The 137545-nt window shown below is 37.1% G+C and overlaps 8 protein-coding genes across 13 annotated transcripts; 5 read left to right on the top strand and 3 right to left on the bottom strand.

Moving 5' to 3' along the window:
- The first annotated feature begins 9036 nt into the window (after positions 1–9036).
- Positions 9037–32072, top strand: LOC117789998 (pituitary homeobox homolog Ptx1). Its single transcript, XM_034629223.1, is given in 5 exon segments — positions 9037–10314; positions 12912–13700; positions 21643–21783; positions 22934–23187; positions 30198–32072. Coding segments are annotated over 4 exon segments (1902 nt in total). The 5' UTR covers positions 9037–10314; positions 12912–13183; the 3' UTR covers positions 31188–32072.
- A 6400-nt stretch (positions 32073–38472) lies between these two features.
- On the bottom strand, positions 38473–39329 carry LOC117790949. The gene has a single exon (XM_034630568.1). It carries the CDS (start codon positions 39225–39227, stop codon positions 38829–38831), a length of 399 nt encoding a protein of 132 aa, XP_034486459.1. The 5' UTR covers positions 39228–39329; the 3' UTR covers positions 38473–38828.
- Positions 39330–53878: 14549 nt separating this feature from the next.
- On the bottom strand, positions 53879–61295 carry LOC117791432 (progestin and adipoQ receptor family member 3). 2 transcript variants are annotated; one of them, XM_034631186.1, is made up of 6 exons: positions 61194–61295; positions 60494–60603; positions 57623–57763; positions 56274–56378; positions 54724–55008; positions 53879–54656 (listed from the first exon to the last, which is right to left on the bottom strand). In XM_034631186.1, exons 2-6 carry the CDS (start codon positions 60581–60583, stop codon positions 54237–54239), a joined length of 1041 nt encoding a protein of 346 aa, XP_034487077.1. In that variant the 5' UTR covers positions 60584–60603; positions 61194–61295; the 3' UTR covers positions 53879–54236. The 2 variants fall into 2 exon arrangements, with proteins under 2 accessions (XP_034487077.1, XP_034487078.1); XM_034631187.1 differs by lacking the exons at positions 60494–60603; positions 61194–61295 and adding an exon at positions 59129–59447.
- A 2300-nt stretch (positions 61296–63595) lies between these two features.
- On the bottom strand, positions 63596–71585 carry LOC117789671 (ubiquitin-conjugating enzyme E2-17 kDa). Its single transcript, XM_034628750.1, has 5 exons — positions 71181–71585; positions 66950–67013; positions 64681–64712; positions 63852–64035; positions 63596–63783 (listed from the first exon to the last, which is right to left on the bottom strand). Exons 1-5 carry the CDS (start codon positions 71202–71204, stop codon positions 63644–63646), a joined length of 444 nt encoding a protein of 147 aa, XP_034484641.1. The 5' UTR covers positions 71205–71585; the 3' UTR covers positions 63596–63643.
- A 991-nt stretch (positions 71586–72576) lies between these two features.
- On the top strand, positions 72577–125644 carry LOC117792083 (serine-rich adhesin for platelets). Of its 4 annotated transcripts, none has more exons than XM_034632042.1 (6): positions 72577–73550; positions 116216–116811; positions 116876–117149; positions 118139–118608; positions 118879–120658; positions 120813–121084. In XM_034632042.1, the coding sequence occupies exons 1-6, from the start codon at positions 73068–73070 to the stop codon at positions 120828–120830; spliced, it is 3621 nt and encodes a 1206-aa protein (XP_034487933.1). In that variant the 5' UTR covers positions 72577–73067; the 3' UTR covers positions 120831–121084. The 4 variants fall into 4 exon arrangements, with proteins under 4 accessions (XP_034487933.1, XP_034487932.1, XP_034487935.1 ...); XM_034632041.1 differs by lacking the exon at positions 120813–121084 and adding an exon at positions 123141–123582 and having other exon boundaries at positions 72578–73550; XM_034632044.1 differs by lacking the exon at positions 120813–121084 and adding an exon at positions 124201–125644 and having other exon boundaries at positions 72583–73550.
- A 783-nt stretch (positions 125645–126427) lies between these two features.
- On the top strand, positions 126428–128823 carry LOC117792080 (organic cation transporter-like protein). The gene is made up of 4 exons (XM_034632038.1): positions 126428–126781; positions 126879–127137; positions 127208–127622; positions 127683–128823. The coding sequence occupies exons 1-4, from the start codon at positions 126449–126451 to the stop codon at positions 128326–128328; spliced, it is 1653 nt and encodes a 550-aa protein (XP_034487929.1). The 5' UTR covers positions 126428–126448; the 3' UTR covers positions 128329–128823.
- A 442-nt stretch (positions 128824–129265) lies between these two features.
- LOC117792081 (organic cation transporter 1-like) lies at positions 129266–131790 on the top strand. The gene is made up of 4 exons (XM_034632039.1): positions 129266–129781; positions 129844–130102; positions 130344–130749; positions 130808–131790. Exons 1-4 carry the CDS (start codon positions 129449–129451, stop codon positions 131451–131453), a joined length of 1644 nt encoding a protein of 547 aa, XP_034487930.1. The 5' UTR covers positions 129266–129448; the 3' UTR covers positions 131454–131790.
- Positions 131791–132552: 762 nt separating this feature from the next.
- On the top strand, positions 132553–135818 carry LOC117792515 (solute carrier family 22 member 5). Of its 2 annotated transcripts, XM_034632688.1 has the most exons (6): positions 132553–132641; positions 132926–133342; positions 133401–133659; positions 133728–134139; positions 134762–135268; positions 135323–135818. In XM_034632688.1, the coding sequence occupies exons 2-6, from the start codon at positions 133001–133003 to the stop codon at positions 135495–135497; spliced, it is 1695 nt and encodes a 564-aa protein (XP_034488579.1). In that variant the 5' UTR covers positions 132553–132641; positions 132926–133000; the 3' UTR covers positions 135498–135818. The 2 variants fall into 2 exon arrangements, with proteins under 2 accessions (XP_034488579.1, XP_034488578.1); XM_034632687.1 differs by lacking the exon at positions 132553–132641 and having other exon boundaries at positions 132651–133342.
- The last annotated feature ends 1727 nt before the right edge of the window (positions 135819–137545 follow it).

Here is a 137545-nt window from a genome sequence, read left to right as displayed (position 1 = left end):
GCTCCTTTTATATACATTATACAAATTTGCAAATTTATACCAGCTTATATTTAGTAATTAAATATTTATTATTAAATTTTTCTGATTTAAAGTGTTACAAGCAGTATAACTAGTCTGGTATACCTCACCCTGAGCAGTGCAAAAAAGTTAATTCATGAATCCCTTAAAAGGTTCTTAATCTGTGGCTACTGTTGTTGAATATTGCTGCTTCATTTGCAGCGTTAAAACTCATTCGAGTTTTTGTATCCAACCCCCAAAGAGACATTACTCATACGCAACGTTGTCGACTTGGTCTAAGGTGCGTTCCTCAATCAGACCACATTTGGCGAGAGTTGCGGCTGTCAATGAAGTGTCCAGTGACTGTCACTAGAATAAGGCGTCGAGTCGTCATATGACCGGCAATCAGCTGCCAAATTGATTTGTAAGCAAATGGCATCATGAATTTTGGAACTGATTTATTTATAGTACGTAGTACGTAGTGTATGGTCAATAGAAATGCAACTGCTTGCTTGAAAAGTGTTCACTGTGCTGACCCTGTGAGACGGCAACAGAGCGCTCCAGACGACGACGTCAGCGACTGTGGATCATAAATTGAGCAAACATTTTTCTGACTGTTGCGTTGTTGTTTGGCGTTGTTGTTGCTGTTGTCGTTGTTGTCGTTGTCGATTGCGTGCAATGCAATGCAAGTTTTATGACACTCTCTGTGATAGCAGCTCCGGTCGAGGGCAAACAAGAGCGCTTTATGACAGCAACAACAGCAACAAAGACATGGGACATGCAACTGCAAAAAAAAAAAACATTTTAGCGATCAATGGCTAAAGGCTAACAACGGCAGCCGGGGCAATAAGCAAAATGTAAATAATTTTTACTGCCCGAGTGAAAGAGAAAGAGAAAGAGCAAAATAAAAATAAAAAAAAAACCTGACGCAAATAAAATAATAAATTTTGTACAAAATTGACAAGCTGGCTTAGCCGCAGGCTGTTTTGCTGATAGCAATGGCAACAGAACTGGCCCAGAGCACATGGAATCAGTTTGTAGACAACAATACAACAGCACAACAGCACAACAACACACAGAGTACACACTCCGAATGCACACACAGTAGCCAAATTGGTAGTTAGTGAATGGCTTAGGCCGGGGCTGTAAAGTTAAGCACATAATTGCGAAATTAAAGACAGCTGACGGTTAACCAGGCTAACACTGCCAAGCCATTGATGTTGCCAATTCCCACGCCTCGTTGTCTGCCGTCTGCATTGTTGATGCTAAAATCAAAATGAAAACAATGACAAAAGCGTATGCTACAATTCTAAAAACAACTACAGACAGTTGCCAAGTGTCTGCTTAATGCTAACAACAACGAGAGCCAACAACGACAACAACGACAACAACAACGAATTTAAATTGAAATTATTTATTTTTGCATTTTGAAAGCGCTCGCGCGTGTCAAGGATTCTCACGCACACGGGCCACCCCCATGCCGGAACCACCCCCCTTCCTACCCTCCCCTTCCATGTCATGCCGCAAGAGCCAAGTGAAACAACAAAGCCGCTTGCCTTTGCTTTTATAATTTGAAAAATATAAAAATAACAAAGTGCCAGCAATTGCAAATATTCCGAGCTGATTTTTAAATGTCAAAGTTCTAGGCAGCATTCCCAAGAATTCCACCTCCTTAAACCAAACTCAAACTAAGCAGAAACTACCTAAACATGTCAAATTCAAATACCAAGTCTTAGTTTTCTCTACCCCTTTTAAAACAATATAAGAAACTCTCTTCCAGAAATATAATTTATATCAATATATAATATATAGTATCTAATAAGCCTAAATCAATCAAATGCTTCAAGTATCTTATTTGATAACTACACAAAAATATTTTTGAAATCCCAACACCTTTCGATTGCTTCCCACGCCCACGACTCTAAATGATCCCAAGCAAATGCAGTAGTTAAGTTAAAACATGATCCATAATCCAAAACCACACATAATTGTAAGCTAAATAAATACAAAGACCCCTCCCTGTGAGAAAGTATAAGAAAACTTACACCTGCCTGGCCAGAAATTACAATATGATTGAGGAAATCTCACTATCTAGCGACTCAATGGGGCGACCACCTTGCAATGCATTTCCCTCGGTTGGAAAATGGCGTTTTGATCTGGCCAAAGCCCAAAAGGCTTACCAAGTTGAACCACTGGACTAAGTCAGTCTAATATTTCTCACGTTCCGTGTATGCAACGATAAATTGAACATATGCCTAGGAAATGGAACTACTACTAAAAATGGAACTCGGTATGGGAATGTTTTGGGATAGTGAATCTTCTTGGAGGGCGACTGACTTGGCGTTGGGTAAATATATATGTACTCATAGTGCCACTGAGTGAATGAATGTGTTTGTGGTAATGTGGTTGTATGTTTGTGTGTGTTTGTGTGTGTGTGTGGCGGCTGCTGTCTTTTGGTCGTTATAAATCATAAGCAAACATTTTGATATTGTAATCCCCATTTTAATTCGAGCGCATAAAAAGCCGAAAATCAAACTTTTCGACATTGGCGGCGGTGTCTCTGATGTGCGGTTGCAGCTACTTTTTCGCTCGTACCGAAAATTGATGGATTACTCATTGGTAGCAGACATCCCCTCGCCACCTTTCCCCGCTCCAAGCTCCCTGCTCCAACTCAAACAATTCCATGGCAGCCATTTGGCCGACTGATAACACAATTTCAGAATTTTGTTGCTTCTGCTTTTTAGCTGATGATGATGAATATTTACTAATGCTTACCTTTGTTATTGTTTTTATTGTTGCTATTATTATTATTATTGTTGTTAATGTTGTTGTTGCTGGTGTTCTTGATTTATTAATTAATTATGTACAAAATGCGGAAACTGCGCCAGCCGCCAAACAAAAAGAAAAAAACAAACGCAACATTACGACTATTGCATGTATCGAAATCGATACCAAAATTGGAAATAGCTTAGATAAGTATCGACAGTGTAAGTGTGTGTGTGTGTGTGTCAGCCATGGCTGAGATCATTTGCGCCCTTTGCTGTTTTGTTAGCGGCAACAGTTGAAAGTACATTTTTCTTTAATTTACTTTTACTCTTTGCGCTTTGTTTGATGTTTGGCTTTTTGGGGTTCGGTGGCTGGGTTGCTTAGGGTCAGCTTTGAAGTGCGGCCGCCCACATTGAGCAATGATTAAAGCCCAGGTCTCTTATGTTGGCAAGTGATTATAAAACTTGTACTCATGTTGCAATATGAAAGATGATCAATTAACCAGCATTTGCAGTTAACGCATTAACTGTTTTAACAAGTCTAAAAAAAGAAGAATAAACACCAATACCAAATGCTAAAAAATAGAATTACTTTATATTTTCATACTTTATTATAGTTGGTATCAACTAGTTTTTTAAATAAAAATCATAAACCTTTTTTTTTCCAAATCAATTATTTAACATACTGTGTGGTCAAGAGTAGCTTGGGAATAAAATGTATATGTCTATAAAAATCCATATATTAATATTGAAAAGTTTAAATAAACTTACAAAAAAAAATAAATTCAGTCATATCCTGATTTTTAAACTTACTTTAAAATATTATCAAGGGATCATTAAAAAAAAAAATACTAAACAAAATATCAAATAAAAATTAGAATTAAAATCCACTTATAGAATAAATACCAAGAGAAAGAGTAAATTAATATTAATTAAAGTATTAAAAAAATTTTAAAATGTAAAGTTAAATGTTATAATAAATATTTAACAAATCCCAATTTAAAATAAATATAAATTACTGTAAATTCACAAATAAACATTAAAAACAAATTCTGTTAAAGTTATAACTTGCACTAACACTTATTTCTATATATTTATATAAACTACATTGTGTTTATATTAAAATAGATGTAAATCATCTTAATTAAAAATGCATAATTATGAGTACTTCTCTGTTGTAACTTACTATGTCGAACAGTTTATAAGGCCGTGTTCATCCCCCAGTTTATTGTTAGGGCAACTCTGCTCTTCATTATTGCTATCAAAACAATCGCAAACAGCTGTTCGGCTGCTGTTAAGCAGACAAATCCAATCTTGGAATGCTCCACTCCACTCCTCTCCACTTCGATACAATGCGAGTCAGGGAAATGCAACAGCCGAAAGGGGCACATTTTCCAAGGAAAACGCATCCTGGGGAAATGCTGCGCACAAGAGCGAGACCTTTGCGCATGTAGCACACGCACCGAGCCCAGACCAGGCCACGCCTACCCAACGCAACACTCGCTGGGCGTGGCCTAAAAAGCAACGAGTAATGAGAGCGTAACCAATTGGAATAAAGCAAAGTGTGTAACATGGAATGGTTGGAGATAAGAAGGCAAAAAGAAGAGAGAGAGTGTCTGTGTGTGTGTGTGTGTGTGTGCGAGCGAGTGTGTGTGCGTGAGAAGATGATGAAGTGTTGGTGTAGAGTCGAAAAAAAGGGTCCTGCTACATCCGCATCACAAATGGAAATTTCACACACACCACGTGCCGCGCATAAATTGGCCAACAATCGATGTAACTTTTGGCCAGCCATTTGAGTTCGCCAGAAGGAAATTTCATCATATTTCCACTGTTCCACAGGCCACGTTCGATGTAGTGCACCCAATCCAGCAACCGTTTCTGTGTACCGCTTAATTTGCCTGGACTTTTGCCGGTCTGCTGGTCTTCTTCTTGCTGCCATTGCTACCATTCCTGCCACAACTCGTGTCCAAGTCCCCCTCTTTTTTTTTTTGTATAGCTTGTGGCACTTGCCTCGCGTCCGGCATATGTATGCGACATCATGACACCGGGGACTTTGTTACAAGTACTTTACGGTAATGGAGGATTTTCGCTTGAGCATCCCTCTAACAAAAATTAATTTAAATCGATATGCTGCCGCAAGAGAACGTGGCAGCCACCGACTGCCTGCCCCTGCCCCCATACCACTGTGTACTCCTGCCACTTGCAGCTCTTTGTTGGTTTTGCTTCGTGTTCTTCTCATTTTTTTTTTTTCAGCTTTTACTTTGCTTGGCGCTTATTAATTAAGTAATACAGCAAATTGCTTGGTTTGCTGGAATGTTGATTGAACTGCAGAGTTGTTGCCACATTTTGTGGCAACATCTACATAGTGGATTCCTTTGGGAGCACAGATTTTTTGTTTGTATTTCTGTAGCTGTCAGCTGCTTTGGCTGCCACACCGCTGGCAATGTCAACAAGGACATGCCACGCACACTAATACAAACAAACGACGCAGCTGTATGTGTGTGTGTGTGCTAGTGTGTGTGTGTGTGCGTATAGTTTATTGACTGCTTGCGGGAAGTGCTTTTCGCAGAGATCTGTGTGCTAAAGAATGTAAGGCTGGCCAACAAAGCCGTTCGCAAATCCTGAAAATTGACTTCGGCTGGCTGGCAGGCGGGCAGGAAATCAATGCCGCCATTTTGTGAAAGAGTTGCCCACTTCAGCCCAAGTAGATTCGGCATTCACATGCTCCACACTCCACACTCCACACTCACATTCACATCGATTCACATTCGGCGCCGCGTATCTCATAAGGCATACAAAATTAGTTTGCAGCAGCAGCAGAAGCCATAAGGCGACATCTTTAGCAACTCCCCCTCTCCCCTTCTATCCCTACACACTGCACTCCACTCTCCTCTGGCTCCCTACGCACCATCGTATTTCATTTCGTCATGTTTCGGGATTAGGCGGGATTAGTTGACGACTGAGCAATGGCTCTGAACTTTGCAACGACTGCTCTGAACTTTTTGGTAGTTGCTTAAAAAGGGAAATGTGACAACAACAAGGGCGCGGACGTGGACGCGGTTGTGAGCATCTCACGAGAGTGTATATATATATATATATTAGTGTGTGTGTATGTGTAGATTTGTGGCACTTTCAAACGCTTTCAAATACTTTGCATATCAATGTTCGGAGTGCGTGTGACTTTACGAATGTCGAGCATTAAGTTTTGTTGTTCGGCCATCAAAAGGACACACTTGACATATATCAATGGACTGCACTGTCGAATAAATCATGAATTCTTTGATTTTATGAATTGTTGGACATATGAATTGAGGGAACTAACGCCATTTTGTTTAAAGGTAGTCTACAGTAATTTGGCAGATAACAAAAGTAGCAACTATATGTACTGCCAACATATATACTATATGTATATAAGCCCCTTTTGCGCATTGGCTGTTTGGCCCCCTTGCAGATATCAGGGAATGTCAAAGTCTAATTTTGTTTTTCTCTTCTACTCGTAATTGAAATGTGCCTGGGTAAATCCCACAGTGCACAATCCCACAGTTCCTGAAATAGATACCATGTCATCAATAGAACTGTTGCCATTTGCCTTTTTTCCGGCTCCCGGCTCCCGTCTCCCTTTTCATATTCCTATTCCCATTTTCCATTTGCCCTGCATTGATTATATTGGTAATAAAATTGGCTTTAACTAGGACCAGGAATAGCCACAAATGTAATTACATGATACACAGAATAACATAACCCTTTTATCATCTGTTGCCAGGCAAAAACTGACAGGTGTTATTCATCGGGGACACCGCAGAAGGCATTTTCCATATCATTGCCTTCAATAAATGGGTTACACTCTAATAATTCTGAAGTATCCCCATACGCAAGTACTTCAGCTCCTGCTTTGTATCTGTATCTGTATCTGTATTTATGTTCCTCCTTTGTGTAGTGTGTGTGATTGGATTGATTGGTCAAGTGAAGCTAATCGAAAGCTGTTTTCAGTTTATATAACTTCAAAGACCATTTACCGCCTGCCAACTCGACACAAGTCTGAGTCTGAAGTGCTGAAGTGGACATATTTTGAGAGAGTTAACGTGTAGAGAGATTACAAGGTTGCACTTCCATTTATCAACCGAGGCTCTCCTTCTCGAATAAACTTTTTAATTGGTTTCTCAATTACAAAACAAATGCATTTTTTTTTTTGATAAAAATCGCTTTGAAATGCCACAAAGAATTTTAGCTGAAGGGTTTGGAAATCGATGGCAAAGACGAAGTCTATAAAAATAGTTTTAGAAAATAAAAATAACCATAAACTTTTTATTTTGTTAAGGCATAATGAATTGAAAAATATTTATATTCATAATACTTACAAACATTTTTGTAACTTGTATTTAATAATTCAAATTTTACAAACTATAGTTATATACTAGCAATTAATGATTAAAAGCTTTTAATAAAAATATTTTTAATTTATAATCAGTATCATTAAATTTCTGAATTAGTCGACAAATCATTGACTGGACGAATTTCTTAAATATTTATAATATATATAAAGTATAATTGAAAAAAATGAATTTTAAATAATTAACTGATATACATGTATGAGACTTAAAATTGTAATTGCCAAATTTAAAACTGATGTAAAGACATTTATATATTAAATTAAATGTACTCTATTATTATTCAATTAAAAACTATGGTAAAATGATTTTTATACCCGGTTTGTGTTCAGATTTAGGGCCTTATAATATTGATAAGCTAAAAGCAAAAGGAAACTTTCGCTTCCTGAATAAGTTTCTCAAGTGAGGCGAGAATTAAAATGGCAAATAATAATATAATAATAATAAGTCATATATGTATGAATGACTGTATATCCGTTGATAAAAACAAAGAACATGTGCACTTCCCGATGGTAGAATACAACCATCTAAGTCTCCACTTGAGTCACGCAGCAAAAACAAACAAAATAATAAAAAAAAGAAAGAAAATAAGAAAGAAACTGTGGCAAGCAAATGCGAAATAAAAACGAAAATTATGAACTGCACAAAAGCTGTTGTGAATTTTAATAAATTTTGTTGTATTTGTTGTTGTTGTTGAAGCGATGCCGCATTTTTGGCAAAAAGTATCTGCCAACTGTGTTGGGAGTGAGCAAATCAAACAGGGAATACGACAAGGGAGTGAGCTGTGGAATCGGATGTACCTAAGGCAGCAGCAAAAAAAGGAAGGAAGGCAGGAGGAAAGGGAGGGGAACGAGCAACGAGTATACGTCAAAAAGAACAGTTATTTATTTATTTGTGCGCAATCGAGAGCACAGCATGGTAAGCCAGAGGGACAGGAAGATAGAGGGGAGAGGGGTCAGGGGACAGGGGACAGAGGGTATAGGCTGGGAGGAGGTGGTACCGCCTCAAGCGGCTGGCAAACAATGGCGGCTAACGGAGAATAATGGGATAACAAAACGCCCTTGACACCCAGTAAAAAGACAGCCAGCCCTCAAAAGTGTACGATAGGAAGTAGCCTTATTATTATGAACATTGTGGACTCGGGCTTCGGGCACGTACCAAACGGCAATGGTAACGACTGAACGACTGAACGAGGAATTGGGTGGGCGGGGAGGGATGTGAGAGGGTAACACAAAGGACCCACAAAGTACAAATACAAATCAAACCCTTGAGAGCGCCTAACAATAATAACAATAACAACAAGAGCCAAATAATAAACAGAAGAAGCAGCAAGAAAAAGGAGAGAGAGAGAGAGTAAGTGAGTGCTGAGAGAGAGAGAGAGAGAGAGAGGGGTGTGGGTGGTAGGGAAGGAGCGCAGAGAGGTGCGCGCGCGCAGGGAAGCTGAAAGAGTAAAAGCAACAAGAACAACAACAACAGCAAAACAGAACTGGAGCAATGGCGCTCTGTAAACATTGGTGTGAGCGTCAGAGTGGGAAAGAGAAAGCATGCCAAAGACAGAAAGAGAGAGAGTAGAACGTGTAGGGAGAGCGAGAGAGTGAGTGAGTAAGTGTGTGCGATAAACTGACAAACAGAACGGAACGGCTTTTGGGGTGTGTCTTCCACTGTGTGAAGTGTGACTTGCCTCTCACTCGCACGCATTGGTCGCAATGGCACTCGCTACTCGCCGGCATGCGTTCGCTGCCTCTCCCTCCCACTCACAAGCGTGTGTGGGGAGAGATAAGATACGGAATAGAATTGCGAGACATTTGTGTGAATGTGAAGCGTTTACGTTTGTGGTGCGTTGCGTGTTGTGTGTTGTGTGCTGTGTGCTATATGTGGCGAGTTAGTTGGAAAAATCAAATTCCGTTATTCAGTTGCCGTTTGGAAGTTCAGTCGTCGCCGCTGCTTACCGTTCGTATCGTCGTGTGGAACTGTGTGTGGCAGAGTGCTCGGAGTACTCGCTATCGTTGTCGCTGTCGTTGTCGTTGCGTGTGCAAGTTGCAAGTTAACAACCCCTCTCACACCACAACACCACAGCACCACGAGTGCTGCTGCCCTCACGCACTCGCTGCTGCCGTCGCCGTCGCCGTCGCTGTTGCCGCTGCGACACATCCAACAGATACTTTTGCGTGTGCTTTTGAATTCGTTTTCAATTCAATTCAGCCACGTCCTGTTACGGGTGCAGACGCGTTATTTCCGTTTCCGACAACAACAAAAAAAAAAACAACCAACAACACAACAAAAATAACAAAAAAGAAGAGAGAGCCCAATCAAACATTTGAGCAACTTCATATACTTACCCTAATTACGCGCTGGATTAAATTATTAAAACACTAAAGCCGACGCGGATTTAGAATCAACAGCCGATTTCACCGACACCAACACCAACACCAACACCGACTGATTCTTTCAATGTGTGTGCGAATTCATTGCATGTGTGTGTGTGTATATTTAGTGTATCTATGTGTGTGTACGTATGTGTGGCTATAACAGCTAACGCGCTGGCATCAAAGTCGCATTAAAAACATATCCATGAGTTACTTAAAATTAATCACTAACATAATCACTGTGATTTTTATTTGAGTTGCCGAGTTGCTCTCTTTCTCTCTCTCTCTCGCTCAAACGCGTGTGCATCAACAACCACAACAACAACAATAATATCAACAAATTGTATGCAAACTATAAAAACCGTTTAAATGTTTTAGCCTTTGATTAGCAATTCAAAGTCTTTACAAAAAAAAATACAGCACACAAATCTGCTGCAACGACAATAAAGATCAACACTAAACTCGGTCTATTCAATTTATCAATAAATTTTCCAAGATTTATTGCCGACGCAACCCACGCGACATTTCGTCTAAAGAAAATTTTCTTGATTTTCGCGTTAAACTATACAAATGAAATTCAAATGAATGCCATTTGATTTATTGCCAAAGTGCACAACATTTGCTCCACATTAAGAGTGCTACCCACTCTGAAAATCCGGAGAACCAACAAGAGTTCAACAATTCCGAAACTGGAAACTACAACAACAGAGCTGACCCCAGATATCTTATAATATATCCAGCTGCCGATCTGACGGCGCATCAAGTGGATTAATTTGAATTTCTTTCCGTAAACTAGAGGTGAGTTAAATATAGATATTATAAATAGATTATTAATATTTATCATCGGTATTTTATACATCAAATTATTACCAACTTAAATATAGTTAACGAATTTCAAAATATTTTGGCTTATTGGCCAAAAAAAGAAACCTTCAGTTGACAACAATCTCAGTAAAGATAACTTCAAGTGTGGTTACTACTGAGAAGTATCTTTTACGATATCTATCTATATATTCGGCGCTAGACAAGGCCCCGTTACCTAAACCTAATAACAACAGCAAAGCTCCCGAAAAAAAAAACTCTATGAGCCAGCAATAAAAACTTGTTGAACAATGGCTTAAATAGCATTTAAATAATTTTAGCTGCACTCTCACGCCAAACATATAAATCACGACCGATATCTACGACTCATAATCATCATCTGGCATTGCAAACCATAAAATGTCTCACCTTCTTGGAGCATCCAGTACTCGTATGGGGGCCTCCGGGCGGCATGAGGTCCAAAAAGAACAGTTAATGGCAATGCCAAGCAAAAAGCCATTGACGTCACTTAAACAATTAGATTTGAATTTGTATTTTGGTTGCAGTTGTTGTTGGCAAACAAAGCATGGAAAAACACCGAAATACACAAAGAGAGATTTCCATAAAAAAAACCAAATGCAAAAATGTACTATTAAATAAATTTGTATAAAATTAAATAGAAATAACAACACGCTAAAAGCCTTGGTAAAACATAGAAATCTTGGCACCTTTGCCTTAACTATTTGCCTAGCAGCAACACGCCCCACCGACCCACCGTCCCACCGATAACAGACCCACTGAAGGGGGAAGCAACCGAGGGAAGCTGGTGCCGTATAGTCGCTAGAAGAATAAAAACCACTGCTGGCAATAAACTGACATAAAATAATTTCGGGCATTCTTTGTCTAAGAAAATCATTATGTAAATAAATTCTCACTTCTGAAATAAAAATGTGTCGTGACAAAAAAGCAAAACCCTAAACACAGCACAACACAAAAGAATAGAAGAACGTCAGGCGTTCCACAAGAATTGAAATATATTTATTAGCGATGTGGCAAATAAATATGCCACAAATGATGCCACTGAAATTGACAACAATCTGAATGCACTTCAATCAAAAAAACAAAAGGCAAAAAACAAAAAAAAATAAATTAAAAAAAAACCGCAACAAAAAATGTGACAATAAATAAATAAATAAAAAAAAGATACGTTTGGGGCACGTTGGGGGGTATAAATCTGTTAAATGGGAAATTATGTTTATTATTGTTATTAAAACAACCGCAAAGCAATTTAATATTACAGCCAGGCTAATCCACTAGGGATCAAGTGCAGATCAAGCGGCATTATCAAATATAAATTTTCAATTTGAGCGAGAACGAGAACGTAAATGAAAACGAAAAAGAAAGCGAAACCGAATACAAAATACAAACTAGCCAACGAAATCGAAAGTGACAAATCAAATTGAATTTAATATTTTTTGAAATTAATAAGTAGTTTTTGCTTATGGAATTTACGATTGGAAAGTTGAGAGGTTCTGTTTAATAAACTTTAATTTTCATTTATATTTATTTAGTTTGCCCCTTCTTGATTTTGTGTAGTTCTCTTTACGGTGTATAATTTATGAAATTTTTTACAACTATTTATTTCGTTTTTGAATGCTTTTATTTTCTGTTATGATTGAGATTAGATAACAATTTATTGCAACGCGCGCGTTGTTTGGTTTTCAGCTCTGATAGCGAAATGCGAACAGGGAAAAAACGAGAAGTCTGTGAATAGTCACCTCTTTTTTATTCAATATTTCTTTTTTTGGGGCAATGCCTTGATTACTAAAGCACATTTATTGTTAAAATTGGCAACCGTTAATTGATTTACGAACATTTATGGCTATTTTTAGAGCACTGTCAGTGGCTAAAGTTACTTATTTTGAAAGAATTTATTGGGCGCCAATGTCAGTAGATGCAGCCCTGTTAACAGAAGTCCCTTGCCAAAATGAGCTCTACTTTGTGCTGTTGCTGCAGCAATAAAAAATAATAATAATAAAGAGAAGAGTAGCGAAGAGAAGAGAGAGAGCAAATTCACAGAAATGTAAATATTGTTACATTGATAAGAAGCAGCTTGTTATCTTTTCAAGCTTTCGCCTTTGTCTCTCTTTCTCGATCTCTATCTATTTGTCTGTCTGTCTAACTGTCTGACTCTCAGTGTGATAACAACGTAGGTGGCTGAGTGCAGTTGGATTCTCTCAGTGTCTGGGCTGTGTTGTTAACAATTTACGATTGCCACAACGCCACAAGCGTCACCCAACGAACTAGCAGCATCTGTGAAGCGCAGTTACAAGATGTGGTCTTAACCCCTTGACGTGTTTGGTGTTAAGTTGCCATTGCCTGGTGTTTGGGTTAAGCTCCTCACTGTTTGCCTTGATGTGATAAAAAAACAAGCGCGTTTGCTTTGCCACAGGTAGCCACAGATAGAGATCGAGATAGAGATAGAGAGCTACACTAAGATATGATTGAGATACAGATAGAACTACAGCTACAACTACAGTTATATTGTGATAATATTTGCTTCTTTTTTAACTCTTCGTCTTTCACTTTTGCAGCATCGCAGCGCGCTTCGCAGCCGCGCGAGCTCAGAGACAGCCACAACTTGGATCTGCTTTCACCACAGTTGGAAGATACCGGCCTCAAGACGACGACATTCTTGCAACACTTTAAGGACGTCGTCACGACGAAGTTCAACGGCCGAGATCACCATTTGCCGCCACTGCATCCCGCGCATCCCGCGCACCAGCAGTCCGCGCTGCATCATCACCATCAGCCGCACCAGGCTGTCGCCCAGAGTTTCTCCACCATTTTTCCAACATATCTAGGCATGGACCGCGGCGGTTGCGGTGCCGCTGGCGGTGGACTCGGCGTGGTCACTAGCTCGGCCACCGCCCTCGGTCCCGGCGGCATTCCTGGCGGCGGTGGTGGCGGCGGCATTGTCAGCGGTGCACTGAATGGCCTGGAGGCCATGTCCGCCGAGTCGACAGGCTTGTGCCTGCAGGACTTGGTCAGTGCGAGCACAGCGAATGGCGCCGGATCAGCGGGATCGGCGGAGAGCGCAACCACGACAAGCACAGCGCTGAGCAGTGGCAGCTCCACGGTGAATGGCGGTGGCAGCAGCGCCTCCGGTGCGGATCATCTGCACAGCCATCACAGCCTACATGACTCCAGCTCATCGGTCAGCATCTCACCCGCCATCTCGAGCCTGATGCCCATCAGCAGTCTCAGCCACTTGCACCACACGGCCGCCGGTCAAGATCTCGTTGGCAGCTATCCACAGCATCCACATCATGCCGTCGTGCCACCGCACACACCGAAGCACGAGCCGCTCGAGAAACTCAGAAGTAAGTACCGAATAGAGATACAGATGATACAGTTGATATTTCAGACATCTTTCCCATATGTATCATACATATTTTCGGTTCAGTTTATGGGGCCAAGTCAATTTCGTGGCCAATTTGTTTCTCAATTTATTCTTTGTCTCCACACATTTTTGAAAACGGGAACTCTGTCCCCCCCCATCAGACATCCCCATGTAACAAATTTACAAGTAATTAATGCGGCCATAATTCAGGCAGCGTTGTCGTTAAACGCTGCGTATGCGTGATATTTGTTTTTCTATGTTGCAAGTTGTGTGTTTGTGTGCTTCAACAAGTGTCCACATTCACATTGGCTCGTCGTCGTATTCATCGCATATTTTTGCAACTGTCAGCGACAGCTGTCGTCATTTCAATATTCATTCATTCATTCATACATTCGTTACAGCAATCATTCACGCTCTCAATACTTGTACTTCATCATTCATGCAATGCTCGTCAATTTCAAAACAATGTGCAAAAATTCCTGTTGGCCACCGACAACTTGTCGTTGCCCCCCTCTCCCCACTTCCTCTATTCATTGTCAACATCCACGCCTCATGCATATTCATATAATCATTGTGTAATCATTAGCGCATAATCTTCATAAAAGCGTAACAAAGGCGACCCAAAAAAAAAAAAAAAAAAGAACATCTAAAGAACTAAACAAATTTCACTTTTGCTTCGCATGTCACGGCTAATTGAGCACCCTTCTGGCGTAGTGCCGAAGGCAACACACTCTTCCCAGTCCAAAAATTCACATTCCCACTCCCGGTTACCATTTCCCATTTCCCATTTCCACTTCGAGTGCTTTGATGCTGCAGAGTCAGTTGTGAGGGTCGTTCGATGCCTGAAATGTGATATGTGCATTGTAGTCAAGTGTTTGTTGTTCCGTTTAGGCTAATTGTTATGGGAATTTGGCTGCGAAAAGACACTCAGCGTATTATGGAGGTGTTTTAGTATGTACATGTAGTACAAGATGATTTCTCAATTGCCTTGTGTCTGTCAAAAGTCAAAGGTATGAGAGGAACTTGGAAAATCAAATATGTACAAATAGATATGTTGAAGAATTACAAATGTTGCATACAAAAGTAGTCAAATAATACTCTAACCAAATTATGTTTATATCTTTACTGCATTTCAAAGCGAAATAATAGAAAAAAAGCCTTGAATAATAATTTGTATTGTAAATCTAAACAATATTATTTTTATGTTATTAATCAATGAAGAATAATCTTTGAATACACATAACAATAATATCAGATTTTTAAAATAATTGATGTTAAAAAGAACTAAAGGTTATTTTTTTTTATTATTTATATATTTGTAGAAAAGAAATTAAATTTAAATTACAAAATTGAGTATTAACTAAAGTTTATTTAATCAAGCTAAAGAAGTATTGCATAGCTAAAAATTATTTATCATTAATCATTGATTATAATTACTAAAAATAATAATCAGTAATGAGAATAGATAATTGTAGATAAAAGTTCTTAGATCTATCACTAATGAACGTCTGATTATAATCAGTTGCATTTGCATTTTAATGCAATTTAATGTCTTTAGTCAAAATAACTTCAAAAACACTTTTAGCTTAAGATGTACTCGTACATTTATGACTGTTAAAATTTGTCCAAGTATTTGTCTGCTTTGGCTAAGATATTTGTTAGCTGTCTACTCTCTACTCTCAACTTTGCACCATGCACCTTGGCTGCCGGGTTAACAGCCCTACCAACTTTGCACTTTGCCCCAAACCAACGGGCAACAAACAACAGTCAACAGACAAAAGGGGACTCAGCTGCCTGGCCATTTATTTGCGTGCCAAAACAATTTAACACAAAAATTGTGCGCATTTAAAATATGCACGAGTGCAGTTATCCTTTGACATACACACACTCACACACACACACACACACACACACACATGGCAGACAGGCAATGGTTTAGTGTGGAAGTTGTTGCCTTAGCTGCAGGTGCGGACTCAGCCAGGAGAAGCATGTTGCCAACAAATTTCACTCTGGTTGTTGTTGTTCACGTTGTTCAGATTGTTCTCATTGTTGTTGGCGTTATTGTTTACGCTCTTGTTTAAATAATGGCCACACAACGTGCCCAATGCCTGGACTGTTGCACATTGCAATTGGATTTTCAATTATTGGCCAATTTAATGGTCGCCATCTCCCCCCATCAGCCACCTCCAAAACGGATTCTCGAAAATCAAACCACCTACACGGCCATTTGTTTGTGTTATTATATCAAATATTTAAGTTTTATTTGTGTGGAAATGTTTCACTTTTTATGAGTGCAGTTTTTTATGATGCACACGTTTAGTTTTTCTTCTATTTTTTGTGTTGATCATCATTTTATGGGTTCTGTGCGTGTTTTTATTTCGAGTTTGGCGCTCAAAGGATTTCAAGTTCACGTACACTAATTTCACGTATTCAGTTTTCAGTCCGACGGCCAATTTTATTATGCATGCAACGTGTAAAACAATAAAAAGTTAATACTTTTTAATACCATGGCTACAACTCTTTAATGTCGAAAGTGTCCCCACTGGCAGCTGGCCATGTTCTGTCTGTCTGTCCAACAATCTGAATTATGTTGTCAGCAGCTGTTAGCCTCTAAAGAGCTTTAGCTTTTGCTCTATCAATCCAATTGAGTTGCTTTCGTTTTCATTATTACAAATTTATGTATCTCAACTGATCCTGTGACCTTAGACAGAGTTATCTAACGATGACTAAGTACTTTCAGCTAGATATACGACGTCACTATACAAAGATCCACTTTGTTTACGTCTAACAAATCTAAAGAACTAACAAAAACCTTAACAAACCGAAACCAACAACAAAAATCAGAGCAGTTTACATTTTGGTTGCTCTGCAAATAACACAAATATCATGTTATTTATTTGTTGCGAGTCCTTTGCGTGTTTGCCAAGTTGTTACAGATACAGATACACCTACAGATACAGATACAGATACATACGCCAGCATAGATATCATGGTAGAACTATTTGCCTATGACAATGTTTGTCTTGTAGCCCTTGATAAAATATGAAATTGCCTTGCCGGCTGTATCTTAATGTAACTAGCTGTAGCTGTATCTGTATCTTGTATCTGTATCTTCGTGCGAGAATTTTGCTGCTCAACTTTTCTTATGAAATCTTGTTATCTATTGTGCCTCATCCACGTATCATTTTACTTACGTTTGTTATTGTTATTTGTTTGCACAGTACAAAGTGTTAATGGCACGTGCAGCTTCAAAAGACGGAGTATCTCTTATAAACATGTTCAACTTGTTTAAGATTCGTGTACATGAAACTAAACTACATTTTATAAATTGTAAATAAGCATTTTACATTTACAAAATCGATAAGAATAAATTGAGTTTGCACAGCATTTTAAACCACACTTTAAATTACATAATAAATATTTTAAAAAAATTAAGTTGCCGAAAATCATTACTTTGTTTAAAGAATAATGAAATAAGCTAGTTAAAAGTCTTAACTTTTTTCACTAGGTAGTTAAGCATTCTCCCTTTCAAGGCAATTTACAAATGATACTTTAATGAAGAAAATCATAATGGGGCAGACACGATGCGCACATGAGACCCGGACTCGCTAAAGATACAGCTATAGATACTTGCCACATAGGCTCAGTTTGTGCACAAGGATATGCTTTGTCCTGTAGCCTACTTTAAATTCAAAGTGTGCGCATTTTTGGGATGTGCTTGTACTTATTTGTCAGGCCTCGTCTTTGCCGTCTTTTGGTCGTGTCTTAAACATTTCTTTATGAATATAAATTCACATTTTATCGATTTTTGTCTGCAGCCATTTTGTGTACATTGTCTCGTCTTAAAGGCACTTTAAAAATAAACGATGTAATGGCAATTTTCACATCAGTGCATCAGTGCTAAAGGGAAAATCTCTGGCAAATTGCGCACATATGTCATTTTGGCTTGCAAACTCAATTGCAAAAAGCAGCCGCAAAAACAAAAGATCGCAGTGCAATTGGCAAGCAAACACCCCATAAATTGTGGATGACCCCCAAGAGCAGCCAATGGATAATCACACATTGGTGACGCCCACTTCAACAAAGTTCTTGCCATAGTCAAGAGAGTTGCAACAACTGAAAGACAAGGCAAAAACTGCCCATATATCAATCGTGGCAAGCAGACAGTACGGAGACATGTGCTCGGTCTAGCTCTTCCCTTTTCTTTCTCCTTCTCTTGATGGCACTGATTTCGTTTATATAAATTATAATGTCATTATGGCAACCAGTCAACCCCCCTCCAAAAATCTCTAACTCCACGGCAGCCACAACTCGACCAAGACCGCAATTACGTCGCAACTGCAAAACTTACAGAGTCAGTCTGGATTTCCAGGGGGAAGTTGGGAGGTTGGAATCTTCAGTGCCGTCGCCTCTTTCTCATTATCCGTATCGTGCAATTTCGTAAAAATGTCGCATTAGAGATTATCTGAGGAAACAAACTTGCACGGCTGTCCACTCGGTTGCTTTTGCCAGAGAAAATTGGGGAAAATGGGAAAATGGGCAAATGACCCAACGGCATCAACTGGAGCCAAAAATTTGAGCTGACAGTTGAGAAAATTACTGAAAAAGGCATTGCAGTGGAAAACTACAACAAACTGAACCGGCAGAGAAGCAGGACAGAGACAGAAAGAGATATAGAGAGAAAAAGAGAGAAATAGGGGAGAAGGAAGTATAGAGCATAAGAACGAGTCTGTTTTGGTTGGACAGTTTGGGGTCTTCATGTCTTATCCTTATCTGTAGACCCTGGACTAATGAGCTTGCCTGATGTGGTCTGTCCGTCCGTCTGTCTGTCCGTCTGTCTGTCTGTCCGTCTGTCTGTCTGGCTGGTCAGGTCTTTAGTCAGAGGGTTGCTCGGACTTTGGGGCATTGTCAATGTTAGTGCACTGATTTTTATGTGTGTGGGCCAAGTTTTGCTGGCAAGCTCATTATATTGCCATAACCTCAGAATGTGTTCTGGCCATTGTCATTGTCTGGCCACTATAAAGGATTAACTTTGTAAATTGTTGTGATACTCGACACGTATAAAAATTAACTTGATTTTTACAGCATTGCCAGCTAATTTCTACTATCCATAAGATAGAAAAAAGGGGAGAACATCTTGAGGGTAACAATGCAATATCAACATATGGCCGAAAAATCTGTCGTATATTAACACTTTTCTCATTGTTTTGGCCACAGCAAATGTAGCGTGAAATTGGAAAAATATATATTTGATGGCAACCGCAGCGTTTAACCCTTTCATACGAGTATTTTCTTTGCCCAGAGTGGTTTAATTTCGGCAACAATGAAAGCAACTAACTTGTCAAAATAGCGGTGAGACAGTGAACAGGGAAAGGGAAGAGGGCAGAGGGAATATAAAGGCTAACGCCCTGGCCAAAAAGTATTTCGATTTCAAGCTCTATCTGTGTGTGTCCTTTGTATGTTTGTGCTGAGCATCCCAATTCAACTGTCACATTAATCGTTTGTTTTTGGTCACAAAATGCTACAAGTAAACGTTGGCATATTTCCCTTTATTTTCTTCTTTTCTTTTCTCTTTTTTTTGTCGTGTCAAAGGACGCGCTCTCAGGGCGCACATTCTGTCCAGCTTCCCTTGCCCATTTTCCCAATTTCCACAGGCATCTCGATCCTTTTGTATTGTGTGTGTGTGTGTATGTTTGTTTGTTTGTTTTGGGTGTATCCTGTGCTTGGGTCTGGTCGAGGTTTGACAGTGCCAGGCTGGATAATTTATAGCTGCCTTTGCCGTGTCGTGTGTCAAAGTTTTTGTGGAAAATGTTTATGAATGAATGCGACAAATGGCCAAATGTCTACCGTCTGTGTGTGTTTGTTTTGCTGGATATAAAAATCAAAATCATTGTTCAGGCAAACATTTATTTCTCATTTTTCTGCAATTTCATATTTGCAGCATGATTAATAGTTCGCCTTAATTTAAGGGTGTGTGCATTACCCAAACATACACATATTTCTATTGACTTTTGTTGGCAAAAAGAAAAAAAAAAGAATTATTCCCATTTGTTCGTTTGTTTAGTTAAACGCCTCTGCAAAATGGCCGAGTGAAAACTGAAAGCGACGTTGACACTTGTTGTCACAGCTCGTGACATGGCCAAAATGTTGAGGCAACGCCCACCACTTGGCCAAGCCATATTGACACTTGCCACTCACTCAAACGAACCTTGAAAACATTGTAAAAATGAGAAAACTCGGAAAACTCTGGGCAACAACTGTGGCTACAAAATGTCAACGCCAACTGACAGACGACAAACATTTTTTTGGGGAAAATCAAATTCAAAGTAGTCGCAAACGAAACTAACAAAATACAACAAAATATTTAAACAAATAAAAATCACTGCGGTACGTGCTTTTCTCTGCGTTTTTTAGAGCGCATCGTTAAGAAAATATTTTTACATTCTTTAGAGGTTGGGGCAACAGTTTAAGATGTAGTTTTGGGGGGGATTGACAAGTTGGCGACCCATTTAATAGGCACATGCTCAGGTTGAAATCGAGCACAACAAGAACAACATCACAGACAACAACAGCAACAGCTATTAAGCAGCATTTTCCAATTTCCTTGTGGTCTGAGGGAAAACATTAAAAAACTTGAGTAATCAACAAATATGTGAAAAAAAAAATGCAGCAATTAGTAGTCTCCTTAAAAAGCTAAAGCAGAGCTAAGAATTAATAAAGATTTGCTTAAACTAGGAAAATTATATTTATTCCAAAATTTGTATTATTATTACCAAATCTAAGACCCAGTTTGATGAATTTTCAGCACTTAGAAATCTTTCCCTTAAATTTTTCCTAGCAAAATAATTTTTCCGAAGGGGCACTTTAAATTATCGCCTATTGTAAATAGTGTATAATTGTTTGTCATTCTGCATTCTCTGAGGAATAATCGATATTTCAGTCATAATTCACCTCTATGATTTGCTAAAAATATCAATTAGTAAGTGAAATTTTCTAAATTATTTTTGGGCAATCTTAATGATTTGATATTCCCCGTGAGTTTTAGCGCAAGTGAGAGCATTGTCAACGGCATAAATTGTAGAAAATGCCGTGTAATTAATTGAGCAGACACTTGCCTAGAATCCGCATACCCCATTTGGTAAATGTCGACCCTCGAATCTCACACAAACCTCGCGGAAAACAGTGAGGCACCAAACTAATTGTTTCAAAATGTCGCTGCGGGTGTTTGCAACCAGTCGGAGTCCCTGCCTCGATGCCTGCCTGGCACTTTAAAAACCACATTAAACTGACAACATGTGAAAATGCCATAAATTATGCAGCGAACTGAGCAAGGAAGTCCATAAGATTTAGGTGCAATGGCCAGGAAGTCGAGACCTCGACCATATGGGCACACACCTCATTCAACGGGGGCCAGGCCAAATATCAATTGTCTGGCCATAAATCTGAATTGGTAACATGTCAAAGTCGAACTAATTAATATGAAATTGAGCATAACTAACTAGTGTAATCATTGCATGCTAACCAAACTCATGCCTCATTTGCTTTTCTTAAGATTTATGGATAAGAGCAAGCAATTTTCTCTGATTATCTTCCAGCTTGTTGCGTTAAGTTTTCCATAATGTGCAGCGGCGGTTGCTTCCCTTAATGCCTCCAATTAATGGCCCAAGTCTTGGCCTTTCTCTCAGAATCCCAGACACTTGTGTCCTTAATCGAGCTAACCAAAAGGCCATTTAAAACTGATTCTACTGCTCCACTGGCGTCGTATCGCATAAATCCTTTTATAAACACATTTTTATGGGCTTCCAGAGGAGCAGCTTTCTCCTCTTCTGCACTATACACAATTGCTTTAATACCTTTAAACCTATGTTAAAACATTAATTTTTTGTATATTTTTGTGCCCTTTGCTGGTTTATTCTTTTCAGTTTGGGCCGAAACCGGTGATTTTCGTGATAGTCATAGCTCCATGACCGCCGTAGCAAATAGTTTGGATAGCACACATTTAAACAACTTTCAAACATCGTCAACATCCACCTTAACAAATCGAAGTCGGGATCGCAAAGACGGTAAGTTCTTTCATAAGATTCTTAGCTGTTAACGATCGTTTTGATCAGATCATATTATTTTACGCTTTAAACAATTACTCTATAGTTCAAAGCTGAATAAAGGATAAAAAACTTGTGGAATATACAAAGTTTAAAAGTCATGAAATTACTATGAAAACACAATTTTATTATTATAAAATAATTTCAGCTTAAATTATTTCTGTTTAACTGAAAGTAATTATTTTCTTTTGACAAATATTGACCATATAAATATAGGATTTTTAGATGAAACAAATATTTTATTAAAGTAACTATTAAGATATATTCTGAGATCGAAATTTTAATACAACTGCCTACAAATGTCAAGAATTAATAAGAGCTTCGATCATTTATGTGGTTAGTAATAAGCGTGGAACAGCCGATGCATAGAAAGAGAGGGGAAATAAATAGAGAGAGAGAGGGGGCTCGTTACTGATTTTCAATATGCGAGTACATTAGATAAGAAACATAATTTATAATAATTTTCGAAAGCATGGCCAATGGGCGTCGCTGGGTGGTGCGTTGCAGCGGGAGGTGGGAAAAGGGGGCGGTAGAGTGGTTACCTCTTGGCCTTTGTCGGCAAAATTTACTCACTCGCGTCGCGTTTAGTTTTCGATTAGACTGCTTTGATTTGCGACATGATGACGACGTTGTCGAGCCACCGAAACTGATATTTCATATGGGCCCAGTCATTTAGTTTATTTGATTAAGTTTTTCGGTGTTGGAACAAACAACAGCAACAAAAACAACAACAACAACAGAGAAAGCACGCCGCCATGATCGATGACATGCCGGGAACACACATTAACGGGTTGTAAATCTGGTAGCTGACCGAAAAAAAAATATAACTAGGCTAGCTCCGTCGGCGGCTCCACTTTTGAAGTTCCAAAGTATGCGGTGGGTTGTGGGTGGTTGGGGGGCATGGCGTCGTTTGAAGGTTGCATGGCAATAGCAATTAGTAACGCCAACAGGAATGGGGGAAACTGATTAGGTCGTGAAATTGGCTGATGAAGGAGTGCAATCGTTGCTTCAGCTTTTCCTTATCAAATGCATACCAAATTAACTAATTGCCAAACAAATTAATTAAGAGAATCTAAAATGCAATTTGCGTTTGCTTTGCTTTTTTTTACAGGCAATCGCAGCGTTAATGAGACCACAATCAAAACGGAGAACATATCAAATTCCGGTCACGATGAGCCGATGACAACCAGCGCCGATGAGCCCAAGAATGATAAGAAGAACAAGAGACAGAGGCGTCAGCGCACACACTTCACCTCACAGCAGCTACAGGAGCTGGAGCATACGTTCAGTCGCAATCGATATCCGGATATGTCCACGCGTGAGGAGATCGCCATGTGGACCAATCTCACCGAGGCCAGAGTCAGGGTAAGACATAATTATATCTATATGTAGAAAATTGTTTATCCTGACTAGTGACTGGCGACTGTTGAATGGTGACTGACAAATAACGCAGTGTAAACGTTAAGAGCTAGACGGTTGATATTTGTACACTAGATCCCTTTGGAAGCTTCTACCAGTAGGTGGGGCAAAATCGGGATAACCAGGATTTATATTTGTATAAATTTATTCTGCATTGAAATTAATTTACATTCGTTCAAACATTTTATACGCTAGATTTAAATTATGATTTTCAATGCTAAGGGTCCTTTGAAATTTTGAAAACTGAAAATTTTAAATCTCTAGTTTTCACTTTATACCTACTTCTTACACGGTAGTTAGTAAAAAACACTCCTTTAAACTTGTATCTGAGAGCTTTCATTTCTTGTAAAAAAATCATGTCAAAATTAATATTTTAATATTTTGACTTGTAACTATGGAGCACCATAGTCTGACTAACTTTGAAATCTCATAACTTTGTCAATACTGAACTGATTTTCGAATGGAACTTTTTTTGTTTATGGTTTGGCCTCTAAATTCATTCTGCATTCCAATTTAATTAATTTTGTAAAAAAAATTATTTTCCTCTAAGTCTTGGGTTCGATGATAAGGGTACCTCCTCTCATATTTTAAAAATTGAAAATTGTACATCTCAAGTTTTCACTTTTCATCAACTCCGTATATCGTAATTAGCATAAAACAACATATTAAACTAGATTCTGAGACATTTCATTTTCTTGTAAAGAACGATGTCAAATTGGACAAAAATTTGGACTTGTAAAGTTGCTAGATCCAAAGTCTGACCAACTTCAAACTTTCATAACTTTGTCAAAACTGAACCGATTTTCAAAAGGAATGTCATTTTGATCATGTTTTGGCCTCTTTATTCATTCTGCATTCAAATTTCATTTTTCGAAAAGTGGTTTATAATCGGAATGATCGGAGTCTTATTCGACATTTGTTAAGCACTCAAAAACGTATTTTTATGTACGTACAAAAAATTGATAAATTGTAGAGGTTCAAAATAAACACATTCCTACAACTGTAAAAAGATCGAATTCGCGAGTAACCAGGTAGTCATATTATACATTATTTGCACAGCCAGCCGCAAATTGCAAACAACAACAAAAACGGCAATGATGAGTGCAACATTGGCAACAGCAACAACCACATCAATTGCATTGTGGCCTGTGCAATTATGCGGCAATTACTGCGGCGCCTGCATTTCTCTTGCCTCTTGCCACTTGCCACTTGACCACAGCCCCAAATGACCGCAATGCAACCACAGCACGTAGCTGACACCAATACCAACACACACTCACACACACACAGCTGCTGATACGAAATGCCAGCGCCAACTCGTAAATATGTTACCCCCAACTCTTCTTTAGTCGGCCAAAATAACCGTTTGAATTCGCGCGGCTTAAGCGCTCTGACCAAAAACCGCCGAGCATCCGCCATTTTGTGCTGCAGTGTAAATTTATGGTGCAGTCGTTGGGTGATTTGGGTGGTTGCAGTGGCGCAAAGTTGCCATAAATTGCCGCCTCGATTGCGGCTAAAACTTTGGCGCAGTTTGCAGTCCAGCCTGGGCATTTTTTATGATGCCATCGGTGTAAACTGGGCCGAGACCGCAACACGGGGAGGCTTATCAAATGCTCAGCTGTTTGTATATGCCACAACAATTGCTACTGCTATTGACAGCCTCAAGGGTTCTATAGCCCAAACAAACTTCAGATATACATAGAAGATATAATATCAAACAAGAGAGGAGCAGGAGGGTAGGGGGGAGTGAGAAGCATTGTATCTACACGCACAAACAGTTGTAATTGTTTGTAAACGATAGTTGGTAAACAATTGAAGAGTTGTATGCTTTTAAGTGGCGCCAAGGGGCAAATATGCGCTGGCAAATATAAACCCGACCGATAACTTCGATATCAAAGCATATCATAGATGTTTGTTGTTGTCTGACAGAAGACAGCGACACAACGGCAGCAGATACAGATACCGATACAGATACAACGAAAAGATACTTTTGTATGGGCATAGTTATAGTTATAGACAGGGCTTGATCGATGATGATCGTCAACGACTTGATGGACTATGGCGACATTTGTTAATTGAACAAGCAGCAAAAGAGGCAAGCGGCAAGAGGCATGGGGCATGTGGCAAGAGGCTAAACGGGTCATTTATCGTTTGCCGTTTGCTTTGCAATTAGTTGACAAATAAAAAACATCTGCCAGATACATTGCTGACAAATCGCTGGCACAATGCATTTTTCATGGTTTTTCTATGCAAATTTTGACTGTGCAACAAAGTTGCACATATGCCCAGAATACAGTATGCAACAAAAAATCTAAAATACACTTGACAGCCACTATAAAGAAATTAGCTGCGGCCCACCAGAAACAAGTGTCAAAGTTCGGTCTCGCTTGGGGTGACACTGGCAGTGGCGGGGAAAAGTCGGAAAATGATGTCAATCGAAACATGTGTTGAGCGAAAAATGCATAAAATATTGATACAGTTTGTTTTATGGTCCATTATAATGATGACAAAAGGTTTGCATTTGTTTCTTGGGGTGCAACCCTCAAATGTATATTGTATCTATCCCCTTCCTCAGATAAAATGCAAAATAAAGGCCCAGGCAATTTGTCAGCAGGCTACGAGGGTTGTTTAATGAATTAGAAACCGCACGAGAATTAATGATCATGATCGCGCTGTCTTTCCCCATTTGACTGCAATAATAGCAAAGGCAATAAAATTTATCAAATATACAAAAGGATTACACACACACACACAAATAAATCTGGGTGGGTTTAAAGTTGTCAAAAAAAAAAAAAAAAAAAAAAAACTGAAATCAGCCCTGTCTTGACAAACAAAACGTTAGGCGGGTAGAAAGTGTTGTCTTCTTTGGATCTGTTTGTCCCTGATAGCTGATAGCTACTAATCTGCGGATTAACATGAGTCGGCAATTATGGCAATATGTTCCCTTCTCCCAAGCTGACTTTTTAATACATTTAAACATAGCTGAAGCCTTTACGTATTTAATTCAATTAACAGTTAAAGTTTAACCAACAACATGAACTCATAAAAACATTTGTTGCTTCGTCTCTGTATCGACAACAAATGGTGTATAGACAGAGTTGCCCAATGGGCCAAGAGTATATAAAAAAGCAGACCAATTGTCTGCTCTTTTTTTTATGGTCAGGTGTTGGCAATGGCCTGGAAACAAACGAACATTTGTCTGTGTATAGGAAAACCATTTTGGTTGTGTCTCCATAAAAAAAAAAACAATGGCCATAAAGGAGCCACAATATGGGCCGTTAGAGTCGACGTATTTGGCGGCGATGTATCTATTACAGGTCGTGGTTAATGGTGTCAAAAGGCTCTATAGTTGCAGTCAGCTTAAAAGTTGAAAGAGCAACTCTCTCCATTATAATATTTATATTCCTTTTTAAAAAAAAATTTACATTTATTGTCTGCACAATTTTCAACATTTGTTAATTTTATTTTAATAATTGAAAAAAGGTTTAAAAATTAATTCGTTAAAGCTCTTGAGCTTACAAGAGCTTTGCTTGCTTATACAATTTAATGAAAGCTACTTAAATTAAAAGTCAAAAATGCTATTTATTAAAATTATATTCAGTTTACAGTATATGCAGAAAATAAGAACATTGCAGAATATCAATTTGCTCATTATTTGACCTCTAATTTAATACTGCATTGAAATTGGAATATTGAATTTTTCACCCCCATTGTCCACTTTTGCCGATCAATGTCCAGTGTCTATGTCCAGTGTCTATGTCCAGTGTCTATGTCCAGTGTCTATGTCCAGTGTCTATGTCCAGTGTCTATACCAACTCCTTGACACTTTATACAAATCTTCAAAATGTCATAACTTTTTCAAAAATCAACCGATTTACATGCGGAATATCAATTTGATCATTATTTGGCCTCTAATTTAATTCCACATTGAAATTGGAAAATTGAATTTTTTACCCCCACTGTCCATTTTTGGTAATCAATGTCCATACTATCACTTTATACAAATCTTCAAAATGTCATAACTTTGTCAAAAATCAACCGATTTACATGCGGAATATCAATTTGATCATTATTTGGCCTCTAATTTAATTCCACATTGAAATTGAAAAAATTGAAATTTTGACCCCCACTGTCAATTTTTGCCGATCAATGTCCAGTGTCTATACCAACCCCTTGACACTTTATACAAATCTTCAAAATGTAATAGCTTTTTCAAAAATCAACCGATTTTAATGCAGAATATCAATTTGATCATTATTTGACCTCTAAAAATTTGAAAATTAGTTTGAAAATGACAAAAACTCAACGGGTTAATTTAGGAAAATCAAAAGCAGCTTTTGGCTTTACTCGAGTGTCTTGGTAAGAACTTAAGCAGATTAAGCTTAAGGGCTTTACAAACATGTTTATTGAAATAAATACAAGCTGCATAAGTCAAAATCCAAAAGTGGCGCATATTTTATCAGTCTCAGTTCAATTGCAAATGGCACTAGCTGAAAGTGGCAACAATGCAACTGCTTTGAATACAATTTTCAAGCAATTAGTTAAGCTTTAAATGAGATAAATTGTATGCAGTCAATCCGTTTGAGCTATCAAGCGTTACTTTGCTTTCAAAGCATGCTATTTGAATTAATAAAATAAGTGTAAATAGTATTAATTCAATCAATTTTATCAATGCTATTATCGCGCTTAAATCTAAAGAGTAGCCATATCTTAAAATATTTCTAACTTTTGTGTCTGTTACTTAGCTATTATCTTATGAAGGGTTACTGATTGTTGAGAGCTGAAAGTCGTATGCTTATCAATATTGTTTGCAATCAAAATTTTCACTTCAATTTCAAGCGCTACCCCGGAAGTGGGTACAAAGAGGGACAGCAAGAATTAAGCAAATAAAAAACGTATTTAGCTGCAATTTGTGGCCATCAATCAAAATGGCAGCTCTTCACTTAGAAGACAGACCCTTAGAAATCAGTAAAAAAAAAAACAGAAAAAAATCCAAACTCAACCCGTAACTTTTGCCACATGGTCACATTGGGCCACTCATATTCCAATTTTCTTTTTTTATTCATTCTTTTTTTTTAACAACTTTACCTGATGATGCGTTGCGGCACCAGCATAAAACATAGGGAAAGTCGCAAGGAGAGAGGAGAAAGCAGAGAGGAGAGGCTTGAAGGGAAGTGTCATTTGCCGCTTTCATCAAAACCAATTAGGATTTTCTGCTTGAGTCAGCGGGTGACTCTGGAGTGTCTGCCCGTTGAGTGGAAAATTGCGATGGTTTTTTCTCACTCGGACGTTGCCAATTTTTTTGCTGTTGTCGTTGTATTTTTTCCTTCTGCAGTCACATCAATTTTCCATCATGCAAACGTTGCTATATTTTTTTGGTGCCCAAACTTCAACAACTTGCTAAATGATACGTGAAAATGACAGTTGACGAGATCGATGACGTTAGTTTTGCATCACAGTCAAGCTGAAGTTGATGATGATGAGGAGAATGATGAAGATGATGATGATGATGAGGATGATGATGATGCTGCTCTGGCTGAGCGATGTACCTTGACAAATTGACACATTGCTGTTGGATATTGAAATTGGCAAAGGCTTTGATTTATGTGCTGGCCAAGTTGAGAGCAGCTTTAAGCAGTTTCTTCATTTCCCACGTTTCCCAGTGCCAGTTACAGTTACAGCTCAATCTGTGGACCAGACTCAGACTCAGACTCATGCGATTTCAATTAACTGGCGCAACTAATACGATTAAACCAATTGCCGGGCAAATAAATGCGCATTAAATTGTCCACGCGACACGAGTCGAACAATTTTCCACTTGCAACGTTAGTTTTGACTTTTCCCACAAAACAAACATAGTCACGGGGCCTTTTAGGCCCAGTTTTTGCATACAAACTCTACGCGTGGCCGTATTTAGTTCCGGACACTGAGCCGGAGTGTTGCATGCAACGTGGCAGACCCATAAATTTCAACCCCAGCCGATTTGTGCGTTGATTTAAGTACAATGTGGCAATGCGGCAACAAGCAAATGTGTGGCATGAACTACCAAAAGTGCCACTGGTAACTGGTAATTACCTAAACGTTGCACACACAATATTATATGGGAAAATTCAAAATGCAACTTTAAACGTAATTTGCAAACTAAGCAAAGCGAATCTTAGAATAAACCACTGACAAGAGCAAATAAGGAAAAGGGAGGACAAAAGACAAAAAACTGTGTGGGAAGAGAAACTCATCAAAAATGCTGGCAACGTCTGTTTGTCATTTCCCTTAACAGCAGCAGATACTTATGTATCTGTAGCTGTATCAACTGTATCTTTGGCTGTTGTATCCGTATCTGTATAGCTGTGTACACTGCGCAAACTTCAGCAATAAATTACAAAGTTGCCATTTTGTTTTTTATCTACTTGCTTTTCTCTTTTGTTTTGCTCTTTTTTTCTTGTTTTGCGTACTTTTTGTTTGCAAAATAATTTTGATTTATTTTTTTACCCCTGCTACTTCTTCTCAGCACACAAACAACTTTAATGCTGTATACTGTCTTTTTTTCTTTCTTGTTTTTTTTGGGGGGTGGCACGCTGAGTTTATTTATATAAAGCTCTCTCCATTAAAAAAGAAAGGCAACGGCAACGTCAGTGGCAACAACAATGGCAGTATTTATGTATATTTGTATTTATAATTACTGCACATGCGTATTACAAGGCGCCCTTTTTGCCTGGATTGAGGGGGTTGTCAGATAGCTTTTGGGGTTGTGGGGGGAGTGCTCTGTATTTTGGGGGAGTTTTTCGCACACGCGACAGACGGATACATAAATTTTCAAGTTGGCGGCAATATAATAAATTATGCGGCACGGCGACGCAACAAAAGAAAATGGCTGCCACACAGCTTTTAAAAACTTTAACTAACTTGCAACAATCTTTCGCTCTCTCTCTCTCTTTCTCTCTGTCTGTCTCTCGCAGGTGTGGTTCAAGAACCGACGGGCCAAGTGGCGCAAGCGTGAGCGGAATGCCATGAATGCGGCTGTGGCAGCTGCAGACTTCAAGTCTGGCTTTGGCACACAGTTCATGCAACCGTTTGCCGATGATTCGCTGTACACTTCGTATCCGTACAACAACTGGACCAAGGTGCCATCGCCATTGGGCACTAAACCCTTCCCCTGGCCCGTCAATCCACTCGGCTCGATGGTGACCAGCAATCATCACCAGAATTCGGTCAATTGCTTCAATACTGGCGCCAGTGGAGTGGCGGTTAGCATGAATAACTCCATGCTGCCGGGCACTATGGGATCCACGTTGACCAACACGAATGTGGGCGTGGGCGCTGCCCCCTGCCCGTATACGACGCCCGCCAATCCGTATATGTATCGTGCCGCCGCCGAGCCGTGCATGAGCAGCAGCATGTCATCGAGCATTGCCACATTGCGTTTGAAGGCGAAGCAGCATGCCACAGGATTTAGTAGCCCCTATTCGGCGCCATCGCCCGTATCGCGCTCCAATTCCGCCGGACTGTCCGCCTGCCAGTATGGCGTCACTGATGTTGTCTGAGAAAACGCTCTCGGTGCTCTGCTCAATCAGCATCAGCACCACTTGCAGCACTTCTCCGGCCAGCACAATGGCAATGCCATGCAACATCATCATTTGAACAACAACAACAACAGCAACGGCAATAGCAACATGTTGCATGCTCACAACCATAACAACAATAACAACAATCATCTGCTGCTGGATCATAGCGATTTGGGTTTGGGCAACGGCGGAGGCGGCAACGGAAATGGTAACGGAAATGGCACTGACGATGGCGGAGGCGGAGGCGGCACAGTGGGCAGCATTGATGACAACAACAAATCGCCGCTGGGCAGCAATGGGTTAATGTCTGCCGCTGCAGCTGCTGGTGGCGCCTCCAGCGGCAACGACAATGCCGACGATGTGGACGAGGAAGTCATCGATTGAGCGATTGCTTATTAAGTATATACAAAAAAAATATAAATATATTTAAAAAATAAAAAAAATATTTAAATCAACGTACTTATAACATAAATAATTAACAATTTGTTATTGTAAAACTGCATAAATCAGTAAAAAAGAAAGCAAAAAACACGGCAGAAAACCAAAAAAAAAATAGCATTAAGCGTACTTAATTAAATTTTAGATGGGAAAGTCGCATCAACATCAACCAAAAAAACAAACAATGGCAAACAAATTTTTTCGAAGAACAATAATTACATTTACAAAAAAAAAGGAAAAAATATTAAACCAAACAAAAAAAAAAACCAATTGAAATGCCAACTTTGTGGGCAGTTTTAATTAGTTGGCATTAAGCGCCAGCCAGAAAGGCAACAAAATTAATTACAAATTGATAATTGTGTTTTATTTTTGTGCCGATTAAATGCCAATTATGTTCATTTAACGCCCCAATTCCCTAGCCCCCAAAAGGTAAAAAAAAAACATTAATGTATAATGTTAAGTGTTTTGTAAATATAAAGCAAATATTTAGCTATAGACAGCAAGCTGTATGTATAAGAAGATAAACAAGTTCGATCTAAAATAAAAGAACTAATTAGCTATACCAAAAAAAAAAAAAAAAACAAGTTAAAGTTGTCTGCAAAATCTTTCGAAACAAATTTAAAACTAAAACTTAAAATCAAATCTCCGCCTATTCCCCAACCTCTTTTTGTTTTTGCAGCTCATACACCAAATACTATATATATATTTAAAGAACGTATCAAGATCAAGTCAAATGAAAATGTGTATTGTAAACAAAATATATCAAAGCCCGTAGTGCAGTTTTTAAGGAGTTGTCTAGTCGTATAAACAACCAGAGATAAATCAACAAAAGAAAGAATAATAAATGAACAACAAGTTGAGAAACTACTAAAAAAAAAAAAACCGATAAAAATAAAACTAAATATAAATATATTTAATAATTGTACACTTAACATTATTAGTTATAGAAATTGAATCAAATGAAAAACAAAAAAAATAACAATAAAAATTATGAAAAAACAACAATTCCGTTTGAAATTTATTTGTTCAGATAATAAATGAGTTTACAAAAATGTAAAATTAAAAAATCAAATTGTAATTTATGCAAAGAACCTGCTGGCAATTATTAATAGGCCACAGCAGAGTTGGCCCTGAAGTTGGACCCTGGAGACTGGGCCACAGTTATTGCGGTTTAATTTGATGCGTTTACTGAAGGTGGTGCAAAAATATCCATCCATCAATTTATTCATTACAATGAAATTATGTCGAATTTATATGCACCCCACCGCCAAGTGACAACCCTCCTCCCCCAACCGCACAGGAACGGAGTTGGCCTTTTTTGGTGTGGTGTGCGGGGTGGCGGAAAATCACCGCACAATAAAAATAATAATAAAAGGACATGCTCCTGCTGCTGTTCTTCCTGCTGCCTGCTGCCTGCTTTCTATGCAAAAATTTCCCAAAATGCCATTGTCAGCCATGGGGGGTTGCTTTACTTACCCTGACCGGGTCTGACTGCCTTTGGCCTAAGGGTGAGGTGTCTGAGAGGGGGAGCATCAAATTTGAATTTCATATGCTGACTGCCGTTCACTTGCCGCTGATTGAAGGCAGGCTAATAAAGTGTCAAGCCTATGCGGGGGGAAAAGCAGCAGAAGAACAAGAACAAGAAGAAGAAGAAGAGAAACCCCCGCTGCGTTAAGCGACATTCAGGGGAGACCATTTGATTTATTTTATTTCCCTTCTGCCCGCTGTTAATGTTTTAATAAGATTGATTTTATTGCGGCCGCTACTCAGTTTGCCGTGTGGGTGTCAAAGGGTTAATAAGCTGCCTGCCTGCTGTTTAAGCACTTTATTAGTGCCCGGCCATGGCCCGAATGGCAATTGCAATTGCCATCCACGAAATTAGCAATTTAATTGCTTGAATAAACAGACAAACGGAGCATGGATCTTGGGATGAGCACCAGCTGCCGAAATGTTAACAATTTTCTTTTTTTTTTGGGGGGGAGATCTAAACTCAAGTTGGAAGTTTATTCTACTTGCACTAAAGTCAACTACTTGCAAACCTATTGAAGCCAAGTTAATGTTATCACCAACTCGACACTCGGCAAACACGAATGACATTATTCTTTGGCAATGCGTAATTAACTTTTTGGCGTAATTAATGCCAAGTCTAATTATTGTTAATCATGCTCAGCCTGGCACAACGAGCCATATATATGAGCTTCAATTAAAATCAGCAGCATTTCAACTCAAATACATATGTATATATATATATATTTACAATGAACTGCACTTGTAAGCGTGTGCTTTGTATATACAAATAATGACAGTGGCTGATTTGCTGGATTAATCCTGTTGTCTAACAAATAAATAAATTCTTGTTTATTTTTAATAACTAGATAGCAGCTATTTCTTTAACTTGAAGCTTTAATAATAAGATTCTTATTTGCTTAGAAAGCTTAGATTTAAATGTATTTTTTTTAAGCTTTGAAATCTGAAATAATTTACATTTTAAAATTGGTACTCTTAAAGCATCTAAATCTAAACAGTCTAATGATCTAAGTAGTTAAAGTAGTTTTCCCATTAAATGTCTTTTTGTTTACAGCCTTTGAAACCACTACAATTAAGGGGCTTTTAAAAGCTTAGCTGGAATAAACTTACAGATTAATTCAATTCATATTATAGCTTTCATGTGCTTTAAAATACTTTTCCCTCGTGTTTCTTTTCAGAGTCAGCGACAACTCTGTACAGTGGCTTACATTTTATACGATTAATCAAAGTGCGTGCTTCAGCTGGTGTCATTGCACATATGTATGCAAAACTGATGTACATCTGTCTGTGAAAGCTGCGCCATCTTGGAATATTCCTAAGACAAAACACGCACAACAAAAGCAACAACGCTCTGCTGTCAGCCATTACTTATTTGCCTGCCAAGCTTCCAGTTCGGGCCTTCTTCTTCCCTCTAGACCCTTTCGCCTCCTTCCCTCTCCTCTCTCTCTTGGAGCAATCAGAGAGGCAGTCAAGCAACCAGGCAGCATCTCCAGCTTCGACTCGTTGGCATCATTCTCCATCATTTAGTTTGTCAGTGTGCGGCAGCTTCATCATTATTATTCCTGTTCTCCAATGTTGTTGTTGTTGTTCCATGTTTCCCATTGTGTTGTACATTGAAACTCGTCATCGTCATCATGATTTGTCTGTTGTTGTTGTTGTTGTTGCTTCTGTTGTGCCTTACGTACTTGTCTTTCTTAACTCATTGCGTTGGCAATAAATCTTTGCTGCTCTTATCTTGCCACGCACACTTTGGGTCTTCGCCCTTGGCTTTCTAGCTGCCAGGTTTTAGCTGCCAGATATCCAACACTCAGCCCAGTTCGGAATAGGCCTGGTTAAATGTATGACACCTGCTTAGCTCAGTCATTAGAAAGCTGCTGTCTAATGAGTCGCCAGTTGTGCAGCTGAAATTTCAATTTGCAGCACTTTTTTACGATTCTAGGCAGGGTCAGTTTTAGGGCTCATTAAATGCAAATGAAATATGGGCCAAAAGCCAAAATAATTCGCAACTTATAAACAAGCCAAGAGAAAGGGAAAAATCACATAAAAATGTGCACAATAAAGAAAGCAAACTCTAAATGTTATTGCCTAAATGTAGACCCAAAGAAACGAGTATATATACTCGTATTTGCCTTGCTTTTATGACCAAAAGGGCGCACATAAAACACGACACCATTTTGTTGTTGTTGATATTCGGGGGCCAAGTTTATTTATTTCAAATTTACTTTTGGCCATTTTATGTTGGCAAATTTTGACCTAAAAATCATAAAAATTGTAATCAAAATGCAGCAGCGCACACAATTTATGTGCAGAGCGAGAGAGAAACAATAGAACGAGATAGAGCAAGTGTGTGTGTGAGTGTGAGAGAGGAAGAGGGAGAGAGAGAGTGAGAGGGAGGGCAAGTTCTAATAACGTCTAAACGCGAGTCCAGCCCGGAAGCAGCAACCTCGAAGCTTGAGGCTCAGCGCTTATGGCTTTTTAATGGTGCCGTGTGTCGGTTTTGTGGCAAATAAAATGGCGCACATTAAAAGCATGTTACGAGGAGACCAAGCTCCCTCTATCCCCCCACCTCTTCCTCCCTCTATCCACCTGCCAAGCAATTGCATTGGCCCTGGCCACTTGGCCTGGTAGTAAGTATATTGAGGTCATGCATGGCAGCTCTCTCTCTCTCTCTCTCTCTCTTTCTCACTCTCAGTGTAAATAAAAAATACATAAAAATATTTTACGAGTTGCGGCAAATGCTAAAGCAAGATGAGGACTAAGTCAAGGAATCTGCAATAAAAATGGCGGCAAATAAAATTGACAATATTGTCATGTGCGCGATTTGAAGACCGAACCAAGAATGAAATGAGTAAATTTTAATTTACTTAAAAGGCATAAATAAAAATCATTAGAAAGCGACAGCAACAAATGCTACGCTCTTCCCCCCTCTCTCTCTCTCTCTCTCTGTCTCTCTCTGTCCGTTGAGTGTGGAGCCAATGATTATTCTGAGTTTTGTCATTTCAATTCGCATTATCCTTTGCACTTATTTTACTACTTTGTGCGCTGCTGTTTGTGTTAAACAATCTCCCTTCACCTACACCCAACTCAGTGTAAGTGTGTATGCGTGAGTGTGTGTGTGTGTGTTGGGGTGTGTTTGCGTAATGGCGGGTGTGTAGTCGTTGTCGTTGTCGTTGTCGTCTGCCGAGTAACTCGCATTGTCATTGTGCAAATAAAATATGTCACGACTCGCCCACTCCAACACTGCATGCCCCGATACTCTGACAGTGCTTTGTTGAGCCCCCTTCCCCCTTTGCCCCTTCATCCGCCTCCTTACCATTGCTGCCCCGCATCGTAACCGAAACACGCCCCCTTGCTGTGTGTATGTGTGTGTGTGCTTGGTTGTATCTATCTAACCTTTTGTTGCCCATTGTAGTCATTGTACACCACACACAATGAGCCGCACTATCGGTTACTTGTTTCTTTCCTTTCGACCAAAAACGAAAATCGCATTTATATAAACTTGAATGAATGAGCGTAGAGAATGTAAATTGGATTGGCGAAATGAATGCAGTGCAACTGCGAAAGACCCCAAACACAAGTTTATGTAATCGATAGAAAATACGATTAAATATAAACTACTCGGTGGGTGTTCCGGCATACGACTATTCCTACGGCAAACTGAGTTGCATCTTTAAATCTCCATGTAATTAGAATAAAACAGTCATGGGTACCGAACGTAACGGGACAACAAATCAATTTTGAAACATTTTAAAATGTAAAGATGTCGTTTTATAATAAATATGACATCGAAATTAATAGCTAGACCTAGGGCAAACAGATTTATTTGAACGAATTTAAAAATATTCGAATGCAGAATTAATTAAGAGGCCAAATAATGATCAAAATGACATTCTACTTGAAAATCGGTTCAGTTTTGATCAAGCCATGTCAGTTTGAAGTTGATCAGACTTCGGAGTTAGTCACTTTACAAGTCAAAACTTTTGTTTAATTTCACATGATTTTTTACAAAAAAATGAAAGGTCTCAGAATTAAGATTAAGGTGTTGTTTTATACTAATTACGATATAAGGAGTGGATTAAAAGTGAAAACTTGAGATTTAAAATTTTGAATTTTCGAAATTTCAAAGGGGGGACCCTTAGCATCGAAATCAATATCTAGTAGAACGTAGAGAAAAATATTTTTTTTTAAGATTTTAATAAAATTTGAATGCAAAATGAATTTAGAGGCCAAATCAAGACCAAAATCACTTTCCGCTTGAAAATCGGTTCAGTTTTGATCATGTTATGACAGTTTGAAATTGGTCAGACTTCGGAGTTAGTCACTTTACAAGTCAAAACTTTTGTTAAATTTCACATGATTTTTTACAAAAAAATGAAAGGTCTCAGAATCAAGTTTAAAGTGTTGTTTTATACTAATTACGATATAAGGAGTGGATTAAAAGTGAAAACTTGAGATTTAAAATTTTGAATTTTCGAAATTTCAAAGGGGGGACCCTTAGCATCGAAATCGAATCTAAGTCCAAAATAATTAAATTTTCTAAATGAACAAAATTTTAATGCAGTATGAATTTAGAGTCCAAATCATGATTAAAATGACATTCCACTTGAAAATCGGTTCAGTTTTGATCAAGTTATGACAGCTGAAAGTTGGTCAACTCATTAACCACATCATTTGACAAAGAATCTTCATTCAGTTACTGTTTTAGTTTCGGTACCAAAAATGAAACGGTTAGTTTCGGTTAACGGCTAAGAAATCGGTTCCGGTGTTATTTCCTGATTAATTTATTTGTTTTTGAAGAGCATCTTTTAAAGTCTAATAAATTTTTGAGTGTCCTTCAAAAAACTATTTAACGTTTTTTGAACTTTAATTTGTTCAATATTATTCTTTTGAGCTATGTGTTTATCTTTCATTCTATACAAGCCTCCCTAGTATCGAAATTTTGTTTGTGATTGATACATTTTTTATTCGTGTTAAGAATTTAAACTTTATCTTTCACTAAAACTAAACTATAAATATTATATGTGGATGTTCAAAGATACTTATAATACTATTTCAGTTTATCAACTGTTCATTTCAATGCTTAATTATTCGCTTTTTGAGCCACATCGTTATCATTTTCCAAGTTAGCAAAGCATTCGCTTTTCACCTTCAACTAAAACTAGAGTAGAGCTAAAATCCAAATCCATGATTTCAGCTACCAAATCCTTTTCAAAGCTCCAACCAGGTGAAAAATAACAAAAATACATATATTTTTCATATTGTATACATTTTTATAAAAATGTTTTACGAAAAATAAACCCGACACACAAGCGAACATATAGAAATACATATATAGTATTTTTAGGGTAACTCTAAAAGACATTTTCTGCTTGTAGTTGGCTGTGTGTATGTGTGTGTGTGTGTGTGTATATATGTGGAGTGCTTTTTGGCTAAATGCGAAATCGATTGGAAAACAATTTCCAATTTTTAAAGAATTATCGCCGCCATATTCGCGCGTGCTATACTAAATCACACATAAGCAACCTCTAAATCTGCTACCCGGCACTCACACACATACACACACACACACAGAGGTTATTGCACCTTTGACTTTAAGTTGTTGCGAATTTTTTTGGGACCACCCTCAACCCTCCAGCTCCCACTCCTACTCCCCTTCTTCCCTTTGCCCCTTTGCCCTTTTGCAGTCGAATGGAAACTAAGCAACCATTTCACATGTCCCATTTATTGTTATTTCTTTTTAACCAAGCGTGTTTGAAAAGCTGAAAGCAGCCGCAAGTATTTCCTAATCAGGTTTTAACTACTATGTAATGGGATTCTGAGACTTTGGCATCGTCCCGAAGTCGGGAGCAAGGTGCCAAATCGTAATTTACATGGATTTCGTACAGATACCCAACGAATTGAATTGAAAGCCAGAGCAAAGCTACCGCTAATGTATTGTAGATTATGCCAAATCCCGCACAGTTTTTATGCCACACGCATGTGCATTAACAGCACATCTTGGAGTGATGTTTTCTGCCACATATATGTTACTTCCACTTTCATTCCGAGTTCCTCCTCCAGTTAAACGACACTGCTGCTTAGGCTGCTGCTGCCACTAAAGTGTACATATCGAGTCTGTCTTCGCTTTCGCAGGCAATCGCGCACCTCGTAAGCCAAATTACAGGTCAACAGGGTCAGCATGAGCACAATTATGAATGCGGCAAAGATCAGCAGAAACCAGTGAAAGTAACAGGACATGGTCACGGGTCGACTCAGCCAACCGTTCCAGCTCCCCGTGCATTGCTCCTCCACACATCGACCAATTGCATTCCTTACACATCCCTTTGCACAGCATCCATTGGCACTGATCTGGCCACAGTTGGCCAATTCAGTGCCCGGCAGAGAGCAGTTAACAAACTGACCCATAGTTGGCCAAAGCAATTGACCAAACACCAGCGAAACCAGCAGATAAAACAGCATATTATCAGTTGCAGTTGCAAAAATCGAATTATCAAAGCCTGGAGCACAACTACAGCTGATATAACATCATCAATTTGGAAGATATTTTTTCGAAAGTGAAGATTTTATATGTTAACAGGTAAAGGCTAGCTTTGTGTAGTAGATATACAGGTCTGTTCCTGTTTTCTCTTTCGACAAGATTTATCGGATGTGATAATTATCATCTTTAACCTGTTCTAATTTTATTATGAAAATATTTTGCATATTTAATTCACTTTGAGTTGGTGAGATAATTTTTTAATACTTTTCATGACGTTGCATCATAAAACACGTTTTATGAAATCCCATAAAATTGGAAGTGAAATTCGAAATTTCAATTGTAATTTAAAAGTAAAAGTACTAACAAAAAAAAAATTATTTACAAATTTCCGCTAAAATTTTTCCGAAATATATTAAGTTTTTAAAAAATTTATTATTTGGTTTTGCTTGATTTAAGTTAATAGCCGGTATAGCTACTCTTATTGGTATTTCTCTTTAACTTATTTGAAATAATCTATAAGATAGAAGACCAGTGAATAACTTTTTCAGTTCAACGAAATTAAACAAATATTAAGTATTTCTGCATCGCATTTCTGCATCGATAACACTTGAAATCATATTGTAGACTAAACCGCTTCGGATATACATAAAAAAGATGTATGAGTAGATTAAAATACTCAAAGCAACCGATCCAAAACAGAAAAAATATTGCTTTACTTGAAAATTCTTTCTCACTAGATTGAATGAATAGCACGTGAATATTAGCTGTATAAGGCACTTCGTGAACTTTTATTTATAAATCATAATATATATAATATATCATAATATTTCTTTACATATTACACTTTACGCGAATGAGTAACATAAATGAAAGCTGCTATTCCTTGTGTTTCTTGGACTTGGTCTTATCGCTCGTTTTCGGGGTGTATCTGGGTGGTGGCCTGGGTCCAGGATACGCAGATGCTGGTAGAAAGAGGATGTCCGTATCCGTCGTCTCCACGAGCCGAGAGATCATCTTTCGAAGTTTCTCCTTCTGCCGCTGCTCCCTGCAACTTCCAATGCAGCAGACAAGAAGTGCAACCACGGCTGCTGCCAGACAGCCTATGAGTCCACCCAATACCGCAGAATACAAATCAACGTCCACCTCCACAATTTCCCTGTTCAAATGGCAACGAGCAGACGAAGCCTCTGAACAATGCAACATTACGAACAGCAAACACAACAGAAACGCGACTTTTGGTATTGAATTGAAATACATATTTTTGAAATTGACAGTTTAACGTTGTTTCTCTTACTAAAACTGCGCTCAGCTTTGACTTCAGCTTTTATAGGCATAATTATCGGTTCGGCTATTGCGAATGGGGAATTTCTCGAAACTACTGCGATAAAAACAAAGGCCGACACTTAAACTCTAATAACGATTCCCCAAGGGATTCAAAAACGTCACAATCATAAATTCCGAATACTCATAAAATCGAAAACAAAATCAAAATTATGCCGCTTCTTAGCTAACTAAACATTGTAATGAGTGAGAGAGTTGAGGAAAGGAAAGGGGTGGGGAGAAGATGAAATCCAAATCAGCATTACAAAGTGATTTTAATGCAATTCGTGATTTCGCATAATTATTAAGTAAATAATTAAAATTTGTGTGCACAAAACCGAAATGAAAACATTAAAATTTAATGCTGCCCCCCAGAATTGAAAACTGATAGCTGTGTGTGTGTGAGTGTGTGTGAGTGTGTGTGTGTGTATGTGTGTGCCACAGTTGTTGGCAGGTGCATGAGGCATTTACAGTTGGACTTAGGGATGCTAATGCACATGCATCACGCCTCTCTCTCCCTCTATCCCCTCCCCAGCTACCCTTTCTCTCCTGCTCCCACGCAAATAACTAATGCGTAAATATTAGCAAATGGCCGAAATGTTCCCCTCTCTCCTCTCTTCTCCCTAGAACCTATAACATATAAATTTGAGTCACATATGCAATGAGTCCGACGCTGTTGTTGTTGTTATTGTTTTTGCCGTATTTGTAATAAGCAATCAATTATTATTATTGAATTTAGGCGCGGTTTGCGTTGCACGGAGCGTGGGGTGTGAAGTGGGGGGCGTGGCAGGTGTCTGAGGTTCGCCTGGTCGGCTCGACTAATGCGCCTAATGAGAATTTAAGCATTTGCACCACCTTTCCCCCCAATGTAAATGGATTTGTTAAGCACACACACATAACCTCACTCGCAGGCACACATAACCTCACTAACACGAGGTACAGTTGCGTAAAATACCATTACATTTGAGCTCATTTAGATGGTTTTTGGTTTCAAATTAGTTCAAAGTATATAAATCTGTATTGCATTTTGCTAAAGTGGATATTAAATAAGTACGGGTTAACATTTGTATAACATAAGTAATTATGATATTAACTCAGCGCTTTGTGGGGTTTTTTGACTAGTTTCAAACGTACAATTTAGATATCTACGAGCTGTACTTGTTATTAATGTCAAATCGAATACTAGATATCTAGTATCTTCATCTTTTGGTTTTAAGTGCAGGATTTTTGTAATTTTTTTATATTTTCAAGAATTACGAAAAAAGAAAAAGTTACATTTATACTGAAAATATTGTATATGTCTTGTGAGTTTTTACATATTTATGGACTTTTAACTTTGCATTAAAAATAATAGCAATATTTAGATAGTAAACAGTAAGAAAAATGTTTCAGCTTTAGAAATCTCGCTTTAAGAATTATAGGAACTTCAATTCATATGCACAATTAAAAGGTAGCCCATCAGTCGCTTGATAACTAAACCGATTCGAATCGCGTTAATGATAATTTAATTATTGCCCTTTCCTTTTGGCGCGGGCATGAGAGTCATATGAGGCAGGCTTAGTTGCCTCACAGGTGGCGGCAAAGTTAATTGCAGCAAATCTGCTTTGGGGTCAGTTAGCCAGTTCTGTGGATAGTTATGCGGCCAATAGCTATTTCAGTTGGCCGCAGTGCGCTATGTGGCCCAAAGTGCGCTTATTAACTGTTAATTGTGCAAATGTGCGTCGACTTTGCATTTCCAACTTGTGGCCCAGTTGATCATGAGGCAAGTGGAAGTGTCAGTAACTGGCGAAATGTTATCAAAACATTTATAATGAGCTATTTTTTGTGAAATTTAAGGGCATTTGTGAAGCGACAACAGTCGACTGTTGATTTGCGTACGGCACAATAAATACGAGCCCGATTTTCAATACATTTTGCAATACATTTTCAAGATAACACTAAAAACACGCGCTGACAGCTCTTGCGATATGAACAATAAATAAAATATTTTACGAAAAACAAAACCAACAAATGAGAAGGTCTACAATTACAAAGTGCGCGACTGTTAGATACTCTGCATGTAGAAATGAGTTCAAATTTATATTTTTTTAAAATTGTTACAGAAATGTTAATTTGTTGAGTTTCCAGATAAATAAAGTTCTTCGACTTTTAAATATTTTAGCATTGTCAAAAGTAAACTCAACTATAAGTAACTCTATTTTTACTACTAAGTTGGATTTTCTCACTCAAGAAAAATCAATTTGATGACATATAAAGTTTTAAAATGGTTCGAATTTCCAGACATTCTGAAACTATAGTTTAAGCGGAGTTAATATACGTGTGCCTATTTGACGAAAATTTGTTTTACAATTGAAAGAATTATTAACCAAATTTGAGTGATTTAATAGTAAAATATTCGCTTTTGATTTTAAGGTTTTTAGGCATTCTATTGTACTTTTCTCTAGTTTTTTACAGTATCAAGTAGCTGTTTTCTGCTCTAGCTATTATACAGTCAAAACACCCCTCTTTTTAACCAATTGCATGGTATATAAACTGTCAGGCAATGTCGCTTTGAAATTCGACAGATGCCAATGCGGATACCGATACAGTTATACGAAATCCATATTGAAAATTGATTTAAATTTTTAATAGGCATTTTCTCTCTGTCTCCTCCAATCGCCTTGCCGCCTCCCCGCGCCCCGTGTGTCACAACACTCTGTGTGTGCCACTATCTCCGGCTTTGATAAAAATGCAATGCACGCAACAATTGAAGGCTTACGGCAAAAGATACAATATGAAGCGACGGGGCTCTAGTTAAATATGGAAACAATAACGAAATGCCAAAATGAAATCGGGCAGCGAATATAAGCGAGGGGTGGTGGGAGGGGGCAGAATCAGTGGCGCCACACTTGCAAGTGCATGCCACATAACATCTGCATATAGTACCATACCATATATATGGATATGGATATATATGTATATTTCTCATGCTGTCAAATCATATTTTAATCTATTTTGATTGCTGACTTTTGTGCAAGGGATTTGTGCAACTGCAACTGCAACTGCAACGGCAGCGACAGCGGCAGCAACAGCGACTGAATATGCAACGTACAATATCGTAAAAAAATTGCATTTTATTTTAGTTAGTGCATATGTGTGTGTGTGCGTGTGTGTGTGTGTTTGTGTGTGCATTTTCCATTTGCTTCATTTGCTGTTGCCAAAGTTAAGCAGTAAAATCCACTTTTTACGAGTACACGAGTTGCCTGATATACATACATATTAAACATATATGTACATACATACTATATATGAGCATAAAAGTGGAGAAAGCCCTGCAGGAATTTGTTATTAAAAGATTGTTAACGAAGGCGAACCAAATATTCACGGAGAAATCACTGCTGGATCAAAACAAAACAATTGATTTCTTTATATTGATAAAATTATGTATAAATATAATACAATAACTGAAATCCGTTTATTGAAATGGAAGATGAACAAATTTTTACTTAAAAATCTGCAATAAGAAATAAGAGCAAATATCATTCATCGATCGTATATATAGGTCTCCTAGCTGATACCCTTTCAAATACTTCATTCAAAATCTTGTCTAGAATTGTTTAGTTTGCTCATCACTAGAACGCTCCACTTTCCCCTGCTTCTGTCATAGGGGCTTTGTCCAGTGACTTAAATACACATAACCATAGATGGCGCCACTGTGTGGGCAATGACGACGACGTCGTCGTCGATGAAGACGCGGCAGTGCAGAGATTGTCAACATATTAGCTTCAAATTGCTAAAGTTCTGCGACTTTTGCTGTTGCCTCATTTTCTCTCGCATACACGCATACTCAAACCACACATGTGTGTGAGTGCGTGTGTGTGTGTGTGTGTGTGGGACGCTGTTTAATGTGCTGTTGCCAACTATTTTAGCCAAAGCTCACACGGGTTGCCAGCAGCCTCCAATGTTGCCGAGGGAGCGGGTGATTTGCTTGCTCAGCTTAACAGGGACCAGCCCAGTGATTGTCCGTCTGTCCGTCCGTCTGTACGTCTGTCCGCCAGTCCGTCCGCCCGACTGTCGACCCGTTGCAAACGGCCAACGTTGAGCTACTTTGCTTGCGTTCGGTTGACATTCGTAAAATCTCAAAATCCCGAAGGTCGTTGCCAGGGATTTTCTCAGATTTTGTTAGATTTAAATGAATTAGTTGCGTGGCCGATTGATTTTTTGACCTTTTTTCGTTATTCTTTCTAGTTCTTTTTTTGGCTTAAATTCGGACATTTGTGAGTCGGCTAAAATGCACTTGCCTCGAGCCACACAATTAGCTGCAACCAAGCCAAATGAGTACAAATGTGGCAAACAAATGTGGCTCAAATATAAATGACAACAAATTGTTTGTTTTATCGGCTAAATGCAAAAAAATGTGCGCTGCGTTTAGCAAGTAATTAAAATATGACCAACTCCCACCCTCCACCCCATAGAATGAAATATGTCCAGAGAGTCAACAAGGAGTATGAATGTTGATCAGGATGGAAAAAGGACAGCAGAAGTATGGCAACGGGCAGGGCTTAAAAAAGCATCAAATTTCATATTCAAAATGGCATTTTACATGTTGAGCATAATTTATAAATGCACGCAGTCCGGCAACAACAACAACTACAACAAGGACAACAAACAACTAGTAGCAAGGGCTACTGCAGAGGGAACCCAACATGAAGAGACCCTGCACCTAATCTTTAAGTTCTCTTTTTCCTCCTTTAAAATTGTTCTGAAAGTATTTTCCGATCATTATGGTATTTTAAGTCTACATCATGACTATGTTGACTTATTATGTGTACAAAAACTCTAGGCTGTAGCTTTGAAATTAATCTTGTATTAAAATGTTTCAATATGCGAGAGCGGCAAAAATTTTAAATCAAACTTCATTAGCTACAGACATGTAATATTATGATATAGAAAATCCTACTCTGATAAAAAAATAGTCTAAAATTAGTCGTTTTGTCTGAGAATTTCCTAAAAAGAAAAAAGTGTTGAGAACCAAAAAATTTTAAAAAACAAAAATCCTTTTATTTGTAACATCAACAAATTATATTCAATCTAGTTTTTTTTCTGTCTCTTAATCACATTTTGTTTTTGACGAACTTATTAGACTCTTTGTATTTTTTAAGTACAGGGTCAAACGTGCAAGGACATGAAATGTGCTGCGGCTGCAATATTTTTGAAGCGACATTGTCGACACTCTGTGTGGCAGTAACAGCATCGATGGGGCAGCCACGTTGCCTCGTTGTCCTTGTCGTTGCCGTTGTCCATGTCCATGTCGATGTCCATGTCGTCGCTGCGGAAGCGCAAACAGCAAACAAGCCGCAGTCCCTTCCCCGTTCCCCCTTCCCTCCCCCCGTCTAGCGCAATACCTGTGACTGTTCCTGTGCCTCCTCCTATGCCTCTTTTCGTGCCTCTTCCCCCCTCGTGCCGCTTCCTGTGCCTTTTAATGGCCTCGTTGGCCAGGTCCAACATGTTGAAAGGATTGCGTCGAGTTATGTGTGTGTGTGTGTGGCTGCCACAGTTGATTGGCTGTTATTTTTGGTACGCGAACTGAAATTTGCATATCAAAAACGTTCAGAGAGAAAGAGAGAGGGGGAGAGTATGCAAGAGAGAGAGAGAGAGAGAGCGAGTGAAGTATGCAAAGGACATGCCGGACCATTGTGTGTGCAGATTGCTGTAATAGCCCCCAAAAAATCCAAGTCCCAGTCTCTGGACCGCTCTATGAATTTATGAACATAATATAAATTTATTTTTGCAACTTCTCATGTTTTTGTTTGGGCCAAAAATCTGCATGTGCGCTGCCAGCATACAAAGCCTTTCGACCAGGCCAGAATGCAGTCAGCCAGTCGGCCAGAATATTGCAGGATGAGGCGAAGCAGCACAACAAAGGGATTGCTATGTCATGTTGAATGTGTGTGTCTGTGTCTGTGTGTGTCTGTGTGTGTGTGTGTGTGTGGGTGTTGCATTTACTGTGCTTTCGAGCACGTTCAAGTTTATTTATGCGTATGCAGAATACTTAATGAAAATTTAAATGTAAAAGTTACTCGTAGATTGCAGTCGCTTCAGATATGACCCCTCCAGTTACCACCCCTCTCCACCACCCCCTCCCCTGCAGATACCCCTCCAAAAGGCAGCTCAACTGAGAAAAATGTAAAGCGTCTGCACTGACCGGGCAATCAGTAAACAGAGCAAAATACTCGTAGTCAAATCTGCAACTTCAACTTTGCCACTTAAATTAATGAGAATTATTCTTGCATGAAAATCTCCAAACTTTGTCCAAGTGCAACGTAATACCAGTGATCCAAAAGAGCCCATTTTCATAAAGCTAATGGTTTATATGCATTGCTTAAATTTCCATAAATCACAATTAATTCATTCTTTTCCATTTTTCAAACGATTCTTTCTTAATCGATGGTGTGTCGTTACTATCGTCAGTTTTTAAAATAAATGGGTATTATCAAGGAATATCTATAATGAAATTTTCACATCAATTGTTTATTTTTTCTATTTAATAGCCTTAATTTTAAAAAAAGCTCAAATGTTTTATTTCTGGATAAATTCTTGAACAACTTAGTTCGTAGAAGCATTTAAAAATTGAGAAAAATGTTAATAATATATATATTTAAAATCTCTTAATTATGTTAATATTATAAGTTTGTACTTGAAATAATTCACTTTTTTACTTTAAAACTTTTGCAACTCTGAAATTAGAAAGTAGCATTAATAAATTATTTCAATTGAATCAATTTATAAGCCTGTTATTCAAAAATGTATAATACAAATTCAATTTGATTTTATTCAGCTTAAATTCTTTTTAAACAATTCTATTTATTTATGTTCTCATTTACGTATAAATAAAATAAAATATAATAAAACAGTACGTCTTTACTCTAAGCTGGAATAAAGCTGCTGTGTCCAGTTGAAGCTTATTATGCAAATGCAAATGCCTTCAGAAATTTTGTTACTCCTTTTTAATGTGAATCTCTGTCCAGGGTGCAGACTATATCGAATCCCCATTTCGCCTTTCTTTTTTTTGCCGATAGAAGCATTCGATTTAGATGCAAATTCATCATACAGCCAGACATAATGCGCTGACCAAAGAAAACAATAAAAACTAAGTAGATGTTAAGTATGAATGCAATACTAAATGATATCCTGTACATAAAACGATCAAATTTAAAAATCTATTTAAAATCAAACAAAAATCAAGCTGATAAGAAGTTGCATATAATTAAAAGCTTTTGTACACATGAATTAAGCAGTATTATTAAACCCTCTTTTAGCTACGTCTACAGAGTATAAAAACCCATTCAGACAACGCATTACAGAATTGAAATTTTATTCGTTGTCCATTTCATGCATAATGTAAGGCAACAAAATCACTGGTCGATTTAAATTAGAATCTCAGTTAGGAAAAGCCGAAGAAAGTTTAATAAAGCTGAGCGGAAACTGCCTCCTAGTTCTCCACTTAAGTAAATGTAAATATGCAAATACATAACTCAAAAATCCAATTGCCATAAATAAAAGCAGCTTGCTGCAAACCAAAAAAAAATAAAGAAAAACTTTTGCCTTGTTCGAGAAATTTGGTAGTGGAAATGGAGTGATTGTGGAGGAGGGGGCAGGGGGACGAAACTCTGGATAGGCAACCAACTCGTAACTCCATCAAATGATGTACAACTTAACACATTTGCTGTATAAATCTTGTTCTCGCAAGTCGAGTTATTCAAAAATCGCTTCTAAATTGGCTACAATGTGTTGCTGTTGTTGTTCTGTTGTTTTCATTGTAGTTGTTGTTCTTGTTGTTTGGTGGCATGTTTTGTTTTGCAGTTTTTTGTGCAGCTTTCGATTTGTGTGTAGATTTCGTGCACATTTATCTTGGGGCAGCTTATGGAAAAAGTTATGAAATATGCGCACGAGCATCGCACAAATTGTCTATGAGCCAAAAGTGGATAGGAAGAGTAAAGGAAATGTGGAAAAGGAAAAAGGATGTAACAAAGTAGAACTGCAAAGTTATATGTATTGCTCTTGCTATGCCACTGGACTCTGTGTCTGCCCCATGCCCCATGCCCCACACCAGTTGCCACTGCCACAGCAAATTGTCGAAAAAGCTGTTTTTTATGACTGCCCACAGTCATTCACATTCACATTCACAGTCACATTTCCACTCACATTCCTATTCCTATTCACATTCACATTCGCCAACTCATTCTCATTCGCATTCGCATTCTCGTAGTGACGTGCAAATGTACTTGACAACAGTTTTTCACCCCTTTTCAGCTGAGCTGGAACTTAGAATTTCAAATACTTCTAATAATGGGCTTTAAGCAACTTTTGTAAACAATAAATCAACTTTAACTAGATTATTCACAGATTTCGGTAGAAGCTTAAAGTGTGCTCTCGATTAGAGCTGTGAGTATTTCATCAAAAATAATTCAGTCATCGTAATATAATAAATATATTATTATTGTTCTCTTCTTCTGACATACTTTGTAATTACATATTTATTTAAAGGAAATATTTAACAGTTTGATTTATAGAAACTAAATAATTATATTGTTAATAATGTTGTTAATTACGCTTTAGCTATTTTTAAATCAATTTCCAAACAATTAAAAAAGTTTTAATAACCCGCATCTTTATATAATATTTATTGACATTACTGTTTAAAATTAAAATTTATAGGAACTAAATAATTATATTGTTTATAATGTTGCTAATTACGCTTTAGCTATTTTTAAATCAATTTCAAAACATTTAAAAATGTTTTAATAGCCCGCATCTTTATATAATATTCATTGATTTTACTCTTTAAAATACAATTTATACAATTACAATTTCGATAAGTACATATTTACAAATCTGAGTCATGTTTTGCAGCATTTCTCACACTTTCAGCAATTAATATACATAAATATATAAAACAAAATTCTTTCAGGTTTTTCTGGGATTTACCCTGTAGCCAAAAGGAATTCGATAAGAAAACCTCGAATGCTGATAACACAAATTGTTGTGCTGTTAGAGAAAACGATGTGTGTGTGTTAAAATTAAATAAAATTAAATGTATATAAAATTAGGTTAATGCTTGGTAGCAAAAAAAAAAGAAAAAAAATATTGATACAGCGGCTGCTTTTATTTTATTGTTATGTAGATGAAGCAAGGAAGCGTAGCAACAATGTCCTGTCGGAGAAACGCACTTGCCACATACGTAACCCCAGCGACACCCCCCTTCCCTCCCCCTTCGTGCACACCCCTTGTACCCCAAAAACAAGGGACTTAAACAGGACTTATGGTTATCTGCGCATTTTATGGATATTGCGCTCAACTGGCAAGCATTTGGCCTGCTTTTCAATGTAGCAAGTTCCCCTTGCCTCCTGCCACTTGCCCTCACCCCGTTGCGTGGCAGCATAGAAAATAAATGAAGTTACTTGCCAGCCATATGTTTGTTAAATGTTCTATGTAAATGTTAAGAAAGCACTTTAATTTCAGCCAAAGCCAAGAAGAGATGGAAACCAAAACTGGGGCAGGAGATGGAGCTGGAAAGGAAAAGGGAAATGGAAAATAAGCAGGAGCTGGCAAGGACATTAATTTAATGGTGGCAAGTGAATGAAAGTGAAAAGACTTTAGCCTGAACTTGATTTTCTTTGGCATCTGCATTTCTTTTTCCGACTGTGAAAATAAAACCAATTAAAAGCAAATAAAATGAAATTATGAACTGTATGTGGAAAATGCAGCGCACAGAGATGATTCCCAAAATAAAATGCTGGCCCTGCAGAGCAGCGCGAGTTAAGCCTAGTTAAGCCCACAGGCATGCAACATACATGCTGCATGTTGCATACAGCATGCTGTTGCAGTTGAAAATGCAACATAGCTAACTAAAAACTGCTCCAGCACCGACAATGACAACGTCGCGCCATTTGTCGCTCGAGCTAAGCCCACTTAAGCCCTAAAAAACAGCAGCAGCAGCGGCAGCGGCAACAACAGGGGAAGTTGCAACACAAGAGAGAGACAGAGAGAGAGAGAGAGAGAGAGGCAAGCAGCAGGGGCAACAGTCGAGCGGCTGTTCAATTTGACTTATGGGTTCATTTGCTTGACTGTCAGTCGACGAGTCCAGTTGCCAGTTGGCTATTTATAGATGGTAGAAGATGAAAATGAAGATGAAAATGAAGATGAAGATGCCATTGGAATTGGAAATCCGTAAACTGTAATCTGTTGCACATCAACATCAATGTTGCACTTGGTGCTGATCAAGTGGCACTGTGGCAGGTTACAGCCAAGTGTGCCACAAGTATCTATCTCCGCTACATAATCGACAATTTCACGCGCTGCCACAAAACGCGTGTCCCTCAATTATTTCAGCTAAAATATGAACGCAGTTTATTCGAAAAAATTCCCGATATTTTCCGCGAGAGTATCTTTTCAATTTTAGAAAACAATTGAGGCATGTCGACAAGCAAATTGCCTCGTGAGCTGCCTCATTACGTCACTGAGTTGTGGGGCCGTTGCATGCCACGTAATTAGAAGCGAAAGTGGAAAACTGCTTGCCCCGTGCTCGAGTCTTCCTCTTAAGCCTGGGATTACGAGCTGCCAAAGTCAGCAGCTGAAACGGCATTTGTATTCAAATTTTTTTTCTTTTTTTTTGGGGTGGTTCATATTTGTTGTCATAGCGCACACCTTAATTTTCAACAACAAATATTAGAATATCAAAAAATATATATATAGTAAATTCGAGTTGGAACTACGCATCAATGCATGGAACGTGGAGAAGTCCTGATATTAGACACGCAACCTTTACAGCTGTTGTAGAGCTGCAACTCTAAAGAAACGTGGGTTATTATTTGGAACTATTAAATTATTCTAAAAACATTTCAAAAAGAAGCTAACAGATACCAATTTTAAGGTACACTAAGATATAGCTACCAGTATTCTAGACTCATTTTCAAAAGCTTTGTTTTTATTTAAATTATGCTATAAAATTCAGTGAAAAGTGAGGTCTGAATTCTTAAAACAATAAATGTTTCTTAAATATTTTTAATTAAAGCTAACAATATGGCAGAAGCATTTAAGTCTTAAGTATTTTTTATATTTTTTTGGTTAACATGTAAATTAGAATTCCAAACAAAAGTGACTATTAACTTGATAGTAAATATTTAATTGCTTCTGTGGCATATTAAACATTTTGTAGTCAGTTTTTAATATAATTAATGAAAGAAATGGAGATACAATGATTTGTGCAGCTGTAAACTGGTTTTTATTTTCATTTATAAAATTTTATTTTAATTTTGTTATTTTGCACTCATTTATTTTATTTTAATCAATTTTAAATCTGGCACAAATGCTATTAAAACATAACTACACAATAATACATTACTATACAATTTGTGGGTAACCCATTCATAGTTTAAATGTAATCTGTACATAACTGGTAAATATTTTTATTAATTGTAAAAAAACAGCTTACAATTCATTTATAAACAATCTATACAAAACGTCTAGATATTCATGACCTATATACATAAACATAACCCATACATTCTCTAAACATAAGCTATTTAATTATACATTTATTTATTTATATTATACCAACCCGTTTAAAACTTTCAAAATCTTAGTATTGCATTAAAAAGAATCAATGCCATTATTCTGTTAATTTAAAGAGAAATCGAAATAATCATTGTGCCACATCTCAAGTTTCTCACAATGGACATGCTCAAAGCTGTAAGAGAAGAGAGTCTCAAGTGCGTCCATTAAAATATCATTCGTTTCGCCATTTTGTTGTTGGTGGTGTTTGTGCTGGTTTTTGCTATTGCTCCTGCTGGTTGTTATTATGAACAACAATAACACAACTCCAATGTACAACCCCCAAAGAAACTAAAGTGTGCTTCCCCATCAATGTCCCCGGCCCGCCTCCAGAAACTGTCGCACTCTTACTTCCACCCACACACCCCTTTAATTATGATTCAGTGCACACAAACTTTTGTTGCGTGCCTTACGTTTTGTTGTGGTTGTTGTTGTTGTCCTTTTGTGCTAACTTTTCAATTCCTAATTATAATTAGAGAATCGGTTGTGTTCATAAATATTAAAAAGGGTCGGTACTACGTAGCTCCCACAGTGCTTCACTTGCTTGTTGTTGTTGTTTTTGTTGTTGCTGTTTGTGTTTGTGTTGTTGCTCGACTGCTGGCAACGACATTGCATGAATAATTAACTCAAGTCTTTATGGGGAACCTCCTCCCACCTTCTTATCCCCTTTTACTGGGCGACCATTTGCCATGCGCCATCTTGTTTGGCAACCAAGGCACAAAAGCAACAACAACAATAAACAGTGCTCCAAAGATGTGCGGCGGCGACATGTCATGAATTTACTTATGAATATTTGCATTTTTAATGTAATTTGTGCGATGCGCTGGCTCGATAAGTTCAAAAGTGCCGGACATTATATCAAATAGTCCAAGGCTAAAGTTAAAGTGCAGCTTTTATAACTGATTAATAAATGTAGCTAATTTTTGCAGAATTTGAGTAAGAATTTTGTCAATTTTTTGAATTTAATTAAATTAAACTTAATTACACAACTTTTTTCCTTGAGGCACATCGAATTTGATCTAATTTCGATTTAAAAGTTCATTTTATTATACAGTTTTTGTCATATTACTTTTATACTTATGCAGCGAATACACAAGCCTGTATACAAATATTTAATTGCTCCACACGAATACATCATATACACAAGCCCTTATAAGAGTAACTTATATATTAACTGGCATATTCGATCAAATATAAAGCAAAGTTGCAAGCCAATTGTTCAAATCAGAGTCGAGCATTAGCGAACACACAACCCTAGTGCTTTCGTTAAAAATATAAGCGAAGTTGCAAGCCAATTCGCAATGTATAACAGTCGGGACAAGACCCCATTTAATTCACCACGCTGAACAATGGTGTGTAACTTAAGTAAAACAGTCGAGTCGAGTTAGCGAACACACAACCCTAGCGCTTTCGTTAAGTTTATAAGCGAAGTTGCAAGCCAATTCGCAAAGTATAACAGTCGGGACAAGACCCCATTTAATTCACCACGCTGAACTGTGGTGTGTAACTTAAGTAAAACACCTTGCGACGAAAAGTATGCTGTAGTCAATTTTTTTACACATGCAAGCCCGCACAATTTAAAGGACTTTGGTTATTTTTGTTGCAGATTTTGAGACATTTTGGCAATTTAAACTATTTTTCGAAGGCTCTCCAGGCAGCTATATTTTCACTATTAAAAAATTCACAGCACTGTTCATGATATTAAAAAAACAGTGTGAAATATTTTAAAATTTTTTAATATATTTTGCATTAATATATTTGAATATAAAATTGATTTAACCAGATTCAAAATTTCTTCATGGCCATAATATTAAAACCTTCTTCACAAGTCGATTGATTATCGTTACAAGTAATCTAACAGAAAACCCTAACTTCATAATAGCATATCTGTGTGTGTGTGTGTGTTTCTGTATGTGTATGTGTTGTGATTGTGTGTGTGTGAGTTTGGTTATTGGTTTTTGTACATAAATTAACAATATCGCTCAACAGCTACAACTAAATATTAGTTAATTCTTAAAGCTTCTAAACTATAAATATATACATTTGACAAGCAAAGTCCTTGGAGGTGTCCTGTTACATTAGGAGAGCACGGGTGCACTGCAGCCATTGTTTAAACGATACTCGGCATAGACAATTCCCGTGTTGTGCCAGTGATAGAAGGCGGCAACAATAATCAGATGCCACCAATTGTGCGAATGGCCAACAAAGTCGACTTTGCCATTGAGCCAACGCTCTGGAATCTTGGCGGCATAAAAGACAAATGCCACCAGACAGAGCGCATACATGATGACAATCCGTGGCACCATCAATCCAACCAGCTCGTGCTCCAATCCTCCCATTTTCACTGCCCAATGGCCAAGAGGTAGAATACCGTAAGCTGACCAGAGTAAAAGCACAGCAACTTTTCCATTCATGGATACATTCAATTTTGGTATCTGCACAGCGATGGCCAAACCAAACATGCCCAGCGCAATGGTAGAGTATAGTGTTCTCAAGAACTGCACCAAAAAGAAATTCATCAAGAATTAATCACAGATTAATCAGATCAAATCCAATGGATCATACCGTATGGCACCAGAAAGCATAGTACATGCCACTAATATAAATGGCCACCAGCGATAAGCATATTCCCAGGAAATCCACCGAGAGAAACAGTTCGTAGTGCTCCTCCGATTTACAGGAGAATATATGATATATGGCCGACAGCAACATGCACAGACAGAAGCAGACGAGCAGACAGACGACGAGCACTTGATCACTGAATGCCGCATGTTCGCGCAGAAATTGAAAGTCGAAGATCGTCAGTCCAATGAAGAGTATGCAACCAGCCAGGTGACTCCAGATGTTGATCTGCGTATACGAAAATCATTGTATTGATAAAGAATTAAAAGCTTTAAATTCAATATATTTAAATTTTGAAAAAACAATTCCTTAATTTATGCCTAATTTTGAAATTAAACTGTTTTGTAATATTTTATATTAAAATTAAATAAAAAATCAAAAATCTAGAGCCTTAAGCTCAATCAATTAAAATTGGGGCATGTTTTCGACTTTTAAATCTGCTATATCTAAAGTGAGACCAGCTTTAAACTGTCATAACTTCAAAAAGAAACTGAACCGATTTCCAAGCGGAATGTCATTTTGATCATGGTTTGGCGCCCAAAAAAATTCTGCATTCAAATTAAATCAACGAATCAAACCGAAAACGTTCTTAAACGTATTTAATAAAATTTGAATGCAAAATAAATTAAGATAACAAACCATGATCAAAATGGCATTCCGCTTGAAAATCGGTACAGTTTTGCTAAAGTTATGAGTGTTCGAAGTTGCTCAAGCCTCTGATCTAGCAACTTTACAAGTCAAAATTTTTCTTAATTTTGACATGATTTTTTACAAAAAAAATGAAAGTCCTCAGAATCAAATTTAAAGTGTCGTTTTATAGTAATTTCGTTATAAGGAGCTGATTAAAAGTAAAAACTTGAGATTTAAAATTTTTAATTTTCAAAATCTCAAAGGGGGGACCCTTACCATCAAAATCGAATCTTAGTCGAAAATAATTAAATTTTCTAATTGAACAAAATTTGAATGCAGAATGAATTAAGAGGTCAAATCATGATTAAAATGACATTCCGCTTGAAAATTGGTTCAGTTTTGATCAAGATATGACAGTTTGAAGTTGGTCAACTCTTTAACCACAACCGTACTGGTACAAACGCTTCGGTATTCGGTTTTTGACAGAAAATTTTCATTCGGTTACGGTTGCAGCTCCGGTGCCAAAAATTAAACGGTTAGTTTCGGTTAACGGTTCCAAATTTAATTGATTTCGTCAACAAATATTTATTTACCCCGAAACCGATATTTGTTTTGGTTTAATTCCCTAAAAAAAGCTATTTCATTAATTTTTAAGGACTACGATAAATGAAAAAAAAGAAAGAGTTGAAGTTTAAAGCTTAATCAATTAAAACTTCTTAAAATAAAGCTAAAAGCCTAATTAATCTTACATGTAAGCTTTAATCTTATTCAGATAATAATAATATTGAGTCTCTTTTTTGATCCCCCTTTGACTTAACTTATATCGATAGTATTTTATGCGACTATCGATTGCATCAACTCACCGTCTCATTGGTCCACCAGAATATGCTCTGCAGGCAGAGCTTGTTGGAGAGGAATGTGCGATATCCACGACGTATATACGGATTAAACTTCAAATGGGTGGGCGCCTGTATAAAAGAAGAAGAATTTGTTAAAGACCAGTTAGTTTCTTAAGGTAATACACGGCCAATAGAAACATCAATTGCATATCGAATGAGCAACATTGAAAAATAAAAACAATGACATTAAAATAATAGAAGACCGACCAAAGAGCGAAAAACCTTTTGGCCACTGGCCACAAGCCAAATTAAAATGTTCAAAGTCTCAATTGCACAATTAAGCAAATTATTTAAATGTTGAACAAAAAACAAATGTCTTCAAATATTTTAAACAAACTCAACGAAGCGTGTATGCCCTACGATTTACATTGTTTAAAAAAAAAAGCTGATTAATTAACGACACTATTCTAAATATCTAAACGAAAGGTTGAAAAAAATAGCACTTTTTCCACGTGTTTACACAGTCAATTGTTGTCTTACAAATATCCAACAAATGTTTATTTTTAATAATGAAAAAAAATGTCAAAATTGAAAAAAAAAAAATGTTGTAACTGTCAATATATTGATAAATACTTTTAAGATACTTATAACTTAAGCTATATACATTTGGGAATATCTACGATCCACTAAATCTACTAAATTAATGAAATTTTGAACAACTAGATGAATCTTGAAACTTTTAAATACCTTAACGAAACTAGCGTAATTGAAAAACGAAAGAAAGCTGTAAATAATTTGAAAATAAAGTTCGGCAAAGTCTGCTTTGATCATTTTATTTCAAAAAAGACAGTGTTGCCACTCTTCTTGTAGTGTCTTCGTTAACTACAGTTTCTATGCGGGTTTTTCTCTTTTTTTTTCTCTTTTGGTTAATAATAAAATCGACCTTGATTTAGTTCGCTGTGGTTGCGCTTGTGGTTGTTATTTTATTTATGGTTGTTGTTTTATTTGTTGTTATTATTATTGTTGTTGTTGTGTTGTTTTCGTGCCTATTTGTATTATTTGGCAATTGTTGCCACGTTTTGCATTTTTCGGCGTTTTGTGCCTTTACAACACGCACTCGAAAATAGTTTGAGCACACATTAAAAGCATACAATCTCAAATAGTTTATAACAATGACAGTAAACTATAGTTGAATAGTTGTAAATTGAATGCCAAAAAGATTTCTGCGGCTTCAACTTGTCCCTGGCCAGAGGGGGTGGGACGATGTGGCGCTTTGCCAATTAAAACTGCGACAATTGACTTTCAATTGATCGCAAAATATTAACTAACTATATATTGTATGTATCTCTGTATCTAAGCATCTATGAACTTACATCATCAAAGTTGCACAGCCACTTCAATTTGGACAACTTGTCATCAAAGTCTGGGCCATGTCCCAGCACATTAGGCTCCTCATTAGCCGGAAACTGATGCGAGATGTCCGTGGTCAACTCTGCAGTTAGTTGACCATCGAGCTGAAATATGAAAGAAGAATTAAAAAAGTTCAAAATTAACAATTAGAAGGAAAAAAAACGTAATTTGCATTTGGCTAAGCTTCCGTCTTCGAGAAAAAATCTTTATTTACTGCTGCTATTTTCAGTGCAAATCTTGTTGTCTAACTGTTAAATACGTATTATAAAATTGCAGCAAAAAATCAAAGAAAAACAACAACAACACGAGCGAGACCCATTTAAATCCCACAGACAACAACAACGTTGGGGGCTTGACTTTAATTTGTTTATCCAATTTCTAATACAAAACAAAGAAAAATTAGATAAAGCAAATTGTTGATACACGTGTTTGCATATGTATGTATCTGTGTGTGCTTTAACAGGTTGATGACGTTTTGTTTACACTTACAAGATGCATATTTATATTTTGTTGCATTCTTGAAATGCTTTGGGAAAAGCTTTTTAAGCACCTGCCCAAATTGGGAGTGTACAGCCAGTGAGAAATGTTAGTACACTGAACAGCTGTTAATTCTGTTCAATAAGCAACTAAACCATGTTTCTTTTAAATTTATTTATATAAGAATTCAACCCAATTTATTTTCTTATTCCGATTAAATTCTTAATAAAAATCTATTACATTTCGATAATTTAAATTTTAGCAAGTTACAATTATTGTTGACTAAATCAAAAGAATAGATTATTCTTACTCATTCTTACTCTATAAAAAGTATATCACAAATCTACATAACTTTTAACTAATTCGTTTCAATTCAAAATCTTCTTTAAATAATATTTTTGTAAGATTTATGTTAAAGCTTAGTTTATTAAATAATACTTGAAATCTAAACGATTCTTTAGTCTACTGTTTTTAATTATAAATAAATGCTCTGCCCCAGACGGTTGAAAAGTATACAATTTTCAGATTTCCAAGTATCACGTCTGTGCATACAGATAATTTGTTTTGTTTATTAACTGCTCAAGTTTCAATCTCTATAATCAATTTCTAGCTAATTTCTTGTATTAACATTTTATTTGGAGTCTGCACTCACGACTGTTTTCCAGGTAAACAAAGTGATCAACAGCTGGAGTAAAAAGCATTACAAAGTGCATTGTTTAATATTTTCACAAAACAAAAAAATTAAAACCAAATAGAATTACGAAAAAATAGAAAACAAATGTAAGTTTAAGTTTTTATTTTTTTAATGCCTTATTGACAGGGTAAATAGATTTTAATGGCAAGTCATTGATAAACAGGATGTGCAATTAAATTTAGTCATTGACGTACATTCGATATTTCGTAATGTTTACAAAAACAAACCAAACAATAAAAAGTCTGATCAATGCACTAAGGTTTCAGGTTGAAAAAGTTTCAATTTCAATCGATCTTACATTTTTCTTTTTGTTGCTGCGCCCATTGCGTTTTAATTCTGTCGTGGTTGTTGTAGTGGTCGTTATAACTGTGGTTTCCATTTTCAATAACTCTTATTATTTTTATTTTTTTGGTTATCAAAGATCACGATTGCAAAACGGCAGCTTCACAGTTTAAACAAGAGTCAAAACTTAATTTTTGTGTGTTTTTATCTTGAGCAATTTGCTACAGATACATGTTTTTGATTTCGAAAATATTTCAAAGCTCAAAATCTGTTTACTTTTTATATTTATCACTTTCAAATTGTAGATGTTATCAACCGTTTCGTTGAATAACTTGAACGAAACTAAAATCAACTGCATGCAATGCTCACAAAATTCAACAAAAAGCTGCCTCGCAAAAGCTCGCTGACGTTCAATCGTGCAGCAGCCGAAAGAGCAAAAGAGAGCGAGCGAGCGAGCGAGAGTGAAATTGCGTGAGAGAGCAACTATTGCAAAAGACTAAACCGAAAGCTCAATCAAGCTTGAGCAACTCGTTGGGAGACGAGAGTTATGCGAAATTTCGTTGAGCCGGCTTTGGGCTTTCGTTCGTTGTGCAAGTCTTTTTTTATGGACAAACTATAATGATAGTGATGTGGCCACTGGCCAGCCCCCACCCAAGTTATATAACTGTCAGCAACAAGTGCGTGTCGTGCTGAGAACTGCATGCGACAGATTTAACAACAATAACATAGGCAGATTGAGTTTTTTGACGAAACCAGTTTCAATATCAGCATTCGATGAACTTCAGGAATTCCGCGTGTGCGGAACTTTCGCAATGCCCTCGAGACAAACATACAGACGTGTGCAAAGCGATAAGAACAACATAAATTACCCAATAACGTTGTCAAAATAATTCGATGCAAACGTGCTAAATCGGAAATCTTTGCATTAAAATCAAAGCCTAGATCTAGAGGGGAATTTTATTTTTTAACAAGTTCATTAAATTTAAATGGAGAATTAAGAGGCCAATTTATAAAATTCCAAAGCGGGGACCCTTACAATCCAATTAAAATTGAAACTTTGAGAGCCGTTTACTCAATAACTTTAATATTATAGGAAGGTGTTCTTATTATTTCGCACACGTCTGTACATACATACTTACATATGTATGCTTTGCATTTATGTAAGCTGTCTACATACTCAGCTTGACCTTGACTTCATTTGTAAGCTCAACTTTTGCTTGCAAGCTCATCTCAAAATCTCTCTCTCTCTCTCTCTCCCGCTCTTACTCCCGCTCTCACTCTCTTCGCAAGAGCAATTTTGCTTTGATCTTGTCTTGAATTCGCAATACACGTGTTGTGCTTTAGCACTTGTCTTATCAATCATTTGTTTCTTATCACTCACCCAGTTGTCAGCATCCTTTGCCGCTTTGCGATTGTATGCGCCGCTTATATCACAATCAGCCAAGAGACTCTCGTGTGGACGTGGACTCATTTTTCTTTTGTTTTAGCAATCTATTTGAAATTGAAAATGTTATATTCGTTTAAAAAATATTGATATAGCTGAAAAGCTTCTGTTTCCATTCGCAGTACAGTGTGAAAATCGAGACGAGCTTCTAAACAAAAAACAAAAGACGTCTAAAGCTCGGGCCGAATCGGAGAGTGTTGCCATGCGACGAGACTGGAAAGAAAGCTACCAAATGTTCATACATATGCAAAAATGTTTTAACCCCGTCGAAACCTTTGAGCTCCAGTTTAATTAACACATAAAAATTAGCCGATTCAAATTGTCTTTATCTCTCTCTCTCTCTCTCTCTCGCTCTCTTGCTATTTACAAGTGCCTAAGACACCACAAATAAACATTTATTCTTTTTCCGCTGTTTGTTTACATAACCAAAATTTTATATGACATTTTCATCTAGCGCAAAATTTGTATCTTTTACTTGATAATAAAACATTGCAATAAATCAATTGGCATCATTTCTAATTTCTTTTCAATCACTTGGCGAACTTAAATTGATATTGATTTATGTATGTATGTATTTACATATGTATATATATGTAGCTATGCGCCATATATGAACATATGTATGTACAGTATGTACTTTCTGATCTGCTTTGGCCACACACACAGAAGAAATCTCACTTTACACAAATTTCTCACGAGTCACTCGCGTGGCAGCTAAAAGTAAACTGAAGACAGCAGCGGCAACTGGGGCAGAGAAGTCCCCCCAAAGATTGGCAGCCAAAACGAGCCCAAAGTACCGGTGAAAATCGAAAAAGAGCAAGGCGGAGAGAATTGAAGCGATCGAGAGAGCAAAAGAGCAGCGCTCTAATCAACGAAATGAAAAACCGATTACACATTGCCTATGCTGCTTGCACGCGCTAGAAAGAGAGCAGACGTGACGTCACAAAGCTCACTCGCCAATTGCCGACGAGCGTGTGACGTATGCGGCGAGAGAGCATCAAAGCTGTACATGCTTTTTTTATATTACCTGCCGATGCTTCGATTGTTAATCGCCGAATGAGAAAGATGGCAAAAAAAGCTTCCCCATAGTTGGGCAGTGCAGTCGGCGGCAACGTCGACGTCGCCGCTGTTTATTAATTGAGTCTCTGAATTGATTAAATGTTTATTTAACATGCTGTCGCTGTTGCCAGCTTCTGAAAATACACACGTATGCACACACACACGTAAACACACATTTGGCCGTCGTTAAAGCTGAGTTTGCTATTTTCGGTTGTGCCACTTCTGGCCGTGGTAAAGAAAGCCTTCCCTACACTACGAATATTAAATGCCCTTCACATCGACCAATATTATTTTTTTTTTATGCATTTTGCCACCTTTGCAGCTGTTGCACATTTGTCACGCCTCTTCTACATATTTATAACAATATTACCAACGCTACAATTAGGCAATTACAATTTAAATTTGCTTTTAAAATATATCATTTTGTTGACCTTTCTTGTCCCAGCAATTTTGCTGTGGAAGTCCTAAAGTACTTACGTAAGTTCTTTAATTTGCTTAAGCCATCTAAGAATTCTTCAAACATGTAAGCATAGTCATTTTATATATATATATATAGATACTTACCATATTTTAACTATTTGTAGTATGCATGGAATATAGGCATCTCTTTAGATGCTTAGATAGTTACAACATTTATAGATGTTTATCTATTCGACATAAAGACCATCTATAAATCACATTGCATTTTCGAATTAATTCCAAGTTACAATTGTGAAAATAATATAAATATCTAATAATTTTGAATCTCAAAAGATCGTTATCAAGAGAGCTAAATCTTCCCAAATATCATACTGTATAAAATCACATTGTAATTTAGAATAAATTCCAAGCTCAATTATAAAAATAATATTAATAATAATATATACTATCACAAAAGACCTTGAAGCATTAGAGCTAAATCTTCCTACATAAAACTCCATTTTCCCTAACTATGTTAAAACCCCAATCAAGTTTTACAAATCGGTTTATTAACTTGATACGTTTTCCAGTTTATGTTTATTTAAGTTTAGTTTAGTAGAAATCATATAGCCTATACATACATATTTATATACGCAATAAATGAGTCCTCTAAGCCCTATTCTTATATCGATTCAAATTTTAATCGTTGAATCCATCAATATTCCCACTGAAATCGGCTGCAAATCATTTAACTTCTGTGTCATTTTAATCGCGTTCGTCAATTGAATCTTTCGCTAGATTTCTTCCATTAATATAATTTCAGTTTAATAATAAATGTAATAATAAAAAGTAGATTATGTGAGGGGAAAGGGTGCAAAAGAGGGTGCAAATCCGGCGTATGCTTGGCTAGCAAATTTCGATCGCGTCAGAGAATTGAATTTTTGTAATTTTTATTTTTCCGGTTCTTTAAATATAATATAATAATAATAATTTTCCAGCTGATCTTTATTGTAGTTTTGTTTTTAAACTTATTATGTGTGGGATGCTGTGTTGTTGGTAGCTTTCTCGCTTTAAATGTTTTATGCTTACATAATTTTCTTTTGTTTTTTTTTTCAGTAATTATTATTAAATTATTTTTCTCTTCGTGCTGCTGCTGCTGCTCTTCGGTCAAATAAACTTGATATCAATTTGACAGTTGTTGTTGATGATGTTGTTGTTGTTGCTGTAACTGCTGCTGATGCTGATGCCGTTGCTGTTGTTGCGGTTGTTGTTCTTGTTGGTATCATGCCTCCGTTCCACTCTTGGCAGCTGCTGTTGTTGCTGCTGCAGCTCCTTTTGATATTGTTGCTGCCTCTTGCTGGTGTTGCTGATGTGGTTGTTGTTGTTATTTTGGTCAACATGGGAGCTGTTGTTGCTGTTGTTGTTGCTGATGGGGAGAATGCAGCTGTTGCAGCTGTAGCTATTGTTAAATGTTATCTTTGTTGCTCTTGTTGTTGCTGCTGCTGTTGTTGTTGCTGTTGTGTTTGCTGTTGTTGTTGTTATTGTTGCTTTTGCATTTGCTGTTTTATTTGCTGTTGCTAATTTTGTTGTTGTTATTGTTGGACTGTTGTTGCTGCAATCTGGAACGCATCACATAGCATACTTCCTAGTCCACTCCCGTGCCAGCTCATTGTATTTTTCCCGATCAGTTTTATATATTCTGGCAATCTCTGGAACAAGCGGATCATCTGGATTGGGATCACAGAGTAGAGAGCAAATTGATAATAAGACTGCAAAGAGAACAAAATTTTTCCAATTAATACAAATAATTCATTTATATAGTACTTGATTGTTTTACCTTTTGAAATAGTTAATGCTGGCGACCACTGAGATCTTAATATATCGAGGCAAATCGATCCATTGCTGTTAATGTTTGGATGGTATATGCGTGTTGTAAAGGCCACTTTTGGTGGCTTGAAAGGATAGTCTGTTGGAAAATGTATAGTTAAGAAAAATACACCTCCTTGGTAAGGGCTGTCCGGCTGTAAAACAATACAAATTTCACAATTATTAGTCAAATATTTTGAAAATTTTTAACCATATCAGTTGAGTCTGCGTTTCTAACAGTAATCGAATATCTAATATAAAGCTTTGTTTGGAACATAATCTTGATATTCAAAACACATCTATGAGATATAATATAGAAATCGTAGATTCAACGATAGACTACTCATATGAAGTTTAGTAGAATAAAGTACGTGTATATTCAGTACATGGTACATCTATCTTTTCGATCTCTAAGATATTATAGTTATACCTCTTAATATCGGTCTCAAGGCAAAAAAGAAAACATATTTTGATAAAATTTAAATACATTGGATGTTTTACTTTGAAGTTAGAGTAACAGACAGACCTTGATACGTTTCTGTATCTAATTAGTTTTTCAATCTAAACAAGACTTTGAGATGTCTAAAAATTCCTTCTTACAATATGAGATGTAATGATTTTATAACACAGAGCTCTGATATTGACAGTTGATTCTAAGTTATTTTTTAAGGTCTAAACTTATTTGATAAGCTCATTGAACAAAACAAAAATTGCAGGCTCTCAACTGATTACGGCAACAACAACTACTATAAATAGTTAATGCATTGTAGAATTTGCAGCTGATTCTTCAGTCTTCTTACCGGGCCCATTATTGTAGCTTGCCAGTGAAATACTGTAAATAAAGAAGAGATTCATTTGAATTATAATATTTAGATACTTTATTTATTTACATCACATATAGTATTTCTATAAACAATGACAATATGGCAAAGAATATGCATATAGTAACAATAAGCAACGAGACCTCGAAGCAACACACCCCATTTGGGTGGTGGGGTTATTAATGCTCTATGAAACTCATTATGGAATTAAAATGCAGTGAGTGCTCATTCTATGCTTGCTCTCTCAAAAGCGCTCTCTCTTTGTAGCTTAGCGCTCTCAGCGATAGACTCGAGAGTAGCCTCGAGCGCGCCCTTCCTCTCCTCTCTTCACAAGTTACCCGAAAAAGAACAAAAACAAACAATTGCCAAAGAGCCTTGGCACCGACTGCTGGCAGCGACGCGTCGCTGCAGTTGGCGTTAACGTTGATGTTGGCAGCACAGCTCTTGCCTAGCATGTCGTCTCGCTCTGACGCATTGTTAAGTGCTGGTGGCAGCTCTTCTTGCTCAATGTCACACAGCAGAGCTGCTCTTGGGCTGAAAATTGGGCCGGGGGGCCACTTTACACTCTCTGCGGTCTCAATGTATGTATGTGGGCATGTGTGTGTGTGTGTCTGTGCGTTTGTGTACATTCAATACAATTACAGTAATTCCATTTACACACAGTGCGGTGGAGTTTCTCTGCATTAGTCAGAAAGAAACCGCGACTATAATTCCATTTATCGATAACAATTGCGAACACCAATGGATTTTAATTACAATAACAGTAAATTTTGATTGTATAAGCTCCCTTACTCATACCAACGCCAACCCATTCCTCCCCCACCCACAACCCACAGCCCTATCCGTCTGCAATCGTTTGTTTAAGGGTTCATTTTACTTTCCGCATATATTTATAGGAGACGGAGGGACACAGAGAGGAGAGAGCCGTTGCAATTGTTTATCGCCACGTAATTTCAGCTGATAAAAATGAGCTCTGATAAGAGTAAGCAGCGGAAACACTGCGTTTTATTATTTTGTAGGAACGGACATTGTCAGAGTTTCAAAAGAAAAAGTCAAGCGAAATGTGATTATCTAATTATCTGTATGATAATTAAGTTATCAATCAAAAATTTTTCCAATTCACCACAGATTCAAACCAGAACCGGAACCGTCAACCGGTATTAAGCGAATTAAATAGAAAATTGTAATTATTATTATAAGATGTAATCATCGTTACTCAAACTAAATTTGAGTTTAACCTCATTAAACAGCTCTTTTATTTTAAATTTAAAAATATTTAATTACAAGTTAACATTTTTGAAAATAATACTTTCTAAACCGAAATACCCTGCATCACATATTTTCTCAAAAATATATTAAATACAATAAAGATAAATATTTGGAAGACGGTTTTAAACTTATCTGCTAACCGACATAATCTTCCCTAAATAAATACTAAGCTTTAAATAGTTAAAGTCATGCATACGACGTAAAATTAGGGAGATCTTATCTATACATTGCGGGTTTACTGCTTTTATCAAACGGAATTGCATTACAAAAGTCATAAAATTTATCAAAAAAAATCTGGCAATAAACATGTTAGTTTATCAATTTCTTAACTAAATACAAAATTTTTTCTTATATAAGTTCTGTTAAAAGCAGCGCTGTTAAATTAACATATAGCCTATATGATTCAATACTCCATAATAAAATTGAAAACTGTGTCAAAAAAAAAAAAAACAACTTTAATTACAAGCGATTTCACTTTTAAGTGACGTCATTTAGGTGACCTCCTTAACAGTCGACTCTTGGCTTAAATGTGTCTGAGTGTGCGAGTGTGTGTGTTGAACAGGCACGTAACCGTGTTGCAGCTAATTGCAAAATTAGAACCGTGCCCCCAAGATAGAAACCAAGTCATGACGATCATGAATAGAGAGACTCGACTCGACTCGATTCAATTCGAATGAAATAAACATACGAGTCACATACATATGCAAATTTATATAGAAATAAATAAATAAAGGTGTCAAGTCATGCTCTGCATCTATGACGTGAATAATTTAACTTGACCATAAGTATATGCTGACTATTGTATTTATAGAATGCCAGGAGAGGCAGCCACATAATGAGAGAGCTCTATGTTGGAGAACGAGAGAAGCATTGAAGACTTGACACGTTACATAATGCAGATGATAATGATTGAATGGTATTTTTGGAGATGGACATTGAGAGGGGGCGTATTTATGTAGATAGATTTAGATGTACTCACAATCATCTCCAACTGGTCCAGCTGAACATTGTGCAGGTGGATCTCTGCCCAGATCTTGCAGTTCCTGTGAACATTAAGGAAAATATATTAGTTACAATTTATTAAAGATTAAATATATGAAACATTTTATAATATATTTAAACAGTAAAAAGTATACCATATCAAAATATGTAATAGTTAAAAATTTATAAATATTACTAGAGCTACTTAGTTAAAGTCGGCTAATGTATTCCTCAAAAATAATTGTGAAGAAAGTTTAAAATGTATAAAACATATATTAGAATATATACAAAGAATATTATTTTTATTAATATTTATTATTAAGAAGTCACATTTCTTCCGCTTTTTTTGTTTTGGTCTGCCACATGAACACACACATACACGCACATGTATGCAATGCAAATGATGATGTTAATTTTAAATGCACAAATTAAACAGCATTTTAAAACAGCAAAATATGAAAATTTTGCAGCTAAGAGCAAAATGCGAGAATGACGTGAAAATCAAGTTCGTTGGCCCGAACGAATGAACCAAAAGGCACAAGCTCGCTTGCGCTCTCTTTCTCTCTCCCCCATTCTCACTCTTCCTCTCTCTCTCGCTCGCTCACACGCACACAGCTGAGCGGCTGTTGTCCCCGCCCCTCTGGCGCCCACAAAAACACAGCTGCCAACTTGGGGCGCAAATACATTGATGTAAAGTAAACCGGCAAAAAAAAAAAGAAATACAGAAAAAAGAAAACGTGAAAAGAGATGAGATGAGCTGTGCGGAAGGTGGAGAGAGCTAAACGAGAAAGGGTGGGGTGAGAGAGGGCAGAAAGAAAGATAGAAATTTTAAAGCTTCCTCAGCGTCAGCTATTTTATATTTGTGTGTGTGTGTGTTATAGTTGTTATTGTTGCTTGTTGGCCTCTCTTTGTGACGTTTGCAACATTGTACGCCCCCCTCCACCAAATTTCTTTTACCGACGGCACAAGCAAAAGTAGAAACATAAAAAGTATGTGCGACGTATTTCAAAAATAGCTGACAACAACAACAAAAACGACAATTGGGAGACCGTGTTGTTCTCTTTCAACACGCACTTTCGTCTTATACCTGTTGAGCAAAAATAATTGCAACAACAACTAGACGAAGATGAAGACTAAAGAGGAAATTGTTGCAAAACGGAAAACGTACAAACAGTATGTCAAAGTAAGTTTTTTGACATAAAAAATATATAACACATTTGTTTTTTCTTTTTTTCAATATATTAAACATGGATCTTGTATTTTACCGATTTTAAGAAACATAAGCTTAAAAAAAAATTATCTTTAACAAAAGCTAATAGGAAGTATTTTAATTTCCAAAATTAAATACTGTTAGTCAAGAAAGTGTTTTAACAAAATTAAAAACATATGTAAATATATATTTAATTTTAAAAAATAGTTAAAATCGATGAAAATTTTTTTAACTTGATCTAAGAACCATAGACAATAATAATAAAATAAAAATCCACAAACAATATATATTTGATTTGCAAAAGAAACAGTATACATTTTTGATCATGTCAAAGCACTTACTTCACTAACTGTATGTGCATTTTGATTTCGTTAAAATAGGTACTTGACACACTATACATATAACGCCAAGTTTGAGGGAACTTTCATTGCGGCCCCCGACGGCATGAGTCATGAGTTCGTTTGCCACAAAGCCAACAAGCGACAAGTTATTGCATTTTTTTTACTTTGTTTTTTGCTTTATAATTAAAATAAAAACAAACTAACGGTCCGGTTGTATACACACAATGTGTATTACACATACAAACACATGGCTAGATCACTGAGAGAGAGAGAGAGAGATACAGCGATGGAGGGAGAGAGAGCAAAAGTCCGGCCCAAACAGCGTGTCTTTCTTTTATTTTTTACGCTTTTATTATTTTCATATACTTCGGTGTTGCCAATTGAGGCCAAAACGACAGTAGAAAACAACAAAAACAACAAGTATCACAATCAGCGAAACCTTGAGAGAAGATGATATATACATAAAAGGGAGATGATGGTACCAAAACAGTTGCTTGCTAATTAATTGCGTGTTGCTACACATTACATAAAAATACAAATGTAAGAAGAAATGAACATTAATTCATTTGGTAGGAAAACTGACTTCCTATACGAATTTAATTTTATAATAAACAGCGCGAAAGGAAGGAAAAAATTCAATGGCCATGACGCTCGCTTGCTTTGTGACGCTGCCGCCGTCGACGCTGCTGCTGGTGGTGGCGACGTCAATGCTAGCGTCGCGTCGCTGCTCTTGTTGCTCAAGCGACCAGACAAACAGCAGACCCCAACACTAAAGCAGATACACACACATTAATAAACATATATCTGGTTTTAAAAATATATAAATGTGTAGCGTATTAACAACAATTTACATATTAAGCTGTATATTATTTCTGTGTAAATTATGCTAAGTTGTAATTTTTTTTAACTAATTATTGGTTCTTTGCATGCAACGGCGTTTTCCAACACTAAATATAGTTGCCATTGCGCACACACATACACACACACACACACCCTTTTAGCTCTGCCCCATTCGCTTTACTTTAGCAAGAAAGAAAGAGCCAAACACACTGTTGTGGCCAATCGACCCAGCAGCTGCCGCCGTTTTTTGCCATTGCTCTTTGGGCGTCTCATGGGGGTGTGTGAGCGAGACGGTAAAATGAATATGCCGTTTGCTGTCAGTGTCTGTGCAATGACTGTGTATGCACATATGGATGTGTGCCTGTGTTTGTGCGTGTGTGTGTGTTGATGGGGACTATGACGGTGAAACCGGCAGCACTAAAATCGAACTTTAATTTGAGAATTATCGATACACATATAGATTTTTAACTTATTTTTTTTAAATGTTAAGTTGCTATTGATCATATAGAAAAACGTTTATGAGTCAATAATTTGGAGAGTAAAGCAAGACACGGCATTGGCGCATAAAAGCGAGAGAGCTAAAAGCTGCCCAGGCAGAGAGAACAGAGAATAGAGAACAGCAGATGGAGCAACTAACCGATGATTGTGAATCAAAAACACACACACCAATAAAAAAAAAAAGGAACATGCGACTTGAGTGCAATGCAGTTTCGTTTGCCTTTATACATACATACATATATTCAATGAATCAAACTAACTAAACTATTGACAAGGACGGGAAGAGAAATATTAATTGTTGAGAAATAATTATAATAATTAACTTCCTTAAACATGCACACAAGTGCAGCAATGCAGTGTGTGCAGGTACATACTTAAATATATATAATGTATATGTGGTTTATTCTATAGTTGTGTGTATGTATATAATAGGCAGCACTATTTCTGATGAATTATCAGCGACAAAAGTAAGGTTAGGTTAATTTTATACGCTTTTTTTTCTTGTATTCGTATTCGCCGCCGTGTTTTATTTTTTTGCTGGATCTTTCTGCGGCGCTGGCAGCGAACACCAACAATTTACACACACACAGGCACACAAGTCGAGTCGGGTGTGTGTGTGTAAGTGCTCTGCTATACACACACAGACGGACGGACGCACGCACGCACACATGCATATATGCAAAGAGCAGCGTGTATTGGGTAACACAGCGGAGCCCGAGCGACTCTGAGACGGAGACTGAGACTCTGCTGGCCAAAACTGTCCAGATGACAACCAGACCAGGTGCCCGGCTTGCATACATACGTATGCACACGCATACACACTCATATCCACCCGCACAAATGCACTCGCACACTTACATGCACAGATGTATTAACTAAATGTGTAACGGAAACGACGAAACGAAAACTAATACAAATAGAAATGGCCGTACACGCTGCCTTCTCTTCCAGTTGTTATCCTTCTTTCATTTCTAATTGGAATCCCATCAAAAAGAAAACTAAAATTATAACTAAACTTGTTTTTCTTAGTTTTAGGTTTAGTTGTAATTAATGCACGTCGTCATCGCCCATTTTTCCCATTGCTTCTTTTGCTTTTTGCACGTTTTCTTTCGCTCACGTATTTGGTTCGTTTTTTTCTCTTCTTTCTTTCGTTCTTTCTTTGTACATTGCCGTTGTCGTTCCTACGTTTCACATTTCTTGCATAAATTTTTTTTTTGTCGCACACAAAAATTTCTTCACAGTTTTGTTTTTTATAATACTTTTGCACTTAAAAAATGCATGCTAACCAAAATGCTTTGTACAATTTCATTTCATTTCGATTATAACTTTTTTTCACATACCTTATTGATTCTTTTTAACGCCATTTTCTGATTGAAATTTGATTTTCTTGTGTGTGTTTTGTGTGTGTGTTGGTGAGTGTGTATTAGTTGTTGTACGTTTCTTTGCTTGTCGATTAATTTTTGTTCTTTGTCGATTTGCACGAAACGAGAAGATTGTTGTAAATTATTGAAAAAGGCTATAGAAAAACCAAACGAAACACAAAAGCTGCGGTAGGCTTTATACTTTTCTGTGTTCTGGCTATTTTTCTGCTCAGCTTTTCTCCGAATTACAGTCCCTTTTGTCTAGAAATATTGCAGCACTGCGAGTAGAACGGCGCCCCGACGACAACTACGGCGACGATATTTTTTGCTGTTCAAAGCGCCGAGCGGATGTGAGAGAGACCGACACGATGACGAACAGCGGACAAAGCGAGTGACGTTTTAAAGTGCGCGAGTGCGACAGAGATGAATTTAGTGTTCAAGTGTCTTTGGTGTTGTAAAGCGTGTGAATATTTCCAGCACTCGTCAATAGAGAAGCACAGCTACACATATGATGCAGTTTACTGACTGGCCAGATCGATACTATCTGTGAAGGACAAGATGACAAAAATTAATACATGTGGCAACCCTTAAACAGCAATAATTTAGTATATTAATTAATGATTTACTTACTTTGGTGTAAGAGCAACAAAACAGCGATCAGACGGAGAGGGAACGCGTGTCTATTTATATGTGTAAAAATTTAGCTATCGAAAGTCACCGTAAACTGTCAGCGAAAGCACAGTACAAAATTCCAACCAACAAAAACTGTTTAAACCGGCGGCGATGCAATTTGTATGTGTATGTCCGCTGCGTTTTCTGTCTGCGCGCACTAAGTGCTGTTAGCTAATTCTTTTTATAATCACACAACGTGTTGCTTGCTGCCGGAATGTTTTTACTGATGAATTTTGAAGGAGTTGTGAATTTAATGTTCAAACCAGCTACTCTGTTTTAAACTTTGACGTGTGAAGATAGCAGTTGCTGTAGCAATATAGTCAACCTGTTCACACAAGTGAGCAATATGAGTCAACTGACCGTGCAGTATTTACCCAACACTAATTTACTAATTTACCCATATCACAAAAAGTGACTAAATTAATAAGAGTGCTGCCAGACTTTCGTTGTGCAGACAAAGTGGCTATTTAAAATTCTGAAGACAATACAATACAAATTAAGATACATTTTAAGCAGTAGATTTTTAGTGTTGCATTAAATTTGATTAAGAATAAAAACAACTACTAATTTTTGTTTATCACATGTTTATTAATTGAACAGTTTGGTATTTTTTAGTACTTGTTTTGAATAGAGATGCCAGACTGTATTAAGATAATACCAGCTTCGTATATTTGAATCAACATTTCGCGAGTATTGAAGTGCAGCCACACTTAAACTGTCTGCAAATTTAAACAAAAAGGAAATTAGCAAGTAGAAATTTATATGATTTAGTCAATTCGGTTATGAAAACAACAAACGCAACGCGTCAGTTTTGCACGTTTCAAAGCGACAACACGTTTCGTATTCTATAAATTGCCGTGGCATCCCTCTTGTTCTACTTTTCAGTGTTGTTGTTGCTGCCGATTTGCAAGGCGACAAAAAGTGCTCGTGTGTGAGTATGTATATGAGTGCGTGTGTGTGTGAGTGTTTGTGTTAAAGATAATTTAGTTAGAGGTCATTTCTATGCGTAAGCATTTGCAACATGCGGCATCCAGTTGATGATAGCGGGACAGTCGTCTTGATATACACGCGCCACAACAACAACAACAACAAAGGACGCTTGCAGCTTGACGCCCACGTCCACGCCCACTGCAAAGCGCGCAGCAGCAGTAGCAGTCGCAACAAGGCAAGCTTAATTTTATAGTACGCGGAGTCATGCCAACAACAACAAAAACAGCAACCAAATCATCAGCAGAAGAAGAAGAAGAAGAAAATTGCGATACGCTAACAATAAAAACAACAACAACAAGAACAGCAATGCCCATAACAGGAGAAAAGCCGCAGTCTCAGTCGACGTCTCAGTCGGCAGCGTCGGGGCCGCAACCAGCATCTGATGCAGTGGAAAATGCATTAAAAATGCCAGCGCCAACGTCAGCGCCAACGGCGCGGCCAACGCCAACGCCCACGCTGCTGCCGCTGCTGGCCTCAGCCGCCGCCTGTAATAAACAGTTGCTGTTCTGCCGGCGTTTTAAGGACGCTTCGGCTGGCGCAATGGACGGCGCTGGATTTTTGCGTAATTTTAACTCATTGCCGCTGTTTGTCTATGCTACGTCGCCGTCGACGCACGCCAGCTCTGCCGATGGCGTCGGCGTCGCCAGGGAAGCTGCAGCCGCAGCTGCAACGGCATTCACTGAAAAGGTAAGCCGCTAAATTCTTGTACTCTCTGTGTCTCTCTCGTTGTCCTTGTCGCTCTCTTTGTTCTTGAATTGCGTAATTGATCATTTCCGTTGCATTCTTTTGTGCTTGTTGTGTTTTGGTGAGCGGGTGGAGAGGGCAAGAGAGAGAGGGGGGTCAATCATGCCGTATCTGCTTTTATAACTTATTATTATCTGTTTTTATGCTGGGTGTTCTGCATGGCTGACAAAGCTTTGGCGTCGCGTCTCTGCACTTGTCGAGACCCCCCTCTCCATCACTCACTCTGTCTCGCGGAAATTGCTGGACGTTGTTGTTCTTGTTGCTGTTGCTGATGTTGTTGTACGATATCTAACCGCTGCAACGGCAACAACAACTTGATCACTCAACTCGCTCCATTTTATGTTCAATTCGTGGCTTAAGCGGCCAACAAAATATGCGTTTTTAATGTTAATAATAAAATTGTTTTCGTTGTTGTATTTTTGTTTTCCTTCTACTCTTTTTTTTCATTGTGATCGCTCAAACGTGTCGAGCCGTCGTCATTAATGAACCCAACAGCAGTCAGCCTGAGCGTAACTGTGCTTTTGTCTCGTGTGTATGTCTGTGTGTGAGTGGGGGAGGCGAATGTGCAAAGAGGGGAGAGAGCGTGCAATATGGTATGCGTGCATGTGAGTGTGTGCTGGTTACAGGTGCAGCCATTGACTGAGGACCATATTCTCCTATTGTTGTTGTTGTTGCTGCTTACTGCGCACAGTGGACGAAATGCCCAATTTAGCATGGATTAATTAATAACTTAAGTAATTAAGTAAATTATTGTAAGTTTTTTTTTTTGCCTAGAGAAGAAGAATAGTAGATAATTTTTTTATATTAGTCTTTTACTCTTTTTAAACAAAAATTTTATTATTTTGAAATGAATTATTTGGAAAATATAAAACATAACCGTAAAAATTATACTGAATCTGGTGTTTTCAGAAATTTTGACAGCTAGGCAGATCAAATATATATATTTTTAACACATTTGAACTTTTATTTCAAAAGCTTAGTTCAATTAGATTCCAACAACAAAAAAATATATAAATATAGATAAAGAAGTGCAAAATCGTATTAGCTATCGATATGATATTCCAAAATTTAAAATATGAATAAAATCGTGTCAGTTTGGCCAGCTCGTCCATTGTGCTGCGGTTCTCTCTCACTCTCTCTCTCCCTCTCTATATCTCTCTCGCGGTCTTTCTGCTTGTGCAACGCTTCACTTATGCTATGCTTGTTGTTGTTGTTGACGTTGCTGCTGCAGCTCAGTGACTTGTGACGTGCGCGCGCTGCTGCTCATAAGCTTCATTAACAGAATCTCAGACCAGAAGCCGCAAAGGCTTTTGCCAATCGACGCCATTTTGTGTGTGCTCCACCTCACTCTCTCTCACTCTTCAACTCTTGAGCGTCTTCTTGCATTCAATTAACCGCAAATTTTGGAGCTTTTTGTTAACGCACAATGGTTTTTATTTTTTGACACTTTCTACGTACATATTCAGCGCCCTAATTGAACTGTGTCGTGGGCGTTCAATTTCCGCTCAAATCTCTATCACTCGTAGTGCAATTACCCAGATGTGCATCCCTCTTCCACCCTCTCCTTCTCTCTCGCTTTTTCCTTGTGGGCATTGTTTACATTTCAAATTTAAATCAATTTTGTTTGTGATTGCGGTTTAAGTGGCAGTTTACAAGCATTTGCTGTCACCCAACCCTTGTCTTGTTTATGCTTATTGCAACCATCTGTGTGTATGTGTATCTGTGTGTGTACTTGTATCTTTATCTTTTTCTGTTGGAAAGTCTCAAATATTCAAAGCGCACTTCCAATGTATATGAATGTTTTTCTTTTTTCTTCCTCTTCATTTTAATTTTATTGCCCATATTCTGAGATATCTTCGCTTGCGCGACAATTGCCTCTGACACTTTCCATCTTCAGTTTGTACATATGTTATTTATATTACTTGATATTGTATCGGCTCTTCTCCTCCCTTGGGGAGGTCCACGCCCATTCTCATTCCCACGCCTGTTAAATCTTATTCTCTGTTTACATGTTGACGATCAAGATTTCTGTGTTTTTTTCATTTGTTGTGCATTGATATCTCAAATTTAGAGATACAAATATATTTTATAACTGTCGTATTGAATTTCATGACTGATGCAATAATTAATAAGTCACTGTAGTTGTATAGTTAGGAAAATATCTATAAATATATACAAAAAAATTTGTCTTTTGGGTATAAAAAGCTCTCAAATTATGTAAAAGATTTTCACTTCGTTTAAAGGTTACAAAAAGATTGGTGTTTCCTTTTTATATATAGCTTCTGTTATTTTCCTTCTTAATAAAGTTTTTTCTGTTAGTCAAGCACTTTTGATCGTAGTCCTCCTCCTGTATTTTTTCAGTTAAAGTTTGCATTTAGCAGGAAGAGTCCAAATTTACTTTACCTTACTTTCTGTGTTGTCAGATAAGAGAACATGTAAAAAACAGTCAACTGTTTGAAAATATTTTATCTATTTCCTCTTTTTTTCGCTTTATTTTAGTTGATAATTAAAACTTATGGAAATAGTAAGCATTAAAAGTATTTTAATGATTTGACTGAGTGATTCGCTTATCAAATTCCCATAAATATCAAACAAAATGCGTGTCTTTAAATGCCAGAAGTGACTTCTTTCCCTACTACCCCAATTCCCCTCAACCCCCTCTCGGGACAGGTCATTGATTAAACGTTCTAGAGCTTTGCGTTGACAGCGTCATGGCAACATTGTTTGTTATTTGTTGTTTTTTGTGTTGTGGCGCCCTTGTCATATAGTGTTTTCTCTCTCATTCCCTCTCTCTCTCTCTCTCTCTCTCTGCCTCTGTATCTCCCCTTTCTTTAGGTGCTGTAATTACGCAGCGAGATAAGCTGCAAGTGGACAGTAGGTCACTTCTGAGTGTCTCTTTAGTCGCTTTTGTCTAGACACGGCGTCACTTGCCTCATTTGCTGCACTTGTTGTCGCTGCTTTTGGAGTTGCAGCAGCGCCATAATAACAAAAATCTAATGACTTACTTGGTCAGTTTGTTTTGTTTTACATTCTCTCTCTCTCTTTATCTATCTTTTTTTCTTTGGTTAGTGCATTACCCTTTGCCATACTTTGTGGCGTCGGCAACTTCAGTGCATTTGTAAAGCATTTAATTACCTGTAAATTGATTAGCTTATGTTCCAATAATTGTTTTTGTTTTTTGAGCATTTGTTTACCTTCACATTGCTTGAAAAGCTGCATAAACAAATAACAATAAACAAGCAATTGAAGCATAAGAAGCACTTTTTTAAATGCTACCAAAAGATACAAATGTATCTAATGCAGCAGTCTTTTCTGTTGTTGTTTTCAAATGTTAATGTTATTGTCGCTCTTTATTTTGCTCGTTATATGCTCTCTGCATTCAGCTCATTGCACTCAATTCTACGCTCAATTTGAAGTTGCTGAGTGCGCTCTCTCTCTCACTCTCGCCTGGTTATTCGTATAGTCTCACTCACTGTGAGTCATGCTAACTGTTAGCATATGCTAGCACTAGTTTCACTTAATTCTACACACGCTCTCTCTCTCGCGATCTCTCTCACTGTCTGTTAACATGAGCACAACTGTTAGTTAAAAGAGATTTTGAGCTGAATTTGTCTGTAGAGACGTGGAAAAAAATGGAAAAAAATTAACAGCTGTTGTTGTTTGTATTGTATATTGTAAAATTTGCCGTTGAAGCGTGCGGTCGGCTTCATTGCGAACGCGCTTCGTTAAGTTGATTGCACTGAAAGTATCTGACAGATACTCGCGTCTTGTATTGGGTGCTGTTGTTTCTGTGCTGTGTTGTGCTTTTAAACAGTTGTTTCGTTTATTTTTTTTGTGGATATTTTTCAACAAGTTGGCAACTTTGCCACTGAATCATCATCGTTGTCGTTGTTGAAATTGAAGTCGCGCTCCGATCGTGTTCTACATTTTCGTCTGAGAAATAAAATACACTTTTTATTGAGACACACGCACACACATATGTGTGCAAACACACACCCACACACGCGGATCGTAAATCTTTATCGTGTGCTGCATCTTCCTCTTCCTTAAAACCAAAGTCTGTTTAGTTCCAATATCTTATTGTGCATATTACGAAATGCTTCCCGTAAACCGGTCAATAAAATATATAAATATCTATAGAAAAAAGTGAAATTTTGTGAATTTGTTATGCAAATCTAATGCGAAATATTTGCAAGTGTGACCATATCTGAGATACAAATTGTAGATACAAAGATACAACACAACATAGAGAAATTACAAATAACTAAACCAACAAATTAACATCAAAGCAGCGCTGCTTTCATTTGGATTAATTGAATTTTTTCGGGGTACCCTCTTACCCCCTACAGGCTACAAACTAAGACCCGTTTGTAAATGAAATCAACTAGATAAATGGTGCGTATCTTGAAACTAAACTAAACCAAGCACAGCTTGTATCTAAAGCGATAATAAATTGAAATATTTTCACGTAAATTGCGACGGAAGTCTGAAACGATTTCATGATAAATGTGAAATGGGAAATCAGAATTAATCTGAATAATGCTATAATGGGATAATAGAGCAGACAGCGATTGTAGGTGTGATAGATTGATGGGTGGGTAGATTGACTATATACATTTTGTATCTTTAAGATAGTTTCTTAAATGGGAAATGGAAATTTCATTTATGTGGAAGATAGATGTGTAGCTATAACGATAGTTAAATTTTGTCTCTTTAAGATAAATATATAGATATTTGGGCGGATCGTTTTTTTTTTATCTTCAAGATTTATAATGGAACATTTATCAAAAATATTTAAAGTGATCAATACTTACACTTCAGAACGGTTACATAATAAAAAAAATGTACAATTTGTATCTTCAAGATACCTTTATAATTTTTTTAAGTTAGCTTCAGCTTAGACAGCTCTTGTACTCCAGACAAAATGCGACTTAGTCAATAACATAGAAATAACACACTTAAACAAATGATACATTTTGTACCTTTAAGATATTTTAATTATTTCTTATTTTAGTCATAGTTCATCCACCTTTTGTTGTAACCCTCTGATGCATTTTAATTAATTAAATATTTAAATAACAACGTTGTCATGCAAACATTTAAATGACCAAGGCAACATCTTCTCTCTCTCTCTCTCTCTCTTTGTCGCTCTATCTCCCTCGCGATTTGTCTGACATTGTTTATCTTGTTAATTAAGCAGCAAACTAACTACTGTTTAATTTTTAATTGTTACTACACTGTAATTTGTAGCTTCTCCTTCAGCTCTCTTTCTTTTCGTTTTTTTTTATCCCCCTCTGCATTTTGCTTGGTCATTTTGAAAAAGAGCTCGGCTATTATCTATCGTCCCACAACATTCATTCTACTCTCCGTGGCTTTTTTCTCTTCTTTGTGTCACATTCATTCTCCATTGGGATTGATTATGCACGCTCTTAACTCGCTGCATGTCATTTCCATGCGGGTCTCGAGTTTCGAAAGCGAACAACAGAAATACATACTCCCTTGCTTCCCTCCCTCTCTCGTGCTTCTCTCTACGCTACATGGCAATTAATGTATAAATACGAATACGAGTACGAGTGCGAGTTTGAGTTTGAGTATCTTTTGAGTACTCACACTCTCCTTCTCTCTATCTAAAGTGTGCACATTGTTGGCATATTTAACAACAACAAAATTATTTATTTATTTTTTATGCCCTTTTTGTGTTGTTTTCTTTGTTTGACTTTTGCACTGCTCCGTTGGCACTTTTAATTGTTGCTGTCTTTTTCTCTCTTTTCATTGTTTAATAATTCGGCAATTTTTTTATTTTTTTTTAATTTTTCTGGCACAATTCAACTGCCGTTAAGTTGCTGGTCAGTTGCAAAAGTTCTCTCCACTAATTTTATTGGCTAATTAAACACTCCCCGTTTTTCCATTTTTCCATTTTCTATTTCTGTTTTGAAGTTTTCATTCAACTTTTGTTTTCTGCATTTTGCTAATTGCTCCAAATGTCTGAAAGCAAAAATTGAGAGCAAAACTAATTGAAAATTGTTGTACCTACGAGATACGTTCGCTTGATAGATAGGAAGGGGCGGAAAGTAGGCGTGGCTATGCACAAGGTTTATTTGAAAATGGTAAATGGTAAGATACAAGTTGTTGTATCTCAACTTCTTTGTTTCGACTGAAATCATTTGCTTTAAGTTTATTCAGTTTATGATTCATGGGAAATTATTGATTATTTATGCAGTTATATTTAAAGTTTTGTTTTCTGCCTGTGTATTTCCCAATAATTTGCATTTGTTTATCTTGTATGGTCTTTCATGTGTAATGTAATTTCAGTGCATGTACCGACTTTTCATTTGATTTCATTGATCAGCTGTTTATTTATTTACTTTTTTTTTTATATTATTCCTCTTTGCTTTTGTTTTTTCTTATGCGCTTTGCTCTGATTCATGCGATTTATGAAAATCGAAAAATAATACTAATTATTATTCATATTAAACTAATCTGCATGCAAGCTGTTGCCCGAATACGAGTGCAAAAATGTATCTATAGCTTGGTAAATGTATCTGTATCTCTGCCTGAGTGTATTACTCTTTCAGGTCGTCTACAGTGAGTTTTAACCTTGACGGTAAACACGTTGATTGGCGTTGGAGTGGTCACATACTCAATTTACACTTGACAACACAAGACAAGTGTTTATATACACTGCATAGAGAAAAACTAATTACAGTTCTGCTTAATTGCTAACTATTCTTTACAATATCAAATGACAGGATTTCATATGATAGGATGAAAAGTTTAGCAAAAAGTTTACGAATATCATGTAAAAGGAAATATAAAAAAAAGCTTTTAGTAGATTTGTATAATTTTGAAGACTGCAACAAATGTCTCAAAATAGACAGCTTGTTGTCTAGTGTTGTTATTGTTCAGCTTATTGTTGTTATCTTGAGTTAAACTTGCGAAATTTCACACATTTTCAATGCGTCCGTCCGCCCACAAACCTCGCCCCTCGCTCCTCCCCTTTAGCGTCTATTCCTCCTCAACTGTGAACTGGAACAGTTGGCAAATATAATGCACATTATTTTATATGATTGCCTTAATTTATTTTTATTTGCAATTCTATATTATTTATTTTTTTTATGGCTTGTATTATATTATTATTATAATTTTCAATTGTCATGTGCTTTGGGTTCGTTTTATCACTTATATTTTTGTTTGTTTATTTTTTTTGTGGGTTGTTGCTTTTTATTGTAGTTTTCGGCATTGTTGCCACGTTGTTGTTCTACTTTCTATGGCGAGTGGCGGTCGCGTGGGTAGTTCAAAGAGTTCGCATCGTAAATCACCATAATTTTGTAACAATTTCATTTAGAGCATAATTGCTATAAATCAGCAAAATTGCAATTGACTCAAAAATCATAATCAAAACACGCGCACGAGTCGCCAGTTGCCAAATGGCCAAAAGGGGGAAGTGGTTAGAGAAGGAAAGGGGGTGGGGGGATAGTGATCCAAGTCGGAGCATAAATTGCGCTATAAAGCGCACAATTAAAGTTGCAGTCAGTCAACAACAGCAACTCAGCAAATTGGCAACACTTTCCAATTGAAACGACAAGTAAAAGTGATCTAGTTCACAGTGATCGATTGTAAGTTACCCTGTACTCGGACACTGCTTAAAGAAAGTAATTTTAATAGCAGGGATCTTAACTGTTATAGGTTGTCAATTTTACATTTTTATATTGCTCAGAAAATAATATTTTTCTTTTTAAGTATTTTTAAAATTGCAATAACTTTTTTAACTTTTATCTATCTCTCTTTAAGTTGATTTATAGTGACTTTATTCGATATATTTTATGCATTTTCCCCACTTTTTATACTCCTCCCTGTCGTTTTGATGTCTACAGGGTATACAGAAACGAGTTGAAGTTGCCGTGTCTATGCTATTTCGATTGTAATCGCGATCATTTGATGATTTTGCAATTTTCGACAGCAAATTTGGGTTAGATGAGCGAGTTATCAATGCCTGTACCTCCCCTTTCTGTTTTCTCCCCTTCTTTCGTAATTTCTTTGCATTTAATCAGACAGCTTAATTCGCTGCAACTGCTGATCTCGTTGCCTGCGGCGAATTTGTCAAATGTGTTTATTGGAATTGGCGAGTTATCAATGACTGCGTCTCTACATCACTCTATCCCTCTTCCTCTGTCACTCCCTGTCTCACTCACTTGGCTTTGCATTGCTGAATTCGCTGCTCTCGCTGCCTGCGGCGAATTTGTTTAATATGTTTGGTGCTCTGCTTGTGCGGAATGCGGAAATATTGTTTGTTGTTTGTTTGTCTATCTCTCTTTGTTGTTGTCGCTTCTGCTATCTTTTATGATTGTTGTTGTTGTTGCTGCTGCTGCTGCTACGTGCGCAATTTTTGCTTTTCTTCTCGATTTTGCTTTTTGCTGCTGTTGCCGTCTTTATTTTGTATCGTTTTGTTTCGTTTTCAACAGCTCATAGATACGTCGGCATTTTCTATGGTGCATGACATTAAAGTTTTAAATTTAACTGCAAAAAAAACTGCAAGTCGAAAAGTCGCTGCCAGTCTCCCCATCTGCCATCTCCCTCTTTCTCTTCCCCTCCCCCTCTTTGGCATTCTCCTCAATAGCACTTAACCCTTGTGCGCACAATTGAACTTTACCAAGTGCGTTGAATTGTTTACAAAAGTCGCGCCCTACTTTCCAACAGTTGAAAATGTACTCACATTGAGATTCAGCACTCGTTACGATGAACTGAGCACAGGAAGTTGATTTTAGCATATTGTTTTTATTGTTTGCATTTAAATATAATTATTGGAATATTTAAATAATAAATAATGAATTTGAATCTGCAGCTAGCTCAATTCATTGTGTGCTTACTGTTGCCAGGTGCTGCATTTTCATCATCTGCTCAGTTCGCCACCCACTTGAGTGTGAAAAAATGAGCATACGCCGCGTGGTACCGGAAAAAGGTGAATTGCATTTGCCTCAAAGCGAAGTTGCAACTTGCGAGGTTTTGTCGATCGCGTGCCGTCGTCTCCAGCAACAACAACAACAACATATGACACAACAACATCAACTGTCACGGTCTCTATACACTTTCAACTCAAAAAAAATACATTGATTTTGCCAATAAGTTGGTTGCATTTACAAAAGAATCTTTTATTTTTAAGTAAATTGTTTACAAATTCATTCACAACAATTATGTAGATATTTTATAAAACATTTAATATTTTTGTGAGAAAGAGTACTTTTTTTTGGTATACAAATATTAATTTTATTTTAATTTAATCATCAATCAATTTTAATCGGTATATCATGCAAAGTCCGATTTTTTTTCTGAGAATTATAAAACCAAAGACCAAAACTTAATGCAATTTAAGAAATCAAGTAGAAACGTGTTCTTGAGTTTGCATCAATTAAAAAATAAAACAAATATTAGAAAATACCTAAACTTTAAAATTTCTGAGGTCGGTTGATTCTTTTGGTTTTCAAAATTATCTAATTACAACTTTTCTAGTTTTGTGTTCCTAATTTTCTTTCCAATTTTGTTATTTCTAGTAATATTTGTGAAACTTCTGGTAGGGTAAATAAGTATTCCACCTATTATTAAATATTTATATCAATTTTCTTCGTTTTTGCGCTTCGTGCAATTGTCAAAAGTGTGACAGAGATTTCATTGACGAATTGCACAGTGACATGATTCCACATTGAGACAGCAACTTCACATGGATGACCCACTTACAAAATGGCTCTGTGGTTCTGTTGTGGTTCATCAACAATCTGTTGGTTGTGCCCTTTAAGCTGCAGTTGAATTCAGTCTGCAGTCAGCTTCCAGTTCTCTTTTTTCTTTATACTCATTTCATGTAGTTTGTTTTGTAGATTGGGCACGATTTAGCTTTAAACTTGAAAATTTGTAGCTACATCGTTCTACATGTTTTTCCCCGCAACCTGCTGAGCTACGTGGGAAGACAGACGGACAACATATGAGGCTAAAAGCTATCACAAGTCAGTGGTTTGAGCCTGGCCAGGAAATGTTTAAAGCCTTGAGTGTGAGGCAAGAAGAAGTTGTGTGTTTGCTTCTTTGATTGATTGTTCGACTTTAATTTAGCACTTAAAGTTAAGGAAGCAGCGTTTAAAGTTTTGTAAAAGTATCTACATGATAAAATTATGCTTATGTATGTCGATTGCTTGTATCTTTGTATCTATCGCTACTATCTACATATAGCCCTGTGTTGGCCAACAGCTAAAAGCAAAACAAGGCAAGACAGAAAACAGAAAAGAAAACCACCTTGCGCACAGCACAGTTAGTCATTCATGGCACACACACACACACACACACACACTCATTGAGTTTCAGATACTCGCACTTACAGATACATGCTCAGAAAATACGGATATCTGGCCGGGCACAGCACAACAGTTAACCAACACAACTGCCAATTGTTAACCCAAATGTGCTGCCAACTGAGTTACGAGCCAGAAAGGCAATGAGGCGGGGAGGGATGCGAGGGGAGTTCCAGTGATTGGCGCGCCTGCTCAGCGCGTTGCCAACTGATTTGTTGCGCATTGATTGAAGGGTAAATTACAGGTTGCCACATGCGATTCGATGCGATTTTGAAGCCGCTGGCTTTTCTCTTGTATCTGCTAGATATACAGATACAGTTGCTATTTTATTTAAATTTATTTATTCATTTAATTTTTATAGAATTTTGTATGCTTCAACTAATTTAATTTTATATTTATTTTTTTTTGCAATGGCTTGCAAATTGCGTCACCTGCTGCCAGCAATTTGGCTAGGTTTTAGCCAAGTTTTTGTAGCCATATTTGGGCGTTCCCCTCATCAACTAAATCGATATGTGTGTATGCGTGTGTATCTGTGTCATGTGCCTGGTAATAACTGCATATTTATTTCGATTTCAATGCTGTGTCACCATTCAAATTGGGCTGTCACGTAATTAAAGTCACATAAGCATATGAAATTGCTATTATATTTTCGTTTATTTTCATATACGCATTGGCATTTCAAACACTCTCAAAATAGAAATAGTATTAACGTCAAACAGATACCGGCAACTGTAACTGAAGCGTCAACTATGACGCACTTCATTTCTGGCTGTCCAAAATTGAACTGGTTTACACTGAGCTCATTTCAAATAATCATTTACTTCTTTTTTTGATTTTAACGATCTTCTGATGATGTTTTAAGTGGAACTCATTTACTCGCACATTTCCTTTGACACATTTAATGAATCAACTTTTATATGTAGCTCCATTTAAATGGAGTTTTATGCTAATCCCACAATTAAATAAATAATTTGTTATATATTAAGTTGAAATCGCATAGAGATGAGTGTCAAACAATAATACTCATTAATCTCTTTTTTTTTTTTAATATGTACTTCTTTATAAATGAGGTATTCGTTACTCTACAATTTTTTAACGTCTAATCGTTACAAGTCAATTAAATTTACGAAATGATTGAGACGGTCATTTTTTTTAAATTTATTACTTGGCTTTTGCTATTCGTCAATTCGCCACTTAATGCTATAAAATTGTTTTCACACTTTATTTAATCTTTTATTCGTTCTTCATCGTTACTTTTAAAGTGTTGGGAACGATTAACACACTCTTTACTCTTCAAAAATTACTTTTTAATCGTTACTCATAAATTCGCTACTATATATTGGGAAATTATTGAGATATTCATTATTCATTAGTCTTCAACTTAATGTGTATTAATCGTTACTCGTTAAATCGCTACTTCTCCTTCAATTAAAGATCAGGATTGGCATGCTAATATATGTATAAAACGCATTAAAATAGCATGAGGAATGGAGTATTTGGCCTTTCCCAGGCTACATTTTTATGTAAGGACCCCGGGGGTATTACGTCTACTGAACCAGCATAGTTGAAAGTAGTTAAAAGCAGACAGCCTGCTGATTCACCTCTTTATGACTACTAAGCCATTGTGGCAATAACAAATTCTGCTAACATTTCCTTTTAATTAATAAGTATCTCATTCGTGTTCTCGTTTGTATTGCTTTCAAAGCCTTTGGCGGTCGGTGCCAATAAAAGCAAAAAAAAGGTTAAAGTAAAAAGACTTTATGGCACTCGGTGTGGTTCATCATAAAATACTAAAATACGAGTACAACGAAAAGCAAAGACAACGATGCGGATATGATGACCTCATTTGGAATAAAGTAGAGGCCGGGCCAAAACACAAAAACCAACAACTAATTGGGGAGCCAAGTTAAGACAGACTTTATCTAAGTTCGCACTGTTCTAAGAGTCTAAGAGCTCCCCTCTGATTACATATAATACGCTCGTTAACAAAATTAAACCACAAAGCAAACCAAAAAATCTACAACAGCAGCTTGTGTTGTCATTTTGGCCAACACGTTTACCATTATTACCAATTGGCTGAGTATGTTTTGTTTTGCAAAGTTTTTTTTTTGTTGTTATTTGTATTTTTAAATAATTGTTGCAATCAAATATAATTACAAATGCATTGAAGTTGTCCATTTGTGTTATGTTTCCTTTTTGCATAGCAATTACATAAGCACAACACATACAAAACTACAAAAAAAGCTCAATTATTGCAACTTGCAACGTGCAACAACCAGAAGAAAATCTTCATGTCGCTCGATGCGGTAACATGCCTCAATTTCGGTTGCCGAACATTATTATTATTACGAGTATATTTCGCATTTACCTACAAAATTCGCCTATTTTTTTGTATGCTCTTGTTGCTTTTGTTGTTATTGGCTTTGTTGTCAGTTGAAACGGCAGCCGGCCACAACAATTGATCATTTTCAGCCGGCCAGAAAAATGAAAAGCTTCCAATATTTTTATGAAAACATGCGCTGCAATATGCAGTAAAAATATTGTTGTTATTTGAATACTCTTCAAAGAGACTTTGAGAGTTCGAGGGCTTAGCACTTTTTAGAGTGGGCGAATTAAGCATACTTGAAATACAATCTACAACTTAAAACTACCAAAATTTTAAATTTAACATTTTAAATATGCGACAAAACAAAAAAAAGGTAGATTCAATTCTATTTTAATACAAAAATTTTTGAAACTCATGGTTCTTTCCATAACTTAGAGATAATCTTCGTCTTTTAATTTTTTTTGTACTTCTAATCTAATTATTTTTCTTAGGGCCTTTCCCAGTTTAACTTAAGATAATGTTTCCTTAAACGTGGCTGAGAAAATTAAATATTTTTAGAATGATTTTAATATTGTCAATCCTATGCTTGATAACGTGATCCTATTGTAAATAACGTTATCCTATTGTAGATAACGTTATCGAAGGGATTCCCACCTAACGATAACATTTTTTCATGCTGATTATATCAGACTGTCAGGAACTGAGATAATAGTAAATTTATGATTGATATTTCTTATATTTGTTGTTATTTTATTTATTAATATTTAAAGTTTATTTTATTTTTATAATTTAGTTTTTATTTACGTATTATTTTATATAACTTTTATCTATAAATTTTATTTTTTAATTTTTTTACAATAAATTTTATTTTAAAATTATTTCTATCATTATTATTAATTTTTAATTAGAAGAATTTTCCTGCTATTTCTCTCTTTGGTATACTTTTGAATGCACAAAAAAAATCATTTAAAGGCAATCAGCATTACAAACTAAAGCTAACCTTTGTTGGTAAGGGCATGAGATACAAACAACAACAACACTTCCAACCTCCAACTGCAATCGGGCCAATTGTGAACTGTGCTAGATGCAGTGCAACAGGGCAGAAGTGCAGACGGTTCTCCCCGTTGACTTCACCACTTGATTGTCTGGCCCCGTTGAGTCGCAGTCGCATTTGAAGTTGAGGCTGATGTTGCAGTTGCAGTTGCAATGTTGCAGACTTGCTGACTGGGTGACTGCTTAAAAGCCCATCATCAATGGACGCAGCGGTGTCTCGGCTAACTGTAATGCCGTCAGCGTTTGTTGGCCGACTGTCGACTGTTTTCCAGTTGCCTGTTGACTGTTTGACGACGCCATTATGAAATTGCACAGTGGTAGGTGGAAGATAAAAGAAAAAAAAAAAACAGATGCAAAGTTTGTTTTTGCTTGTCTTGGACGACTTTTCACCTGCCATGCAAATAGGAGTCAACCCACACCCGCACCTTTTGCCCCCAAAAGAAAAACCCACTGACAGCGACTGCAAACTGTCTGTCTGTCCATTTGTCTGGTTGCCCAGCTGTTGCCACTAGTGTTGAATGTTTGCACTTTCCTATATATATATATATATATACCTGCGATTTATACTCGTACAACATTCAAGTTGAACCGCTGTTTGCTCGATTTCAGTTTCCAATTTTAATTTGTTTTTCAATTTGATTTCAGTGTGCGCAATTATTGTGAAATTAAGATGTTTTATTCTGTTGTTGTTGCGTTTTTTGTATTGTTTGTTTATTCTCCTTTTGCTTTTACCTTTTGAAATTGTAATCGGCAAGATAAAGATTCGAGTATCTGTGGACACATGCGATTAACTTTCTACCATTGTTGTTGTTTTAGTTAGTCGATTCAATTTTTATATTCTCTGTGTGTGAATTATTATTTGGCATGATAAGATATTAAAACTCTGTGCGCTAATTATGGTTAGAAATTTTCAACTTTTTAGCTGACACAAAAATGAAAAAAAAAGAAGAAAAAATAGGAAAAAATAGAAAGAAGCAGAGCACAGCACAGCACATGAAGCTGTCACTTTTTCCACAAAAAAAAATCTGTAACAAATGCAACACAGCTGCTGCGGCGGTTGTAGAACAAACTTTCACCCGAAAAAGCGACAACAACAATCACACCGCAACGGGCCACATGTTGCAACTGTTTTATGGCTTGAAATTCACACTCTTAATTGCCAAGCTGAGACCTAAGCTGCAGCTGGCTGAGCGTGCGTGTATCTGATAGATACAAGTACTTGCAACACACACACACACACAAGTATTTCTGCTGTTTATCGGATGGGCTGAAGCCACTGAGCCGGCAATTTGATGCGTCTTTACGCATCTCTAGACATACGAGCAGAAGTAATCGTTATAAGAACGATTATTTTCCGAGCTGGCAAAACAACAATGAAAGAGAAAATTAATAGCTAGCTTGCTGGCTGCAATTGGGGCCTGCAGGTTAATTAAGCACATTAGCAGCCAATTTAATACCCCTTGGGAAATATTATGGATGTCAATTGGGGCATGATTTATGCCACAATTTGATAGAAATACCAATTGCAGCTGAAGTGCATTAATGTTGTGATGGATACTCCTATTATTGCTCCTATCATTGCGAGAGAAATTCCACATGCAACACACGTACTCAACGCATGTACGCTAAAGATTGCAGACAGCTTCGAATCGAAAAAAGCTATATAAGCAAGCTCATTATAAGCATTAGTTAATCATACTTGCGCTTAGACTGAACCTAAATGCAGCTATCGTAATAACTTTAATTTGTAATTTTAAAAACAAAGAATTAATTATTAATTATTTATTATTTATTATATGAATACCATATTTTAAAATAATATTAAAAATTTTATTTAGAAATTGAATACTTTTATTTTATAAGTATTTTTTAACTGAAAATAAATATTGACTACAAATATTGTCCCTTTACAATAAACTAGCAATTGATTTGCACTCAATTTATTTTAAAAATCTACCTAATTAATTGCTTGTATTAGACTTATTTTAAATCTTGATCATCATATCTTTTTAGCGGTTTTTAAATCATACACAGTTGAAAGTGTTGGAAGTGCGTTCGTTCATGAGTGAGTTTTAGGTTTTGCGGTCATTGCAATTGGAGCTGCAACAATAACAATAATAATAATAAATAAGTAACTACAACACCCACTTGCGGTTGTCATCCACATTCGAGATACACACACACACACACACTCTCACACACGTACTAACAGATACAACAGATAATTTTCTAGCGCTTTACGCTTTAGTTGGAAAAGCGCTCGTGAGTGTAAATTGTGTTAAGTTCTTTTGGCTTTCTCAACGACGACGCTGTTGGATTTTTCCCTGCTGGCTTTCTACTTTTCCCGGCTGCCTTAGTTCTGACTAATGACGTTTTGGCCCCAGACTCTCAGAGTGGCTGACTGACAGTCTCTCTGTTAGTCTTTTTGTCCGACTGTCTGCCGGGATTGCCATTTTGTTTGTAGGAGGAAGTCGCCCATTGCTTTGCAGCTTATTTCAGTTGTTCAGCTTGTTGTTTGTCCGGCTGCGTTTCTCTTACAAATTCTGGAACGTCATAGCATTTTTTTTTCAACCTCTTCTTTTCTTAAAACTACACTCACACTCTAATGATAATTAGCGGCATTATTTTCCCATTATTCTTTTGAAAGTTTTTCACATCACAACAATAATCCGCTTGGCCGGCCAGCATTTCAGTTAGTGCAATTAAAGCGTCATTTAAATGGGCGTGGGAGACAAGCCCACCCAATTTACAATATTTCATCAACAAATACGTATACGTAATCTACATGCATGCATAAAATTCCTTATCCTGACTGTTGACTCGTGACTGGCAATAAACATTTGTATGTAGTTTATATCAACTCAAAAACTCAGGTGTTTTGTCTGACACATGACAAATTATGCGCTACACATTAGTTTATTTTTTCTTCTATTTCCTTTTATTTATTTTGTTATTTGTTGTTGGCCAACAGCATGAAAATAAATTGCAAAAAATTTTTAATTTAAACTACAAAAGCAATACTGATGAGTTTTTGTTGTAGCTGTTGCTGGTTCACAATTCAATTAAAGTTAATAGCCATGCATGTTATAAATGAGTTAGAGTGTTGGGTCCAGTTCAATGGCACATTACGCAAAATTCACAAAAAAAAAATAAGACAACAAAAAATATACAAATCTGAATCAAAATCCACATTAAATTTAAACAGCAACTGGGCATCTCAGTCTCATTGGTTTGCTCCAATTTACTTGGATGAGTCTGGCCAAGATTAGCGCAATGAGTGCTGAGTTGTTGTCCAGCTGCTCAGCTTGCTTTTGGCCTGGCTTGCGCTTTGTTGCTGCTCTGATGAAGACAACACAGCAACAAAAATAACAACATGCCACATTGGCCCGCAACTGAATTGTGGTTGCTTCTTCAGCTGCTGTGGCTTACGTGTGACGGCGGCACGCTTCCGACTTTCTCCAGACACACACATATACACACACGTACACAGAAACACTCATACACATAGATGTACATACATATATCTTACTCGCATTTGCTTTGGCGCGCCATAACAAATTCAGTTTGCTTTTGGCCTGCCTAATGATCCATCCGTGAGTGTCTGAATTTCATATGCAAACCGGCCTCTTGGTTGCCAAATTGAAATGTGCGCAGCTCATGCCTTTTGTTTAATGCTCCTATTCCTCCTTCTCCGCCCTCTATTCCCATTTCCAAGTTGGCCATTTGCCAAAATGTTGGCCATATACACGCCAGGGCTTAAGTTGCGTTTTTTCTTCTGATATATTTGCTGCCAACTGTTGGACATGTCTTAACTTTAGTCACTATTTTCCATCTAAACAATTTGTAAACTTTTTAGACGTTGCGGCGTAAACAAGCTACGTATTACGGCATATGTCAGAAAATTAGAATAATGAGAGTATTACATACTTATCCAAATCTACTACATGCATTTGTCTGCAGAAAATGTTTGTAAAAGATTATTGACTAAAAGAATTTATAGATAGCATACAACATTTAATTTTAATGTAAAATTATCAGGTATTTTTAAAAAATATACATATACTAATTTGCTTATTTTTATTTAATTTAATTAATTTTTTTATATTAATTTAAGCAGTCATTTATAAACTCAGCTACTAAACTTTATATTTCATGTGCCTTGTTAGGGAATCTCTAAAAAAAATTGTTGAGCATTTATGGAAAGAACTGGCGAAAATCCATAGAATCCATGATCTTCAAGTTCTTTGAATAAAGTTTGTGCAAAGCTGAATTCGTAACAAAAATATTTTTGAATGTCTGCAAGTAGTGCTTAAAATAACATTACATTATTCTTTATTTTTTTTTTTAAATGATTGTTAATTTTATATAATTATTACAATTACAAATAGACTTGTAACTGAATTTAACTTATGTAATGTGTTGATTTTATTCTTTATCTTTGCAGGTGAGTTTACAGTGTAAAATTGCTAACTGTTTATCAATTTTTTGTTGTCTGTGCCACATCATCGTCATCATTAACCACATTATGATGATTATCATGCGGGTAAGCATAAGAAACTTGTTTAACTTAGAACAGCATCAAATTGGGCAACGATGCGAGACTTGACCATGAGAGGATGTAGAGTGCCAACGTGTGCTTGCTTATTTTGGCCACTGTGGTTTTTATGATTCAAGCGAATTGTAAAATATGTATGTGCAATTATAATAAATTATATTCGCGTGGATTAACGAGTTAATGACGGTGTCGGGGCTGAAAAACCATAAGAGCGCGTGTTTTTAATTGTTAAATTGCTGAAAAGAAAACGACGCAGCAACAACAATAATAATAGTAAGAGATGTCTGTGAGCGGCGCTTACCAAATTTGTGTCATGCCCCAAATAAGACAAAATCCGCACAATCCGGCTGAGGCAGCACTTCCCAACGGATGTGGCTGGCATATGCGGCGTATGAGCAATGTTTGCAAAAGATGCGGCAACGGAAAGCGACGACAAAATGCGGTTGGTACTTGTATATTGAAAAATCACTAAAAAAAAAAAAATTATTAAAAAATGCTGTTGCATTGGATGCTAAGGCATTGGCCAGGAAATCCATGAAAAGGCATTGCCAACTTGTCGTATCGCTATATTTAGCCAAGTTATTGGCGTTGCCATGTTAACAAGTTGCAGTCAACAACAACTACAGCGACGACCTAAATTTACCGTAAAATCCATGAGAAAACTGCTGTCTTAGACAGCGGGTGGCTTAAAGACTGAGAGAAAGGGAGAGAGGGAGAGTGAGAAGGCTAGACAAGACGATTCTCAATGCGTTGCAAATGCTTGTCTCGTCTCAGGTGTCTGCCTGCTGTGCAGCTGTCGCTGGCAGATGCAACAAGTTGCCAGCCAACGTCGCCAAGGTCATCGTCGTTAACAACAGCAACAACCCAAGAAAAAAAAAACAACAACTTTAGCAACAACAGCATCCAGAGGCACGACAACGTTGCCTTTTAAACTGTTTTTGTTAGCTACTTTGGTTTTTATACTCTTTCAAAGGTATTATAATTTTGTCATGAAATGTAATCAAATCATAATAAATAAAAACAATAAATACAAATAAAAACAGTAAAAAACCATAAAAAAAATATAACTAAATTCAAATGTGTAAAATATAGATGAAGACGACCGAACCGTTCCAAAATCGAGGATCGCTCAAAAATCAACAATTTATATGAAAATTAATTTTGGTTTTGATCCTTAAAACCTGAGCAAATTTATATCAAATTATTATAATATTATAGAAATTAATCTGGAGCTTTGTCAGTGTATAAAAACGTCGACGTGTCAAAGATAGTCTTTTCTTCTTATTTTTTTCTCAACTTCTTTATTTAACTTCTTTTTATTTCACATATTTTTATTTTTTTTTGCTAGTCTGGCCAGTTTGGCCAGTTTTTGTGTGATGTGTTGTTGTTGTATGTGCCATGCTTCTCTTCTTTTGTATATGCTTGCCTCCGTTGGGCTTCTTCATCATCTTTTTGTGTGTTGTTCTTGTGCTCGTATTTCATTTTTGGGTCCGCCGTCTTGTTGCCTGCCTGCCCATATGGCGCCGCTGAGGTATTTGCCATCGCATCGCCTGGGAGCGCATTTAAAGCGGAAAATTTATGAAATACACAACCAGACAGACAGTGGGACAGACAGACTAATCACTTAGTATACAATTTCACAATAAATTATGCAAGAGCACAACCTTTCAATAAGTCAACGAACCCGACAATTGACTGCGCTGAATCATCAACAGGACATTTTCACTGTCAGGACAAGCCCAGCCAAATGAATTAAAAATGTGGTCAGTTGGAAAAGACACACGCACACACACACACACTAGCACACACACCTAAAAACATACTAAACTGTGGAAAAGTGGCAAAAGCTGAGGCCTGTCAACGCGACGTATACTTAATATGTATTTCCAGTTATAGGCGGTCGGACGCGCTTATCGATTGGCATGAATATTAGACGATGTCCTCATTTACAAACACACGCACATGTACAGACTTACACACACACATGCACAGAAATAAGGCTAGGCAGCCTTTCGAATGTGTTTGTGTTTGATTTTTTTTTTTTAGCCAAGTTACTTCTGCTGCTGCTGCTCCTGCTCACAACATGCAAACAAGTCTTTTATGGCGCTTTTCCAGTGACAGTGCATCACATGGCCATGTTTGGTTATCTTTAACTGTTTGTAAGCCAACGGAGACTCGCCAAAGCTGAAGTTGCACTTTTTCAGCTGATGCTCGTTGCTGCTGTTGTTGTTGTTGTTGTTATCTATGACGCCGGCTGTTAAACAGGTTTTAATTTTATTTTAGTTTGATTTTTTTTTTTGCATTCAACTAATTAGCCAACCGCATTTTTCAGGCAACATTTGCAACATTGAAAAAAATGTAATAAAAATTGCCAAGAATTTTTTTTGATTGAAATTCTCCGAGAAAAAGGCAAGATTGACCTCAATGCCAAACCGAATCTCCATAAATGTGGGTTAAATGCTTTGGCGTGAGAAAAAGAAGCTAAAAAAAAAAGGTTTAAGCAATAGCTAGTCAAAGCACAGAATATTTTAAAATAGAGTTACATTATGTAAATTTAATTTTTTTTTTTATCACTTACTTAACTAAGGTTAACTTAGAGTGTAATCAAATGATTGTGCTATATAAAAGTTCTGGCTTAGCTAGCTTTGATCACCTTAGGATCAGCTAAACACTTGTACCCCAGGCTTGTCTATATCTTTTATGGTCAGCTATTTAAAAAGGTCGGTCTAATTGAATTGCCAAATCAAAGCCAATGTAAAAAGCGCACAACCTTCAACTGGCTTCTTGTATTCATTTTCATTTCCATTTTCATTTGCTGACAGCAGCAAAATTAACTAAGCCCAGTAAAGACTCAGCTCGCTGTTCAATTGCCAACGATTAAAGTCACTCTACGGTTGCTCGAGCAAACTATGCAAATGCCACTGACAACGCGCCTCTAATGGAAACTGGGATTGGTCTCTATCGTCATCGTCATCCTCATTGTCATCGTCATCGTCAGCATCAAAATCATCTCACCATGCAACAACAAGGCATTCTGCCCGTTCTCTGGTGAAGGTAAACTAAACTAAACGTTGTGGCGTCGGTTACATAAACGCTAATGAAAATGCCGCCGCCTCATTAGCTTGCGCCTTATGAATACAATTACAATTACAACAGCAACAACAACAACTACAACTGCAACTAAACGAGCGTAGAATAAGTGCAATTCATGCGGCAAGTGTGCTATAAATATGAAGTAGTCAAGCCATCAAATTATGAGTGGCCCTTCACAGATGCGGAAGAGTGTTGCAATGGAGTATAGTCGACTTGTAGATGCGCTATCAAATATTGTTAGTTTAACTGAAATGAGTAAAGTAAAAAGTTTAAACAGCAGCTGAGAATTGGTAGAGTTAATTTAAAATCTTTCAAACTCAACCGATTTTCAAATGGAATGTCATTATGTTATGTCACTATATTATCTCAAGTTTCAACCTTAAATCAACTTTTTATATCATAATAATTATAAAATTTACAACTGATTTACAATTAACTATTGCTTTTATTATCTAGTGATTGTCCTCCATGGTCACTTCATCAATGTGTAGCACTTCTCAACTGTTTCCCATGGCCAGTTAATTTCAAACTCATTGTATTACAACAGTTCTCTTACAATGCTCTTATGATGAACCATTTAAAAATGCTTACAAACTTCTCTTTCCACAACTCCATGGTCACTTTATTGCCGTAATTGACAGTAGTTACGCAGAGTGTATACTTATTACCTGTTTAACTATCGTACACACCCTTTCGACTGCCACTGTCTGTTGATTAGTCTCAGTAGATCACATTCTAAGCGCCATTGAGCAACTGCTCTTGACTTTTTAATTACTTGAGTGAGGCGAGCGTAAAATTGCCTTAAGCCTTTGATGCTAACTTTCTAAAAAATTCTTGTAGCTGTATATTTTTTTTTTTGGCTAAACGCTACGTGATTTATGGCTAACATGGCAAGATTGATGCTCAGACGAATTAGCAAAGCCAACGGCTGAGATTATGACAACTCCTGGAAAAACTCTCAACTAAAAAGAAGCTCAAGAGAAGAAACCTTGAAACCTAAACGATGTTCAATTGTTTGATTTCAGTTGCTGCTTTTGGTGTGGCACTAAATTGGCTTAATCTCGTAGGCAAATCTAGCTAAAATAAGAAAAAAAAAAACACTGGTAAAAGAGCTGCCTTTTGGATTTACAAATTGGCTGCGCTTTCAGTGTTAATGGCCAAGCAGTAAGGGCCACAGCTGGAAGTCAGGCACGGCAATAGCAACAACAACAGCTACAACAACAGCTACAACAACAGCTACAACAACAATAACAGCAACAGCAACAATGTAATGAACTGGCCTCTTCAGTGCCCCTCGCCTGCCATCAAAGTCGTGTGGCAAAAGCAATTTAATAAAGCCATGAACCTTGAGCCAAGTAGACATAGAGTACATAGGAAAACTAAACATAAAACAACTTTATTTTTTCTTTCTGCTGGCCATTATTTGTTGTGGCCTGGCCTCTTAGTTGTTATTATAATTTCGGGGCTGCCGGGCGTTGAGCTTGGCAAAAAAATAAATACAAAAAATTACAAAAATTTGCGTACCAACTGACAACTGAAAAACTGTCAACCGTCGCAGTGGCAGCAAATGCAAATAGAGTGAAAAACAAATTCAGACAGACCGTCAGTCAGATAGTCAGACAACCACATGGCAAACAGTGTCAAGTTTAAATATTTTAAGAGTGTCAAAAGTGTCGCGGCTCGGCGACAACATCTACGAGCTTAGGCCAAAATTGAGGGCCAGCTTGAGAGTGTGTTACAATTTTATAAAAATACTCAAAGCCTTAAAGCTATTATCGATTGAATGAGAATGTTGAACGACGTAAAGGCTACAAACCAAACGGCGCAATTGTTCAATGTGATTCAGCAATCGATTTCTATCAACGTTTATTAGATTGCAATGCAAACTAATCACAGTTTAGGCTTTTTTTCCTCAATACCAATCTATTTATATTTATTATCATGCAATGCTGGAATTTTAAAATGTTAGCGAGGCTTTAAAGATATTAAATATCGGAAGGTAATTCAATTAAAATGCGCTGTTGGTCCCCATTGATTGATATGCTTTTGGAATGCCCTCGTTTGACACAAAAAACAGCTTTGAAAGCACCGGAAAGCGGTTAAGTAACTAGTAAATAAAATTAATTCTACTTTAAACTGACCAGGCAGACTTAATAACTAAATATATTAATATTTGTTACGGATATTTCTTTGTTTGTGTAAGCAGCTTTGAGAAAGCTTTTAGTTAACTAGCAAATTATATTAATGCTTTTAAATCTGACTAGATAGACTAATAGCGACAGATTTGCTACTGGAATGCATTTGTTTGAAACAAATTGGTAGGTTGAAAGAAGCTTAAAAGCACATTAAAGCTCTTGAACAAAAGTATTCATTCTTAACAGACGGACACAGCTAATTGAATATTTTTCAGATTTTTTTAGCCCTAGAAGCACACGAAAGCTCTAAAGCAACTTATAATAAAAATAAATCCGCCTTAAAGCTAGACGAACATGACTAGTTGGCTTAACAAAGAGATTTCGTAATAAAATTTCTTAGCTTGACTCGAGCAAATGGCTTTAAAAGGAGCTTTGAAAGTACGAAAAAGCTCTTAAATAAAATTAATCCCACTTAAAGCAAGACTGACTCGACTAATTGGCTAAACAGGGTGATTTGTTAGGATTGCAAATGATTCATCGCCCAATCTTTGCAGCTTTTGCGTAGCAACTGCTACTTTACTTCTCACTCTCCCTCCTCTTTGTCTCTTTCTCCCTCTCTTTGTTTTTAACGTTTCCTGGTATCTATAGGTGCTTATCGTGCTTGGTTTAGCTGTTGACACGAGTTGTATGGCTAACGAAATGGAAACAGGTGGAAATCTCGTTGGGTGTCTGGCATGTGTCATGCGATACTTGAGAGACGAAAATTCAGCTGTCTGTCTCTGCATAATGATACAGACATATAGTACGTATGCAGATATTTGAGAAGTATTTTGTTTTTTAACCCCCGGGTGCGTTTCATGTCTAGCCAATTATGGAATCAACGCTTTTGGGTGGTTAATTAGCCAAATTTCGTAAGCTGTTAGCATTTGTGGCCTTCAACTGAACCTTTCGATTCGATTGGCAATTATAACGCAGGTATTGTGGTGTCAATTGGTTATGCCATCGTTTCTATTACAATTGCCATGGCAATAACATACAATTGGAAGTATCTTTTTTTCTTTTTTGTTTGGCTTGCAACGATTGTAGCGATGTATCTTGCAGATACAGTAACTGCAGGGGTTTGCCAGTTGCAAGTTGCAAACTGCAAGTTGGCCTGACTTTCGCGTCGTAAATGCAGCAATTTCGATTTCAATTTTTAGCAATTTTACCATGACCTTTTTAGCGTACATAGTTACTATATTGGCTGGCCAATTGTTTGCGCCATTAGCCAAGTGAAAAGCAAACACAAATTGGTGCTAAATTATGCCGGAACTCAAGTCGCATCGTAACGATCGAAACTATCGAAACGCCATATGCGAGATTTCGATTTCGATTGCGATTTCAACTTACTTCAAAAGCAAACTTACATCATGTGAATGAATAAAACTGCTCTCGATTGCGACTGTGTAGTAAAGATTGGGCAATTTTTTGATCTTAGATTGAAAAGTTGAGTGAACTCGTAAATTTCTTGGCAAATCAATTAAAGTGCACAAGCAGCTGTTAATCGTCGAGATCCTTTCATTTTGCAGCCGTTGCACTTTCATTCAAAAGATCCGCTTGAGTTGCACAATTAAATCATAATGCGGCTGTCACAACAATGTCGCTCCCCTGGGGAGGTGGGGACGCCTATCGTTTGACTCGGATCAGAAAGTCGGCTAATGAAAATATTAACTTTAATGAAATTAATATTTCAGCTGCTTGTTTGATTTTTTTTTTTTTTTTGCCAGCTTGTTGGCTGCTTAACGTTTTCAAATTAAAAAGAAATGCGACTCGCAGTTGGCCAAGCGAAAGTGTTAGCTGTTAATTTCCACTACGCATTTGGCGGTACGACGCGTCAATCACTTGACTTTGACTCGACATGGACTTGCGGTACTTTCGAAACTCATTTAGCATGTCTTAATGAAACTTAAGTAATGCTCCAAATAAGTAAATGGCAATCAAGACATATTATATGCATATAAAGTCATCTTAATAATTGCCTGTCACGTACAATTTATTTATATGCACTGGCAACAATTGCAGTTATTCTGCTCTCAGCTGCCTGTTGTCCCGAAACTCCTTTGCCTCCCCTCGTTTACCTTCGCTTATAAATAGATACCTTACAACAATTGCGCCCTTCAATCGAGGTTGCTAGCCAACTGACAGCTCTGACTTTGTTGTTGCTGTTGTTTGTATTATTGTTGTGGTGTTGCTCATTCGCCCGTTTATAATGTAACCACAGTGTTTTTTCTTTCTTTTTGCCAGACATGTAATTTTTTCATAATTTGTTGTTGCTTTTTCATTTTCATTTTTTTTTTTTAACCTTATGTATAGAAGTAACACTATACTTTAATCTAACACTAGGCGTTGTAACTTTTATAATGCATGGATAAAGATGAAGTCATTTATAAGTCAAGATAAGACAGCAGGCGTGGTTCAAGTTCATTAAGAAGCTTTTACTTTAACTACAGCTGATGATTTCAATATACTCACATTGGATTAATATGATTAAATAAATTATAACCATTAGAATTATGTTTTTAACAAAGAATCAAAGCGAAACTAAATCAATTTTGAAACATTTTAAAACGATAAGGTGTCGTTTTATAATAATTATGACATCAAAGTAAATATCAAGATCCAGAGGAATAATTTTTTTTAAACGAATTCAATAAATTTTGAATGCAGAATAAATTAAGTTTGCCAAACCATGATCAAAATTACATTCCGATTGAAAATCGGTAAAGTTTTGCCAAAGCTATGATAGTTCGAAGTTGCTCAGCCTTTGACCTAACAGCTTTACAAGTCTAAATATTTCTTAATTTTGACATGATTTTTAAGAAGAAAATAAAAGGCCTCAGAATCAAGTTTAAAGTGTCGTTTTATACTAATTACGATATAAGGAGTTGATTAAAAGTAAAAAATTAAGATTTAAAATTTTGAATTTTCGAAATTTCAAAGGGGGGACCCTTAACATCAACAAAAACCATGGCCTCGATAGTCGAAAAATAAAAAAATTTTCTAAATAAAAAAAATATGAATACAGAATGAATAAAGAGGCAAAGCCATGATCAAAATGACATTCCGCTTAAAAATCTGTACAGTTTTCGCATAGTTATGACAGTTCGAAGTTGCTCAAGCCTCTGATCTATCAACTTTACCAGTGAGTTAGAATATGCTTAGTTTTTTAATTTGTATAGATTGACTTGATTTCTTGGCTTCAGTTGTATATAGCTTGCAATGTTGCATGCTTCTCCAGCCCACAATATTGTCAACTTTCAATTTTAAAAGCGTCAAGAGCAGCTGCAACAGCTGCTATTTGGCATCAGTTTTCTCAGCAGGAGCAGTCGCTTTGTTGTGGTTAGCTCATTGGGTGACTTGCCGCTTCCCCAGATGCCACAGTTCGATGCGACACGTCACAGCAGCTCTTCCTCTTTCTCCCCGCAAAATGATGATAATGCTGTGGTTGGCTTTCTGTTGCAGAGGGAGGGAGAGACGCCCTTTTACATAGCCATAGCCCTGAAGCGGAACAGGCAAATGGCCAGTCACAAAATGGGAATTACAATTGCATGGCCATTGTTGTTTTGTTTTTTGACCAGAGAGTGCAATTGCCGGCCCTTCCGTTTGTTTGGGGTGTATAAAAGTAGCTGGTAATAGCTATAGTTGGAGCCACAGTCAAAGCCAAAGTCAAACTGTTCGATGCCGCACTGATAATAAATTTTTCTTATTGTTGACTGCCCATTTTGTTGTTGGTGCTGTTGCTGCTTTATGCACACAACATCATCATAATAAATTTCGCCTGATGTACGACGCGGTTGCTGTTGTTGTTGCTGTAGTTGTAGTTATTGTTGCTGTTGCTGTTGTTGCTGTACTTTAATAAGCAAAGTGCTTGGGCTGGCCGCTTGGTTGGTTTGAGCCGCGATTCCAACCTGTGGCCAGTGGCCACTGTTTTGTCCACTTGGCTGTGCAACCTGCCAGGTTTATTGAACCTCATCATCATGAATATCATTATCATTATCAACATCATCAGCGTTGGCAGCGTCATCAGCTGATTTAAGTGTTAGTCGCCGGCTATATAAAACTTTTGCTTTATTTATTAACTTTACGCGCGTGTCTTGCTGTAGTTGCTTGGTGTTGTTGCATTGTTTGTGGCCGTGGCAGCCACATAATTCAGTGCCGTTCATTTGCATGCGTCAACATCTTTTGTGACTAAGCGCCGCATTTCCGCCTTTGCAACGACAGCCAGATACCCACTAATTTAAGCTTTTAATTAATGCCAACTTGAGGTGTTAATTAAACAACAACAACACGAAGCCTCGCATGCTTAATAACTGGGCTAACAATCGCATCTACTTGAGTTTTCTTTTGGCAATGTGTCACACGTGAAGTGGATTCCATTGTAATGTCATTGCATTAATCACATCATCATCATTTTTAATGATGGAAAACGTGCCATACTCTACTCACGACATTTTCACAATCACAGCTGAACTGAATTAAAGATTATGGAAAAACATGTTAAGAAATTTATAAAAATATATAAAATCTCGCTGTGAGAACTGCGCGACAATGTGACGTCATCGGTCGAAGAGACATTTTCACTTTCATTAATGAAAAGCATGAAAAAATTTGTCAAGCATAAGAAACAACAACATAAGTTCACTGATCTTTGTTACTCGCTGTGGTTATTTATTGGTGTTGTTGCTAGTGTTGCTTATTAGCCGTTGCATTTCTTATTTTTTCTCTTCAACCATTTGTTTAATTTTATTGTTTCTTGCGTTTGGCATGCAAATTACGCGGCGAACTGCATGGAGCATAGCTACATGTGTATGTGTATGTGCAACAACTGCAACAACAACTACAGCAAGAAGAAGGCCAATGCAACTTGTAGAAATTGCTTAAAAAATTTTCACTTTGCTAATTTTTGTGCGATTTTTACTGCTTCCATATGCGACGCTGCAATAATAACTTTATTTTTATGTTTTCCTGCCGAAATTTGGATGCTATGCTTAGGTCATATGATTTGTCAGCTCAATTTCGATCAATACTTGCATTTTCCAACGTTTTAAGATATTAACATTCGCAATAATAGCTTTGAAGGGTCATGAAAGTTTCATTACAAGTTTATTTCTTTTACTAAATAGTAATAAATTTAAGCATTAAAATCAAAATCAGCTATCAAATCGCGTGAGAACTTCATACCATATTAATTAGTTTTACTAAAGAGTAGTAAAATTCTCTTTCTACATAAAATACAGAATCAGCATGTAAAGTATTTTGAAATTTTCTTATCTGATTGATTTAACTTACTAAAAAAAAATAAATTTTTATTCAAGTTGCGAATTAATTTTACTTTAATTAACATTCAGATTGTTAATTTGCCTCTCTGCTTTCTCAACTAGTCAAATTGATAACAAGTAGAAAGAGTGTTTGTGGTGCAGTGTACATAAATGTCTTTGTGTTTTTTTTCTCTTTTTTCTGTACTATCGGCTGCTGCTTTTGTGCTACTCAGCAGCTGTTTATTATGGCTGCCTGATGCTCTTGTTGGCTTTTGTGCCATTGTTGTTCATACGCCCCGTTGCCGCAGTTGCCTGAACTCATTTCATATTTGCGCTGCCAGTTGCAAGTTGCCTGATGCCAGTTGCCAGTTGCTAGTGGCGAGTTTGCCATGAGGCAAACGCAGCTCGTAACTTGCCTGTTGCCGCCTCGGGAGACGTGGCACAGAATTAGCACGCCATCATGTCTATAAATAAGAGAGTAGCCTCAACATAAATAGCATTGACTTGGTTGCTGCTATTGTTGTTGTTGTTGTTGCTGTTGCTATTGGTGCTGCAAAATGTCAGCCAGCTAATCAGCGTACAGGCATCGCATTTGCTGGTAATCATTATTAATAGCCGGGCAATTACAACACCCAGCGGCGGACGCGTTCAAGGCGACGATTCACCTGCAATTGCTGTTGATAAAACTAAAAAAAAATTGACAACTGCAATGGAGAATGTAGGGGGAATAAAATTAATTGCACGTTGTCTTGTCGAACAAACAAATGCTTATAAAATATGCGGCTGCAAATCAAAAAACAAAAACAAAAATAAAAATAAAAGTAAAAAATATTTTAATAAAAAACTACTAGTAATAAATAAAAGCGGCAGCTGTTCAATTAATTTGCCAGCTTAATGTTTAAATTTGAATTAAAAAAACAGCAGCAAAAACAATTTGAAAAAAACAATATTTGCCACCGCAAATCACGACACAGAAATCATGCAAACCGAACAAATTGCGCAAAATGCATTTTAAATTGAATATTGTTTCGATATAGACGAATGGCAAACTATTCAAGTATTCAGGCATTCGGGTATTCATATTGCGAGTGAGTATAAGAAATACTCGTACTCAATTGAATGAGCACTGAAGCGGCATGCTAAAAGGTCATTGTCTGCCTCGAAATCGAAACAGCAGCCGCAAAACAAAATCCCCAGCGTAATATCAGATTATTAAACAATACAAAAAACTAACAACAACAATAACAAAAAGACTTGGCCAACAGCTGTGCTTTGTTATTTTTTTTGCCTTAGTTTTTTTTGTGGTTTTTTTAATTTGCGTTGCCGCCTTTGAAAATTTTTATAATTATTATTTTTTGTGTTTATATTTATTTTTTTTTGAAAGGTGCAAAAGTTCTGTGTGAGTTAACGTGTGGGGCTTCCCTTTCCAAAATGACTGCTTGCAGTTCTATAAATTTATAAGTTTTTGATTTCCCAATACACGCCCCAACACTCACTACTTCCATTGTTTCATGTCTCTTAATAACTGGTAATTATGAAATGTATTGCTGTATTTTTTTTTCCTTTGACTAGCATTAGCTGCATTTAGCCACAATTTAGACTGAAGCAATGACAGACTTGTGTCCAAGGCCTTGGGAAAGACACGACACAGACAATGGCTAAGATGAAGACTAAAACGAAGGCGTCGCCAGCTGCAATGCCAACAGTCATCAAGAGGCGGCTTTAAAATTTAAACAGCTGTCTGCTCAATGCAGCTGAGCTCGGCTTATCAAGCAATTTGCCGTCAAATTGTGTTTTCACTTTGCTTTGATTTAAATTCAGTTTAATTTAGTTGAGGGGAGTTAACAACACGCTTTTTACACATGTCAGCTCACATGTGATTCATTGGATTTATTGGATTCATTGGCCAAATCGCTTCAGTTTATGTCTGTAAATATTTTTAATTCTGATTGACTTGTATAGTTCCTAGGTCATAAGTTTGACCAACTTTAGACTTCTTTAACTTTGTCAAATCTAAACGAATTTTAATTTTGGTCATGTTTTGTTCTCTACTTTTAAATTAAATAAATTCTATAACATTTTTTTTTCTTTTTTTATAGATACGGATTTAGTACAGGGTTTCGTACTAGTCGGGTTCGCTTAATTGTAGACTTCTCTACTAGTTTTTGTGCGACAGCAATTGCAATCTGAAAGCGGTTTATTTATTTCCGTCTCTCCGGCTCAACTAGACTTATGGTTCTCTGTTATGGCATTTTCACTTTGGGTTGAGGCTTCATTAACACCTCGTCGCAGTGAAGAATTTCACTTTCACACACATGTCTGTGTGTCTGGCGTATGATTAATATTAATGAAAATACCATTCATTCATTTGGTTGTAACTGGCAGTGAACCGATCTGACATTAAACCTAAGGCCCCAAACTGCAATCTCTGTCATTAATTTGTCATCTAAACTGCCAAATTTATTGTGTGTTTATTACATTATCCTTCAAGATTTGCAGCTTATTTAAAGTTTAAAGTTTTCTTTTCTTTGAGCGTCATCGTTGAAAATTGTTTGGTCGATGGAACATTTTCCTATCGACTTTGAGTGACATTTTCCGTTGCGAAAAGTGAAAAGTTGCTTTTAATTTTTGCAGCACGATGAAAACGCTGTTGCAAATTGCATTTGACCGGTTCAGATCGTTCGATACATTTAGTATACTCTACTAGTACAGTATATACAATTTAATTGTTGTTGCTGTCGATTTTTATGCAAATTACTTAAATACTTGTTGATTTGTTGTACATGTTGTTTATTTAACCTTCACATTTTTGAGCTTGTTTTAACATTATTTTTTATTATTTATGATAATAAATGATTAGTTAAATGTTGTATGCACATTATAATTAACTAATTTTTAATGACCGGAAGCAACTGCAGATATGCTAAATTTATTTTTTCAACTATTTACTTTTTGAATACATTTTCAAATGCAAACGTGAAAAAGTACATGTAGAAACAACGAACGTTTCCCATAATTAAATTAAATTGTTGCCATTAATAATTGTCAGTCAGTCAACGAGTTGAATCCTCCATTGACACAATGCCTCGGCCCATATATGTCGGCCCAAATGTCAGAGCTATAAATTTCCTTCTCAACTGTAAATAGCGAATAACAAAAACATAATAATCCATGTGACAATCAAGCATACGAAAAATTAACCATCAGACCATTTATGAAACACACAAAATGCCAGACGAAGCCGCACAATATTCCCCTACCTTCTGAAGTCCCCACTTTCCCCCTTTGCCGCATCCCCCACCCTTTAGCAATTCAATTGAATTCGCATTGAATGGAAATTGGATTGGATATATACCGTAAAATAAACGAGGCTAGTGCCAAATGTGGGCAGCACAAGCGGGGCATAAATATGAAAAAAAAAACCAATTATTCACGACTATGACATACCCTAGAAAAGCAAAGTAATAAATATACAAGATTTATAAGCCGTAATAAACTTGCATTCTTCTTACTAGTATTTTATATAATCTAGTACATAAAACTCTACTCTATCTCCCTCACAGGGTATATGACAGTTCAACGAAAATTATGTAAATTTTCTCAGTTACACAGATGAAACACGAGTCCGTTGCCGGCGATCATTGCCGCAAATAGAAAATTTGGCAGACAGTTAAATTGATTGTAAACTACATAAATACATATGTAAATGATATAAGTCAATAATATATAGTTAAGATTTGTATTTGTATATATTTATGTGCATATGTGAGTTGATATTTTTTTTTGCCAAATTTGGTAGCTTGCTTTTGGCCTTTTTGGCGTTTGGCTTGCGGCTGCCAAAACGTTTACTGTAATCAAATAATTGCGTTAATAAATTTGCTTGAAATCATTTTAAGTGCCTCGATTTGCACTTATGATTTACCCCGTGTCCCTCCTTGCAAATTGTGGCCTGTCGCGTGTCTGTTGTCAGTTATTATGATTCATTTTTTAAAACAGTTTTTTTTTTTAGCAAGGAAAAACCTGTGAGTTATAGCTTCGTATATGTTTCTCGCTGGCCAAGTTAATGTGCTGTCTCAATCTTAATCTCATTTGAGTTTCATTGAACATGTTTTTTTTTTTTTTGCTGATTTTCTGGCACAAAAGTGAACTTTTAACCTTGTTTGCATCGTTGATCTGCTGATCTGCTTTCTCCAGTCATCAATGAGACTGTGCAACAAGCTTTTGGCCTATTGATCTGAATTGGCTGAGACGTGGAGAGTTTTGTTCTTGTTAACAGTTTAAATTCTTAGAAAAGATGTTAGTTCATTAGACAGTCAGCAAATACTCTGCCTTGATTATAGAAAGAATTTTAATTTGAGATTCTCCATTATGACTTTGATGTTTTAAATTAAGTATTTTTATAAAGTTTTATTAAAACACAGGAATTTGTTTAACTTTTGATTGAATATAATGGTTTTATTTCTTTGCCTGTTAATAATATTATCTGATGATTGTGTAAACGAGTTCTTTTTATAAATGTTTTCTTTTATAGCATATGCTCTTTGGGTTTTAAATTGCTCTTGATCTTGTTTGCCAAGTTTGTTTTGGAAATGAATAGTTGTCGCTCACTTTTGTTTATAAAATTGTTTTTGGGAACCAGTTTTGGGCTAGTGTTTATTCTGGTTTCTCAATAGAGATGCTGCTGTTGTTGCAATTGTTGTCTTCATCAATACAAGCAGAGTAGGCTCAAGGCAAATGTCGTAACACAAAGCGCTTATCTAATGAAAACATCACTAAAAAAAAAAATAAGAAAAAAGTATCTTTAGCACGCCGAATATTTGACATCTTTGCATCTTAACATATATTCAACCTGCGAATTTTGCTGAGATACGTCAACTAAAAACAAAGATTTTCATACATAGCCTTACACTTTGATCGTTCTTATATCAGCTATACAATATATAAAAGTGTAAAAGTTCATTTTTTCGTGTTTCGAGTTCATTTTTTATGAGATACATTTATGGCTTATATATTTCCGAATTAAAAATGATCTTCACAAGTTTTTACACTACAATTAATAAACACTTTGCAAGGATGTTTAAAATGATCTTTACAATTTTTACACAGCGGTCGCATTGATTGATGCTGTGTTAAAGTCACTCAAAGTTGATCATCGTTTTTCGCCTGCGATGTTTCACGCATTTTGAAGCCGAATTGCCAACTGTTGCCAACGAAGCTGTTGCCAATTGTAGCTGGCAGCTTTGGCAAAACGGAGTAAATCCACAAAAGCCATTTTGATTATTTTCACATTGACTGCGCAGTTTTGGGGCGGACTACACACAATAAGCTGGCCACAAAATGCAGACAATGGAAATCAGTTTTAATGGCTAAAGACCATAAAAGCGTCATGGGCCATAATTCATCGCTGTCGCTGTTATCTCTGCGGGGCAGCGATGCCATTTCACACCAACATCGTTTATCGGCGCTTTGATTTGGCCCACTCGGCTCGGAACCCGGCCAATTGTCTGATATGCCAATCGCGAATTCGTAATGGGTGAAATGGCCATTTTCCCTCCCGTTGCTCACCTTTGTAATGGGCCGGGGTTAGCTATTCCCATTCCTCTCGCACCATTTTGTGGCATGCCACAAAAAAAAACGCCGCTGCTCCATTTGCATGTCGGTTGTCCAGCGGCAAAGCTCGTAAAATTTTCTAAGCTCATTATTTGCTCATATTTTTGAGCATTGACCGGCTGCATTAACAAGAAAAGAAAAAAAAATAAAATAAAAAAACCGTACAAAAATAAAATACAATTTTTAACGCTTGTTTTTATTTTTTTCTGCTGCTCTGCGATGACAAACAAAGTGAAAGTTTTTTTTGTTGTTTTTTCTTTGCGGCAACAAAACGTAACAACTGAACAAAGCTACGGGCCATATAGTTGTATGTACTATATATATATTTGTGTATATATATGTACCCTACGTACATCTATATATAAAGCCTTGTTGGCTGCTGTTTGCCATGTCAAAGATCACACGTCGACTGTCGACTGTCGCTTGGCCATTTGGCTGATAGCTCTCTTTGGACAGTGGTAAGACGAGGTGATAAAAATTTGTCACATGTTGTAAAAAAGCCATCAAGCATTGTGCGAGAGAGTTTTTATTGGTCTTCCACACACCCTAACACAACCAGCTACATGGCGTATACGCAATTTATGTTGTCGTTGTCATTCCCAGTAATTTTGAGCTCAAGTTATTCTTAGCTTTAACTTGTTGACAATCTCTGTTGACGTGATCATGAAACTCAATTTGTTGAATTGAGTAAGAGTGTTGCAAATTGTTTACTGGCAAGTGTTGTAAAACACAAGTGTTGTGCAATGCCAATATAATTGTGTTGGGCAATCAGCGAAAAGTCATTGTAAAATCAACTGTTCCTTTGGTAAATAGGTTATTATTCACATGTGGTAGATTTGTGAAATTAAAATTAATAGAATAATTAAAACTCGTATGCAAATTTTAACTTGGTTTCAAAGAGAGCTTTAAAATTAAAACTAAACTTAATTTAAGAAATTTAGCTGTTTTTTGAGGAATATAATTAGTTAAGCTTCTGGTAGTTAAGAATATTATATTTTAGAGGATAAAATTTAGAAATATATAAGATTTTGGACTTTAAAAGCAATACTACTTAAATGTCTGCCTACAGTTGTTTTCAAAGCACAACGAGCTTAATCAGTTTTGTATTTTCAACCATCTTTTTCAACAGAATCATTTGATTACCACACGTTCACGAAAGCAATCAACAGTTGGCTACAATTTTCTTTACTTTCATGTCGCTTTTTATGTGTTGACGTGAGTCATGAGCTTATCGTATATCTGTTAGCCATTATCGCTGCTTGGCCAAGTTAAAGGAAAACGTTTTGCTAGCTTTATCAGTGAACAGCCAACAGCGAATAGCAAACTGATAAGCCAAATAAAGTAAACGCAATTCAATGCGCTTTGAAATAACGTTGCCAATTTTGGTCACACACAGTTAAACGAATGCAGAATGTGTGTGTGTGTGTGAGAGAGTGTGTTGTGGCAATTGCATGTGGCAGGTGGGCGCAGCTGCGATACGATCCAAAAGCGAACCGATCCGATCGGGGCTGGGCTGAGCTCTTGTGGCGCTGACAAACTGCACATAATAAATAAGTATAATATGTACTCGTATTTTTGTATAAAATAAATCAGAGAGTCTGAAAGTGAAACGTACCGGATGTTGGCAGATTGACAAAACGACGGCGCAACGCCAGCAACAAAACTGTGATTATATACATAGATAAATAGACGGATAGATAGATAGACGCATAGATAGATAGATGGCTGGATAGATAGATGGATAGATTAATCGCTTGGGTGGCTGCCAGTTCATCCAAATGTTGCTCTGACTGCCTGTCTGACTGTCCCCCTCTCTCTCTCTCTCACTGTCTCTCTTTCCAACTGTCTGTCGCTCTGGTTGGATGCATTGACAGATTGTTGTTTAGCTGGATGCATAATCGCACAATCATGCAGTCATTGGCACATTAAAAGCGACGGCACGTACCTCGTACAATACTCAACTCAACTCAGCTCAAACTCAAACAACAAAAGCAAACTTGGCTATTTTGTTGTTACCATTTGCCATTGTAAAAGTGCAATGAACAGCTAAATTAAATGCAAACCAAGTAATGCGGAAAAGGGCGTGTTGTCTATTTAGGACAGACCTCTAAAGCTAAATAAACAATTTGGAAAAAGAATTCTATAGAGACATAAGGTGAGGCATTGCAGGGTATTGTGACAACAGGGTATTGGCCAACTTGCAGTTCGGTAATTAAAGACGTATAAAGTTGTCAAAAGTGAGCAATTTCAGGTTTCGACTTTGCTGCAAATTAAGCTAATGTTAATTGGCAGAACGAGCAACGACATAAAAGTGTGAAAGTGTTGGCTGATGACCAACAAATTGTGGCAACAATGAAATATTGACAAAAGCGAAAACCTTGCTTATATCTAATGGACTATACTCTAGAGTATCTCGCACTAGACTAAACTATAGATACATGCTGTAGGCCTTTGGTTAGTTGACGCCAAGCTATCGGGCATTTTCACATGCTTGGCTTGCAGCGTCGGAAAAATCGATTAGAAATCGCTGGCAAATGGACAGCAAGAGGTGTGCCCGTTGGCCACAGCAGACAGCCAACAACAACAACAACAACAACCATAATAACAACAACTGTCAACAACGGGGGCCACTTTTGAACATGGCCAACAGCAGAAGTTTAAGTCCCCAAAGGATACGGATACGATGCGATACGCTCTGATATTGACAGAGGGATAGATGGACAGAGTTATAGAGGGTCAGTCTGGGAATTGAGTTGAGCCAATTTATGAACGTTTATCAAAACGCAAGCGAAAGTAAAACAAGCGCAAAGTAAACGCTGCAAAATGAAAACGAAAAGAAATGAAATGAAATTAAAATGCCCAAAACTGCAATTAAAACTATAAAACAGTTAATTAATTAAGTCCTAACTAGTGACTGGTCAAACTAATAACAGCAACAACAACAACAACTGGCGCCTTATTATGTGCTAACCAAGTTGTTAATAACTTTGGCCAAAGTCTGGCCTGCATAATTTATGTGCTTAATTAATTTTTCGTAGTTTTGCGGAACATTTTGTAGCCTGAAATTACATAATTTTTTATGTCTGCCGTGCAATCTCTAAACTAACGGGCATTATAAACACACTTTTCTATTTTTTTTTTTTTTTTTGGGTAGTTTATCAAGTTGCAGTTGGTCAGTTGGCGGACAGTCTTTGGCTGTGGCAGTTGTGCATAAAGCGCACTGATTTATTAGATAAAGTTATAAAAATAAGAAAATATAAATTTATTTGCAGCACAAGCTAGATTATTTTTTATTAGCAAATTAAGATGTTGCAATTCATTTAAATCGATTTGGAGCTTTGCATTTACAACATATTTCGCAAAACATTGAAATGAAAAAAGTGCTTCAACTTGCTTATTTAATAGCATTAAGCTTAAAGTAAACTATATTTACATAAGTCATATTAACAAATATATATTAATAAAGTGAGGCTTCATAAGATTGTCAACTTCGCAGAATGAAATTCTGTAAAAACATATTTAATGTTAAGGCAATTAGCAACATCAAATCTTTTATGAAAATTGGATAAATTGGCGGCCAATTTCGTTCTGTATGTTCACAAACATGTTCAAAATTTCAAAGCAGGTTTCTTGGAAATCAAAGTCAAATAGAGTTCAAATTTAAATCGTCAGCTGTCAACATTCGACTTGGCACAATCAAAAGTAATTTTCTTAATTGGCGTTAAGTAAACAACAAGTAAATCAACATTAATAAGACAAATTAAATAACTTCAGATAATTATAGAAAAAGAGTTTGAAGCAGAAAAAAAATATAAGAAACTAAAATGAGAAAAATAAAACAAAAAATTATATACAAGGTGGAAATGTGACAGGCTGGCAGTCGCTTCGTCACTTGTCCAACAACCGATGATTTTAGCATTGCAACAGCTGTTACTGTTGTTGTTGTTGTTGTTGTTGTTTATCTTGTAATTTTGTTGTAATTTGGGGGATTTTGCTGTTGTTGTGCGGTAACTGCTTTACAATCTACGTATGTGTGTGTGTGTGTTTTGGGGCGCTTTTGTAAAAGTGTCGAAAAATTGTTAATTTAATTACAACACTTGCGTCGGTTGAGTGAGACGATTACCAACAAAGCCAAAAGACGCCAAGAGCCAAAAACACATTTTAGACAATTGTCGGCTTTGTTGTTGTTGTTGTTGTTACTGGTCGGTTGGTCTTTTTGGCGATTGCCACATATGTTGAAACATGTTGCAAGCTGCAGACTCATTTTTGTTTTGTTTTGTTTAATATTGTTAATGGCTCAGAATTATAAAAATTAATGTCGAAAACAAAAAATAATAAATAAATAATAATAATACTTGTACGACAACAACTAATGGCAACTAATGGCAGTGTCTATGGGTCTTATGCAGTCGCAGATGTTTAGATTGTAGTCACAGTCATAGCCACATGCAATTGTCTTTTAATATGGCCTACACTGTATGTATAGTTGGTAAAACGCACAATGGCCCAGCCTCTGCCCCTGCCCCAGGCCCGACCCCGGGTGCCGCCCCCTGCTTTAGCCCCGCCCCGACATCGAATTGAAGTGTGGCCTCAGCTCTGACAAAGTTGCGTCAGAGTTGGCCGAACCCAACGACGCCAACATGGAAACTGCATTCAAATTGAATTTGAATTGAAACTGAAAATGAAAACGAAAATTACATATATTGGCGTAGTCGAATGTGCAATGACTCTTCAAAATGCTATAAGTCATGTACCAACTCATGTAACAGTGTAATACAATTAATAAACGCTCTCAAATGCATTATAAGACACTAAGTTTGCTTTAATATATGTTTGTTTGGATCTGTGTGTACGTATGTATGTGTTATGCAAACGTTTCACTAATTGAAAAGTGCCTGCACTTCAACTTCAAGCGCAGTATTCATAATCATATTCATATGCCATTCAAATATCATCGAACAAACAAGCAACAAAGTAGAAATTTCTTGAGCCCGCACGAAAGGCGGTTAAATGTAATCACAGTAAACAATGGGTAAAAGAAACTAAAAACAACACAAAAATAAAAGCAAATAGAAATTTTTTAGAAGCGCAGTGAAAATTTTGCCAGTTGGAGCGTGGCATATAAACTGACAGGCACGTTACGTATACGACATGGTGTACGTTTGAGACGAAACCGAGCTGGAAAGAGAAACCGCAATGTAGCCCCTAAAATCGATCAAACTTAGCAAGTGCTAAAGGTGTACAGAGGGTCGAAGAAAGAGAGAGAGAGAGAGGGGGAGGAAGAGCAAGGGGAATGGGTTTTTGGGGTTGGTACAAAGCCAAAACAACAAATCAATTGTCACAGTTAAATGTGGTAGACAAGCGACTTGGCTTTTGGGCCTGGCATTCATTTAGCTCTCGGCCCTATTGATTTTCGAGGCCTTACCAAAGACATTAAATAGAGAAAAGAGTATAAACAGTTTGTATAATCTTCAAAAGAGAAAATTCTGATGAAATATATATATATATATTTTTTGTTAACAGCGGGTTTTTTCTCTCTCATTTTCCTACTCAAAGATACCTTCCGATTTTTTGATTTTGCAAGTTTTTTTTTCTATCTGTCTGTCAAATTATTTTTGGGTCTTAAGACCTAGTTACACTGGAAGCGAATCGACCGCGGACATATACATTGATTCAGTGTCTAAATATTATTATTTTGAGTTAATTTTTTCAGAAAAAAATGAGCTGCTATATCAGCTTTATTGAAATTTCTCTCCGTAGAAATTTCTCCCTCCTTGTCATTTTTTGTTGATTAATTCTTAAACTTGCCAGCTGTCGAGTTAAGTTTCTTCTTTTCTATTCATCAAAACTGTTTTTTAATCATTTGTTTTAATTATGTGCAGTTGGCTCTGCTATTGTTTATTGTTTACTGTTTATTGTTAGTTGTATTATTAATGGGTTTTGTGTCTGGCACTACAGGTACAGGTACAGCTAACAGAAGTGTGGTGTGAGTACAAGTATTAACGAGTATTTCTATAAATAATCACTTAAACGACTCGCATGTCTTGTCAACATAAAAACGGGCTCTTTTTTGTTGTTGTTGATGCTTTTGCGAGTTGGCGAATAGAATTTTCCATGCGTTGGCTGTTTTTCTAATCTAACAGCATTACTGAGTCATGTGGCAAGCAACGAGAGTGTGTGGCAGCTGCCTCAGTCAAGTGGTGGGCAGCTTAATTGAGCGGCATCAGTGCCAAGTGCTATGAGAGTACATCTCTTTTTTAATTTTTCGTCTGTCATGGCTTACAATGATAATTACGACAATGATGATGATGATAATGATGATCAACCCAATTGGGCTGAAGATTCAGCAATGCGTGGCAGCAACAGACGACAGTTTTGCGCCCACGACAAGCATGATGATCATAATGATGATGATGACGATGACGCCTCTTATGGAGTCGCTTCTCTGTTCGAAGAGGCGCAGCTTGAACAAGATTCAAGTCAAGCTGCGACGCCTCGCAACGAGTGACAAGAAGACACTTGAGTCTAAAGCGAAAAACGTGATACATACACATATATATGTATTGTATATATAGATCATCATATATATGTCTCTATATATATTAGATAATTAGCCAACGCATTGAGTGACCAGCTTAAGTAGTTATCGGCCAAAGGCCAACTCTCTTGGCTAATTGAAGCTCGAAAAGCAAACAGCTAAAATAGAAATCATAGAGTATAAAAGTATATGTATATAGATATGAAATGCGGCTTGACAGTCATCTCGACATTGAGCACTTTTTGACTGACAGCAGCGACGTTTCAATTGTTCGGTTCGGTTTCAATTTCGTGGTTGACAATGGATTTTACTATATAATTACACGATCTTCAATCTAACTATTGAAGGTAGTTGCTTCCCATGGCTTTGCATTCGCCACGCTCTACAGGCAAAGCGGCCACATCTGACAGGTCGAAATAAAAAAAGATACCTTGGGGGAAAAAACTGAAGAGAAACATAAAAAAAAGTGCATTGTGCTTATGCAATGCGATATAAAATTATGAGTTTTACTTCCTGGCCGTAATTAGCTGTTAAATAATGGCCCAGCAGCAGTTCCAACAGATGCGAATGTGGGCCATTTGTCATGCTTCATTTGCCATGATTTTTTTTGCCATTAAACTGACCCAACTTTACAGTGCAATCAAGCATCAGTCGTTCGATCATTCAGTCAATCAAACTGCATGCAATTCGCAATCGCGAGAATAACTCGCAAATCGCAATTGCCATTTGTAAGTTTGGAGCTTTATATTTATGGCCTGTTTGTTTGATCAATAGACGGGGCAATATTTATATGAGTTGCATGTGAAAGTACGAGTATTCACAAGTATTCACAGTTTGCGAGGCGAGAATGTTTCTCGCCTAGTGAAAGCGCTATTGACATTTGCTAAACAATGATTCTTCTACATTATCCAGTTTCCATTCTCTGGCAGCTGCAACAAAATGACTTTTACTTGGCCAACTTGAGTCGTTCTAGTTGCACTCACTTGGGTATGAGTGTACCCATATGATAGTCATGAAGCAAACAAACAACGTGATTGTCACAAATTGCTGGCAGCATGCATCGTTTGAGGTTGTTGTTGTTGCATCGATTGTCGCTGCACTTTTGCTACAATTTTCTCCACGGGTCACCGACCAATGTTCGCTCCATGCTGCAATTCATCAATCATAATTTGTATGTCATTCACTAATCGCTTTCTGCTGCTCCTGAACTCCCCAGCGATTGCCACACCATGATGAATTGAATGTTTAACATTTAACAGTTTTCCAATACAACAACATTAACTCTTTCATTTCTCAATCATTAGCTGTCAAAGCCCTCTTGCCTTGAACTGTGTAGCCAAGTGTAGCTCTTTCATCACATAAAACTGTGGTTGCTTGTAAAAAGTCAAAGTTTTCTTAAGAAAGCATTTAAATATTTTTTTTTTCAATAAACTAGGTTAACTTGGAGTTGACTGCCAAACAAAAATTATTCGATCAAGTTATAGAATAGGAAGCGTATCTAGCTATGGGCATGAGTTAGAGTTAATGTTAATCTATCTAAAACAATTGACAGTTGTCGAAACCGCTGATCTATAAGTTACCAATGTTGTTAAGTTGCAAATTTGACAAATTGCAATTAATTAATGTAATGCATTTATTTATATATTTATCGTTTGGTTTGTTTACAGAATGAAGGTTTTGAGTTTCCCGCTACGCATGGCACCTGCAAGACCGACGGCAGCTGTATTAGCCAACACAGAATTGGCAACAATAATAACAACAACAACAATCACAGCAGCAACTACCACAGCAGTGGCCTCTCCCGTGTCACTGAATTGGCCAGCGGGGCGATGGAATGTCTGCCAATGAGCAGTGGCGTTGTCACACATCATCCGCATCCGCATCCACATCTGATGGCGACCAGTGGTGCTGGCGGTGGTGCAGTGGTTGCCTCGCCAACAGCAACAGTTGTGGTTGGCGCCACATATCCACACCATTTGCACCATCATCATCATCATTTGAGCCACCATGCGCCATATAGCAATAGCTATGGCAGCCACCCACATCATCCCATACACAGCGAGCAAACCAAGTCGCTGCAGGAGCTGCAGCATGAGGTGGGCGCTCTGTTGGAATTCCGAGATCTGGTCATTGAAACATTTCCCGATCTCAAGCATAAAATGGCCTCCATGTCTGCCACACCATCCACGCCCAACTCTGTGGGCGCCATGGGCGGCAGTCATTCCGTAGGTGGCGTCGGTGGCAGCTCCTCGTTAGCAGCCAGGTGAGTGAACCACATTTGTTTATTTATCTGAAATTTGTATATTAATTATTTGTTACGCTTGCAGACGCGAATGGGAGCCTGGCATACGCATGAAGCGAAAATTGTCGCACAAGGAACCGTCCACGACGACGACGGCAGCAACAGCTGCATCCGCTGCTGGCGCCGAGCCGTCGTCCTCATCGCTGACACGCAGTCGCAGCAATTCGCACAGCGGCAAGAAAGAGCCAAAGAGCGGAGAGAACAACAACGGCAGCGTTGTGCAGGACTCCGGCTTCTCAACGGAGACCAGTTCCTCCAAGGAGGGTCACAGTGCCTCCTCCACCAATGGTGCTATGACTGTAAGTCCCAAAGCCTCTTTTAGCTATAAAAATATGTATATATTTCTACATTTAATGTATGTTTATTAGTTATCAGAATAAACTTTTAGTTTTATAAATTCATTGAATTACTGTCTTGTGCTAAAATTAACTTAATACTTATGAATTACTTAATTATTCTAACTATGTATATAATTCTACATTTAATGTATGTTTATTAGTTGCCAGAATAAACTTTAAGTTTTATAAATTTATTGAATTAGTGTCTTGTGCCAAAATTAATTTAAGACTTTTGAATTATTTAATTATTCCAACTATGTATATATTTCTAAATTTATTGAATTACTGTCTAGTGCTAAAATTAACTTAATACTTATGAATTACTTAAATATTCCAACTATGTATATATTTTTACATTTAATGTATGTTTATTAGTTGCCAGAATAAACTTTTAGTTTTATAAATTTATTGAATTACTGTCTAGTGCTAAAATAAACTTAATTCTTATGAATTACTTCAATACTCCAACAATGTATATATTTCTACATTTAATGTATGTTTCTTAGTTATCAGAATAATCTTAAAGTTTTATAAATTTATTGAATTTCTGTCTATTGCTAAAATTAACTTAAGACTTTTGAATTACTTAATTATTCCAACTATGTATATATTTCTAAATTTATTAAATTACTGTCTAGTGCTAAAATTAACTGAATACTTAGTTAATACTTATGAATTAAGGCACTGGTCACTTTTGTTCACTCATTTAAAAATGTAACCATTCACAGCGTTTATTTTTATTTTTATGGTTTTATCTCGGTATCCCACATTAATTTTAAAGATATTAATTCGTTGGTTAATGTGGTTACGAGTTTCGCAAGAAATTTTTGTATATAATCTTAACTTTGTTTTAATATTGTTTTCATAAATAAGATAATTATAGTACTAAAGAAAAATGTTTAATTATGCATTCAACATTATGCACTAATATTTTTGATACAATCCAATAGGTGGCCATAGCATCGAATCGTCTGAGCTGCGCGGAGTCTGACGATGAGCTGCTCAACCTGCTGGATGTCATACATCGCAAGTCGAATCGCTTACGCGAGGAGGTCGAACAGTTGCAGAGCTACGAGCGTCAGCAGGGCGATGGGGTCAAGGGTCAGAAGACTGCAAGTGGCATGACACCGCAACAGTTCCGTGAGCAGGTGGATCGACTGAATCGTGAGGATATCAAACAGCTGCGCAAGGAGCGTGATCGATTGCTGGACAAGCTGGCCGAAATGGAGGCGGAAACGTTGACGGGTCGCATCAAGGCGGCCAAGATGAACGATCAGGTGGAGGAGCTGATCAGCGTGAAAAAAGATCTCGAGGAGCAGCTGAAATTGGCCATGGCCCAGAAGCTAGAGCTGAGCTCGCGTGTGCAGCAATTGCAGCTGCAACAGCAGCAACAACTGCAGCAAAGCAAAAGCTCATCTAGGTAAGGAATAACTAAGGACAGATTTTTCAATGTCTAGATAAAGTCCTGCATATCAAAGTTTCACATTATGAGAGTAAATAAATAATTTCAAGAAACATTAAATTTGCTAAATGATACAAATTTAAATGAATTGAAATTGCTCAGATTGAAGAAGAGAGTTAACTTCATTATTATAACTGATAAACAGCATTTTTATTGCAACATTGAAAAATCTGTCCTAAGAAGGAGCTATACATGGAACTGAAATCATAACGCTTTATTTTATTACAGCGCCAGTCAATCAGATTTCTCCAGTCAACGCAACTTTTCATCCTCGGCGACGACGGTGCTCTCCAACAGCAGTCGCCCCAGTCTCAGCAGCACCAACAACACATTCCAGCCTGTTGTGCTCGAACAGCCGCAATCGCAATCGCAATCACAGGAGGCATTCCATCAAAGCTCAGTGATAAGCAGTGATAACGCAACAGCGAGAAGGCAACAGCAACAACAACAACAGGGGCTTGGTCGCTTGGATGGCGTTGTTAGCACGCCAGGTGCCCGCAATACCAAATGTCGCATTACGGACTCCAAGCGCTTCTCGGCAATTCTGCTGGAGACAAATGTGCTGGAACTGCAGCGTCATCTGCTCACGTTGACTGTGCAAAATCAGGTGCTGGCCCAGAAGCTGGACTCGTCGAGCAAGTCAAAGACGCAGCTGGCCAAAAGACTGGACAAGAGTCAAGAGGACTCCGAGGAGTTGCGCTTTCAGCTGGAGGAGAAGAACATTGAGCTGGAGGGCACCAAGGCGCAGTTGCGTGTGCTGGAATCACGTCTGCACACGAGCAGCAGCACGAACTCATACTTGAACTCATCCTCGCAGCATGATTATGAGACGAATCGTTCGTCCGCATCCACCACGTTGATGCTCAGTCGTCGTGGTGTGCCCGATTCGGTGGACTCCACATCTGCAACGGTCACGGCGGCAGCGTCAACAGCCCTGCCCCGTTCGGATCAGATTAGTACGCCCAGCATGAAGGCCATGGTGCCGTTGGCCATGGATGAATTGCAGCAGCATAGCAGCAGCACTGAATCCGCCCATGAGCATGAGCCGGAACCGCAATCGCAATCGCAATCGCAATCACAAAGTACGCCCAATGATACGCAGAGCAAGACAATTGTCAACAGTCCGCTGGGCAGCAGCACGCCCACCGCCCCCAGCAGCGGCAGCAGCATTGCGGCACGTGTGATGAGCTCCAGCTATGAGCAGACTCCTCAGCGCAGTTACGCTTTCCGCAAGTTCAGCAGCGCCAGTAAGCCGAGCAAGATTCCGCTGCCGGGCAGCAAGGCGGCTGCATATTTTGCGGGCAAACCGCCAACGGGTCGAGCATCGACTGCGGGTCGATCGCCGCCCTCGGTGCACAATTCCAGCAGCGTCTCGTATGGCAGCAAGTCATCTACATCGTTGAGTCGCAGCACTGGCAATCTGAATCAGAGCTTGAAACGTGCCGATTCCGCGTCGAATCATTCGCTGAGCACGAACACGAGTCGCAGCTCGACAAGCTCCTCCATACCGCTGGCCACAACGCCGTATTCATCCAGCAATCGCAGCAGTCACACAACCACAACAACTCCGTCCCCGCGTGTGCTCCAGAATTCGCCGTTGCCGAAGCTAAAGCGCGAGACGCTTAGCTCCCGAGTGCGGCACTTGGATTCGCTCTCACGTGCCCAACAGTCACCCGAGCAGCAGCTGCAACAACAGCAACAACAGTTGAACAACAGCAGCGCCTCACGCAAGAGCAGTCCGTCAAGTGGCAGCTCCAGTTCGATTGCCGCACAGTTGAGCAGCACGTTGCGCAAGGATCTGCAGTTGAGTGCCTCATCGGTGTCGGCATCGTCGTATCATCGACGTGGCACAGTCCCTGGCAGTGCGGGCGTCGGTGTGGCACGACGCTTTAGCAGCGCCTCGGTGGCAGGTGCAAGATTGGCACGTGAACAGCATGCGAGCAACGAGGCAACTGCATCTGCAACTGCCACGCCCACGTCCAGTTATGGCGATAGTGATAGTGGCAAGGTACGCACTTTAAAGTCAACATTTTTGGGTTGGTTCAAATGAATAATAATAATTATAATAATAATAATATTAATAATTATAATAATATTAGCTACGATACTGATACTGATATTGATAAATAATTATACATATACATACATCTCTATATATATAGTACATATATACCTACTGATAACTGATTATGGTTTTAATACGCCTTCGATTACCACAACAACAACTACAACAAACAACCATCAACCAACAACAACAACGACAACAGTTATAATTCGAAAAGAAACCACAAAACAAAAACAAAATCATCTACAAAATAGATCAACTGGCAGCATTATCTAATTTATGTATTTAATATAAATCACATACGTTAAACTCATACGTAAAAATGCTTTCATGAAGTAAATCCCATTTTTTTTTTTGTCAAATATCGTTACATTTTATCTGAGTCAATTAAAAAAAACGAAAGCAGTTGAATTAATTTAAAGAAGAAATTGCTTAGATATCGAATTGCTTAAAATGTTTTAAAAAAATGTATTTTCTCAAGATTTTTCTTTATTTTTAAAAGCCCCTTTTCACTACAAAAATATGATTTTTTTTTACGTTTTTATACATTGTTTGCCCTTATATAAAAAACCATATTTTTTGCTACTAAAATAACAAACAAATGTACGTTTTCAATTAAGGCATGAAATGTGTAGAAACGTTAAAAAATTTATTTCAACTTTGTAGTAAAATTAGGGTACTTATATATAAATGAAAATAGCGTGAAACTTTATTAACAGCTGCATTTTGCAGTTTTCCAAATGGGATTTATTTCATGTTTAGCTTCCATAATTACATGCATAATTATTTATTTACATAAAATTAATACATACACTCGAGCATACATACAGCTAACCTTCGATGCATACAAACATACAAAACATTTACATATATATGTATATCTATATGAACAAATGAACTCCATATATATCTAACTAACCATCGATCGATTGTCGTGCCTAAGCCAAGAGATAAATGAAAAAAAAAAAAAAAAATTACAAGAAGAAATGTAGTCGCAGTACGACTTTAATAGAAATTCCGCATTGTGCCTGACCCTACCCAACCCAGAGTCTCCCTTTACCCCCTGGATGTCTGAACGCCGTCACGCATGTTCAATTGAAAGGGCTTATCAAGCATACGCAGCGTGTTGCGCTTATCAGTTTCTATGTTTCTTTTTTTTGTATTTTGTATTTTGTACTTTGTTTTTGTTTTTTTTTTGGTCATTGACCAGTGAAAGGTGCCACCGCACTGCCAATCGACGGCTTTGCCCTGGAGCAGCTATGCAAATTAGTCGCGCAGCTGCCGCTATAATTAAAATAAAGAAAAAAAAAAATGGAAAAACAATTGCACGTGCAACAGCAACAATGTTATCGCTTTCTTATATTTATACATACATATAAACAAATACATGTGCTTAGTTTTTTTTTGTACATACTCGTAAAACAATGCCTATATATATTATATATGTGTATACTAAGCATAAGTGCAACATCATTTACCATATAACTCGTATACTCGTACATTATGCAAAATCATGTAAATTGTTTATCATTACATTATCGTTATTATTATTATTACTATAATCATTAGTCTATTATTCATATTATATTTTTTTCCTATACTGTCTCATCATGCCTGGCAGGCAGTTTATCTTCATATTGTTTAGTATTTGCGTATAATTAAACACTATTATTGTTAATTATATAAGTTTATGTACCACTTACCATTTACCAATTTGGCCTAATTTAAATGCTAATTAATCATTAATTATGTTCATGGTCTTAATTATATATATACACATTACATACACATACATACTCGTATATATAGAAATATAAACAGAATAGTGAAAAAATACACAAAAAACAGCAACAAAACAAAACAATATCAATTTGAATTTAATTTTTTTTTTAGCCAGGTCGAAAATGCAACTTGCCTTTAAGTTCAACAAATTGCTTGCCAATCACATTTAAATTTTTATCATCAAAATCATCTTCATAAACATAGCAAATTGTCATGTTTCATTGTCAGCTTGGTCAACGCTCAAAACTAACTACAGAGAAAACACACACACACACACACACACATACACGTGGTCTTAACTTGGCTAAGAAACGCTGCTGTTAAAGCAAAAAAAATATTCGTATCTAATGCTGTAATTTCTTTTACTTTTACTTTTTTCTTTCTGCGCGTTTTCGTCCCATGTATGTCTACTCCACATGTAAACAAAAACAAAACAAATCCCAACAAAAATTGTTTATAACTGTCTGTTTGTCACAAACTCACATTGATTCCTATTTTGTATATTCAAAAACTGCCCGTACCAAAAAATATCCTCAAAAAAAAAATAAACAATAATAAATACTTTGCCCACCCAACAACAAAAACAACAACTACAACTACAATAAAAACCATCCACCAACTATCCAATCCAATCCAACAACAGCCTGTTGAAAACTGTAACTAAAAAATATATTTAAAAAAAAACTGTGAAAAACTATCACTAACTGCAAAAACTACTTAAACGGAACCCTTGGAATAATCATGTACATTATATATATGGACTTATGGTGGTGTATTGATTGATTGATTGATTGCGTGATGTGATTGACGTTGGTGGTGAAAATTTAAGCTGCATGCTGCAAATGAATATGCTAATACAAAAGCGACATTCAAAAGTGCAACGACATTCGGGAGGTTTTTTTTGGTAACGGACAGGCGAACAGGCCAAGATGACCAGGTCAGGATATGTGCTTCTTCATCAGCCTCAGCCTCAGCTAAAAACCATCTAAACTCAACTCAAATCAACTCAACTGAAAGCCAAGAGAGTTTTGAGCTTGTTCTTCTGTTCTTGTAGATCGTTTGTCATGTTTTGTTTTTACCCAAAAGCAAAGACAAAGAACCTAAGACACTTTGCCGCAAATATGTTATACGCGTAAGTCTCAAATTGATTTTTGTAGGTTAAGCTACCTTCCCCCCACTCCAACTCACGCACAACACTGCTTTATTTGCTTACCAACACTGGAACGTACTGAAACAGCGGAGCAATATAATTGGCTTTCATTTTGTAGTACAATATTTGCAGTAGTTTATTCACTTTCTACACACACACACACTCTCTCTCTCTCTCTCTTAGCCCTTTCTTGTTTCCAACTGCAGGCAAGCAACAATTTTACCAACAATTGGTCATAAGTAAGCACCTCGTGAAGAACCAGAAACTAATTGCAGATTCGAGTCCTTTGTTAACTGATTTGTAAATACGCACACTTATATTATTCTTGCCAATTGGTTGAGGTGCCTAACTCTCTTTCGCTCTAACGCTAAAAATGTTGTGTTTAACTTTCTTTTTTTGGTATCTAAAATGAAACATAATAAATACATTATCCTTATTCCTTTATACCCTTATGCCTTGTGTTTGTCTTTTTTGTTGTGTCGCATGCTTTGCTTTGAATATTGGTCTACAAATTACTGATATTTCTTCTATTTTCTTTTGCTCCATTGACTAGAATTTGGCAAATTCCATTTGTAAGCCAAATTTTCGCATCAATAACAACAATTGGCAATTGTGGCAAACTACCAATAACAACAACAACAACATGACAATTCTGGAAGAACAATGTTATTTTAATGAGCTGTTGAATGAAGCTGGCAATGTGTCCGAGGAGACGGCCTACGATTCGTATTATACACAATATACAACGCCCGATTCCATGGACTGTGGCAGCGATAATCTGCTGGTGACCTTCGATTACGGTTACAGTGATTCTTTTGGGGCGCCACTGCCACCAATGCCAGCTGCAACATGGGCTGAGAATGATGGAATTGAAGGCGGTGCAACTTGGTTTGGCACGCCTCAAAATGATGCCATGGCTTTTAAGGTGCATCATGTCCAACACAAGCGAACGCTGCCAGAAGAGAGTCTACAGTCTTTAATTTCCTACGATGTAGACTACATCGAGGAGCTCTCGGAACCCGAATCAGAGTCAAAAGAAGAACAAGAAGTTTCAGAAGTTTTCTATGATAGCATCGAATGTTGAATGCACTTAAATTTTCATTAAACTCAATTCACACACTTACACACATATACATAAATATCGGTAGTAGCATATATATACATATATAGGCGGGATTAATTTGATAACTGATTTCATTAATTAACTAGTCTACATAATGCAATTAAGCATCTTTCAACTTTATTAGGCACAGCAAAAATAATATAATAGTTTTGTATGTTTGTATGTAAGCTAAAAGACATGATTTGTCCAATATGGAATATATCAATTTCTATGTATGTTAATTTATATTAAGATTGTGTGAGTACGTTTTGTATGTTCGAGTGAATTTTCATTGTAAAATGTTTTGCTTATCTCCTATATGACTAAATATACCCTATATATATATATATATATATATATATATATATTGTAGTATATATATTTGCATATGTATGAGTATAATTTATATCAAGTTGATTGCCTGTATCGGTTTAAGTTTAACATTATTGCACTACGCCTACTTATATTTGTACTCTCAAACTAATTTAATTGACTCTTGTATTTAGACATTTAGCAGCTACACTTGTAATAATTTTAGTTGTTATGGAAATTTAGTTAACAGATTGCATGTAATGTATGTATATATATATACGTAGTAAGGATATATAATTTAATTTGAATTAATTATGATAATTACGCCAAGCAAATGATACATATAATAATTGTCTACACATAGAACTTATCATACACTGTTATCAAAATGCGTTTACTACATTTATAAAACGAATCAAAAATCATTATGGATCAAGAAACGTTGAAAGTTGAATTTCGTATTCAACTGTTAAAAAATCTACTACTAAAAATAAAAAATATATTCAAAAGGCGACAAATGTAAGCATACATATATCCATTTAAATAGCAATTGTAATTGAAGACAACATACTTATAAAAAAAATCAAATATAAAAATATATGAAAAAGAGAATATACAAAAATAAAAATAAAATCTAAAAAAAGGAAATAAATTTAATTGTTTTTCTGCAAATCAGAGCAATGAATAAAGTGGAAATAATTTAAATTTCAAATTGATTGAACTACAAGTTCGTTAACTGGCGCAAAAGCTCGTAGAGAAAAGAAAACATTTAAGAGCAGACGAGGCTATACTCTTGAATTAATAAAAGTGTCATATTGTATAGTTAAAATTTATGAAAATCGTTGAAAGTGGTTGCTAAGCTGCTAACAAAATTTAATACTCTTTTGTTAGTGTATATAAAGAAATGGAGAACTGTGGAGTCAAGTCTCGTGCGCTGTCCGTTCGGTTGTCGAGTGGCAATAATTTATTTCTAAATTTCAGATATGGATGTTTATGTAGTTAACTCGTACACTCGCATAATAAAAATGCCAATCTGAAGGAGAGAGAGGGAGAAAGAGAGACTAACGGAATAAGAGAGGGAGAGAGCCTTACCCTAACACTTTCAAATTATCTGACTCTTTGCTGAATATGTTTGTTGCTCTTGGAATACTACCAACCAGTTCGTTAGACACTCTCCACGTCAATACAACGCGTGGTTCGCAACAAGTTTTGCTCCGTTAATTCAATAAAGTCTCTAAATTATGGCAATGTATTAAAAAGATTTGAAGATTAGCATATGAGTTGGGCCTCAACTGGAAAATGCACATATGCAACTTGAAATTCAAATGACACTCGTAGATGTGCACTGATCCGTACAACTTGCAACGTTCCTCCTGTGTCTTGCAACATGGACTTTGATGAGATTCTGGTCAAGTGCGGCAATAGTCATCGCTATCAGTATTTACTTTTGGGCCTATATGGCTTTCTCTTGGTCTTCGTATCCATGCACTACTTCTCCCAGAATGTGATCAGTTTTGTGCCCAATCATTGGTGTTATCACGAGCAGCTGGAGAATCGCAGCTTCTCACAGATCGAGGCAATATATAAAAGGTTTGAGAAACCTTCCTGCACTCGCCTAGCAACAATTGATTTGGAAGAAGGAAATGCAACGATCAGTGCTGATCGCTGCGATCGCTGGATTTATAACTATGATTTTGGTTTTCGAAGCATGAACACCGAGGTGAGTTTCTACACAGAGAGAAAAAATTCGTACGAATTACTTAAAACGTAGGAATTATAAGTATTGCTGATAAATGTTATCCATCACTTGGTTGCAGCTTAATTGGGTTTGTGATCAGGCCTATAAGGCGCGAGTTGGCCAATCGTTTTTCTTTGCGGGCTCCATGTGTGGAACGCTGATCTTTGGCTTACTGGGCGATAAAATCGGACGCATTAAGGCTTTAATTCTGGCCAATTTGTGTGGGTTCTTGGGCGATTTCTCAACCATCTTCACGGGCAGTTTGACGGCTTTTTCTATAACTCGTTTCGTTTCTGGCCTGGCTGCCGATGCAAACTCGTATCTGATGTATATTCTTAGTAAGTTGACTGCCAATTGACATTTGGCATTGCCTAATATTTTTTTTTTTGTGTGTTTTTTTTTGGTTAGTTCTCGAATATGTGTCTCCCTCCATGCGAAATGTGGCGCTGAATACGGTGTTGGGTATGTTTTATTCCTTGGGTTTGTTTGGCGCTTCTTGGCTGGCTGTTTTCGTTGGCAATTGGCGTCTTTTTCTGGCCTGCTCCTCGTTGCCACTGCTGCTGGTCACACTGTTTTATTTCCTGGTGCAGGAGAGCGCACAGTGGCTGGTCACACGTGATGATATCGATGGAGCAATTAGGAGATTGCAGCGTGTGGCGAAGATCAATCGTCGTGTGGTTAGCGATGAGGACTTCAGGGAATTTAGGAGTTATTGCGAGAGCAATTATCAAAAGGACACAGTGGGGGAATCGAAGGCCAAGCTGACGGATATGTTGAAGACTCCACGCATGCGCAGCACTGCAATCAAAATTCTGCTCATTTTGTAAGTGAGAACTCTGCAGATTGACAAGGCTAATCTCATTGATTTCTATTTCAACTACAGCATGATTGTTGTGCCCTGTTACAATACCATAGCTCGGAATGTGGAAGGTTTGGGCATCTCTCCATTCATTATGTTCTCGCTGAATGCTTTGATGCTGCCACCGTCGGGATATCTGCAAGGATTGCTGCAGGATGTGAGTGGACGCAAACTCACAGCGGTCAGTTGGATGGCCATTACGGGCATCTTTGCAGTGGCTGCCGGTTTGGTTATTTCTCAGGGCCAGAATCATAATGTTCTGCTACTGGTGGGACTAACGCTCGCTGCACGCTTTGGCGTCTCCATTGCCGATGGAGCCAGCTCCCAACTCTGCACCGAACTCATTCCCACCAGTGTGCGGGGTCGTGGAGTTGCTGCGGCTCATGTTGCCGGCTTTGCTGCCTCCTTCTTATCGCCCTACATCATCCATTTGGGCACCTACTTTAAGCCAGCTCCTGCCATAATACTCGGCCTGCTTTTTATAGCTGGCGCTTTAATTTGTTTGCTGCTGCCCGAGACTCGCAATAAGAAACTGCCCATGAATCTGGCTGAAGGAGAGAAATTTGGATCAGACGAACGCATGTTTGATTTTCTGCTTCTACTACGAAAGGATAAGGCTTCGGAAGTGGAGCTGGAAACAGAACTGAAAGAAAAGGAAGTCCATCAATAGCAAAGTCTAGCCAAGTCGATATTGTCGTGTCATAACAAATTGATTAATTTCCTTAATTTAGGTACTTAATTTTCGTATTAATCGTTCATTACATAAGGAAAAGACATAAAAGTCAAGAAAATTCATTAAAAGAAAATCACATAAATGGTCAATTTTACAGAAAAAATTCCTTAATTTTCTAAAGTTGGTAAACATAATGAGTAAAATGCTGAGAAGATATTTGAATAGAAAACTTTTGCATACTTACTTATGTCTTTCCACAATTTAAGAAATTTGAGCAGAAGATTGAAAAAGAAACTCAAGCGAATAGTTAGCTTTAAGATCAATTGCATAAATAAATAAAGAAAATGCATTATTTTTATAAGTTTGCAGAATCTTGAAATGGAACGCTACATTCGAGTATATTCGATAACGCTACCCTTGATTGTAACAAACGAATTAAAGATATCGTGGTAAATAGTAATCTAAATCTCAGTAAAAGACTTGCTGCAAATATTAAGATAGTCTTATCTTTGAAAATTCAAGCCATTTTTGCAGAGATCTATGTATGCAAAAGTAAAGTACAGTGATGTATAAAAAGTAAAAGCTAAAACAGTATAATGCATATTGTTCTGTTTGTTGTGACTCATTTTAATCTCTCGGTCGAGTGGCTTGTAATGAGAAATGTGTGTTCAAACTACGAACGTATTAACAACAATGAAATCAATACGATTATAGTTTAATGTGATCACGCCTTCTATTGCTCTGATAAGCGTTATTAGACGCGTTCCGTCACTTATCAATCAAGGAACGAGCAGAGAGTTGATTTGAAAACTATTGTGGAGCGTCGACTTCAATATCAGCTGGTTGCTGGTTACTGGTTGCGGATTGAGAGTCATGCTCGCTGTCAAAAACCCGCTCTTAACTATTGGGGGAAGAGGTCTCTCAACGAGAGTCTCGGCTCACGTCAGCTGGCAGTACGTGCGTGGCATCGGCTGAGAGCAGACGAACGGTTTGCAGTTGAGTTATCGGTTTTCTATTGCCCACAGCCCCCGCTAGACATTGCCCCTCCACATATGGTTTGTATATGGAGACGGAACATTGAATCTCAATCTGGTATTTCACACGACTTGAATTCATTATGGATTTTGATGAGATTCTGGCCAAATGCGGTAATAGCCATCGGTATCAGTACCTTCTACTTGGACTGTACAGTTTATTGATGTTCGTCACATCGATGCACAACTTCTCACAGAATGTGATCAGTTTTGTGCCCGATCACTGGTGTTACCACGAACAGCTGGAGAGTCGCAACTTCTCACAGATCGAGGCTATATATAATCAGTTCGAGGAACCTTCATGCACTCGTCTGACGACAATCGATTTGGATGGAGGTAATGCGACAATCAGTAATAATCGATGTGATCGTTGGATTTATAACTATGATTATGGTTTTCGAAGCATGAATACTGAGGTGAGTTTTGGGATCGAGCATTAGTTCGCATTGCAATTCATTATCTTATCTGTCTGCTCCAGCTGAATTGGGTCTGTGATGCGGCCTATAAAGCGCCGGTGGGACAATCGTTCTTTTTTGTGGGTTCCATGTGTGGAACGCTGATCTTTGGATTCTTGGGTGATAAAATTGGACGCATTAAAGCTTTAATATTAGCTAATTTGTGTGGCTTTTTTGGCGACTTCTCTACGATCTTTACGGACAATCTGATAGCGTTTTGTATTACCCGGTTTGTCTCGGGCTTAGCAATTGATGCTAACACCTATCTCATGTTTATTCTTGGTGAGCTTATATTATATTTGTTGTTTTATCTTTAAAGACATTATATTTTTTTTAATTATAAAATAAAAAAAGTAGCTAGCTAAAGTATATTATGAAAGTTGCCGTATTTTTTTTGATAAACTTCTTATTTGTAATATTTTGAAAAAATGAAAATTTTCAAAGCAGATCAGATTTTTAAAATAAGGAATATAGTACACTGAGTGCACGTTAATTTCATCTTATTTTCTACCTTTTTTCATAGTACTGGAATATGTTTCTCCCTCTATGCGGAATTATGGCCTAAGCCTGAGCATGGGTGTATTTTATTGCCTCGGCATGATTTGCTCCTCGTTGCTGGCTGTTTGGATGGGACATTGGCAGAAGTTTCTGGCTTGCTCCTCGATGCCTTTACTCTTGGTCATCCTTTTCTATTTCCTGGTTCAGGAGAGTGCTCAGTGGTTGGTCACCAGAAATGATATTGATGGAGCTGTCACGCGATTAAAGCGCGTGGCGAAGATTAATCGGCAAAGCATAAGTGAAAGTGATGTTAATGCATTCCGCAGTTATTGCCAAAAGTCGCAGGATAAAAAGCAGGAACAGGACAAGTTCCAGGACCTGCTTAAGATGCCACATTTACGAAAAACCTTCTTCAAAATGCTGACCGTATTGTGAGTAAAATGAAGGTTATATAATTGTCTTAAACGCTAATTTTATGTTATTTTTTAGCATGATCATCACCGTCTGTTTCAACATCATGTCCCGCAATGTGGAGGGTCTGGGCATCTCGCCCTTCGTCATGTTCTCGCTGTCCGCATTGGCGTTGCCTTTTTCCGGAGTCGTTCAAGCCAATATTCTGAATCGCATTGGTCGAAAAGGATCCACGGTCAGTGCAACATTACTCACTGGAGTATTTACAGCAGCCAGCGGAATTGTGCTGTCATTTTGGCAGGATGCCAGCGTAATTCTCCTGGTCACATTGGCGCTCATCTCTCGGTTCGGCGTTTCCATTTGCTTTGGATCTACGCTATTGTTTTCCACCGAACTTGTGCCAACATGTGTGAGATCCCGTGCTTTATCTTTGGCCCATGTGGCTGGAGCGGCTGCCTCCCTTCTATCGCCCTACATTGCGTACTTGGGAACCATTTACAAAGCAGCTCCTTCAATTATATTGTGTTTGATGTTCTTCATCTGCGCTTATGTTTGCCTTTTGCTGCCGGAGACCGCACACCGCAAGTTGCCCATCACATTAGCGGAGGGGGAGCAATTGGGCAAAGGGGATCGCATGTTTGACTTCCTAAAATCCTCAAAGACAAAAACGAATGTCGAGGAAGAACTCGAAGCAAATACATGTCAGAAACTGATGTCCTCATAAATAATCTTAACTATTACTAAGTAAGCTGCGGCAGCTTTAATTTCTCTATGTGAGGTATGATTAACTCAAGTATGCCCTGTGTTCAAATATCAGTTTAAATCACGCGCCAAACAGTCAAGAAACGTGAGAATATTTATTGTTGATAGTTACTCAGTAATTTCCATTTTAAAACATTTTTGCAAAATTGTTTTTACCTTATTTACGTTTATCAACAATATTTTTAATTTTTTTTTCACTGCTTATAAAACTGTGTATACAATTAGGGAAATATGTTCATAAACTTTGTAGTGGTAATAGGCTATCAATTGAATACACTTGAAAGTTGATTCCAAACACTTAAAATGTCAATCTCAATATTTCTTTGAAGTGTGGAACGAATTTTGTTTGTATGCAAAATATCAACATTTTATGAACCATTTTTTCTTTAACAATTTTAATAGAGCCAGCAATTATATGCCTTTTTAGTTTACAGTTTACATCTATTTTTAGAAAATACGCATAATATATATTTTAGTTTGTTATCAGTTTCAACTAAGTATTAATAAAGAAAAATATAAAAATTTTAAGTTACGACTGATCGAGTTAAAAATACCCTATGGCTAGATTTTAGGCACTTATTTATAGTCTCTGAGATCTAGGCGCTCACACAGACAGACAGACACACATGGCTGTATCGACTCGGCTGTTGATGATGATCAAGAATATATACACTTTATGGGGTCGGAGATGCCTCCATCTGCTTGTTACATACATTCCAACGAACACATTATACCCTTTTATTTATTTTTTAAGTAACGGGTAAAAAAAGCTAGTATTTATATGTAGAAGATTATTTTGCGACAAAATTATAAAAGCCTCTGCCAATAAAATTGAAATAGGTGCACTTTCATTTATTTTAGCAAAGAAAAAACTTGTATGTCATGTTAAAGCACTTGAGAATATAGAAACCACTGCCATAAATCCGAGGCGGGACAATAAAGTAACGTACATAATCGTGTTTACATTTTAGTAGGTTCTTACTATAATAGCTTGATAAGATCTGTTGATAGGATAGTTGGCTTGTAGATATCCTTTGGAGTCTAGGCAAGCAATCAATTGTTGATCTTTAAACAAGAAAGTCGAATAATTTCTTTGCGATTTCGCATACGGAATACGAAATGTGAATTTTATATGTGGTATATTGTAAATGTAATTAGATTGAAGTACTCGTAGTTGTGAGCACGTTGCTTTGCGGACAGATTTAGATTAAACCGACTGAGCAAAATTCACTTAAATAATAAAACATTTATTTCGTAATGCGGAGACTACACGCAAATGCGATAAGCCCACCAAAACAATCTTATCGGTCGCCGAAACTATGCTTGCGAATGAGAATAAGAATGAGAAAGAGGCAGAGAAAGGGACCAGAGAACAGAGACTAGAGACCGCAGCTATTTCGTATGCGAATCGGATTGGATTGTGAGTATTTTCAGCTCTTCCAGTCTTCAGTCTTAATTGAATCTCAACCCGAGCAGAGTGAGAGCGCACATTGTGTTTAGCTGAATGCCATGGATTTTGATAAAATATTGGTGAAGTGCGGGGATGCAGGTCGCTATCAATGTTTAATGTTGCTGCTGCTCGGCTATATTGCCTTTACCAGCACTGTGCATTATTATTCGCAGAATATAATTGGTTTTGTGCCCCAACATTGGTGCTATCACGAGCAGTTGGCCAATCGCAGTCATGAGGAAATTGCCGCCATTTATGCGCCTTTTGGCAAGCAAGCTTCCTGCACGAGGTTGGAAAAGATTGAGTTCCTCGAGGAAGGTTATAATGTCAGCCTTAGCAGCAAAGCCTGTGATCGTTGGATATATAAATATGACTACGGATTTCGTAGCATGAATGTGGAGGTGAGCGGCATTAAATGATACTTTCTCTTGGCCAAATTAAAATTCAGTTCTCTTTCAGCTGAATTGGGTGTGTGATGATGCTTATAAGGCGCGTATTGGACAATCTCTGTTCTTTCTGGGCTCACTTGTGGGCACCTTCTCCTTTGGCATGCTGGGCGATCGAATTGGCCGAGTACGCGCTGTTATTCTGGCCAATCAGTGCGGCTTTGTGGGTGACTTTCTTACCACCTATGCCACCAATTTGGCACAGTTTAGCGCCTTTCGCTGCATCTCCGGCTTGGCTGCAACTGCCAACTATTATCTTATGTTTATTCTGGGTAAGCAACTCGTATCTTTGTCTCTCATTTTTCGTATTTTTATCAGTTGTATTCTCCTCTATATGCAGTGCTCGAGTACCTGGCGCCAAAGTTGAGGAACTTAGCTATCAGCGGCACGCTGGGATTCTGCTTTTGTCTGGGTGGTTTGGTGGCACCTTGGCTATCGGTTTTAGCCGGCAACTGGCGCATTTATCTGACATTTTCGGCATTGCTGCAGTTGATTGTGGCTTTGTTTTATTTCGTGGTGCAGGAGAGCGCTCAGTGGCTGATAACGCGCAACAATGTGGAGGGCGCCATTGCCAGATTGAAGCACATTGCCCACTTCAATGGCCGCCAAGTGCCTCAGGCCGATTTTGAAGCCTTTCGACAGCATTGTCTTGCCAAGGCCAAAATGGATAATCATCAGCAGAAAGCCAAACTTTTCGATCTGCTTCGCACACCTCATTTACGCAAAACTTCACTCATTGTGATTTTTATCTTGTAAGTACAATTCGAGTAATTTGATTTACAGTCGACTCTCACAAATTAGAACCACTTGTTTACTTGCATCTTGTGAATTACTGTCTAGACATTGTATTCCTAAGAGCAGTGATATATAAATAATGGCAAACGTTCAACTTAATTAAATCAGAGGTTTAGTAGAGTCTTCTTATATAGTTTATCACTGTCAATTTTTTTCAAGTCTTCCCCTTGACGTTTTTCCCAAAACTTCCAACTGCCATAACTTTGTCAAATCTTAACCGATTTCATTGCGGGTTGTCAATCTTAACATTATTTAACATCTTTTTAAATTCTGCATCAAAATTGTAAAAATACATTTTTTATTATTACTATTAATTTTTTCATGCAATTATTTTCATACAATTTTTTTAAACACTTGACTATTTTTCAAAAAAAAAAAAAAAAAAAAATGGAAATATTACCGATATTTTTATTATTTATTTGCCGATTGATCGTCAGCTTGATAATTTTTGCCGATTTTTGACATATAGATTTTAAACTCGATTCACAGATAGAATTTACGTCAGTAATGTATACCCTTTTATTGATTCGATTAATTTGTTTGCCTTTACTGTATATGGTATTGTTCGTTTACCTTCAGCATGATGACATCCTTGAGCTTCAACACCATCACCCGCAATGTGGAGGGTCTGGGACTATCGCCATTTGTGGTATTCTCGCTATTTGCTGTGGTGGTGCCACCGTCTGGCATTCTACAGGGTCTGTTGCAGAGTCGACTGGGAAGAAAGGCAACCAGCTTTCTGGCCTTGCTGAGCACGGGTTTGTTGTCCTGTGCTCTGGGTGTAACACTCTCCAATGAGGCTGCTCAGAACAATGCCACATTGCTGTTGGCCTTTGCATTGCCCACACGTCTTGGCATCTCGATGTGCTACACTTTAACCTCGCAGTACACCTCTGAGCTGTTGCCCACCTGTGTGAGATCTCGTGGCATGGCAGCTGCTCACCTGGCGGCAGCGGCAGCTTCCTGCACCTCACCTTACCTCATACACTTGGGCACGAAATTTGCGGCAGGTCCGCCAATGATTCTGACCGCACTTCTATTGAGTGCCGCATGTTGCACGCTTCTGCTGCCGGAAACGAACAACAGGTGAGAGGCTTTCTAAACTATGAGTGTGCCATTTGATATCCTTGTGTGCTTCAGGCAATTGCCCATTACACTGGAGGATGGTGAGACCTTTGGCAAGGGCGAGTCTTTGTTGTCCTTCGATTGCTGGCGACGCCACAAGGATGATGATGTGCTTAAACAGCCCTCGGAGGAGCTTAAGCTAAATGTCCTTAATGGAGTACGTGATGCGGAAACGGAAGCGGATGTGTAGGCGGAACCCGAAAATCGCCCAATGTCCTGTACTAAAAAATGTAAGAGAATCAGAGGCAGAAAACAAAGACAGTTTGGTTCCGAAAGTTGTCAGTAGATGCGAAATTTGCTTTTATTTGATTGATTTTTTGGGTCACAGTATTCAACGTAATTATAATTTAGGTGTGTGTTTTTCCATTTTCATTATCAATATATAAGTAATGTATGTATGTATGTGTAAACTTTGTTATCTTGTAGTAATTGCTTACATATAAGTAAAGTGTACATAGATATGTACGAGTGTACTCATTAAAGGGTATGTAAACGTTTGCATTTAACTTTATTTCAACGATTTCCATTTGCGTTTTCATCATTTTTTTACATTTTTCTTTTATTATAGCTAGAGAAAGTCTTATACGGTAGACAATAGAGGTGGATTTACCCTATTTGAAACTCTCAATGAAAAAACTTGTATAGCTTCAGGATCAGAGCTTAAACTTACATCTATATGGTATATCCAGGGCAGAGTTCGTGTGTGTGTGAACCATTTCTTGATCTCTTCGTTATTCGAACAAAACCAACGAGAAATTCTTTTTTCTTTTTATCAAAAACCCAATTATATCTTTCTAGTATCTCATAGAAGTGATTTGTGTGTGTTTGAGTATTAACTCAGTTATTTAACTCGAATCAACATTATATTAAAAAGTTATATTCATCACATCAGTTTTAAGAGAGGAACAGAAGGGTGTTCGAGTATATATTCCAATTATAATAATAATTTATAATATATATTAATTAATGTTTTAGTTGAACAGAAGAACTCTAATTTAACGATGTGGTAATAATTAGTTTTAAATGTTTTACAAAACTCTTTGTATATTAACGCAACACATTTTGGGGCAATCTATGGGCCCTTCTAATAACTCTCTATATTTATAAATCTTCCGTTTTTTTTTGTTCTGATTTTATTTTTAGCTTTAATGTTACATTTGAGCACTTTTTGCAATTGCTGTCAAATACAATAAGTACATAAATATTTGATATATATCATTCAATGTATTCATCTGCTGAGTTATCGACTCCTTTTATCCTCTTAACTTTTTCTGCCTCGATCGATTAATCGATTTTTATCAACGTTGGCTCGATTTATAACAGTTTGAATTTATCTTAATGCTAGGATTTCTCTTTCTACTTATGTATTTATTGTATATCTGTGTATATAACTGACTTTTTATATATATATGTATGTATCTCATTATATGTTGAATTGTATTATCTGTTTGTATGTAAATACTATGTGATTAACACTAGTTCACAATTGTTCAATTTGAATCAAAAAATGTGTAATCAGTAAACAGTAAAAAGGTAAAAAGATTTCTCATGATTTTCTCGGTACTCCAGAGTTTATAGCACGAGGAGTTTTATAGCACCATGTGAGTGAGTTTTGAGTAAGTGAGTACATGTACATACATATTACAGGGTATCAATTGTTAAAACACAATTCACAATCTGTTTAGGGAGACTATAGGTTAATAAAGTATTAGTTCGATTTCGATATAGATTTAGTTAAAGTTTAAGGTTTAGTCAAGGTTAAAAAGTAAAAAAATAGATATGTATGTAAGTAAATAACATACATCATAGAATTATGAATATATGCTACATTGAACATCAGAGATGAAAAATAAACTACTTATAGGCTGTCAACAATTTATCAGAATATAATTTATAATTATATTGGCCGGCTTTGAGAACCGGCAAAAAAGTTTCAAATTTTTTGTGTAAGTGTCTGTGTAATTAAGTTTTAATCCGTTAATTACTTATGCTACTAAATACCATTTTATATTTTTGTTGCAATATTTGCTACTTATTGTTTATCGAGAGAATTGTAATGCCCACATTAACATACAAAGCACATTTCTTATCATATCATAATCATATCTGCAACCCGTTCAATCCCTGTGGGCACTTATCATCATCATAATCATCATCATAATCATTGTGATTATCATCATCATGTGTGTGTGTGTGTTTCGAAAACATTGAGTATAAAAGACAAGCGGTATTTAGGCA

This window comes from Drosophila innubila, assembly GCF_004354385.1.
Source record: "Drosophila innubila isolate TH190305 chromosome 3R unlocalized genomic scaffold, UK_Dinn_1.0 2_E_3R, whole genome shotgun sequence".
NCBI classification, from domain to species: domain Eukaryota; kingdom Metazoa; phylum Arthropoda; class Insecta; order Diptera; family Drosophilidae; genus Drosophila; species Drosophila innubila.
The sequence above is the reverse complement of the archived record's forward strand: the minus strand, read 5'-3'. Positions and strand labels throughout refer to the sequence as shown.

Coding starts and splice junctions, on each gene's coding strand:
- LOC117792081 (XM_034632039.1), top strand. CDS start 129,449: ATGGATTTTGATGAGATTCTGGCCAAATGCGGTAATAGCCATCGGTAT. Junction 129,782..129,843: donor TTCGAAGCATGAATACTGAG/GTGAGTTTTGGG, acceptor TGTCTGCTCCAG/CTGAATTGGGTCTGTGATGC. Junction 130,750..130,807: donor TTCAAAATGCTGACCGTATT/GTGAGTAAAATG, acceptor GTTATTTTTTAG/CATGATCATCACCGTCTGTT.
- LOC117791432 (XM_034631186.1), bottom strand. CDS start 60,583: ATGAGTCCACGTCCACACGAGAGTCTCTTGGCTGATTGTGATATAAGC. Junction 56,379..57,622: donor GGCTGTGCAACTTTGATGAT/GTAAGTTCATAG, acceptor TCTTTTATACAG/GCGCCCACCCATTTGAAGTT. Junction 55,009..56,273: donor TCTGGTGGACCAATGAGACG/GTGAGTTGATGC, acceptor TCGTATACGCAG/ATCAACATCTGGAGTCACCT.
- LOC117792515 (XM_034632688.1), top strand. CDS start 133,001: ATGGATTTTGATAAAATATTGGTGAAGTGCGGGGATGCAGGTCGCTAT. Junction 133,343..133,400: donor TTCGTAGCATGAATGTGGAG/GTGAGCGGCATT, acceptor GTTCTCTTTCAG/CTGAATTGGGTGTGTGATGA. Junction 135,269..135,322: donor CTGCCGGAAACGAACAACAG/GTGAGAGGCTTT, acceptor TGTGTGCTTCAG/GCAATTGCCCATTACACTGG.
- LOC117790949 (XM_034630568.1), bottom strand. CDS start 39,227: ATGCTGTTTTATCTGCTGGTTTCGCTGGTGTTTGGTCAATTGCTTTGG.
- LOC117792080 (XM_034632038.1), top strand. CDS start 126,449: ATGGACTTTGATGAGATTCTGGTCAAGTGCGGCAATAGTCATCGCTAT. Junction 126,782..126,878: donor TTCGAAGCATGAACACCGAG/GTGAGTTTCTAC, acceptor ACTTGGTTGCAG/CTTAATTGGGTTTGTGATCA. Junction 127,138..127,207: donor GTATCTGATGTATATTCTTA/GTAAGTTGACTG, acceptor TTTTTTGGTTAG/TTCTCGAATATGTGTCTCCC.
- LOC117789671 (XM_034628750.1), bottom strand. CDS start 71,204: ATGGCGTTAAAAAGAATCAATAAG. Junction 64,713..66,949: donor TGGACCAGTTGGAGATGATT/GTGAGTACATCT, acceptor CTTTATTTACAG/TATTTCACTGGCAAGCTACA. Junction 63,784..63,851: donor AGCATTAACTATTTCAAAAG/GTAAAACAATCA, acceptor TTCTCTTTGCAG/TCTTATTATCAATTTGCTCT.
- LOC117792083 (XM_034632044.1), top strand. CDS start 73,068: ATGCCAACAACAACAAAAACAGCAACCAAATCATCAGCAGAAGAAGAA. Junction 73,551..116,215: donor CAACGGCATTCACTGAAAAG/GTAAGCCGCTAA, acceptor GTTTGTTTACAG/AATGAAGGTTTTGAGTTTCC. Junction 116,812..116,875: donor AGCTCCTCGTTAGCAGCCAG/GTGAGTGAACCA, acceptor TTACGCTTGCAG/ACGCGAATGGGAGCCTGGCA.